General features: G+C 45.6%; 1 protein-coding gene across 2 annotated transcripts; it reads left to right on the top strand.

The window, feature by feature from the left end:
* Positions 1–37,709: 37,709 nt before the first annotated feature.
* Positions 37,710–122,105, top strand: CKB (creatine kinase B). 2 transcript variants are annotated; one of them, XM_086937858.1, is made up of 8 exons: positions 37,710–37,730; positions 115,512–115,709; positions 116,875–117,029; positions 118,548–118,680; positions 118,797–118,968; positions 119,652–119,775; positions 120,966–121,155; positions 121,751–122,105. In XM_086937858.1, exons 2-8 carry the CDS (start codon positions 115,517–115,519, stop codon positions 121,927–121,929), a joined length of 1,146 nt encoding a protein of 381 aa, XP_086793984.1. In that variant the 5' UTR covers positions 37,710–37,730; positions 115,512–115,516; the 3' UTR covers positions 121,930–122,105. The 2 variants fall into 2 exon arrangements, with proteins under 2 accessions (XP_086793984.1, XP_086793985.1); XM_086937859.1 differs by lacking the exon at positions 37,710–37,730 and adding an exon at positions 109,289–109,373.
* The last annotated feature ends 22,074 nt before the right edge of the window (positions 122,106–144,179 follow it).

Raw genomic sequence — 144,179 nt, 5'->3', positions numbered from 1 at the left:
TCGTCGACAGTTATGACCCCCAAACGGAAATCGATTGGTCAATCTACATCAGAAGCACGAAAGAAAAAGGCATATGCAAGCTTCAGAAACAGACGGGCAATGGGAAGCAAGATTAGAAGCTGTTCGAATACAAACTGCTCAAGCCCGTAATTCTCAAACGAACGAGCAACGAGAATCAAGATTGGAAGCCGATCGAGTACTGTCTGCTCAAGCCCGTTCTTCTCAAACGAACAAGCAACGAGAATCAAGATTGGAAACAGATCGATTACACACTGCTCAAGCCCGCTCGAATGAAACAGGAGAGCAACGAGAATCGAGATTGGAAAACGATCAATTACGCACTGCTCAAGCCTGCTACAATGAAACAGGAGAGCAACCAGAATCAAGATTGGAAGCCAATCGAGGACGCACTGCTCAAGCCACACTTAGAAATGTTTTCAAAAATAAAATGAATACGTTTCAATAACAATGACACAATGTAAATTGAATGTTATCATAACGAGTTTCCTTGAATTTCCTTTCTTCTGAGATCGCAGCAACGCGCGACGGGTAATCTAGTAAGTGATAAAGAAGAAAATGGCAGCTCAGCAAATGATAATATTTGCCCAGGATCACATAATTTAAAATCAGTTTATGGGTCAATGGCATATAATTAGGTCATGTAGATTATTTAAGTCACTTGACCTGCAGGTCTAGTAACATTTTTATGATTTTTAAAAGACATGATCAAGGGGAGAGATACAGTGATTTTGAAAATTGGCTCAGGGGCTCTCTTAACACTCTAGTTTCCTTAAATTCATAAAGTCCAAGTCATCCATTGTGACGTTCCCCATGGTTCTCAACAAATCTCCAGTAGCTAAAATAGGGGCTAAAAAGAGAATCGAGGAAACCATATACTAGGCCCAGTAAGGCTGCAAAAAACACAGTTGATAGACAGAATGCAGAACAATGTCTTACATTCACCCAGTACAAAGATCTGGGCCTAAATCCATCGTTGTTTTGCACTCCACAACACCCTAGGTCAGACAATGGCTATATGCAAATCAGCCTTGACCCTGTGCCTCATGGGAACAGTCCAGCCCGAACTACCAAGCCATGTCTTTCCTAGACCGGAATCAAGCATCCAAGGATCGGTTTCTGGCTATCAGCCTTCTTCAGCCTGGATAGCTTGACTCCAGTGATGTGGAGAGCCTGGGACTCACGTCTGAGCATACCCAGCCAACTCGGGGTGAAAATTGCAAAAAACACAGTTGATGGACAGAATGCAGAACAATGTCTTACATTCACCCCAGTACAAAGATCTGGGCCTAAATCCATCGTTTTTTTGCACTCCACACCACCCTAGGTCAGACAATGGCTATATGCAAATCAGCCTGACCCTGTGCCTCATGGGAACAGTACAGCCCGAACTACCAAGCCATGTCTTTCCTAGACCGGAATCAAGCATCCAAGGACCGGTTTCTGGCTATCAGCCTTCTTCAGCCTGGATAGCTTGACTCCAGTGATGTGGAGAGCCTGGGACTCACGTCTGAGCATACCCAGCCCACTCGGGTGAAAATTGCAAAAAACACAGTTGATGGACAGAATGCAGAACAAGTAAGGCAGCATATAAGAGGCATGTAAAAAAGTATCAGTATGCAAAAATAGAAGCAAGAGTTTCATATTTCAGTGATGAAATAGAAAAGGCACCTAACTCCTCAAAGGAGCTGTTCAAAACAAATAACAGCCTTATGAAGCCAGCCAAAAATCAAACAGGATCTACTCCTTCAGAGAAGCGATTTTAAAATGCTCTCTAACTTCTTCTTAGAAAAGGTCAACGATATTCTGCTAGCCCTTTCAAAGACGATACTCACAACCCAGCCTTGGACGAACTATACCAGCCAAATTTCAATTACAATCCTTTCCTTTAATGAATAAGGAAATAACAGAAGAGATCCTCCGGACCATTAAATCAGGGTCCCCCCTCGAGTCGACCCATGCCCTCAAACATATTGAGGAAAGGGGGTAGTACAATTTTACCACACTGACGGATATGTTCAACTACTCCCTTCAGAATGGCTCGGTTCCAGCGGCATGGAAAAATGACGTGGTTAAACCAATCCTGAAGAAACCTGCGGCAGACCCTCTCCATGCAGATAACTACCGATCCATTTCTCTACTCTCAGGGATGGGTAAAACCTTGGAGAAATACGTGAATAAACAGCTGTCTGCCTTTTTAGAGGCCCATACCATCTTGCATCCCATGCAAACAGGGTTCAGGGAGGGCAGCAGTACAGAAACTGCACTGCTTGCAGCAACAGAAGAACTCAGAGCCATCTTAGACTTAGGTGGTTCGGCCTAAGAACGGCCTTCGAAATAGTGTCCCACCCTGTACTAATCCACAGGTTAGAAGAGGCAGAAATCGTCAGAGACACACTCAAATGGCTAATAGCCTTCTTAGAGCACATAAACTTTCAAGTCCAGGAGGACTCATCCATCTCTGCTACATACTCATTGAAATGTGGTGGATCTTCCTTAAGTCTCCCTCTTTTCAGTCTGTATGTACGCCAACTAGTAGAAATAGTGCAAGCTCATGGACTAGTGTTAGTTTGCTATGCAGATGATACCCAGATTGGCATGTCCCTTACAACAAAATCTACAAAACTTTCAATCAGCTAAACGCTTGTTTCAAACAAGTTTCTCACTGGATGTCCGCCAGTAGTTTAATACTGAACGGTGATAAAACGGAGGATTTGGTTGCAGGAAGCAACCCCTCATGTTGGCAGGAACTTAACTGTCTGGACGAACTTGGTCCATTCTTTTTACCCTTCTCAACAGCAAAAGGTTTGGTAGTCTGGATCAATGATAGGCTTACAATGGAGATCCAGGCCAATAAATTGTCTGCATGTTGTTCTAAACTGCTCCGAACCCTGAGGAAACTGTTAAGCTGGCTTCCTGCTTCACCCCGTAGAGTGGTGGTTCAGAGATTAATTATTTCACACCTGGATTATGGAAACTACCCGTATCTAGGGAGTCCCAAAAAAGTAATTCATCAATTACAGGTAACACAGAATGCTGCAGCGTGGATTCTTTACAAAACTCTAGGCAAAGATCAGCAGCATTGGCAGCTTCGCAGTGGCTGCTAATACAAAAGGGAATCCAGTTTAAAAGGCTTTGCATTGTTCATTGCGCCATCAATAAAAAAAGGCCCTGAGCTGTCAGTTCCTACTGTCCTTTTACAGTCAAAAAAGGACATTGAGGTCAGAGGGTCATGATCTACTGCTGGTTCCTAGGATTAAAAGAACGAGATGTGGAGGGAGTTTCTTTGCATACCTGGCACCTAAACTGAGGAATGTCCTCCCAACATAGATGAGAATGGCCAAATCAGAAACAAATTTCAGAAAAAAATTGAAAACCCATCTATTTATTCAAGGATTTTTAGCAGAGGCTGGAACGAGCGCTAGGGGGCCATTTGGGTAGCCTGCACTATATAAGTCTCTGGAAATAGAATTGCATAGAATAGAATAGTTCCAGTCACAGAGGCCCTTGTTCCAACTGCCTGCTTAGTGCAACATAGGGGAGTAGAAAACGCTCGCCCAGCTTCAACCTGACCCTCTCTGCATTCTTGCTGACCATGTCCCCATACCACCGCCATAAAAATCTCCCCCAATAAGAATCTGATATGCAGGCTTTAAAAGCATCTGGCTTCAAAGACTCAAGCTGAAACAATATTTGTACGTTGTTAGCTTAACTGTATTAACTGATTCTGTAAGATTTTATAAGTGCGGTCAGTGGCTGAACATTTGTACTTAATAGACAGAGAGATACAGTAGGTCCTTCGTGCACTCCTCATTGGAGAGAGACGGAATTAGACTAATATGAACAGAGTTTGACTTTCTGGGTACTGTTTTAAAGAAAGGAATAGAAGTCTTGGATAACTGTGCTTTTTATGTCTCGCATAGGGCAGCGAATGCGCTGCCTCTACGAGGCATTAAGTAATTTGTATATTGGGAGAAATTCCGCCTATTGCCGCTTAATTTCTCCTGCCTCTTCCCATTCGTTTAACATTATCATAGCTTTTCTTATCTGGCTTATTATTGGCTGTAGAGGCGATGCTTCACTTCCGTTTATTCTGAAAGCAGCACCGCCTAACTACAGTTTCCGTCTGCTCTTCAGGTTAATCTGTGTCCGAGGGGAACTTTCTTAACCATCCACAGACCGAGAAGCCCCCGCCCAGGCTTCCGTATTCACCTCCTGGTGTGTGCAAGTCCATTCCACTGCAAGACTCATGGACAGATACGTAGGTGTATAGGCTCTCATGCTGAACGCAGTGCATAATTCTAAGCTGCCTTTCTGCGATCTAAAGGTTAACAATTGCCAGCCGTGATTTTAGTGCCGAGGTCTGCATGCTCTGCCTCTCGCTTGGTTTCAGTTTCATGGCTCGGCTTGCTTTCGTGGACTGGCAGAGAAGGAAAATGACTCTGTCTCTTCCTTACTGCCCAGAGCAGACACAGATAATGTTCTCTTTTTTTCTGTGCTGGCAGCTGCCCCTCAGCCCCCTCTTCCTATCATTACCTCTCTTTTTGTCTTGCTTCTCACTTACTGAAAACAGTGACTTGAAGAAACGGTTCACAACCTCTCTTTCCTTCTTTCATTTAGTTGCTTCCCTGTGAAATGGATCCAAAAAAGAAAAACACTCTTGCGGGGAAATGACCTTTTTCTGACATTTTTCTATTCCAAAGTGCAGCCTCGGAATGGAGATAAATAAAAGGTTTTAAATATACAAAATAAATACATAACTAATTAAAGCAAAACAGAGTGGTTGCAAAGTGGCCAGATTGGTTTTATTCACATCCAAACACATCAGTCTCACTTTACAGACTTTGCAGTGAAGCCCTCTTTTGTGGTCAGCCGCAATAAGCATTCTGGGAGTTGTGGTTTTAGTGTTTGCATTATATAACTATGCGGTCTGTCCCCTTCGCCCCCTCTCCCCCCACGGACGCCCGCACTTCATGGTTCGTGAAGCGGGCGCCGTTGTGGAGGCTTCCTCTATGTGCCATTGTTTTGCCTCACTCCCCCATCCATGGCTCCCAGTGCGGCTCTGCTTAATTTCACCCACAGACTGGGCTTTAAGTCAGTTCTGGCCCATGAGACGAGGCGACTCTAACCGAGGCCGCATCTCCTGGGGTGCATTAAAGATTCTCATGGTCTGCTTCAGTTCACACCAGCTGTCGCTGCGGTCACTGACTGTGCCAGTCCTACCTTCTGCTTACTCTAGAAGTGCTGGCTTCTCTCAAGCACTGCCCTGTTAGGGTTGTACTGGGCCCATAAAAATACCGGCACTCTCACCATTAAAAGAAATGCACCATTGATTCTGATCCAGCCCTACCGGCCTCTTTTTCACCTAGATTGGCTTGCCTGTGCTCATTTTCACAGTAACTGTCAAGGGAATGTTCCATTTAGATGGGCTCTGCTGTCATTTCAGGGGACTCTGCTTAATATTTGGCTGACTCTATCCCAGCCCTTCTGGTCTGCTACGGGTAGTGTCTTGACATGACTGGTTCTGTCTTAGCTCAACGGGACTTCCAGGGTCCATGCTGAAATGTTATTGACTCTGCAGTTATTTACAGACCACAACCAGACACCCAACTAGTCCTACGCCGCCGTCATCACCATCCTTTAGGAGGATTTGTCCTGAAATCTCACTGACTCCTCCCCATCCTAACCCGTCTTTTGATATTCCTTCTTGCAAATAAACTATCCTGTTCCCTCGGCCTCGCTAATACTTTTCATTTTATGCTGGCTGAATAACTTCTAAAACAAGCTTCCGCTGCACTTTGTGACATTCTCACATACTTCACTTGACAGCTTGAGCTTCTAAATACAAAAGTCGGAATTTCCACAGCCCTGAGGTTTTCAGAAAGGCCGCGCATTGTGGATGGGAAGGAAACAGCAGGGATTCAAGGTCTGAGTAAGCAGTTGCTTGTGATCGGTGCTGTCCTGCAGTTTGAGATAATTACTTACTGTTGTAGCTCTGCTAACGTTAAACATTGATATATTTATACAAAATAATTGTTGTGGATTTTTTATCAGTGCATCTGCGCCTTCCTGTATTCCACGGTACGGTCAACATCTCAACTCTATTCTGCCGCATCCCCTCATGTGTCGTGAGTCATATTTCGCCACTGCACCTTCCAGCAATACTGGTTGTGCATTTTTGTAGGCATGCCACAGTTTTCTGAGGGCTCCTATTCCATCTTCCGTACCCGAAACACCCTCCCACTTTGCAGATAAACCCCTCCCCCACCACCTCCCTAATCATCCATCCCAGCTTTTCTCGTCTCTTAAAGCACTTCTCTCACATACTAGGATCCCTTCTATCCTTCTCCCTCCCTTGCTCTTCCTCACAGTGCCTCCATGGCTATCTAACTATTTGCAAGCAACAGAACAAAGCATGCAAATAGAAAAACAAAAGTAAAAAACATTGTCAATTTCAAAGCCAAGAGACACGCCAAGGGCTCTAACTTTAACAAATGCGAGACCTATTGCATTGCAAATGCTTGTTATGTCCATTGAAGCTAGACGGTTGATCCCAATTTTATTTGAACGGTTTCAAATGTAGCTGATAGGTCAAACAGAATCAGTGCTCAGACACCATCCCTACCGACTGCTAAGCGTAAATCGTCCAAGGTGCCGATTATGTCTACTTCAGTCCTTCTACCTGGCCTAAAGTCTGTTTGAATATCATCTAGATAACAATTGTTTTCAATATGCAGGGATTGTTCCACCTAGAATGTTTGTATTTTGGCAATAGCAGGAAGAAGTGTAAACAGTGACCATTATTTTTTAACAGCAGGACAATAGTACCCGTTTCTAGTTCAGGTTCAATTATTCCTAAGCAAATTGATGGATTTACTATTTGATAAATAAATATGCCAACACTTTCTAAATTAAAGATTTTAATGATATCTTTTATGAATTCTATTGATGAAGTTTCCAGTTATGACCTACAGTAAGTAGATTCAGAATTAAGATCCTCTCTGGGGGAGTAAGTGGTCTTACTCTTAGCTTTTTCAATGTTCTACTTTATCTGGATAATTCTAGAGTACAAAAAAGGAGCTAGCTGAAGGCAAAAGGTTTTGGATATATAATCCGTGAATTACTGATTGTTGTTTTGAAGCTTATCATGAATCCTAAAAACCTCTTAGCTGTATTTTTTGAGTTTGCGATTACGTTTGATAAGTATTCTCTGTTAGCCCCAATAAAGCTGATTTGTAGTCATAACAGGTGGTCATAAGCAAAAGTTTATTATTATTAGTGTACAATGCAATCCATATACATTCAGCAGTTTTTTCGCTATTTTTTGATGCTCATCATCTTCATTAAACCATAGCAATTGTTCGTGTGGCACACAATATTGATTTAATTGATAAATGGGACAATTTATCTACACAGGCAGATAGCAAATTGTGATATGCATCACTATTCCAGTTTCTAAATTTCAGATTGAGGTCACTAGTTAAAAGGCCAGTCATAATAACTTTTAGGGCATTTGGTTTGACATTTTTCATTCTAAAGCACCTCCTACAAGACCTAATTTGCAGATAATTATGTTCGAAAGATATCAAAGTGTGATCAGACCAGGCTATGTGTATGAGATTGATGGAATACAATTTTCAGGGGCGAGTATAATATCTAGAAGGTGGCCTGATTTTTGAGTGTGTGAATTTAGATGTTGACAAAGGCTGCATGCTGCAAAAAAGGGTAGAAAATCCTGAATAGGGTCCACTTAGATTTTGTCAACATGCATATTTTATTCAACCAGAATGATTAATTGATAATTATTCATAGGAAAATGTATTATGGTTAACTGTTGCTGACAGAAGAATGATGATTTGTCTGGGACAATAAATAATGTTTAGGGTAGCAGGCGTTGATAAAGTATTTTTTATTTTAACTACCACAAAATGTGCATGATCAAGCAGTATAGGATTGGGTATAACTGTGTCAGAGTATACAACACACACAAACTCAGCCTTCATGTTTATCACAGGAGTGATTCAACAACATAGCTTTAAAGTCCTTGAGAACGATCTCAGCGAGGATGGGTTTGTCATAATATTTTAGCCAATGTTTTGTGCCTATGTAATTTATATTCTAGTACCAAGATATGTGTAGCCAGTGATTGACATTTTACCGAGCACACACGTAAAAGTCCCACTCTCGGTTGATAGGCTTTAAAATGCTGTGGTATCTGCATTTTTGGATTAAGATTGGCTGAATTAACTAAACAAGTATTGTGAGATGTGTTATTTGGTAAGCACATTTTATCTTTGATTGTGTTATTTAAAGGTACTTTATCCGAGCCAAGCAAAATTAGAGAATCTGTAGAATAGTAAATTATTTATAGTACAAGCTTACCTAATAGAGTTTCATAATTATTTTGATGAAGAACAGAATTCCTTGGGCTTGGCCCCAGCTAGGCTTGGAGGGATGAAGACGAGCTTGCCTTTTGAGTGCCTGCTAAGTGGTCTGGATCCAAGTTAAATAACCTGCTAAGCAGAGAAGGTGGCTGTGGCCAGGGTGAAGTTAGATGTTTAAAAAGGGTGAGAAGGCAGCCAAATAAAATCAAAATGGAGGCCAGATATTTCCAATATGAATGTTCGGCTGCCCAACTATGCTATCTACTGGGAAATTAATACAATATAACACAAAAATGTAAACAGTAGAATAAAGTAGGTTATAGCTAAAATAATAAAGAGAGTCATACAAGCAGTATAGTATTCAGATCCAAAAATATGAATTTTTATTATGATTTCTTTGGAAACATGAGGCTGCCAAGACAGCTAAATCTATCTCTGTATACCAGACCTAAAAGACCACACAAAAACTGCAAATAAGTAGGGTAGACTTTCAGTCATTGTGTGTTTAGGGTTGGGGTGGAAACATTGGCGTTGCCAAGGGTGCAACACAAGATGTGCATTTAGTAAGTGGTACATGAAGAGTTCTGCAAATTAGGTGTAAAGACTGATAAATACCCTAATCTTTAGGGAGCCTCGTGGGAAGGGATGTGTCTGCAAAGGAAAATATTTTGCACAAAGGAAAAGAAATTAATATTATGACAACCATTACTGTAAACAGGTGTGTTTACAGGCATTGGACATTTTAGGCATATTTATGGAAGAGTACAATTTTTCTTAGATGTCCTCATGACAGCAGCAGTTGCTATGATTTACAAAAAACACGGCCAATTCATCATAGACGAAAGCCTATGGCTTTAAAAGTTACTCTTTGGTTTGAGAAACAGTCCCTATCAACACTTAACACCAGACCAAATTCATTATATCATACTGAATTTAAATATCTCCCAAATATGCATCAAAATGTCAAATAATCAATAAACAACTAAATAAAAAGCTAAATTGCAGTCAGAGTAAGGTCTGTGTCTTTTAAAATAGCTCTGGAAAAAGCAATCATCAATGGACACCTTTTAGCAAAATTATATTAAACTCTTCTACGGTGTGTGCTAAACCTTTATTCAAAATAACCACCGACTTTCAAACGTATTTCCTCTATTCAGCCTCTTTTTTTGGAACACGATGAGCGGTTTGAGAAATAAAACGAATGTGACATTAATCTACATTTTTCAACATCAGATAGTGTTATTAACTATAACAACTGATTATGCCATGAAGATATTTTAAAAGAGCTAGTTTTGTCAATTTGATAATTGGAGAAATCTTATTTATTTTTCTATGAAACATGTTAAAATTGGCACCTATTTCAAGAAGGAATAAAGGAGGTTGATAAATACATAAAATAGGAGTGGATCCAAAAAGCTCCCTTCCGAATCTCATAACAATTGTTAAGTGATATGGCTGTCTAATTAAATCTTGTCAAATGCAGGCTGAGATGCATGGGGGGGCGTTCTTTCAGCCTTAAGGCCTCCCAGTTATGGAACTCGCTTCCATTGGCACTTCGCAGCACTCCCAATTTGCTTCAATTCAGAAAGAATCTGAAGACTTGGCTTTTTAATCTTTCTGTTTAGGTGGGTTTTCTTTTTCTTTCTTCTGGGATTCATTCTTCTTGTTATGTTGTTCTACATTGTAGCGGACTGTGGAAAGCGCCGGGACACTCTTCTAGAGTAGCCGAGCGCTATATGAACGCATTTTAACATAACATAACATAACAGTATGCAAAAGTCCACCAGTTCTATTAAGCCCTGCTTTCCACTGAATGGAGCTGGGTCTAGTGGATCATCCAGTCCAGAAATATGTGTTTCATCACATGGTCACATGCTTTGAATCCCGGTTTCATCCTTTCATGGTTGATAAAATGAGTAACATTAAGTTATTTAACAATAAACATCATTTACTTGTCAATAGCGCTAAGAGACCTTGTTGAGGTGCATGATGCATTCATACACGCATATGGTATATTAAACCATTACCCATGCATCACCAATTGCGCAAATTGAACTCTATTGTTCGCAACAACAAATTTACACACTTCCTCTAGACAAAGGCATTTTCTCCAAAACCCTACCACTTCCTCAGTTATCACAAGTTCTGAAAACGTAACTTCAATTCGTATCAGAAACCATGCCCACGAGCAGTAATCTAAATCCATTCTTAGGGTCGATTATATCGAAAAGAGCTGCTTCCAAGACGTCCAACAACTCCCACTACCTAAATTATCAATATTGTGTTAATGAGCACCTAATTGTACACTTTGCCATGATTTTTACATGGTACGTAGTACTTGAAGAACTCCACCAGGACCATCTCAAACTAAGTCACCAATATCCTCTATCTCCCTTCTCTTTATAATTCTTCCTTCTACCAAAGTTACCATCATGTACTAAATTCACTACCTAACTGTTGGGACTACCAGGTGGCAACAACCAACTTACTCCTGTTAAACATAATGGCCGCACGGACAACTCATACCTAACCTCAAAATATGTTCTTGATCAATCACCACCGTTTGTTGGCCAACCCTCCATGGCATGCCTCATTTTCTTCTGTCCTTCATTACGATCTTCTGCCTTCTACCATTCTCTCTTCGCTAGTCTTTTCAAACCCCTCAATGATAATGTGTGTAAATTCATATTCTTCACCATGCCTCTGAACATACTGCACCTTGAGAACGACTTTCCCTACGAAATAATCGACCATGATATTACACTTTCCAGCAATACATTCATCTGCTAAACCGTAGCTAAGTAAATTCATTTGTTTCCTTGCAATTCAATGAGTGGCATTCTTCAGCCCCTACATAGTAAGTGAATCTTTTATTTGTATTTTATTTGTAAGGTTTTATATAGCGCTGGCTAGACCCAGAGGCATCAGAGCGCTTTATATGAGCAGGAGCAAACCAAAAAAGCAATAGTTCAGAGCAAACAATAACAATCAAGAGAAGCACAACAATCCATAAGTCAATGGCGGCAGAGTTCTGGGTGATTCATAGGTTAAAAACAGCTGAATAATGAAATGGAGGAAAACCAGTCAAAGCACAAAATAGTGTATCAACTGGGAAGAACAAAATAAAGAGGTAGGGGGCAGGGGTAGGATAGGGGGGGAGGAGACAAGGGAGCGTGCCCACAAACCGCCAAACAGCGTGGAAGAATGGAACTGCGAGGATAGTTGCGAACCCAGGGTGAGCTAAGGGGTTACCTGTGAAAGTATGAGAAGGGTTGTCTAGGAACCAGAGGAAGTTGTGTTTTAAATGGACGGTACTGTATAACAATGGAAGAAAGTTGTACATGAATGGGAGGTGGTTGTGTATAAACTGGGTAGTTGTTTGAATGCGAGAACCTTGTGCATGAAAATCGGATGGCTATGCGAGAATGGGAGGAGGTAGTGCATGGATGGGAGGAAGAAATTCCTAAATGAGTGGCAGGACATCCTGCGTGAATCGAGGCAATTGTGTATGAATAATGAAAAATTATGTCAGAATGAGAGAGTTGTGTATAAACAGGAAGAAGGCTGGGCAGCAAGATGTGTATAAATGAAAATGGGTTGTGTATGAGCACGTGTGGGAGGTGTAAGAATGACAAAGGTTGTGTAGGAATTAGAGTAGGAATAAGAGTTGTGTAGGGATGGGAGCAGTGATTGAAGTGGGCAGAGACTGGACAGGTTTGTGTTACTCTACAATGTTGAAATGGAAGCATTCCTTCATTCCCTTCCATTAAAACATCATTCCAGGAGTTATGTGTCAAAGGGAAAGACTGCGCATTCAGATGCTAGAGGAGAGCTGAGGGAAAATACACCTGCATTTATCTGGCACATCAGTTTGAAAAGGGTGAAAAGTAAACTACGGCTAAATAAAGTCAGTCTCACCTGATCATACATATATATAGAGCATGTAACAAACAGAAAGGGGCCAGATGTAGATAAATGAGAAATACCGATTTCTTAATAGCAGATTTTACCGATTCGCTATTAAGAAATCAGTATTTCCTATGTAGGTAAAGATTCGGTAAAAAATACTGAATACTTGATGGCCCACATGCATCATTCATTTTTGGAGTCGCAAACGGTGCGATTCCTTAAAATCGGCCGTTTGCGATTCCAAAAATGCTTTTTGGAATGCATGAAGCATTTTTTGAAATCGCAACATTTTCGCGATTTCCAAAAATGCGATTGCTTTTAGGAAATCGCAAATTTGCGATTTCCTAAAAGCAATGCATGATTAATTTTGAAATTGCGAATTCGCAATTAGAGGGACAAATTTACCGAGTAGTTGAAATAGCAGATTTTACTGATTCGCTATTAAGAAATCAGTATTTCCTATGTAGGTAAAGATTCGGTAAAAAATACTGAATACTTGATGGCCCACATGCATCATTCATTTTTGGAGTCGCAAACGGTGCGATTCCTTAAAATCGGCCGTTTGCGATTCCAAAAATGCTTTTTGGAATGCATGAAGCATTTTTTGAAATCGCAACATTTTCGCGATTTCCAAAAATGCGATTGCTTTTAGGAAATCGGAAATTTGCGATTTCCTAAAAGCAATGCATGATTAATTTTGAAATTGCGAATTCGCAATTAGAGGGACAAATTTACCGAGTAGTTGAACTACTCGGTAAATTTGCAAAAAGTGTAATTAACACTTTTAACGCATTTTAAAAGCATTCATGTTACGGACACACATGTCCTTAGGACATGTGTGTGTGCAACATGATGCGAAAAATACATTTCAGGGGTGCATGGGGGGGTCCTTTGGACCCCCCCCTGCACCCATGAAATTTTCTAAGTGCCACTCGCAATTTGCATTGACTCCTATGGGCCTTTTGGCCCATAGGAATCAATGGGAATTGCGAAAATTAACTTAAGAATTCGGTATTTCTTTGGGATTCGGTAAAAATTGCGATTTTTACCGAATCACAAAGAAATACCAAAAAAAATGATGCATAGCATTTTGCACTTCTTAATTTGCGATTCCTTATTTTTCGCAAACTAAGAAATGCAAAATGACACAATGATGCATGTGGGCCAATATTCCTTATTACCGAATCGGTAATTGAGATTCAGTAATAAGGAATACCTACTCATTTATTTCTATGGACTTGGAGGCCCATAGGAATGAATGTGAAGACATTCAGTATTAGCGGGAGGTATTTCAATGGTGCCAGGGTGTCCAAAGGACACCCTGTTGCACCCCTGAAATGTGCATGTGTGCACATGTGGCACACATACATGCTCTAAGGGCATGGATGTGTGCCACATGGCACTTTCAAAAAAGCAAAAAAGTGCTTTTTTAAGGGTAATCAGTAATTACCACCAACTTGAAGTTGGTGCTAATTACCGATTTCTTAAGGCTCAAAAGGTCTCTTTAATGTGCTTCCTACATTGCATTTAAGGAATCGGTATTACCGATTCATTAAATGCAAGAGCAATAAGGAATCGGTATTAAGGAATCGGTATTTACCAATTCCTTATTTACCGTTTCCTTACCTACATTAGGAATGGCTAAATACCGGTCGGTAACGCTTAAATTTACTAAATTTCAGCGTTACTGACCAGTATTCAGCCCCCTTCATCTGGCCCTAGGTGATGTAAATAACAGCCATTACAACTAACTAACCCAATTGTAATCATTTTAACAACTTCAAAACGGTAAATAAAGCTGGCCTTGCAGAACTTGAAATGGAGCAGTTACTCAAACCTTTGACACACCTGCCCAACCCACTGAGCTCATTTTGTTGCCAGACAAAACCTTATTTGCTCTGGCAGGGGAAGCGAGTTAAAACCGGCAACGTCAGGTTCTTCACAGTAGTCAACAAAAGAAGACTGTCACCCCTCACAAAGTTCAACAGTTTCACTATAGCTGCTGTTAGGTATGAGACAAAGAGTTTAAAACCTCCAGACATGGAAATCAAAGGAGAAGAGAAGGGAGCACACAAGTAGTCCTTCTATTCCCGGCCTTGGATTGATTACTCTAGGAGGTCCCCAGGTCCCTTTCCTTTGTATGCATGCTCTTGACCATGTTGCCCTGCTGCCAAGCCTCTGCAGGAATTCTGCTCTATGCTGGACCAATGTATTAGGGCCAACTATGTCCATTCGCCAGATTACATGAGTTTTGTCTCATGCCCATCTACCTTTGTATATCAGCCGCTCAGCCTTTGTCCTATTTTTCACAGTTCTAAAACTAGAACTCCTTTGATAATGTATGCACATCTGGCACTTTGAGGTGGTGAAAATCGGTGACAATGTCATAGCATTCTGCCTGCCAAAGCTGTATCAAGCATTCACAACAGCTTTTTATAGGCGTTGAATTGTGCGTTGCATGCACACATGCTATTTATTACATTAAAGCCTGACCTGTCGGCTTTGCCATTTCTCTGAATAAAGTAGCAAAAAAAGAATTGTTTCCTATATTGAATGCATATGGGAGCAAAATAATTGAATGCAACAAAAATCATTTGGATAGATTGCAATTTTCAGATGCTAAATACTCCCTTATGCCATCCATTTGAAGTAATTCCTACAAGACAGAGAGATATTGTGAAGCATGAGGCGAGAGAGTTCTACTCTTCAGGGTGGAGCCAAAGTTCACTCTATGTATATTTTGAAGTATTGGGAACAAAACAGTTTTCGTGCAACCAAGCTATCTAGCCAGCCCTAAATAGATTATTTTGCCATTAAGATGCTGATCAAACATAGAATACGTGGTGTGGAATTCGATTTTGGGATAATTTAACCAATCTCAGCCTGTGGCAATTGCAATATTCTCGGGTTCGAGTCTCTGCAACGACGCTCAACATCCTGTGATTCTGGGCAAATCACTTAATCACGCCGTGCCTACAAAAATGAATGTGTCCATCTCTAACGAAAATGGTGCTCATGTAAAGCGCTCTGATACCCGATGGTTTGGGTCTAGTTCGCCCCCGGCGGGGCAGGAGTCGTTATCTGCTGATGGACTCGGTTTGAGGCATATATATATATATCTCTGCCAACATTAGCCGCACATCAGCTTATTTTCTTGATGTGGAAATTATGATTGTAGACGACCACATCCAAACCAAACTGTATAGGAAACCAACAGCCGGCAACACTTTGTTGCATGCCACAAGCCACCACCCACCCCATCTTATACGCAGCATCCCCTACGGGGAGATGCTGCGAATAAGACGCATTTGTAGCACAGATCAGGAGTGTGAGTCTGCCCAGCGAGCAAGCCAAAGTAGATTTTTGGCCAGAGGCTATAAAGAGAAAGACATCAACAATGCAATTCGCAAAGCCAATGCACTAACTAGACAGGAGGCACTTGTGTATAAGAAAGATAAGAGCAAGAGCCAAGGGCAGTCTCAGCGGCAAACCAGATTGATCTGGTCTTTCAATAAACAACATGGGGCATTGAGAAAAATTGTTAATAAACATTGGAGCCTCATCCGCAATGATCCATCAATCGGAGAGAGCATGCCAATAAAACCTCTGATCACTTTCGGAAAAGCCCGCTCTCTGGGCGATGACTTGGTTAAATCCAGCCCTGAAACTAGCACCCCTGTCAATTGGCTTAACACGAGCAGAGGTTTCCGCAAGTGTGCGACTTGCAAAGCCTGCAAGCATGGTGTTAATAAAACTGAGGTAACCACCCCCTTCTCGGACATTCCCTTGAAAATCACTAAGCAACTCACGTGTAAAACGGAGTTTGCGATCCATGTGCTGGAGTGTCCCTGTGGCCTGCGGTATGTTGGTAGTACCAAATTGCAGGTTCACAAGCGGATACTCCAGCATATTAGGGCCATCAACACCAGTAACGCATCCTATCCGGTCGCACAGCATTTTAAGCATCATCACAACAAGAGTGAACTTTTACAATATTAAATTCCACTCTTGCCCCCATGTTTTGGAACTCTCTCCCTTTTCATCTTAGGTCCCTTACCCAGTATTCTAGTTTCCGCAAAGCCCTGAAGACCTTTTTATTTTCTCAGGCCTTTCTACCGTAAGCCCTGCTTGCCTTTCCAGTCGACGCCTTAGCAACTGCTCTTGCCCAGTTGGCTGCCTGCTACTTTAGCGCCAAGAAACCGCCCAGGTGTACGTTGCGCTTAACAAATATTTTAAACTTAAACTTAAACTTATGTCATGGATGTGGTTGGCCCGCTGAGGAGAGGGGGTGATAGAGAGGAACTCCTACGACTCACTGAAACAAAATATATCCTAAAATTGGATAGTAAGACCCCGGGTGGCCTTAATGCCACAGAAGATTTCTACACTTGCCTTTGATTAAATCTAGGGGGTCCTTATAACTAGTCTTGACGTTATGTAAAATATATGTCTCAGCCTGTTGACAGGCAGTCGAGCGTGGTGGTTGTCATATTTCCTATTTTCTGTACATAAAAGGTCAGGCCGCTGTACTTTTACCTCATTGCCGTTCTTTAAACCGTAGTCACTTGTTTAATGTGCTTATCTAAAAACAATTAGTCAACACTATGTGTTTGACTATTTTAAGAAATCACATACAAAACTATATATAAAAAAACTATTTACTCACATGCACTTTTACACTTTTTCTGCACTCTTAGAGTTTTGCACATAGGTTGACACATGGGGATGAGCCCACTGGGGCTACATTTTGTTAAAAACAGTCAAGCCACTTGCATATTTGCACAATGTTGCCTATTTTAGGTTATATGTTACCAAATTTATTTGACACAATGTCATGTGATGTCAGATATTTGTTGTTGCACTAGCACTTTGTTGCCTGGCGTATTTTGCACATTACTGAAGTCGTTTTTATATTTGACAAAGCTTTTAATATGGGTGTGATTTTTATGCCATTGAGGTCCATTTTTCCTTTGGTAACAGACGATTTTATCTACATTTTAGATAATTTATGTCCTCATTTATGAGAAGATTCAAGTGCGATGTTTACATTTTTTACATTTTATGCATATTAGTTGATGTGTTGCAACAAGAGGAATACTGTACATTTATGTGGTTAATGCGTCCTCTTTCTGTGGCTGTCTAGCTGAGTGTATGACTGACCAATTGCATCCCTTCTCTCATTGCACTAGCACTTTAAATAGTCCCCCCTCCCTCATTTGCGTCATGTGATCAAGGCCTCTGTGAAGGCCGAAACGTTATGATGGCAGGGCGAGCTTCACCAAATAAAAACTAAATTGCTCACTGCAAACCTTGGGCCGGCTCCTCTTTCCTTGCCTTGAAGCGCTCCGATGCATGTGGAGTTCGAGGGTTCCTGGATTGGGTGCCAAATAGTATCTGAGCTTGTCCACTGCCCATTTAATGGGCAGACACTCCTTCTCTAATGAAAAATCTAGCAAACCAACTAGCAGGGTCAACCCTGACACCATATTTAAAAGTCATTTAGACTAAATTGCTCCCCTCAATTTCCTACGGCAGCGAGGCACTATGAGGTAGAGACTCCAGGAACCTAGATACCATCCAGGTAAAAGCATATAGAAGTCTGTTCTCACTTCCGTCTTATACCTCGCCTGCCCAAATAAGGCTGGAGTTAGGCCTAAAAAAACAAGACCTTGCAAGACAAGGAGCCTACATTATCTGCTGCTACAAACTCCGCTCTGCCTCCAATGACACCTTAAACGCGATGTTGTGGCAAGACATACAAAGCAGGGATGTATCTCAAGCACGTTCCTACCTGAAGGCAGCATTGGGGGCTGTCAAGGCTTCCGCACTCTGGGCCATGCAACTGGGGCACAACCCGTTTAAAAAAGCGGTTTGGAAAAATGTAAAAACTCTTTCCCTAATAGAGGACAAGGCCGCCTTTTCTAAAAGAAACCATGCGTGGATGACATTGAACACGTACAAATACCTGAGACCACAACTTTACTTCAGCCAGGGCTACCCAAATATCACTAAACTGAAGTTTTTGAAATACAGATTGGGGATCTTGCCAACCAGAGAGCATCAACCACCATGGCTAAGGAGCAATGGCCATGAAGTCTGTCCGCTCTGCAATCTAGCAACGGGTGACATACTTCACATGACCTGTCTTTGCGAAGAGCTCCGACAAGCCCGCCGACAGCTACTAAGGGACCAGTTCAAGCAGATAGGGACCAGCACGCGCAGGCAGGCTGTGCTTGCATGATTGAACCCTGCGAACACAAAACTGAACTGCAGATATGTTAAGTTTCTCATCACGATAGAGCAAAGACTATCCAATCTACAACCTGCGGCAAGTACGGGTTCCGGCACCTAACGGTCGAACTTTGGGCTACAAATGCCTAGCCCGCCCTGGCCTAGGGAATACTGCAAGACAAATACTTTCGGTCCCTTACCGCACGGACTTCGATAATGACAATTAAACAGACCTTTTTATCACATTTTAAAAATTTGTTTAAATGCAACGATTGGACTGGTTTTAATTAACTATACATAATAAAATGTATCTTTATCACACTCCCACAGCGGTCACAAAACATGATCCCCCCAGGAAGATAGAGAGACTCAATTCCAGAGGTGTGTGGGGCAGGTTTTTGATCACTAATTATACTTTCAATATGTGGGAATGGATTTAGCTAAAGAGGAAAGTGGGGAAGGGGAGGACATGATGCATGTTTTAGGTTTTAAAGGAAGGAAGAAGGGGGGTAGTGGTGGAGAGATGTCAGAACACCAGGGGCTGTATTATAGGAAGCGCTCTGGGGGCTCAAACAGTGTATACAGCTCTTGCTGGCCCCCACAGTGCACTTTGGTATTACAGAAGGGACTGCCAAAACTTGCGCAGCCCTAGCTATAACATAGATAGCAGGATCACAAGGTGCGTTCAAAATGAGGGAACTCTTTGACAGTGCACCCAGATGACATGGGCACCATGTCAAAGAAGCTCTCGGGAGAATCTCTGTGGCCAATTTAAAGATGGTATACCGTAAGTGCTTCCCCCAAGGACTCTCCTTGGGAGAGGTTCTGGGGGTTTCATGAACCCCCCTCCCCGCCCCACCCAGACATTCCTCTGCCAGCAGGTGCAGTAGTACACTCCACCAACCTGCAGGCGAACCCTGCCCTCTCTTCAAATTGCAGCCAGTGATCTTGAGTTAAAGACTGGGCAGCAGAATCTAACCTTAGTAGAGAACAGCACATTCTTAGTGTCAGTGGGCAAAAACCTGCCCTTCTATAATTCTGTACATTTACATGCGTGAGTCCCATAAATGGTTATCAACAATGCATTTCAAAATACAACAATTCACTACTCAGATTTCACAGCAGTGAAAAAACATTCCTTCTCAAAGAAAGAACATGTAACCAAGCAGTGCCTCAACGAAGCAAAGAAGCTTCCCCAAAGCAAAAACTAAAGGATGTAAGCCCTCGATGCAAAGTACTTTTTCCATAAAAGACCTTCAGATAATACTTTTGTCTGATAAATGACACGACCTGTCAGACGGGAAAAGTGATTGTCCATAAATAAAAGAAAATCCGTGAACAATCCCCCCCCCCCCCCAAAAAAAACATTCCTTCTCTATTATAGGGTATCGCTGTTCCTGAGGAAAGAGTTTGCGGCTAATAAATAGGATGGGATGTTATACACCTTCAGGGGAAGTTTGAGATAGTACGGCCCCCAGCCCATGTTCTGAAGCATCTGTGTGTAACAGAAAAGGCTTAGAGAAGTCAGGGGAACGTAGAACAGGGGCACTGGTTATAGCGGCCTTCAAGTCCTTGAAGGCTTTCCTTGCACCGAGGTTGGGTTGTAAGAAGTCCTTACTCCTTACGTTTTTCTGGAGTAGGTCAGTGAGTGGTGTGGCCAGTTCTGAATATTGGGGTATGAACCGCCTGTAATAGCCAAGAAGTCCTAAGAAGGCCCGGACTTCTTTTTTTGTGAATGGAAAAGGGGTTTCTACTATGGCTTTTTTACCTTTTCAGATTGAGGTTCAATGATGCCGTTGCCCAAGAGATATCCGAGGTATTTTACTTTTTGAAACCCTACTCTTGATTTCTTGGCGTTAACATGTAACCCTGCGGATTGAAGGGTTGACTGAACCTGGGTACAATGCTGAAGATGGGTTTCCCAATCGGGGCTAAATATGACTATGTCGTCAAGATATGCTGACGAATAGTCCTGGTGTTGCCTTAGCACCCTGTTCATGAGCCACTGGAACGTGGCAGGGCACCACAATGGTGGCCTCACAAAGATCTTGAGGCAGTCTCCATTCATGGCTGCCTCCTGGAAAACCCCCAAAAGATGAGGGGTCACCACCGAATCTAGTCTCTTAAGGAGCTCTGCCGGAAGACCAAAGGGGCCCATCGCCCGGCAAGAGTGGAGCTATGTCTGTCAAGACCTCCGCTTCCATGATGGGTTTATGCAATTCCTAATGATCCTTCTAACTAAGCTGTTTATTGGTAAGTCAGTGGTCATGGGGTTTATTGCTTCACTGCAAGAACTGAGCGGCAGGTATACTGAGTCTTGTGAGTGGCCCTTGGGGCCCTGGATCACCAAGACAACACAGGAGCTCAACCTTTGGATACCAGTAATGCTGCTTGCCTGCCTTACCATTTGATTAATATAATCCTTGCAGCCTCTGTCACAACATTGGTTAGCAAAGTACATGCCAGTTTGGCCTCCTTGAAGTGTTTCTGACCAATATCGGGGATCCTATATTTCAACTCGTAGATCCTGGCCTCCAGGGCTGCAGCCATCGCCTTCTCTCTTCCTATCATTGACACAGGCCATAGAGTCCCCTCCGAACATAATTGTGAAAGCGCTCTAGAGGCAGAACCCAAATTCCACTGAGCCAGTGTTAAGGGCAAACATTTATTCTGTAACGTGTCTAAGAGCATACAGAAAGGTCCCTGTCTGCCAACCACCAGCCATTCAACTTCCTCACTCCCCATGAGTGATCCCTCCCCACTAGAGAGTCGGAGCAGAACTGGTGGGAGACACACCTGGGAAGTATGTCCACCCATGAGATAACACGTCTGCCATGGAGAGGAAATAAGGCCTACTCCACCCATGCCAAAAGCACAAGATGTCATCCAAACACATAGCGATGGCCCACAACGCACGCAGAGGTGACCGATGCCCAGAAGGTGGTTGGAAATTCCATTTCAGGTTCCATAAAAGCATTGAAGTCCCTTCCCATGACTAACTGATAGCAGCATAAGAATAGTTATGCTTTTTAACATATTTTCAATTATAGTTGAAGGGATATAAACCAACACTAATTAATTACCATGGGTAGCCCTGTAGGGTACCTCTTAGAAGGACATTGCGGCTCAATGTGTCAGTCTCACTCTGCTAAACCCCCATAGTGAGCGATTTATTAAGCAGGATCACCACCCCACTGGAGGCCTAGGGAAAACCTCCATGGTACATCCTATTGAAACCCTGTCTTGCCAGAAAGATGCAATTGTTTCCCAGAATATGTGTTTTCTGCAATAATAGGACATGCAGGGAGTGTCACCTGGCAAACTGCATGACCGTGCTCTGCTTGTTGTGATTACTGAGTTGGAATCCCTCTCGAATTACCACATCCTTTCCATTACCTGTTTTAGAAAAAAAGGTAAGTGTGTACCTAACAATAAGTAAAAAACAAACTTAAATATGAAGATGTCCCAACAACTCCAACCATATACTCCACACCCAAAGTAACTGTTTACCTACCTTTAATGCAAATAAAACACACCTAATAACTCTGTAACACATCAAACAGTCTGAGTTAGTGAGGAACTTGGCAGTGGTGAAAAAATGCAACCCTCCACAAACAATTAGTGAAACACTCAGAGGTATAGCCTCATGACAAACATATGAGGTCACGGAGGTGCTGGGTCTCTGGAAGCAATTCTCCATCTAACGACAGCCAGGGAGGTCTCAGCGTGTGAGTAGTAGTGTCCTATGATCAATGTCGATAACCAAGGCTATGGACCCTATGAGGCAGCAGTCTCGAGGAAAGTTGATCATCCCTGGTCTGTGGTGGTTTCATCATGGGGAAGACGGGGTGATCCACTTTTAAGGTTTGGTCATTCCTCGTCCCAGTCTCAGTGACTCTCTGGAATAATTTAGTGTGGGCCACTAGCCTGTGACTGTTCTTTGGAGATTTGCAATTGTTGTCCAGAATATTTGGATTGAATCCTTGACCTCCGAAACACTGCTTCCAACCTCTGTAAGCCAAACGTGTTTCTCAGGTCTTAATGGAGCAAGGAAAGATCGATGCTCAGCAAGTCGATCCTCCCTCAAGGGATGTGTGTGAGTCCGATATCGCCTGCAAAATAGAGGCCCTGCGAGTTTAAAGATTGCCACTGAGTCACACCAGGCAGCATTCCAAGTTATGTCAGAACTGAGTCTGGTGTACTTGTTGATTTTGCCCTGCTAGGAGTGCTGCCACTGTTTGTCTCGCATGCGCAAAAGGGCTTCAGCGCAGGGCTGCCACTCGTCACACCGCAGCCCCTGATCCAAAGCAAGGCAGAGACAGCCAGATACTGCCCACAGCTGTGCCATGTTGTTTTGTGTTAGAATGTAATGATTAGAATGTCAAGGGATCACGTGCTCAGGGCTGAGTGTACTCATTCAAGAATCAGATCTTCCTGGTCTACAGTTGAGGATCTGATTCTGGTATGAGGAGACGCTAGGCAGTGGGCTCTTGTTAAAGAAGAAATAAACATACTTGTTCAACCTCATTCTTCTACTTTCATTATTCACAACGAGGAGTGCTAACACATATCCTCGATGAGGAGAAAACAGCAGCTACGGAGCCCACTGGCTGATCTGGGGTTGATGGCCTTCTTGAAGTTGAAGGCTTCATTACAAGCGTGATGTTGAAGATCTCGCCAAAGACAGAGGATTATTTTGGTGCTGCGGTACAGATAAGAAAGTGCAGCTGTGATCGTAATTTAGTTCGCAGTGGCAATTAAATGTACGTCAAGGCACACATATGGAAAGTAATTCAAATCACAACTTCATGGGGGAATAGTTGAGTTCAGCGTGCTGACGTCAGGCCTGTATTCAGTACCTGGAGTTGGAGCATGATTACTTGTGGCCATCTTTGATAGTTTTTCAGCAAGAAGCTTTAAGGGGGCTCATTGTTGTAGGCGACAGCAGCGTGTTGAGAACAGCATGTGCTTACAGCCGCGGCCATCTTTAATGGTATTTTCAAACATCAAAAGCAACTTGGAAGTGGTCTAGTCATTGAAGTAGACGGTGGTGGGGGGCGTGGTCTGGCCACGCAGGAAGATGGTTGCCTGAGAGTCGAGCTCCATTGTGGGACGGACCCCTGAAGAGCGACTCTCACGTACCTGTGGTGCTGGACTTTCCCTTTCGTGCCCCGCTGTCAACGGAGGGCATGTGGACTGTCCTGGTGCTTTCGTTTTCGGCAGAGCGACGACGTTTCCTCCTCTGCACATGCTGGTGAGGTGACCGTCTGCTACGCTGACATGCTCTGAGACCTGCATGTTGTTCGAGGCCGCGCCTCCTCACCTCACAGGGCCACGCCTTTTCTAATATAGGGCTGCGCCTCCTCGCTCTTCAGGGCCGCGCCTACTCAGTCAATGCGCAGGATCATGTTTTGAAGTGCCTCCTACTGCTGCAATAGCAAGTGGCCTTTATTTGCATTGCCGGCAAGGTCCTTTTTTCTTCAAAAAAAAGGGAGAAAGAAAAAGGAAAAAATAGAGGAAAAGAAAAGAAACGATAGAGAACAGGAAGGAATATATAAACACCACCAACTAACATATTACTTTTCTAAAGCGCCCTTCTTTGCACCAGAGCCTTACAGCTTTTGCAGTAACTCTCTATATATTAAGCGTTAAGGAAGAAGGCAGGTGTTATTGTTTCTGCTGATTTCTCCTCACATATTGCGCCAAGGACAGTTTCTTCATGACTTATTCGTAGCGCAATTACCTTTTTGCTGGAAGCATGCTTATATTTTCCTCAGGGCCACATTTTTCATGTAAAATTTTTTGTATGCTATGCATTTTATCTTGAATTACTTCAGCCTGTTCTTTTGCGATATGGCCTTATGAAGGGGATAACTATATTATATGTATTACTCTTATGAGAAATGTTGTCACAAAACGCTTGTCCAACATTTCTTTGCCTCACAAGAGTGCGCTTCCTTGTTCTTTGTGTGCATCCATGCTCACATTGCGCCTCTTCCTAATGTTGTGACATGTTTTTTCATTTCCATTCTGCCAGCCCTGGAGTCAGAGTCTGTATATGACAACTTATTATTTAATATGTTGCAATGTTCTTTGCTTAAGGCTCACTGATTTGAAGTGTATTATTTATACATTCGTTATGAATTACCCATTTTAACGCCGCCAGGCCTGATGTTACGTGATATCTGCTTTTGACACTAATCATTTTCTTATTACAGGCCTTTTCTTCATTGAATTGTTGCAGTCTACATATGATTACTTGTTCCAGTATTGAGTGATTGCTTACCTTCTCTTTGATGGTGTATAACCCACCCTCAACATATTTTTTGCATAGAAGTTAACTCTTGTTTTCATACGTGATATGTATTACTCGTCTTGCTTCCTGTCATTCATTACGAAGTTGCTTTCATCATTGCTTCATATAACGTTACTACATCAATTCGCTTCTGTAGAGCATCTGTGAAGCAGAAAGTGACGATGTCTAACTCCAGGAACGGTACTAAAACCCCTAAACAACCATTATTCACTGAAGTTGTGAAACACTCTACCAATTTGTCATCGAAAGGGAACTTGTCTCCACCAACAACTGTCACCCAAGCTTCGCCACCTCACATTGATCAAACATTGTCTGACACCATGCAACGAATATTGCAGGAACTTTCTGGGGTCAATTGTCGATTAGAGGGGCTAGACATCACAATCACATCTTTGGCTGGAGAAACTAAATCGATTAGGGCAGACGTCACCACTTTTCATACTAGACTTGAAAGTCTTGACTCTAAAATATTGGCCATGGAGAGTCGTTTCGATACAGTTCAACCTTCGGATCAGGATCTTTTATTTCTGCACAGAAAAATCATCGATCTGGAAGACCGCAGTCGAAGAGATAATGTCCGTTTTTGGGGGTTTCCGGAGAACATTGAAAAGAATGATATGAAATTATTCCTCTGCGACACTCTTCCACTAATGATCTGCATTTCTTTTGTTCCACCTCTTGAAATACAAGGTGCTCACAGAATTGATCCTTCACGTCCAGGTTCCTCTATGTGCCCAAGACCAATTATTGCTTGTTTTCTTAGGCATGAACAAACTCGACGAATTTTGTTTGCAGCCCGTTCCAGAGGTCCTTTTCTTTTTCAAGGTCATACTATTCATATAGCTGCAGATTTTTCTAAAGAAACAAATGAGTGGCGGAAGGCATTCCTTTCCATGCGACCTCAATTTCGTCAGCTAGACATCAAATAAGGATTGTTTGAGCCTGCGCGCTTTTGTATTACCAGGAATGGAGAATCCAAGGAATTCTATGACCCTGTACTTGTGCAACAATTCTTGGATGACATCAAATCTCACGACATGGAAACACAATCTTCGCAATGTGAGCAGTCTCAATCGTCTTCTTCTACTTCCTCACATATGCCAACACAACATCCACGCAATGTTAGTCCTTCCAGGCAGCGTGGTAGAGACCTAAATCGTCTTCATCGTTCTCAGGATGATAGGGCTTCAGCTCTGCACTCTATTTCTACTCTTACTAAGGAAGCACAGAGAGATAAGTCTAGATCGCCTCTTAAAACACCTTTGGTTCCTGACTGAATGATTGTTTATTGTTCAATTGTTTATTTTGATGCTTTGCTATATTTTTAATCATATAATGTAGTCGCTTTTGCTTCCTTTCTCATATTGCAGTATCTGCTCTATTGTTATTACATAATCTTTACATTATTTTTTTGCTTTAAAACACATGTCTCCCTAATATTGTAATGTTTATTGCAGGTTTAGACATGGTAACTAGCATTCCACATGTTTTTCTTCATTGTTTGTACCCTCCCTTTGGAGATATTAGCATTATTCGATTTCTTACTCCATTTCTATCATTCTTAGCTATCTCAAGAGTTGTAGTTTGTATTGATATTTAACTGCTTTATATGTCCAAATGTTATTGCTATATATTCTTCTACATATTTTCTTTCTCTACATCTAGTAAGTTTGTTTTTCTTGACTATGGTAAGTCTTGTTATCCCCTTTATTTATATGTTCCAAATTTTTCATTATACATATTTTCTTTTTCTTTTATCTCTCTTCTTTTTTTCTCTTTATTTATTCCACTCTGCAATCTGTTATATCTTATTGTATTCTTGTCTTTTAAACCTCTATAGCCTTTGTCTATTTCTGAACTGCTATCTTTTATCATAGTTATATCATATTGAAGCTTTCAGAATTCCTATTTCATGGTTTTATATTACACCGTTATATGTTATAGTTTATTATGGTTCTGATAATGTTACATTGAATACTTTACATTTTGGCATTTCTCATATATTCCATATTATCCTTCATTTATTTGATCCGTATCTTTCTCTCCTCTGATGGGGTCCTGTCCCACGGCGTTGCTTTAGTGCGCCCAGGCCCGGGGTTAACAGTCTCGGTTCCTTATCTATCTTCTTATCTTATTTTCTCTCCACTTCGTCTATCTCCCCTACCCTATTTATCTCTTCTATTTATCTTTGCTTTTTCTATACAGAATATTTACTTTGCTTTTTTAAATTTCTCACATCCTTTTATTCTTTCTTTTTCTTCCCTTTTTATTTCTCTTCTATCAGTTTCACAGACTCTTACACACTTTGTCATTTGCTACCCAGAGTAACACTCTTCTCCATTTTTCCCTGTGCCCTTATTTCCTCTATTTTTCTCTATTATGTTCTTGAATTATTCTACCATGTCTCCGACTCATCCTTCATCAGTGATTTCCTGGAATGTTCATGGTCTCACCCACTATATTAAAAGAAAGAAAGTTCTTTCATATTTGCATTCTAAACATGTGGACATTGCTTTACTGCAGGAAACACATTTGGATGATATTGAATCTAATAAACTCAGTAGAGACTGGGTTGGAAAGGTTATTCATAGTAGTATTTCCAAGACTGATCCCACCAACCCTAATCCTGTTCGTAAATGTGGTGTAGCCATCCTTATCTGGAAGTCACTTACTTCCCTTCACGATTTCCAAGACATAGTCTGATCCAGAGGGTCGATATGTTTTTGTTAAATTGAAAATTGGAAACTCTTTCATTTGTCTCGGCTCTATATACGCTCCAATTAGTGCTAAAAAACAATTTTTTCTTAAGACTGAATCGTCTTCTTAAAGAAATCAATGTTTCTCAATTCTTCATTGGAGGGGACTGGAATTTGGTTCAAGATCCTATCCTCGACAAGACAGGGCGCCTTGATAATGTTAATGCTTCTGATAGAGCCATTTTGCAAGATATACTTGCCGACAATGGTCTAGTTGATCACTGGAGGCTTAGTCACCCACAGGATGAGGAGTACACATTCTTTTCTACCGTCCATGGCACATTTTCTCTGCTAGATTATTTCCTTCTTTCACAAAAGGCAGTTCAGTTGGTTACAAATTCGAGAATCTTAGAAGCAGCCATATCCGATCACTCTCCTGTTCTTCTGTCCCTCGATTTGGGTCTCTCTAGACCAGGACGCATACCATGGAGAATGAGCATACACAAATATAAGACACCTGCAGGTAAACTTCTTTTACAATCGCACTTTCAAGATTATCTCACTATTAATGAGAACTCAATTTCTTCTAAGAGAACAGTCTGGGCAGCAGCTAAAGTGACCATCAGAGGTCAATTAATGCGCAATGCTGCTCTTATTAACAAAAACAATGCTGCCAAACAAACAGAATTTGAACAAGACATTCAACATTTTTCCCATTTATATATTTCAAATCCTACCCTACAGAATCGTACGTTATTGGAACAGGCACGAATGTCTCTTAATAGTCTTTTTACATCTAAGGCCGAATATGCCTTGCAAAAAATTAAAGGGAGACATTACGAACAGGGGGAAAAAGCTGGTTGACTATTGGCTGCACAATTGCGTCAGAGATTCCAGCTATCAAATCCAGTCACTGCGACATACTTACTAAGCCTCAAGAAATAGTTGAAGAATATTCTTCTTTCTATAGATCTCTTTACTCCCCGAGTGATTACATAGATAAAGCTAAAATGTCCAACTTTTTAGATCAGGTAAATCTTCCACGACTCTCAGATGACGGCAGGGCTTTACTTGATCGTATTATTACAAAAGATGAGATTTCTTCGGCTATAACTGCCTTGCCGTATCATAAGGCCCCTGTAGAGGATGGTTTCCCTCACGAATTTTATAGATGGACTGGTCAGAATATGATCGATACTTTACATTACACGTTTCTGGAAGCTGATGAGGAATCCTCTTTAGGATCTCTTTCTAACAAAGCAATTATAGCTGTCCTACCAAAACCTGGCAAAGATCCCTTGCTGTGTGGTAGTTATCGGCCTCTATCTCTCTTGAACTCTAATATTAAAATACTAGCTAGTATTCTTGCATCCCGTCTTCGCAAAGTTTTACCTTCCTTAATCCATAATTCTCAAGTGGGTTTTGTTCCGGGTCGTTCATCTCGGAATCATCTCCGCACTTTGTCCCATGCCTTGTGGTCAGCTAAACACTTGACAGAAGATGCTTTGATTATTTCCCTTGATGCTGAAAAAGCATTTGATCGCATTGAATGGGAATATCTTTTTACAGTTATGCAACGGTTTGGCCTGGGCGATCAATTTATTGATAAAGTGCGTTTGCTATATGATAGTCTACTAGCTCAAGTTAACTGTGGTGGTTTCTTATCTACCCCCTTTCCTATTCGAAGAGGCACTCGTCAAGGTTGGCCGTTGTCCCCTCTTCTTTTCGTCTTGGCGATGGAACCTCTGGCTGCGGCAATACGACAATCTAATGAAGTTATAGGTGTTCCTCTTCCAATTGGCCATTCCAAAATTTACCTGTATGCCGATGACATTCTTCTCACTCTTACTGACCTTCCCCGTTCTCTTGCCGCCCTTCTTCAAATTATCAATGATTTCTCCTCTTTCTCAGGTTATAAAATAAATTGGGATAAAAGTGAAGCGTTACCTATGTCAATTGGTACTACAAAGTTAGCAATTTCTGGATTCCCTTTTCATTGGCAACCGTCCCGTCTTAAGTACCACGGAAAATTAATCAATAGAGGCTTGGATAATATGGTCACGGATAATTCGACTCCTTTATTTACACAATGCAAAGAGACTTTGATAAATGGAAAGCTTTGGGACTATCTCTTTGGGAAAGAGTTCAAGCAGTTAAGATGGTCACTTTACCACGATTCCTTTATGTTTTAGGTATGCTTCTTCTTCACATTCCTCTAGCTACTCTTCGATCCATTGACTCCAGAATAAAACTCTTTATTTGGGGTACGGTTAAGCCATGTCTTGCTATTGACAGATTGAAAGCCCATCAGTCATATGGGGGTTTGGGTCTTCCCTCCATTGAGCACTATTCACTAGCCCTTCATATCTCTCAACTCTCATCTTTTCTACCCAAATCTAAAGATATTCCTCAATGGGTACAAATTGAACGTCACCTTTTGGCTCAAGATTTAGGATTATCCCTTTTATACGGTACAGGGACTAGTTCTTCTGATCCTAAAAACCCTATCTTATCTGCAATGCATAAATCTTGGCAGAGAGGTCATTGCATACTAAAATCTAACTCGCGAATTCACATTAAAGCTCTCCTATGGCATAATTCAGCTATTCGTATTGGTGGTTGTATCTTGTCCTGGCCTTTATGGAAAGAGGCTGGCCTCTATTCCATAGATCAACTTTTACATGATGGAGACTTTACATTTTTTCCCCAAATTTGTGAGGAATTTCATCTCCCACTTTCACACTCTTCTAAATATATCCAACTTCAACAATGTATTACAAAACACTTAGGTTCTCCACCCGAACTGCTTCCAGTATCTCCCATTTTGTCTTATTTACAGTTGTGGGGGAATTTTAAAGGAGTGACTTCTGGTCTTTATAAAACGTTTCTACATCCTCTCTTCTCACAGCCTCTCTCACATACTCTTCAGATGAAATGGCAATCTCGTTTATCAATTATGTACTCCAATACTCAATGGGATCAAATTTTAGAAGGATTACATAAAGGTGTTCGGGAAGCTCGTCTTAAATTCTGTTTCTTTAAAATTCTTCATGAATGGCATTGGTCTCCTGTTAAGTTACACCAAGCTAAATTGTTATTGCATTCTTCTTGTTGGAGATGTTCTGCTTCTGGTTGGGACATAACACACATCATTTGCGAATGTCCCCGTACAAGATCCTTTTGGCTTTTTGTGGGGAAGACATTGACTTCTACAATGTCATTATCATTACCTTTTATGCCCGCCACCATTATTCTACATGATTTTTGAGGTTTCCCGAAACTTTCAAAAACTACAAATTCGCCTTCTTCATACTGCTTTGGCCACAGGCAAAATCTGTATCCTACGTCATTGGAAATCTCCCTCAGCTCCCTCTCAGGAAGAATGGCTGGTGGCAATGATGGAAACGGCTTTACACAAACGCACAATTTACAACCTTCAGGACCAGGCTTCCATTTTTCTCCAAATTTGGTCCTCTTTCTTGGAAACCACAGTAGATGGTGACTCTACATCTACTCCTTCTTCTCCTACGCATACTATTTCTACTTAATTCTCTTCCTTCAGTGGTTTCTTTTCTATTACTTTACTCCAGCTATCCTTTCCCTCCCGTTTTTCCTTATTCCTACCCTCTCCAACATTGTTACTCTGGTAATTTCCAACTTTCTTTTCTTTTCTTTTCTTTTTCTTTCTTTCTTTTTTTCTTTCCTTTGCCTTTTATACCAAGATCTGTCCATCACTCTTTCTATTGTTACCTTATATTGGATTGTGGAATATATATTATTAATTATTTCCTCATATTTGTCCTACTCTGCATAAGATTTCTTATTACTTGTATTTTCATTCACTTACTATGATATTTTTTGCTTTGTTATCGTATTTGCATTTTCTCGAAAATGTCAATAAAAAATTTCAACACAAAAAAAAGAAGTAGACAGTGGTGTGTTGATATCAGCATGTGTGTTTGGCGGCAGCATCTTGGATTGCACTTTTAAACATAGCAAGCAATTTATCAGTGCAGTGCGATTGGGGCAGTGAACCCTGATAGTGTGGTGATGTTCAGGGCACTACGCTCTGATTTTTTAGCACTTTCAAACAGGCACTTTAATAAGCGAGTAGACTGAAAGATAGTTTATTTGCAAACTGATTATAATATCTTAAATTGTTACATTGAGAAATAACATTTACTAGCTGTTTTTTGATTCCATAAGCAAAGGTATGTGATGTTAATTGTGCTTTATAAAGAAAGATTATAGCTTCTGGTTGGAGTGTACAACAACCATCACATTTTCTACCTAATCTTGGTAAATCTGTGCAAAAATGGAAATATCAGTTTTGTATACTTGAAATGTATCTGGTTGCTATAGATACCATTAACTATTCACCAGTTACAAAGGCAGCATTGTTATTCAACTATCTTGGGGCAGAAAATGTTTGATCATTTGCCAGTTCTGCAACCTCCGAACAGTATTGAAGTGGGGGGATTCCGGTAACTGGAATGTGTACAATGAGACAGCGAAACGCCTTTCATGTCCTTTTTCTGAGGAACACAGTATTTTGGAACATTTTCATTTTGTATTCAAGGAAAAAATCCTTATTTGAAACAATTGCTCAATATATTAAGGATTTTAGCAAGTTTGTGCTGTTTTGAGAACTATGTGGACTACGATATATGGGAGCAAATAGTACTAAACTGTGCTTCCAACAAAAGTGCAAGAGCATGTATTATGTTGTATGAATCCCTCATTGGATGAAACTTTTAAGATTGCTGAAGGGATAGAAAGCTCTGTGGAGTCAGTGAAAGTGATATCTGGCAATAAGTGAAGTGTGAATGTGTGTGCATTAAAAACAGTTTTACCATTGAAAGCAAAAAAGTCTTGGTCAGGACGTTCCATTATGTGTTATAGGTGTGGGTCCACCACCATATGAGTAACTCAGTTAGTTGCCCTACTCAAGGAAACAAATATAAAAAGTGAAAAAAATTGGACATTATATGTGCAATAAGGAAATCAAGAAACCATAAAAGATACCATACTTTACTGGTATGGCATTGATCAGTGGTACCAGCTCGTGGTCAGGTCCACTGTCAATTAGAGACTACTAGTCTACATCCACCTTCATATCTCCTTTGGTAGCAGGTCTCAGGACTCTTATTCTCCTGTTGCTGCCACCATCCATAAGGCCGAAGGGGCTTGGCATCTTTTATGATTTCTTGATTTCCTTATTACTCGCACTTATCTAGCAGAGTGACGAAGTGAATGGTCCTGAAGAATACTAAGAACCTTTCGGACTAGCAACGCAGAAACATGCTGACCTGATTCAAATTGGGAACATCCATACCCCTATTCTGACTTAGCTTTTAAATCTATCTACTGGGGACACTAATAAAGGATTGACTTTGTCAACCAGGAGATAGTTTTAAACTCACACTTTTGTTTTTTTGCACTCTGCCCCTCGCTCTACCTTATATTGGATGATACAAAACACATCATGCTCCTCTCCTGCGGAAGGGTTGTAGCCCACACTGAGCACCTGGCGGTCCCAAGTTGTAAGAGGGATCCCAATGAAGAAGAAGGCCACCTTAGGGTGAGTGAGGGATCTCGTCTTAACACCTATGTGTGTCTGTTCCTGGACCCATGAATTCTTTACAGCAGAATTGTGTTACATGACAGTGTTGGTGGACTATATTTAAAAATAGATTTATTATGACTGTGGAGGAGATGAGTACCCAGACTTTTTAGATTCTTATCTAAAGTTTTTTTCTTTAGAGGATGTGCCGGTGGAGTTATTTACGGACAATGGAGTGCAACTGATTTCTGATAAAAATTGAGTGAAGCATTGTACAGTAGCTCTGTACAGTGTGCAAGCTAATGGGGCTGTTGAAAGGATAAATAAGATACTCAAAAAGGCCTTCAAATAGCTCTTACTTGTGGTCTTAATGGAGTTACATTTCTCAAAGAAAAAGTGTTGGCTTACCCAATGCTCCACATACTGTTACAGATGTATCTCCTTTTGTTTTGCTGAGGGTAAGGTTATTTCCTTCAAAGTTGATGCCGGAGTGGTTGAGTAATAAAATTAAAATGGTGAAGGCGAAATTGTGGAAGAAGTGGGTGACATGGAAAAACTCAGAAGCAGATTGAAATGTGCCCAGGATAAAATGGTATGTGATCATAATAATAATCATAAGCAGTTTAACAAAATTCTGGAAGTTGACTCTTGCGTGATGCTTAAAAATATGAGAAACAAGAAATTCAAGATGGAGTTTAATTTTAATGGTCCATAGAGGATGGTACAACTTGCATGTACGCTTGTTAAGTTAGTTGATGGACGTTGAGGGGCAAAGAGAAATTTGATTCCTTTAAATGAGTTTCAAAGGGTGGTATTAAAGGAAAGGTTACATTTGCAGGGGGATTTGCTGTGGGGCCACACTGCTACCTCTGATACGGAAAGTACAATTGAGGGTTGTATCAATGCAAAAGTGAGTGAAGGGTTTGATTCTAAATCACAAAGTGTGGGTGAAAGGGATCATTTGGAACTTGCAAGTGTTGCTAATGATGGAGGACTATATTTCAAAATGGATTTATTATGACTGTGGAGGAGATGAGTACTCAGACTGCTATTGAATTCTTACCTAAAGTATTTTCTTTAGAGGATTTGCCGGTGGAGTTATTTACGGACAATGGAGTGCAATTGATTTCTGAAAAAAATGGACTGAAGCATTATACAGTAGCTCTGTACAGTGTGCAATCTAATGGAGCTGTCGACAGGGTAAGTTAGATACTCATATAAGGCCTTCAAATAGCTCTTACTTGTGGTCTTGATGGAATTACATTTCTCAAAGAAATAGTGTTGGCTTACCCAATGCTCCACATACTGTTACAGATGTATGTCCGTTTTTTTTGCTGAGGGTAAGGTTAGCTCCTTCAAAGTTGATGCTAGAGTGGTTGAGTATTGAAAAAAAAATGGTGAAGGCAAAATTGTGGAAGAAGTGGTTGACATGAAAAAACTGAGAAGCAGAGTGAAATGAGCCGAGGATAAAATTGTATGTGATCATAATAATCATCATAAGCAGTTTAACAAAATTCCGGACTCTTATTCTCCTGTTGCGGCCACCATCCATAAGGTTACATTTTTACAGGGGGATTTGCTGTGGGACCACACTGCTATCTCTGATATGGAAAGTACAATTGAGGGTTGTGTCAATGGAAAAGTGAGTGAAGGGTTTGTTCTGAGTCACATAGTGTGGGTGAAAGGGATCATTTGGAACTTGCAAGTGTTGCTAATGATGGGGTTTCAGCAGGTCAATCTAATGATGGGGTTTCAGCAGGTCAATTTTCAAGACATGGTTGTGTATCCAAAACAAACTGTCTATTTGAACAACTTTTATTGTCAACACACAAGATGATATGACATTTCTTGGTATATGAAGACATTATGTCCAAGGGAATCCAAGAAATCTCTGTACTAAATATTGTTTCAAAATCGTTTATACAAATGATGATTGGAAATATCCTGTTAAAACATGTTGTCTATAGTTATATTGTTCATTTAAGTTTTTGTGTTCAGTTTACTTTTAATGTTATATCATTTTGTATTTTTCATGGTTTGTTTAAGGAGGGGAGATGTATGGTGTTAAAATGTAATGATTAGAATGTCAAGGGGGGCATACTCAGGTGTTGCGTGCTCAAGGCTGAGTGTTCTTGTTCTAGAATCAGATCTTCCTGGTCTACAGTTGAGGATCTGATTCTGGTATGAGGAGACGCTAGGCGGTGGGCTCTGGTTAAAGAAGAAATAAATTAACTTGTTCAATCTCAATCTTCTTCTTTCATCATCCACTATGAGGAGGAGTGCCACCAGATGCCACCCAGTAAGAGGTCAAGGCGACACAGACCCCCCTCCAGGGGGGAGAATCCTGACGCAGCAGTCCAGGGTAGTCAAAGTACAGCCATCTGACCCAGGCACCTCAGGCCCACTCCAATCTCCTCTGTGATGCGATGGCTGCCCCCTCAGCAGTCCCCGCACCGGCGGAAGTCTTTCAGGAGCTCCATAACTCATCCCACCTTTCCAAGGCTCTCCAGAGGGATTCTGGCTCGCCTCCCCCTCTAACATACCCAGGTGGTCCCACAGAACAGCTCCCCCAGCCTCCTCTATTGTCAGCGGCCCAGCCAGGGGACCACACCTGTTGGGTGCTGTCGCCAACTGACTATGACGCAAATTGGTTCAGACCCCTGTGCAGCAGAACAGCATTGTAATCACACCTGTGGGGCTCCCTCCTTTTCCACACAGGCCTCACACAACTCTGCAGGGCTTACTCCTTCAATGCAGAACAGGCAGCAGGGCACGCTTGGATTCCACACCACCTCACCAAGCATTCCTCTCCGTGGGGTAGCACACCAGGGACCAGGGTTTGGAGGGAGGGACCAGCTCATTGTCACCCCCAAGACAGCAAGGTTACCCTCACACTAGGGGCACCATGATGATGGTAGATAATGGGGGCTAAATGCAAAGCTCAAAGAAGAGCGGCCGCTATCTTCAACCACCAAGACATGCCCCCCACCCTACAACTAGCACACTTGAGTCTACTTGAAGTAGGCAAGTACAACTTTGACAATTTGGCCCCATGTGTCCAGAGTAAATGAAGTAGTGTGGCTCACTGGTTAGAGGCGGCAGACCCGAGAGCAGAGGACGGCCCGGGACCAGGGTTCGATTCCCGGCGCGGCAGGTTTCTGGACCAGGGTCAGCGGACTCGATAATTCTTTCACCTCGGTGCCCACTCTGATCAGCGAGCACACTCTGCAACTCTGGGCATTAGCTTGCCTCATCTTCACTAACGGCCCCACCAGACCGCCGGGGATGCCTGGTCTCACCCTGGAGATACCCATTAAGGGACCATCTCGCAGGGAAGCCAGGAAGGGTTTCGCTGCGGTCGAAGCGCCTTGGGACCCTCCGGGTAAGTAGTGCGCTATATAAATGCCTATACATTACATTACATTACATTTAAAAAACAGGATAATTTCTACTGGCTAAATGAAAACACTTATCAATTCCAATACAACACCTTTACAGACTAATATTCCAAAATCAAGAGCACACCTTGAATGTGGGGCCTATAGTTAATTGTTTTCATAACCCAGTGGAACTCATGATGCTGTCAGGGGTGGTTATTTTACATTCTTTTTGTTTTGTCAGGACGTTGTTTCTGGTTCAGATGCATCAATTGTCACCTTCCACAATACCCTATTTATTCGTCAGTGGTTGGTACCAAACTTGGCAACAAGTGCACAAGCTACCCCATTGACCTTTTACCGATGAACGGAAAAGGTCACGTTAGTCAAATACATACAGTAAATAACGACATATACTCCACCTGTGATCATCTGCCTTCTCCTCTCCCCAGTCGCCAACCGGTTCCTGGGTTAAAGAAAAAAAGGACAAAAACAGGTTAGTGCCCCCCTCCCCCCAGGGTCCTTAGTCAATGTACTATGAAAGTAGTGTGAAATTCATGAGGCTGTCATTTATAATCTGATAAATCACTTGGTCGGGATCACCCTGTATAACATAAGGGTTTGATGTCACAACCTAACAACTGCTCTGTGGTGGGTTGGTGTGTAACACTTAGTCTGTGCTCATCTGACTTACAACTGCACTACCAAGGTGTGTCCCTGATGAAAGTATTAGCTGTCCAGTCAGTAATGGGTTTTGGTCCTGCCCCCTCATATTGGATAGCAAGCAAGAAAGACCTATAGGGATGGATTTCGGGACTCCTTCTGCGAATGAGGTCAAGCGGGATTTCGCTGGTAACAAGTCAGGCCTGAATTCCTGACATGGAAAGAAAGGCAGGTTTGAACTTGCCCGGACTGCGAGTTGCTACGCTGTGAGCGTCACTGTTGCCTGCAGCTTTTGTCCCTTTTACTCTAATGTGTTATTTGGTTAAATTGAGGCCTGCCACTAAAATGGTGCTTCGGCCTCACTTTGTTTGTATTACCTTTAGAGTTGTCCCACATGCCTAGTTACAGCGGGGCATCTCCTTCAGCCAATTGCCACCGCCGGCTCTTTGTCGGACAGAAGAATCTTCATTACTTGCTGCTAGCGACCCAGGTCTGGCGACGAGGCTTTTTGTGCACTGACTTCCACCGCACGAGAACACTTTGACATGGGGAATAAAAACTCCGTCGGAACTGGTAAGTTTATGCACTTATTTAATCTAGTTTTACAATGTACTTTTCTGCTGCCGTTATCTAGACACGAAAATGCAGCCCGCGGTTAAGCTCGCTGTTGGAAAACGTTTTATGTATTCCTGACACCTCTGTGTGTCGCTTCATAGCACCTGGCACTTTGTCGCCTTCTCCTCGTCTTAAATCGGTATTTGTTCTTGTTGGCTGCAATGGAGTTTTTGAAAAGGGGGAGTGTCAAGTGCCTGGTTTCCACGTACAACGAAGGCTCGACGCTTTTGGCCACCTTCTTGAGTGTGGCTGGTAGCAAAGTGCCGCCAGCACCCCTCCTCATTGGTGGGAGTGACATCAGAGTTTTGAGTCTCACTCAGGAGAGTGGAAAACTGGCATTCGGTCCAGGAGGGTGCACCAATTCCATGCCACATTTTCGCGATGCACCCTGACATTTCTTCGATTTGGATGAATTCCATTCTCATTTAATTCATGAGAATAACTTGCAAGTCGGGAGTGGATAAGACCCCCTGAGTCTACATTGGACACCCCTGGTATGCCCACTTCTCCTTTGGAACTTTGGGATATAGTGGGGAACCATGAACATGTATTGAGAAAAGTAAACCAGTGATCTTACAGAATTTAGAATTGAGTCTAATTCTAATGCGCAGCTTCCATGTTCTCATATGTATTGGTTATACTTAACACTAAATAGGCACAAGTCTGTACAACTGTCATAAAAGTGAGGCTTTGTCCCTCTGACACCAATGTGATGATGTACCTGTCTTATTTTATTTTCCAACTTTTCTTCTTTTGGAGCGCTACCAAAACAGCTATTTTATAAATGTAATGCTTTTTTAGCACCATCGAAAGAAATAATGGAATACACGGGGCTGCATAATAACCCCAGGATAAATAAATATATTGTACCATTTACAAAAACAGACATTTTTTGTCAATTTAATATAAAGCAGATATATTTGAAGTTTCTGTTGTGGGTACAAGAGAAAGTGGATTATTGTTTGGGGTGGTCGTGAGACATCACCAAATAATAAAGTCACTATTCTGTATCAGGCCACTTAGGTTACTTTGATCTAAACAGCCCAGACCAGGGTAGCTGTGGCACAGAGCAGCCAGTCTGAACTCAAAGGGAAACAGGAGTACAACATGTATAAGTTCCAAAACAGTTAATTAGTAAGATACACAACACAATAAACCCCCCACTCCAATTTAGAAACACAGTATATATTTCTCATCTTTAAATAGACACTAAAATGAAAAACATTTGGTGAACGGAACCGCAGTTATGATTTTTCTAAGGATTTTATACATTGCTGCACTTCACTCAAAAATCTTTATAAATCACTGCTTTTCATTTGTAGTGGTAGTCTGTGACACAGACAAAAGTCTTGGTTCTCATTGGGAGTTCAAGGCTGTTCATACACCATTTATATTTCAGCGAGTGCTGTCTGAAGTCAGCGGCCCAGGAAGGCGATGATGATGATGATGGGGAGCTGAGGAGTGGTTGTGCATGAGACTCTTGGTCTTTATCAAAAACTGGTACCTTTGATCTTTAGGTTCCCAAGTTGCAGTTATTCCTAGGAGAAAGAGTACACAAGGGTCCTGCTCATAAGAGGCACCACTTGGGGATTAGGACTCTATCTCCTGGCTGCACTAGCAAGGTCCACGGCAAGTCCAGTTGTAACTGGTTTGCTGAAACAGATGCAGGACTTCTTTAGCTTTTGATTTCCTCATGTTTAAGAGGTGGATAGCCAAATAGCCTTTGGAGTCTACTCACTGGTCCTTGGCACAAATGGGAGCAGGTGCAGCCATTGGGGTCTCTCTCCACAACGTTAACAGCAGGAGTAATCCTCTCTTTCTGAAGTCCTGTCTTGGTTCAACAAGTGCAATCATTCTTTGCACAGTTTTTCTTTCTGAGGTCCACAGGTTCAATGGGTGCAATTCTTCTTTTGCTCTTTCCGAGGCCGGTAGTGTTTATGAGGTTCATACGCCAGGGTGCCAATTTTATGACAGTTTCAAGTTTGTGGGTGGGGAGGACTCCCTAACCAATGAGGGTAAAAGTCCCACAGGCAAACCTGCCCACTATTACATCACTTCCTGGGGGATTGACACTGAACAAGCCCACAGTGCATCACTCTGCCCAAAAACAAGATGTCATACCCTTTCCTCCCTTGGTCAGAAAGGTGGGTACACTCCTGAGACGTGTTGTCCAATTTAATGAGCAACTCCTCCTGGAAAACCAGTTCTACAACTGGTCTTCCCCATTTGGAAGTGATACCAGCCTGTCTACCTACCACAAAGAAAGGACAACCCAATAACCCCTTGTGAGCTTGGGTATCAGAATCAGCTCATGTAAATGGGCAAACAGCGGATCATTTACAGTACTTATTCAACTAAATAAATGATATGTATGCGTCTATTGAGTATGACTCGCTGTATCAATCTGAGAATAAATCAAAATCAATCATTATAAAGAGAGAATAAAACAAAAATAAATGAAAGAATAAATAAAATAAAAGAACAAAAGTACCAAACACAATGACATTTAATACAAATTTATATATATATATTACGTTCCAAACAGGATTACTTCATTTCTTTTAAGGGGTACCAGAAAAGCAATGAACACATATATGCTCGGTGCGCAGGTTGTACATAATGTTTTACAGACCACTGTTTGATAGCTGTGTGACTCGCCAATCTTACTTAGGGTACAATCCATGGAACAAATCATTAGGATGTTGAATATATTCCAATGTTGGTTGTTTTACAAAGTAGTGGGATTTGTGTTGACATTTCTGTCTCTTGGTTTTCTAAATACTGGAGACCATTCTCAGGAATCAGTCTGCAATTGTCTGTATTCTATTGCAACAAGAGCTTTGAGCCTCCACATTTGATTCACGTTTTTGCAGCAATTCAGTAACTAAGCAAGGCACCTTTAGAGACATTTACATGCCTTACAAGCAATCAAAGACCTTTCAAACTGTTTGGCCTTCCAATCATTAAAAGGAAACCTAAGTAGAGGTCTTCTGCTCAAAGCATATATTATCAGCCCTGAGGTTGGAGTATTTAGTGCACTAAAAGCCCGAATGTTCCTAGTCAACAACATTTACGTAAAGACGTCCCCTGGAACCAGAACGGGTGATGCCATCACAGTACCCTTCAGTCGGAGTCACACGCACCTCCGACTTAAGTGAAATGTGAATCAGAAGGGCCTCAGTTCGACCAGAGGAACGAACATTCTCCCCAGATCTATCCAGAACCTAGAGTCAGAGGTCCAGAGTTCCTGTACTGGAGTCAGATAGGATTTTTCTGAACTCAACAAAAAATAGTGAGCCTCTAAACCGCTGCAGAGTCACAACAGAGTCTCTTGGTGTTTAATGTGTAGAAAGCAAATTTAGAAGTTATTCATCTCTCATTGTGCAAAAGGACCACCAGGGGAGTCAGAACGTTCGTACAACGTTTCAGGAATGACTAGAGGTTGAAGGGTATGCTCAATTCGTTAAGCTCTCAGGAACGCGCAGGATTGCAGCGGATCCCTTTGATTGATTCTCTGTATAATAAAAGGAAGATTGTTTTTTTCTACAATTCATTGTTGTCTTTCTTCCCAGATGATTTAGTGGTTAGGCAACAGAGTTGGGCTTAGAAAATGGGAGTAGATCATATTAAGATCGAAGAGTCTATTAGGCTGGCTAATTCCATTCTATTATCGGGAAGAAGCCGGACACAACATTATATGGTGTTGTTTGACCTGTATTACACCCCAGCTAAAATATCCAAATGGGGAACTTCTGTCAGCACCTCATGCAGCAGATGCGGCTTGCATGCTGCGGACACCATGCATATGTTTTTTCTTTGTCCGCATCTATCCTTAATATTATCTGAAATCCAAAGTTTTCTCTCCATGTTACTTGGTATCCCAGTAGTTCTGACTTCAGAGCTTGTATTGATTGGAGTTACCTCAGCAGCTTTTGTTGAGGACCATAGGAAGCTAATAGTTATTGCTATGGGAATCTTACGCTCATGTGTCACTCAAGACTGGATTAGCTCAGACCCGCCATCTTTTTTTTCATGGAGGGCACGCCTGCTGGCTATGTTTACTTTAGAGCGGGCTATCTATAGAACGAAAGGGCGCAAAAAAAGAGCACTAGGTTTAAAATTATGGGCGCCGATTGAGCGTTGGATGGAGGGCAAATTGGGGTAGAGATATATTGAAAAAAGAAAAGAAAAAAAAAAGAGGTTGAAGGGGAGAGCTGTGAATGAATACTACTCATCTAGAACTGTGAATGATAGAAATCTCTGATCGGAAAACCATTTGAGAAAGACTGATATATATCCTGAAAATCCAATTAAAATAGCTGTTCCTCTTAAAGTAACAGTAGAAAGACATTCTTATTTGTCTTTTATTTTTAAATGGATTGTTAGACTGGAGAGCTGAGATGGTTTAGATCGGCTATGAACCAGATTCCTCTGAAGAGTTTTCTCCACTAAAAAAACAATGAAGAAGACACTTGACACGCCTTGTGGAGCTGGAACCACTGTCATAGTGATGGTCTGTGTGTGACTAAAGGCTTCCAAGTGACTAACAACCTGATTCATCAAGCCGAAATCGGCTCGCAAAGGGCCAGATTCTCAGAATCTGGCCCTTTGCGAGCGCTATTTTTGCATTTGGGATTCATCATCCCAAATGCAAAAATTGGTAATAGCGATTTCGCTATTTTGCGAGGAATTACATTTAAGGAATCTCTATTTGAGATTCCTTAAATGCAATTCATCATCCATTTAAAAGTTGCAAATTCGCAATTTCGGCCCGCTATTTACCGCGAGGTCAGACCTCGTGGTAAATAGCGAAAACTTAGAAAAATGCTTTTAAAAGCATTTTTCTAAGTTGTATGTTGCACAGACACATGTCCTTTGGACATGTGTGTGCGCAATACCTGTTTCAATTTGCATTTAAGGGGTGCTACAGGGTGTCCTTTGGACACCCTTGGCACCCTTTAAATCGCTATCTTATTTGCGATTAGCTAATTGCCAATCGCAAATAAGGAATACTCCCCATTCATTCCTATGGGCCTTTTGGCCCATAGGAATGAATGGGGAGTTATTCCTTATTTGCGATTAGCAATTTGCTAATCGCAAATAAGGAATGTGTAGGAATCGCAATTCTTTTTGCGATTCCTACATGAATCCCGTTTTGCGAGGCTGTAATAGCGATTCCTTATGAATCGCTATTATAGACTCGCAAAACGGGTCTATGATGAATCAGGCTGTAAATCTTAGACCCAAATTCACTTAGCTTCAGAATCCTGTCCTTGGAAACAGACGGTTGCCATTAAGAGCGATGCTAGTTCTGGTCTCCAAACACTGTCAGGATTAAGTCAACTTTGCTGTAGTCCTAGCTGGTGGGGCTGTTTTTTTCTGGAAGTGCCCTTTGTAGGAATAAGTGAGGGTTGACTTGATGTGTAAAACCTATAATGATCTGAATGTGTTTGCTAAGAAACAGTTGAATACTCTTTAACGTCCTTAAATGCTTTGGTAATTATGTCTTCCAGCAGAGGTTTAAAGAGCAGTTGGTGGTAGAAGGGAATTTTGAACCTTGATGTCTTGTGTGCCTTCTGCCTTCCAGTTCCAAATCCCTAGCTGGTGTCTTCCAGCGTGTCTTATACAAGCTGTGGCTCCCGAAGCCAATGCTGATGCTTTAATCTGGTGTAGGGACGCACCCAACAAGAATCTTCTGGCATCCCACCCCTGCTAGAAGGGTGGCCACAGCACGACCCATCTGAATGCTAAAGAGACCCTCTGGAACTCCTTTACCAGGGGTTGGGACATGCAAGTGGTAACGGTTTCTGCTGCCAAGTTGGCAGGGTTAAGCCCGAAGCCACTGATTCATTAGATTAGAGAGTTTAAAGTTCCTGTAAACTAAGATTCACAAAAGATCGAATCTGCATATAAATAAATAAAAAAGGTCATTAAGCATTGTGGTTTAGCATACATAAAAGATGACATATTGTTTACAAAGTTTTTAAAATCAGAAGTCATATATATTGAAGGATAGTCCTATTTTGGAGTTGATTGGCAACATGTTCAATTAGCGGGCTGGAATTGTAAATTTGGTTTACCATTAGCCCCATGTCCGGCGTAGTTTTTTTCTCAGATTGAGCTTGTAATCTCTATTGTACTTTGCAATCTCTTCATTGATTCCCTATCCTTAGGGAAGTTCCCTGCAGAGATCAAGTCAACTATACTGCACCCTTCATCAAAAAACGATCCTGCAGTTTCTACCATTAGGCAGGACTAGGCGGCTGCCTAGGGCGGCAAAAGGGGGAAAAATGTTGTAGGCCTTGATGTCACGTTTGGCGCCACTGGAGGGGGATGTGTGCGCTGCGATCTGTGAGGTGCCAGCATTGCTGCGCTGCACGTGCCATCAGGGTCATAGTACAGACAGAACAGACATAGAGGCAGGGAAACAGTCCGGTATGCACCAAGGCAGCGGTGCGCCAGGGGGGTGACAAGTGGGACGACGCACAGCTGGCAACTAATAGCTCTCCTGGCAGTAAAAAGCGATTGTGTGATCCGGTGCCTCCGTCTCTGGACAGGCCTCGCTCTGCCCCTCCCCTCCCCCGCTCAGTGGCAGGAGTTACTGTTCTCAGAAGGCACCATGGTTCACCGACGAACTCAAGAGCTCCAAGAGGAACTGCTGAGCACTCGAGAGAGCCTGGCACAGAGACCCAACGCCAGACAACATGACCACCCTCAAGCTCGCCAGTCGAAAACACCGCCAACTGATCCACACCACCAAGAAAACCGCATTCAAGGAATGACTGGACAACAACGCCCACAACAGCAAGGAACTCTTCAACATTGTGATAGAGCTCTCCAACCACAGCGCCGGAAACAACGACATCACCCCATCACAAGACCTCTGCAACTCCCTCGCCTCCTACTTCCACAACAAGATCGCAGACATACACAACAGCTTCAGCACAGAGCCGACGCACCCCACGACAGCACCTGCACCCCCCACCACCACCCTCCGCGCCTGGACCCCGATCAACACCGAGGAAACCCTACGCACGATGAACTCCATCCACTCCGGATCTCCAACCGACCCCTGCCCTCACCACGTCTTCAACAAGGCCGATTCCGTCATCGCACCCCACCTGCGGGACATCATCAACACCTCCTTCGACACAGCGACCTTCCCAGAGAGCTGGAAGCATGCCGAACTCAGCGCTCTACTGAAGAAACCATCAGCAGACCCCACCGGACCTTAAAAACTACAGCCCCATCTCGCTCCTCCCGTTCCCGGCCAAAGTCATCGAGAAGACCGTCAACAAGCAGCTGGCCGCCTTCCTTGAGTCGATTGGATCCCTCGACCACTCGCAGTCCGGCTTCCGGGCCAACCACAGCACCGAGACCGCCCTCATCGCTGCCACTGATGACATCCGAGCCCTGCTCGACAACGGGGAAACAGCGGCCCTCATCCTCTTGGACCTTTCCGCGGCTTTCGACACTGTCTGCCACCGCACCCTAGAGCATCGCCTCAGCAACGCCGGAATACAAGAGAAGGCACTAGATTGGATCATCTCCTTCCTCGCCGGAAGGACTCAGAGAGTTCGCCTCCCCCCCTTCAGATCAGAAGCCACCGAAGTCATCTGCGGCGTACCTCAAGGCTCCTCGCTCAGCCCCACCCTCTTCAATGTCTACATGAGCCCCCTTGCGGCCATCGCACGCCAACACAACCTCAACATGATCTCCTACGCCGACGACACCCAGCTGATCCTCTCCCTCACCAACGACCCCGCCACCGCCAGAGCCAGCCTACACGAGGGGATGAAAGACGTAGCCGAGTGGATGAAGAACAGCCGCCTGAAACTGAACTCAGACAAGACGGAAGTCCTCATCCTGGGATCTTCGCCCTCCGCCTGGGACGACTCCTGGTGGCTCCCCGCCCTGGGCAGCGCACCCAAACCAACAGACCACGCACGCAACCTGGGCTTCATCCTGGACTCCTCCCTCTCCATGACCAGACAAGTCAACGCCGTCTCCTCGTCATGCTTCAACATCCTGCGCATGCTACGTAAGATCTTCCGGTGGATCCCCACCGAGACCAGGAAGACGGTCACCCAGGCCCTCGTCACCAGCCGACTGGACTACGGCAACTCCCTCTATGCCGGAACCACTGCCAGACTCCAGAAGAGACTCCAGCGAATCCAGAACGCCTCAGCAAGACTCATCCTGGACATCCCCCGACACAGCCACATCTCCGGACACCTGAGAAACCTGCACTGGCTCCCGGTCAACAAGAGAATCACGTTCCGACTCCTCACCCACGCACACAAAGCCCTACACAACCAAGGCCCAAGATACCTCAACAGCCGCCTCAACTTCTACACTCCCGCACGCCAGCTTCGATCAACCAACCACGCCCTCGCCGCCGTCCCCCGCATCCGAAGAGCCACCACAGGAGGAAGATCCTTCTCCTACCTCGCCGCCAAGACGTGGAACTCCCTCCCGACCCACCTCCGCCTCACCCAAGACCACCTCGCCTTCAGGAAGCAGCTCAAGACCTGGCTGTTCAAGCAGTAGCGGACCCCCCCTCCCCAAGCGCCTTGAGACCCTCCGGGTGAGTAGCGCGCTGTACAAATGCTGTGATTGATTGATTGATTGATTGACCACAAAGACTGCAGAGACCCCTCTCCCCCGATAAATATACACGCAGGACTACACCATACCTATCTACTCTTCATAACAGCGCTGAGGAGAGTAAAACATTGCGGCACATGGCCTCGTGAAGACAGAACATAAAACGAGGGAACGCAAAGACCAGAAGAGAGATAGAAAAGGTAAGAACAAAAAGCTGAAACATTCCGTGGAGTGGACAGACATGGAGGGCCTGGCAGAGTCATGGAGGTACAGGTGGACACAGAGATAAGAACGAGAGCAGATGCACACTGAGGTGGGTGCTGGGGGGTGGAGTGCCAAGGTGCAAATGGTTATGGCAGCTGAGTGAGAGAGGAGGGTTGAGCGCAGGGTGGGGGGGTGAGGAGAGGATGAGAGAGGAGAGATGACATGACAGGCCTGTGTGCTGCAATTACCATGTGAGCTTTAAGCACTTACAGGCGAAGTGAGGAGACCTTGCAGCCCCAAGGACACCGCCATAGGGGGAGCTGCAGAAGGACAAGGATATTGGGAGGGAGGGGGTAGGGGGTACAGAGACAGGGAAAGATACAGGGGGCTGTGTGAGGAGGGACGAGGGGAGGGGTTAGGAGAGAATTGCTTAAGTGGATGAGGGAGAAAGAAAATAGAGGACGGAGGAGAGAACAGGTCAAGGAGAGGGGTCAGGCAGTCAAAGGCCGGCTCTTGTTTCTCTGTGTCCTTCCAAGCCTTCCTGCATGAGATGGCCCATCTGGAAGTGTGTATGTGAAAGAATAAGGTTATAGAAGCATAATGGGGAGATTAAGGGTCATCTGTAATTCGAAAAGTAAACGGCCCTGCTATCGAGAGACAATTTGCCATTCTAGGATATAAGTAGGCCGGAGTGAAAGTTTCATTACGGCTGCCAAATACCAAGAAATGAGAATGTTGGCATTGCATGAATTTTATAAATAAATGTTTGCCATTTTGCTATTGAGAAATTTTGCTTACTTTTCAACCAGAGGGCACTAGTTCAAGGAGAAAAGTTCTTGCAAGAACGTTAGAACTGTGGTTGAGATGCATTTGTTCTCAAACAAGTCTCCTGCTGGTATCTTTTGTGACTTTTTTTTTATTACCTGGAGTAAGCCCTTGTGTGTCAATTTTATTTGAGTTATTGTCCTGGAGCATTTTAGGAAATATGCATCATTTTGTTAAATATTTGTAAAAGTGACGTCTATTTTGGGAACAAAGTCACAATTTCGTCGACCCCTCAGTGTGGAGTGGACCTCTTAACACCATCGCTGCTGCACTCATTCCCCCCCAGTGCTGAACTTTTCAGATTTACAGCATTTCATGACGAGCTGGGCTCGTCATCAGTGTGCGAGGAGGCTACACCATGACGAGCCCAGCTCGTCATGAGTGTGGAAGGGGTTAATTAGTGGTGAGAAAACTCTGCATTCTGGTTATACTCCCTGTTGTTCTTCGTTGTTAATGGTAATGATAGGGAGTTGTGAATACTTTCGCTGTCAGTAAGGAGTATACATCATCCAGCTATCCAGTCTTCTTGCTACTAGCCCCTAATACAAGTTCTTTTATATCTAATGCTTTTTATAGCTAATTCTTCTAGCCTGGATGACAGGGGGAGAGAGCGATGGTAGTAAAATGGAGGGGGCGGCATTTTTCAATTCTCGCCTAGGACGGCAAAAAACCTAGAAACGGCCCTGATCCTATTGTAATTCCGTAATTTCTCATGATTCAGCCCTTCCCTCTGCTCCCTGTAACTTGTAAAATCTTAAAGCTATTTGTTGCTAACCGGGTGCGGTCTCATTTGAAGCTTAATGAATGCCTGGAGGATGTTCATGCGGGCCTATGATTAAATCACAGTACTAAAGTCATTCTTGCGGCTGTTTCGGATGACAAATGTCTGTTTGTGGATATTGGCAGTGCCTCGATTCTGTCATTGGTATTCGACAATCTTTACCACACCCTCCATGTTATGTTATGTTATGTTAATTTTAATTTCTATAGCGCACGGCAACTCCATTGGAGTGTCCCGGTGCTTTTTATTGGCAGCTCATAAGAAGAAAAACATAACACAGAGAAAATAAATACATCCATTAACAGCAAAGGAGACATACTAGAGGGTAAAAAGCCAGGTGTTAAGGCCCTTCCTGAAGGACAGCAGATTAGAGGTACAGCGTAAGGCCAATGGCAGAGTGTTCCAGAGCTGTGGTGCCCTCAGTCTAAAGGAGCGCCCCCGATGCGGGCCCTCTTTACTCGGGGGACCACCGCAAGAAACAAGGATTCAGATCGCAAAGATCGGGCCGGGCGGTAAAAGACAAGCCTACGATGAAGATATTTTGCTCCCGAACCAAAGAGCGCCTTATGGGCCAGAGTCAAAGCCTTAAAAACTATCGGCTTCCGGATAGGCAGCCAATGAAGCGACTGCAAAAGGCCGGACACTCTGGCTCGCCTATGAAGGCCAAAAATGGCACGTGCAGTGGAATTCTGCACCACCTGCAACCGCTGTACAAGATATTCCGGAAGACCCAGATAAAGGACGTTGGAATAGTCCAATCTGGAGCCAATTAAGGCTTGCACCGTAATCTTCCTGTGCTCTTCTGTGAGCAGAGGAAGAAACTTCCGGAGCATCTTGAGAATGCCGAAACAAGTGCCCGAAAGACCGAGGATCTGAGATCTCAACGTCAGACCATTATCGATCTTAATTCCCAGATTTTTTGCCAGCTGGGACGCATGCGCTGGGGGGAACATATTAGTCGGCCACCATGTCTGCCAGTCAGGGTCTGAGGTACAGCCAAAAAACAGTACCTCCGACTTGTCTGAGTTACATTTGAGGCTGTTCAGCTGCACCCAATTAAAAACAGCCCCAAGGCACTCCCGAATACTCTCTCCGTCGAAATCCTCTCCTTTCCCGCTTGTAAAGAGGAGCTGGGTATTGTCGGCATAGGAGACGATCTGGGCCCCAAAGACTCCACCAGTGCCGCCAAGGGGGTCATAAAGATGTTAAAAAGAGTCGGGCTCAATACAGAACCCTGCGGGACTCCGACTCCCAACGGCGGCATCTCAGCAGAGCTAGGAGAGGCTCAGATCGTTTGTCGACGGCCAGCTAAGAAAGATGTAAACCAGCTGAACACCAGCTGAACACCATCACAGGCCATTGTTTTTAAACTGGGGATTTTAACTTCTGCGAAGCTTGCGACTACTGTCTAAGAACCAAAAGGCCTGCAGATTTTGCACGGTTTGGCAAGTTTGCGAACATCGTACATACTACTATAAAAAAATTGGAAAACAGGGTACAATAATGAGATGACTGTATATATTTTAAAGAAAGGTCTCACTTTTTTCACTTTTTATCTGTAACTGTATTTATATATTTTAGCTTATTGTACCAATTTTTAGCAATTGACACAATAAAGATTCTTACTTAAATTGCCTCCAGATGATGCATGTTCATGGCACTGTCCTCTGAAGGTTACAACAGGTCAAAAAGTGGATGAAGATCAGGGATTATCGAAAGCTGCATTTAGAGAGGCCATGGTTTAGGTCAAGAAATTAAGCCTCTGGTACAAGTTTCATTTTGATACCAAGGAATTATAGTGGTTGGCAGCAGTGTGGACCTCTGAATTGTGGGCGCAGGAGATTGGCGCCATCACTAGGCCTATGAAATCTACTAAAAACCTAGGCTTTAAAATCAGGACCACCCTACAGCTAACTTTGCAGATCTGTGTCATTTCTTCATCTTGCTTTTTAATCAGATGCTGTTAAACAGGACTCTACCCCGTCACCTTTAAGGGAGGGGGCAGCAGTTATGGCTAAAATACAATCTAAGAAGGATTATAGTGGCGTGCAGTTTCAGCAGATTCCTTCGCTTTATTGTTCCATTGATTTTGTACGCCTTCCAATGATGCAGACTCAGATAGGTCACCAGAGGATGATTTCGTATGGTGGTGTGCTTCCTTGTATCTGCTGATGAATGTGAACAAATGCAGTCCTTCTGGGACACAGAATCACCTTGCTCTGCATAATTCTTGCATGTGACACACTGTGATGACCTCTTCTACCCACCCCCAGGCTAGTCCATTCTATATTGTTACTTGAAAACAACTGGAACCTCCTGCATCAACTCAAATGTGATCTCTGTTCGGCTCCATACTTCTCTTACACAGTTCTTTCTTTGTAGCTATAGTGGATCCGCATGTCTCAGTTGCCGTTTGAATTACACACTCATGGAGAAGGCACAATGGATGCACCTCCTTACTCTCCACTACTCTTTTAGAAAAGCACAGGTGCCTGAGAACACGCGTGTCTTTGGCCATACAAACCTGCGTTTTACCCAATGCTAGGTTCCAGCTCTCCCAAAGTTAAATGCTGGAGACGGGACTGGGGATGCAGAAATCCTACCAGATGATTCCTCACCTGGTGCAGTGAGAAGGAGGTGAACTTGGGCCTGATTTATATTTTTTACCTTAACGGCCATAAAGGCTGGATGGTGGCCAAGCACTCATCTCTTACACAAAGCTGAAATGTACCCATCGCAATCAGTGAAAACAGGGGGCCCGATTCACAGAACTAATCTGAGACAAAATCCTAAACGTACTACTTTTGGTATTCACAGAAGGCACTTACTACTTTTGGTTAAACGCACTACTTTTGGTTGAACTTACTACTTTTGGTATTCACAGAAGGCATTTACTAGTAGTAAAGTTAGTTGACTACTACTTAATACCTTCTGTGAATACCAAAAGTAGTAGGTGTATTGTGTGAATACCAAAAGTAGTAAGTTTAGGAATTTGTCTCAGATTAGTTCTGTGAATTGGGCCCAACATGTCAGTCTCTAGGAGACACTTTCAAAGAACACAAAGCTTAAGGACTCGCTAGACACTTCATAGCTAATTCTTATGGGTTAGGGAGAGGATTTAGGGGTAGAAGAGGACAAAGAAAGTACCCCAAGAGGTAACGTTAAAGAGGCTGGAGTTCTTCCCATTAAAGAAGGTTTTAGCAATAGTGTGCTGTGATCGGGCTTGCATGCGAGGGGGTCTGCCATTTGATATCAACATAAAGATCTTTAAAAAACTGACAAGTGACATCAACAACTTTATGGTGTACACATCTCCTATGCAAAATTGAGATGATGAATTTCCTGTTCGCGGCTTATCTGCTGTGATTTAGAGGTCATTCCCTGTGGTTAGTTATTGGTAAATCATTACCTTTTGTACACTTCCTACAGGCATAGCTGTGCAGAATGTAAACATGAAGCTGGGTTGGTCACCGACCATACGCTGATCCAAAACAAAGTTGAGCTTAAAGGGCACCTTCACACCATCCAATCCTTTCTCTGAGCTCTAAAATGAACATAAAATGAATCCTTTCAGGTTTCTTTTTGCAGATTTTTTCTTTGGAATTAAATTTTTTTTAACCCTTCACAGTTTTAGTACACATTACGGCCATGTTTTAGACTGACTACAGATGCCATGCAACATTACCATGTATTTTGTTCCACAAATGTGAACGGTTCGTCATTGCTCTAAAATTAATAATAAGTAAAAGAAATAACAAGCGCATACAAACATGGTCAGTCTGGAAGAAAAAATTTCCCCCGGCCCAAAATAAAAGTACCCGCCATTAGTGAATCAGATAGCTAAAAAGTGGCAGTTTTAAACTTAAAAAGGCACGCTTTATAGGTGTTTTGTGAAGTAGGGAGACTGAAGGCATTTGTGCTTGTTGCAGGCAACATTTATGGTAATATCAGGGAAAACACTAGTAAAAAACGGCCCACCAAACCATAAAACAAGCCCACAAACCTTCAAAAAACAGGTCATTTGTTGACCTATCAGACCAGCCCCTTGGGCACCGCCTGATTGCCAGATAGACCAGTCCAAAACTGTATAGAAAATACAACCTATAAGGGTATCTAAATGCATTAAATCTTAACTTAAATCCACGGAGAACTAGTCACACTTTCATGTGTTTCCTTACAAGTAGGATCTGCTCGTATCTTAAGCATTCAGACATACCAGATCCAGTCTTCAACTTCACTTCATGATCTGAACATGGAAACGTGGATAGCTCAGGCTATTTCCCACTGGCGACTTCAGCAAATTCTGACCCCTTTCAGATTGCGCTGTTGGCCTAATGCAAACACTGGTATCCATGTTTCCAGTCTAAGCCTTTATCTCTTCGCCTGTTGTGATATCCTCCACAGCCAAGACAACCAGTCTAAGGGGCCTATTACGATGGAGGATTTTCCGCATCCTCCGGGCCGGCGGAAGCCACCGCCGGCCCGGAGGATGCGGAAAATCCTCTGCGGACCCACCAAAGACCCACCACCACATTAGCATGGCTGGTGGGTCCTGGTTTCCGTCTGCAGCTTTTCCTCTGCGGTTGGCTTACAACCGCGGCGGAAAAGCTCTAACATGGTGACAGTGTCTCTTAGACACCGTCAGCCAGATTAGGATGGGCTGTGAAACATGCTTTTCCGCCGTGGAAAAGCATGTGTAACTTCACTGCGGGGGCCCGTTGCGAGCCCCCTGGGTGAAGGGGGGGTGGGGGGTGCACATGGGGGGTACCTATGGTACCCCCCTGCATTTGTATGCAGACTGCCGCTTTCTGCATACAATTACAATGTATGCATTTTTACCATTGCGGCGGATGCAGCTTGAAGCCGCACCCACCGCAATGGTAAAAATAGAGGATGTGACCGCCAGGGTGGCGGTCACATCCTAATTGCACAGGAGGGAACTCCGCATGCCATGCGGAGGTTCCCTCCTACTCTATGGTGGCATAATCGCCCCCTAAGTGTTATAGGAAAAATGATGGTGACTATTAAAATCAAAAGGTTGGCATAATCATTCAGTGCGGTGTTATATATTAATTTTCTATTTAAGATTAAGAGTATAGTAAAGACTTAATGGAAGTAGGCCACGAGAACAAAGGAGCATCAACAAGTGGCATGAGAAACAATATAATTTATGTTGACATAAAAAGCCATTAGACTAAATGTTGATATAGAAATATAGCTCCAATACATCATCTTACCAATCTTTTGGTCTTTCCTCAGGCTCTAAAACCTGGCTATTTAACAGTTGTAACAGGTTTAGGAGTGTATCTGACTTTTTCTGAAGAGTGCTGACAATACCTTTTCGAGGTTGCTGTTCGTTCTGTAACGGATCTTTTATCGATGCTTATTTTCATAGCACCAAGATGTTTACATCTTCATAGCGCAGAGATACAAAAACTGTAGCAGATTTTCAGGGAATAGCTACATTCTCAAAAGAGTGCATCATGCATAATATGGGCATGAGCTGAGTGCTGAATCACAGAAGCCTCAGACACAAGTTCTGTTTTTGCACAAATTAACATGCAGTAAAAACAGAGAATGACTACCTAAGTCCAGCCTGGCTGGGGCTTTCCCTTCCAGCAAATATCCCTGGTGGCCCTACTTGGCTCCTAGCGTTTGGCCTGCTTCTTGGAGTCAATTTTGAATTACATCTTTTCCCCTCACCACTGCTACTTAGTTTGCACTCTCCCAACTAATATTCTGGATTTTGCTCATCCATGTACAAGAAAGAGGCACATTTTAAGTAGGAAAACTAAAGAGTGAAGGAATACGTGGGTAAGTCGGAGTGTGCTGCCACTAAGATCCTAGAGTCAAAGTGACCTATTCACAAAGATAAATCTACATTTGTAGATTTAATACTAGTACTTTTATTCTCCCATTTTTGAGTAACTTTCCTACTTTGGGCTGATCACAAAATTAGAGTGTAAACTTACTCAAAAAGAGACTTGCATATCTCCACCACCTGAACCAGGGAGTGGAGCCAAGTGTAAAGTTACTGCGGCCAAAAAAGAGCAGTAGTAAGTCCAGCACAACCCATGGCTAAACACTGATAAAGCAACAGCTTCCCACAGAAAATAAATTAAGGTAGTGAATTAAAATAGAACCTCGTAGGAATAATGTTATATTACATTCAATTATTTAAAATAGTTACAAATGTAAATTCATTCAATGTTTTTAAAATATATATATTTTAATTATGTTTTTGAATGTAAAAATTAATGTAACATGATTATTTATTAAAATATAAATATATTACTTTAAATTAATTCTATTCATCACTTTAATAAGAATGAATGCATAATTGTTTTTAAGTAGGAGGGAATCAATTTTTCAAATTTAACTTTAGAAAATTATTTTAATTAAATTAAATATGTTCAAATAATTACATTTTAACTGTACATTATTTATCATGCAACTGTTTTGTTTTGTAACATTTAAAACAATGAATATAGAATTTTTTTTTTTTTTTTTAAAGACCTTTATTAGCATCAAAATCAGCGTCAATACAAATGCAGTTGCAAGCGTAAGTTTCGTGGCTACCGGATCTCAACAAGTCCTCAGTCAAAGATGTTACACAGCCATGATTGCCGGCATCCTGGGGGCCCGGCGGCGATATATAGAGGACCAAACTCAGCTGTAGTGACGTTAGCTTTCCCACAAAGGCAGCACTCATCGCAGCGCGACAACTGATCACTCATCAATAACAACTCAAAGGGAAGGTCTCGTGTATGCGAAGTCAGTAGTAGAACTAGAACGCCCATAAACCTTACCCTAACCCCAACCCCCAACTTACCCACCCACCCCTGTGTGTTCCGTGGAATGCCCAGTTAGTCTGATTTAGAGTAAACGTGTCGTGCAACTACCATGTCCCGTGCCACTCCCCATCCCATGTCCAATTGTCCAACCCTCTAGAGACCCTCCCTGCTAAGCCCTCCCATGTAGGCAGCCGCTTGTGTGTCCCAGCGCCCCCCCGGCAACCCCCCCTCTCTCCTGCCCGCAGAGGCAACCCCCCGTCTGTCCAGCCCATTATTCTGAAACTTGGTCCTGGAGATCCACCACCTCAGACGTGTCAGAATTACCTTCCTCCCCCTTCCGCAAATATTCCTTATAGAGGTCCCAGAAGTTTTTCGGCCTACTCCTAGGTGGCAACAGTTCACTGTACAGCTCAGTTTGGGTACAGCAGTACCGCAGATCCCTCTTCCACCTAGCCACAGTGGGCAGCGGCCCGCGCATCCAGCAGGACGCAACTACTCTCCTAGCAATCAACAACGCCATGTCAGCTAATCGGCGAAGTGATGGCGGGAGTGGTTTAGAAAAACCCAGCAATGCTAGCGCCGGTGTCCTGGGGAGCGTTTCTTCTAGCATCTGATCAAGTTCCGCAAACACCTCATTCCAGAACGCTTGCACACCGGGGCAGAGCCACGCCATGTGGAAGAAGTCGGCAACCTGAGTGCGACAGCGCTCACATTCCGCCGAGGGTCGTAGGCCATAGCGGTGCAGTCGCTCTGGAGTATAGTACACCCTTTGGAGAAACTTAAAGTGCACCAGCCTGTGCCTGCCATTGAGTGAGATCTTACGGGTACTGGAGCAGCAGTATCTCCACATGGCATCATCTATGGGTGATTGCAGATCCTCCTGCCATGCCTCCCTGACTTTAGATTGCGGTAGTTTCTGGTGTGTTACGCCTAGCTTGTTGACCGACGAGAGCAGCTTAGCCGGGGACTTAGTTTTAATAATATAGGACAGCTCTGGGATCTCCTCAGGTTCTTCCATAGACGAGCCCATCTCGTCTCGGTAGGCCGATCGCAGTCTGTGGAACTGAAACCGTTGAAGCAGTGTGGGGCTCGCAGTTTTCAGTGCTAGTTGACCCCAAGTTTTAAGTACGCCCTCCTCGAATAGATCCTCCATCCTCTCCAGTCCCAAAGAGCGAAGGGACTCTACAACGCTTTTCTCTCTCAGGGGACCCAACCATAGCGCCCATTCAATCGGCATCAGAGGTGAATATAATCGATCGCAATCACGGGCGCGCACCAGTGCATGCCATGCGTGGTTAGTCGCCTTAAGGGAGTCAAGGCGCCCGACCGACCGATCCAGTGGAAGGCTAATCGTTGCTGGCAGAGGGAGTGGGTCTGCGAACAGTCGCTCTAGGAGCAAGTGTGGTGTACGCGCATCGCCGTGAACCCAGGAGTGCAAGTGGGTAGCCTGCGCCACACGATAGTATCGTTCCATGTCAGGGGCCCCCAGGCCCCCCATTTCGCAGGGGAGAGTCAGTGTCGCCCACCGTATCCTGGGCTGTTTGCCAGCCCATGCCAGCCGAACGAGAACCTGCGTGAGTTGATTAAAGAAGGCCCTCGAGAGCACCACTGGTAGATTCGTGAATAAGAACAGAAACCGGGGTAGGACAATCATCTTCATAATGGCTATTCTGCCCAGTAGGGACAGTGGGAGCCTGCACCAAGCGTCCACATCCTCCACCAGTTTGGCGAAGGCCACGCCGTAGTTATCCCGGACAAGAATTTCCGGGTCAGGGTGCAAGTGGATGCCCAGGTATCGCACCGAGTCCGTTGTCCACTTTAGTGGGTACTCCATAGTGAAGGGCTGCGTCACAGGAGTGAGGGGGAATGCGATAGACTTGTCCCAGTTCACTCGTAGTCCTGAGAGCGAGCCGAAGCGGACCACCTCTCTGAGGACTGATGACAGGTTAGCCTCCGGGTCACGGACGTACAGTAAGGTGTCATCTGCGTACGTAGATATGCCTATCTTATAGCAGGGAAAGCTGATTCCCTCCAAACTGTGGTATTCCCTGATGGCACAAGCAAGCGGTTCAGCCACCAGCGCATAAAGAAGCAGCGATAGGGGGCAGCCTTGCCGCGTCCCTCTGCCGATATGTATCGGTGCTGACACTTTATCCCCCAATTTCAGTCTAGCCGACGGTCGGTGATACAATGCACCAACTCTTTGCAGAAATGGTTCACCCAGGCCCAGCTTCCTAAGCACCCGGACCATAAACGGCCATTCGACTGAGTCGAATGCCTTTTCCATATCTAGGAAAATCGCCAGAGCGCTATTCTCCTGCCGCACATGCTGCATGGTACCCAGGACCGTGCGTATATTGTACGTCAGATTCCTACATGGTACGAACCCAGACTGTTCAGGTGCAACCAGTTCCGGGACTAGGAGGGCTAGCCGATTGGCCAGTACCTTCGCGTTTATTTTAGCATCCACATTTAGCAGACTGAGGGGCCTGTAGGAACTGCACATGTTCAGCGGCTTCCCCGGTGGGGGGCATTTCCCCATCCGCACAAATCTCATCAAAGAGAGTGACCAAATGAGGAAGTAGGATCCCAGCATAGGCTTTATAGAAGCCCACCGTGAGCCCATCAGAACCCGGAGCACTGCCCGCTCTCATGCCCGCCAAGGTATTCCCTGATGGCACAAGCAAGCGGTTCAGCCACCAGCGCATAAAGAAGCAGCGATAGGGGGCAGCCTTGCTGCGTCCCTCTGCCGATATGTATCGGTGCTGACACTTTATCCCCCAATTTCAGTCTAGCCGACGGTCGGTGATACAATGCACCAACTCTTTGCAGAAATGGTTCACCCAGGCCCAGCTTCCTAAGCACCCGGACCATAAACGGCCATTCGACTGAGTCGAATGCCTTTTCCATATCTAGGAAAATCGCCAGAGCGCTATTCTCCTGCCGCACATGCTGCATGGTACCCAGGACCGTGCGTATATTGTACGTCAGATTCCTACATGGTACGAACCCAGACTGTTCAGGTGCAACCAGTTCCGGGACTAGGAGGGCTAGCCGATTGGCCAGTACCTTCGCGTTTATTTTAGCATCCACATTTAGCAGACTGAGGGGCCTGTAGGAACTGCACATGTTCAGCGGCTTCCCCGGTTTTGGGATTGTGACAAGCAGTGCTTCCCGCATGGTGGGGGGCATTTCCCCATCCTCACAAATCTCATCAAAGAGAGTGACCAAATGAGGAAGTAGGATCCCAGCATAGGCTTTATAGAAGCCCACCGTGAGCCCATCAGAACCCGGAGCACTGCCCGCTCTCATGCCCGCCAAGGCTTCCAGTATCTCGTCCTCATGGAAGGGGGCCATAAGGAATTCCCTGTCGGAGTTCCGCAAAAAAGGCATATCTATATGTCCTAGATAGTCGTCGATGGCATCCTCCACTCCTAGGGATCTGGATTGATAGAGGTCCGCATAATATCGACGAAAAGTTGTTAGGATATGCTCCTCATCCGTGACCACTTCACCCTCCGGGGTGGTCAATTCTTCTACAACTAAAGGTTTGCGTGAACCTCGTACCATGCGGGCCAGAAGTGCACCTGGCCTGTCCCCTTCACCATAGGCCCGAGCCGTAGCGTACTTCCCCATAAAGAGGACCTCCCTGTCTGCCAACTCCTGGTATTCTGATAACAGAGGGGCGAACCTCGAGTCAACGTCCGGACCAGGGTCTCGCAGCTGTTTATTCTCCAGGTCCGCTAATGTGGCCTCCATCGCGGTCAACTCCCTTCTAATAGTGCGCAGTGTACTGGAGTGTTTGGACATAGCCATGCCTCTGGTGAAGACCTTAAACGACTCCCAGACCGTAGAGAAGTGATCTACTGAGCCCAAATTTGTAGCAAAGAATCCCTCAAGATCCTCCGCTAGTTCGCCCCTAAACACCTCGTCTAGCAGGGCAAAGGGGGGGAACCTCCAGGTAAACGCCGGGACACCTCTCCTGACAGTGGTGATATGCAACATCACGGGAGAGTGGTCAGAGAGGGTGCGTGGCAGCACCTCGCACCTGTCAATACGTCGCAGGACCGAAGTCGACGCTAACCAATAGTCTATACGAGTGTGGACATTATGGAAGGCCGAGTAGTGGGTGAAGCCACCGAGCGAGGGGTGCTTCTCCCTCCAGACATCGACCAAGTCAAGTTTGAGTAATTCGGCTCTCATATAGGCAGCAGAAGCCACCGGCCTCCGGGCTGGTCCTGAGGAACGGTCTTTCTCGGGGTCAAAGACAAAGTTAAAATCACCCCCCCATAACATCCCTGGTTGTGTGTGTTTCCTACATAGTGCGGACAGGGCTGCATAGAAGTCAGAATTGTCATAGTTAGGGCCGTAAACATTAACAAGCAAGAGATCAAGCCCCTTGCCTACACATCTGGCCAGGACATACCGCCCCTCAGTGTCTATCTCCACCGGGATCAATTTCAGTTGCGAGGACGGGCTAACCCAGGTCAGTACCCCTCTAGAGTGTGTCGTAAAGCCAGACGCCACTACGTGTCCCGCCAACCCTCGCGTCTGTAGCATCCTGCTATGAATGGGTAAATGTGTTTCCTGTAGCAGGGCTACGTCCACCTTATGACGATGTAGATAACTAATGACTTTCCTCAGTTTGCGGTGATCGTTTAGGCCCCGCACATTCCATGTCATCAGTTTGAGAGAGTGAGAGGCGTGTGTGTGATCAGTCAGGGCGGCATTCGACATTGCAATCTCGACTGTTCCATCATTAGATCACAGGTAGCATGAAAAGTCTTTCCCATCACAGGGGCAACCATCAAGGGCACCCGATAAGCAGCGAAACACAGCATTACACATTGCGTCCCCCCAAACCATATACACCTCCTATCATGAGCATCTCCACAACCCAGAACACACAAATACCCTCCCCTAGCACCACCCATATGCATCCCGCACAACAAACCCAGCAGATGAACCAGAGAGCAACTTCCCCCCCACCCACAGCCGACCATCCCCAACCCGGTCAGACAGGACTCATCACCACCCACCATCCCCTCCAACTCAACAGTGAACTCTACAGAACCCCAAGTAGCCCCCGAAGGAGCAAAAAGCCAAAAGCGCAGGGGCAGAGGAGTCTAGTCAGCCAACGGCTCAGCAGGGAGTCCAAAGCTAGTAACCACTCGTGTGCTCCCATCCCGCCCCCCGCCCAGTGGCATCAAGCCCTGCCAGCTCCAGTCTTCGCAGTTTGTTAAGGATATACCCTTATGTGGAGGGGTCTACCCCGCAACTGTCCCCAGCCAGTCAGGCAGCCCCCCACCTAAACCACAGCGCAGACAAACCATACCGGTAGTAACCAGGTAGATCTCACCCCAAAGTCATATCTCGACGGGTCCACACCACCTGTGAGTTAGTCCTAGCGCCGCACAGCGCCATCAGTTCAGCAACGCCGCTCTTGAGTCCGGCTACTCCTGATCATCCAAATGAGATGAGGCATCCAGGTCCTCTCGCCGACTCCTCTGACTATTGCGGTTGTCCTTCTCCCATTCCTTCAAGGATTTCTTAAGTTCTGCGGGGTCGGTGAAGAAGTGGGAGTGACCCTGCCTGTTGATGCGAAGCCTCGCAGGATACAGCATGGCGTAGTCGAGCCCCAGGTCTTTCAGCTGCTTCTTGTAGGGGGCAAATCTCTTCCTTTCCTCCTGTACCCTCGCCGTGAAGTCCGGGAATAGGGAGATGTTCATGCCCTCGAACTGTAGTTTCCCCTTCTCTCTGGCCAGTCGCAGTGCCAAGTCCCTGTCCCGGTAATTCAATAGCTTCGCTATAATTGGACGTGGCGGGAGGCCCGGTTGTGGTTTCGGCCCCAGAGTGCGGTGGGCTCTCTCAATGATGAACATAGGGGAGAAGACATCTTCCCCCAGCAGGGTCTGAAGGAGTTTCTCTACAAACAGCTCCATTTTACCGGTGCTTGTGGATTCCGCCACTCCCGTAATGCGTAGATTGGAGCGCCTTGAGCGCGCCTCCAAATCCTCCGTCTTATCTTGTATCACCTGGAGCAGTCGGCCAAACTGTTTGCGGTCCTTATCCCACTCAGTTTGAGCCTCTTCCGCCTCCGTAAGCCGTCTCTCCGCCATGTCCAGCCTCTCCGCATGCTTGTCCACCCTCTCGGACATGCGGTCCATCCGGTACGTCAGTGCGTCAATTTTGGTGCTGATCTCAGTCATGCTGTGTTGTAGGCCTGTTTCCATGTTCCACAGCATGTCCCTGATCTCCGAGCACAGAGAGTTCTCGGACGTAGTCGAGCGTGGAGGGGTAGTTTGTGCTGCCCCCTCGGCCCCCTTCGCCTTCCTCTGGTCGAAAGAGAGCTTGGGCTGCGTTCTGTCCCCTTTCCCCATGGTAGTTCTGGTGGACATACAGCCGGCTGGCTCAGAGGTGTGGAGTCCACTACTCGGGATTAGTGGTCAGGCTTAGCAGTGGGCGAAGCGTCGGGGGACCCCTCCGTTCAGGGGGGCAGTCAGCAGGACCGTTGCCCAAGATGGCGGCCGCTCGCACCAGGATGCAGATTCTGGCCGTTTCGGAGGTCGCACCCCAGGGGAGCACCCCTTGCAGATTGTTCTTCTAGCGGGCGGCCGATTTGCTCCAGTGCTGGGTAGTAAGCCACTCACCACCCCTCCGATGTCCCTGCACTGCGTGGTGTTGGCGGACAGTACCTCTCGCCTGCAGGGTTGCAAGTCTCTTTAGGGCCTCACCCACAGTCGGCGTGCACTCCGCACTCACTTTGTGAGCCCCTCCAATCTGCGGACACCTGTCAGGGGCCGGACCCCGCTGCTGCCTCCAGCGCCGTTCGGGATTTTGCCGGCCGACCAGGGACTGTTGCAGGCGGCCGGGACCGCCTCGATCACCCACGCCGCACGTACTGCGACGTAACCCGGGCAGCTCTCCAATGCAGGTCGGGGATCGCGGCCTGGGTTGCCGATGCTCCGTCCGCCTCGGCGCCAAGTCGCACCGCGCCCGTTCTCCGCCGGGTAAAGGGGCCGCCGACACACCGGGGCCCCGTGCTAAGGTCCGCCACAGTTTTGAACGCCGGCAGGGCAGTTTTAGGATGTGTTTGCAGGAGTTTGGCGAGGTATCGGCAGGGAGCTCCGCGCTCGCGCGTCTTACATGGACGCCGGCTAGCTCCGCCCCCCATGAATATAGAAAATTACTTTACATTAATAAGTAACAAAAATATTTTACTTATTTTTTTCAAGTTTAACAAACCTTTTGACTTTTTCCAAATACTTTGCTGTTGTTCTTTGACATACTTGGGGTTATGCTGTTAGTTTCTTCCAAGCTCTTCTGTATAATAGTCCAGTTTTGCACCCATGATTGCTCTTGCATTTGTTGCCTAATGCAACTGTCGACAAAAGTGACAATTCTGCAGTTTCCAGATGAATTGGGGAACATAAATGCACATTCCAACTAGGAAATCGAACCTAACTTAATTTTGATCTATTATCATGCTGTGCCACGTAAATATGATTATTTGAGACTATTATAGAGGAGATGTACAGATAGGCTACTTGGTGTGGGGATTTGAAATTATGGAACTTGATTTTGTACTGCGATGATCTAGATAGGGGACACATTAACATTAAAAAGACTGCTTTCTACTGTTTTGCGTCTAATTAATATAACTAAAAAGAAGTTAGAAAAAAAAGGAAGTGACAAATCCAACCGTATATTTTGGTGTAGTATGAACTGGAACTTACAACCCCATTAACCTGGCAGATCATAGAACGCTGCTGGTCACAAGTCCAATCATTTGCTTTAATTGTAGAGTGTGTAGTTTTAGAACGTTGTCAACTAAGTGCAGAGTATTTGTTGAACAGGTTTGAAACCACTGGAGCAGCGAACAATGTGTTGAGTTCTAATACTGTGGAGGCCGATCCCAGAGGCCTCCACTATAGTGAGTACACGGTTTAGCTGTTAGTTATGAGCCTGTAGACCATCAGAAAGGTCCATGGAAAGCTGGGCGTAATCGACAAAGAAGTGAGACTGTAGGATAATATTTTTCAAGAATTCATTGATATGTTCTATATATATGGGAAATAGTGGTGGGGATGGAACTGGTCCCCATAGCACTTGACTGGTCATGGATGTCATGTTAGTCTATATGTTCCCAAAGCAAATGTCAATTTGCCCTTTCTGAGAAAAAGATATAACCACTGCAAGATACTATCCGACACCCTTGGCACTGACATCAGTTGCTGTGACATAATATTGCGCTCGAGGGTGAGTAGGTGGCAGATCCACCTTAATGAGTAATGATGTTTCTTTACTGTCTGCTTTCTACAACAATGCTTTCTTCACAGCCAAAAGGGTTGCCTTGATATCTCTTTATGGGCTGTAACCAGACTTGCATCACCGAGAAGAGAATTAGGCTTGATAAGGACATCTGACTTCTGCAACACTACCTTTTCTGAGATAGTGTTCTGAGTGTTTGCAATCAGATTATACTTTGATGGATGGAGACAACAAAATTTGAGGCTTACAAAAGAATCAACTTGAGATGCCCAACATCACCATTTTTCTCATACAGGATTTAGCAAACTCAGCAACAGTGAACTAGGGGCAGTTTACGCATTCCTTAATGAAGGAGGACATGTAATGGTCACCAGGGTAGGAGTTTGGTTTGATGCTCAAGACACCCTTTCTGATCTCTTCAGGCAACACCTTATGGCAGGTAAAGGATAGGGACAGAGGGACAGAGGGAAGAGAGTTGCAAATTTCCAAAGAAGAGTGAAAATTTCAGTATGAATCGGACTTGATCTAAATTAGCAACTATCCTAGTTCTGAAACTTTGTACGGAAAGGATTCATTCAAGCAATTGAAGAAACCAAGGGTTATGATCTATAAATGCTGAAGTCACCCCAGTTATTAACAGTGAGTGAAACTCTAACTTTGGCAGAAACGAATATTAGTACAGAAGAACTGGATAGAATCAGAAAATACCAAAGGAACTGCAACAAAGCAACCCAAAATCTTGATCAGAAAAACCTGAGGAAAGAGACTCAAACATACCAATAAATGTGTTAAAGTCCCCATTTTAATACATTCACCTGTTAGGAATGTGTCCAATCCGCCTGAGTCAAAGGAATGAAAGAAACATATGGCAAATCTGATCTAGTGATAGCCTTATGAAACTTTTAAGACTGGTGAGCAAAATAAGAGGCTAGAGTTATTGTAACTGTTTCAGCAAAGACGCCAAATGCTGCAGTAATCTTTACTAATTGGTTATCCCCCCTTTATCCATAAAATGACCTGTATATTAGGGAATCCTATACAATGGATAGATCCTATCATATTCTCCCATTATCGTAGTTCCATATTTCTCTCATTTGCTTTCCGCAATAATGATTAATATTTTATTTTGCTTGAATCGAATCTCTATAATCCTTGAGAGGCTCCAAGTGTCCATCTGTTTCTGAGATCAATAGTCCCACAGATACTCACCTTGCAACACAATTGGATGTTTTACATAGGAACACCGGAAATCTTTAACCATATCTGTCCATGTTGTGGATCTGGGATCCACATACCTTGCAGCATTGTATACTGTGAAATGAAAGGATTGTCCATAGATTTTATAGAAAATCTCCTGAGAGAGCTCTCTCCTTCTTGGGCCATTAAACTGCTGCAATTGTCCTATCAACAGAGGTCTGTGGAAAGGCACCTATCAGTGTCAAAACTGATTTGGGAAAAAATTAAAAAACAATGTATGTACACACATAAATTAACCCACCATAATAATAATTGGACAAGCTTTTGTAACATGCCACTAAATAGAGGCTTATTCCAGGGAGAGGAAGAAATAATCAGAATAGAAGCTGATGCGTCTCCATGGAATCAAAAGTTTTGCCCCACATAGAGCGTTAAACAGGTGTTCTGGAAGACATGGTAGATTGTGGTAGCAAATACTGACCACATGCAAAAATGGTACTAATAACCAGAAACGAAAAAAGATACGTTTGAGCAGGGAAGAAGTGTGTGTTCCTTTAATTATTGCCGGCTGTACTTTCTTTCGAGAGAAAGGCCACTTCTATTCAATGGCACATGAGAGTGCAGATGGAACACAGTGAGCATTTATAGGTTTGAGAAGATTCCCATTAGACTTCAACATGCAGGGTGTGTCGTGGGGTAGACTTAATAAGCTTCTAGAGTTATTGGAATTAGCAGAGATATAGCTGGACAGCATATACACTGGCTAGGCTAAACAAAGTGTATAGGCTGTTTGATATGCCAGGCTCAAAGCAAGGTTGTGGTCGGGCCGAAGAGATTAAATGGAACACTTCTTATCAATACTACAGAGGCTGGGCTTGGCCAGGACGCTCCAAGGGGCTTTGAGGCTTATCTATGGTTGAAAGATTGCTTTGTTGACAAATGACTTCTCTACTGATCCTGGCAGAGTACACATAAAAATGATACTTGGCTTGTAATTTCCAACCAAGTCAGAATTATGGTTGAGCATTTGGGAGCTGGAAAAGGTAGGACAACACAGCAAGACTGCAGAAGGAGATGTGCTGCAAAGAAACCAGGGGTAACTGAATCGCCTGGTAAACCCCCATCATATGTGAATATTGAGTGTTACCATTAGCAGCATGCTGAAATACAAAAAATCGAGTGCCTTGTTTCAGGTTCTGATCTTTGGTGCTGAGGGGCTGAGCGTGAGAGATGGTCCCGCTCATATCCAAACCCACATTAACAGCTAGCGATTTCTAGCATTGCTGTGTAAAACAGTCAATTATGTTGCAAACCACACATATGAGGGGCCTATCAATTTCAGTTACAAAAGGGCAATTGCAACAATCAAGGAATCAAGGATTTACAGAGATTGGATTCTAGAAAAACAAATGTTCTGTTCAGGTAAATGTTTTTCCTCCAACCATAACAATGAACTTCAGTTGCTTTTCACTTGGTAACCGAAAGAAGAACCACGGGATGTGACTGTTTACACAGAAAACTATGGTTGGGGCATAGCCCAACAGTGTTCCTCCACCGTCCGCTCCAACAATGGTGGCCAGAAACCTGGGTGTGTTGTTTGACACCCAGCTCTCATTTAGAGCGCAGGAGTCAGCAGTGGTGAAATCCTGTTTTTGGATCTTTCGTATGTTGAGGAAGTTTCTTTATTTGCTTCCTCATGAGGCCCAAATTACAGTGGTTAGAGCACTGATTTTATCCAGATTGGACTATGCTAATGTCCTGTACCTTGGCCTCCAGGAATATCTGACTCAGCGATTACAAGTCATTCAGAACATGGCAGTATACTTAATATACAGAATTCCGAAATACACTTCAGTGTCAAGTTTTCGGGGCAAACTTAATTGGTTACCAGTTCATCAAAGTATTAGGTATAAAGTACTGACCATAACACACCAAGCCCTCCATAACAGGGGACCCAGGTACCTCAATGACCATGTCAAGGCATACTGCCCTTGGAGGCTGTTGCGCTCAAGCACAGCGGGTCTCATTATGGCCCCTTGCTTTCAGAAACATTGGAGGGGTGGCTCTTCCTTTTCTGTAAAGCAGCCAATTTGTGAACTAACCTGCTAGATTGTTTTAGACAGATTCCTGAAGAAGTAAGATTCAAAAAGATGCTGAAAACATTCTTATTCAGACTCTAAAAGGGAGTATGGGCACCGAACTCGTGTCTATTCGCCTTTTGCATACCTAAAAGCGCCGGGACACTCTCTTGAGTAGCCGTGCGCTATAGAAATGTTTCATCCATCCATTCATTCAAAACTGGAGGGATATTTGTTAAGTGCTCTACTCTTTTTCTATAGTTAAAAGACTAATCTATTCACAAGCTACAACTTTACAGGTCTAGAATCCTTGAACCAGCCAACTAGATCAACGTGCCTACCCTTTTAAAAGAAGTTATAGATTCTTCCATTCTCTTGCAGTCCAATCCATTAGTCTGTAAAGAGTTATGGATAGAGGATATGAATTAGGTTACTTAAGTATTTATTTCCGCAGAGCATTCCCAATGACTTTCTGCTAAGCATGTGATCAATCAGGATTTGAACCTTATATTTTCTGCAAAGTTGGGAATGTTTTGTTGAATTTCATTAAAAAGACTGTCTTATGTTCGGACGTTGACTTTCACTAACAAGGTTATAACGGTGTTTGATTTGATGGCGTTAGACGGATAAAGGTGGTCAGCATAAACTTCCATTTCCTCCCTGGCTTTTCTGAAGGAGTTGGAATTATTTAAAGTCATATATGTGCAGCTATGTGTCATCTCAACAGCTGCTGTTAAGAATCCTTCTAAATTGCAACGCTGCGATCCTTCCACAACCCCCTTCTGAACTAGTCTCCTAACCCTCCAAGCCAGATGGGTTAAGTGAGTCACGCTGTCGGAGGATATAAACATTTCTAAATTTAGTATCCATTCATCCAGAAGTACCATGGCAACCAAAGCTGTCTGTCTACTGAGAAGCCGTAGAATTCACTGAAATCAGATGGCTGGTTTACAGAATCCACCTTTCAGATATTTTATTTTAATCCAATTACCAAGAATGCCTCTGAACTTGTGACTGTTAGACCTGGAAGCTGTACAATATCAGGAAGTTTATGAGCTCCATGTTCCTAGCCACATTAGCAGAGATTCAGGATTTTGTCTTATGTAGGAGTATGAACCATCACATTCCATGCCACTTTTGCTTCTTTAAAGGGTATGTTCCTGCTCAGTTCTCTTGCTTCTGAGGTTATACTCAAGAGAGGAGAGAACACTTCTTTCCTGTTTAGTTCAATGTGAAGTTTGCCTCAATGAATATAGGATATTATCCAAAAGGGGGGCCTAGTCCAGCTGAGGCATGTTGACATATATTTATTCTCCTAGATATAGATATGCAAGAGGATCGTTGGACAGGTATTTTTTGTTTAGTGAGTATTTTCAAATTTCTTTGTAATCTGATGGTAAATGGGGTACTTTTCAGAAAAAAATATTGCCTTTCAATACAGAGGAGGTGGTTTTATGGGTGTCAGAGGGGCTGTAGCATCTCCTGAAATTACAGAGGAATACCAGAAGGAAAGTTAGACATAATACAGTATAATAAAGAATATATTTTGCAACATCTCCCTTCAAAAACTCTTTCTGGGCAGTCAGCTGTCATGCACAATGAAACATAAACAGAATGATGTTTCTAACTCCTGACATGTTTAACTTTAAGCGGATTTATGTTTGATTTTGGCAAGAAAAATGTAAGCATTTTTAAATTGATCCTAATGACTCTGGTTTAGGGGCAGGAGACAGCGAAAGGAGAATGTTATAAAATCTACCTCTTCCTTCCTGTCAGTATGCAAATATCTTGAAAAATGTGCTCCTCAATGGAAGGGCATATACAGCAGCTTACCTCCTCATGCTGAAGGATGTAGTAAGGTCAAAATGAACCGAGATACAAATGTAAACTGTGTGTAATGCACAAAGGCTGTAACAATTTTAATTTGTAGCGCTCTTTTTGAGATATTTCCTTTGTCCACCACTCAAATGACTTTCATATTTTCACTATACTAATTCACCACTAATACTTTATGGCGTCCGGGGTAGTGTGCTACTCGCCAAAAAAGCAGTTTGTCGCCTCGTCAGGGGTAGTAGGAGCGATATAAATGCAATTACAATACAATACAGTGGAACAGAACACTATTACAGATCAACACATAAATAAATGAATGAATGAATCATAGAAACGTATAGCTCACAGCTACTCAGAGGAGTGTCCCAGAACTGATAACTGGAAGCTAAGGACAACGGCCGTACCAGCCAACTAAGATGCAAAAAGATGGGTTTTATGAGCCTTATGAAATGACAGCTCCGGAGGAATCTTACGGCGCGAGACAGGGAGCCGATTCAAAACTTCACTGGCAAACACCATAAATGACATCGTATGCTGCACAATCTGGGGATAGTGACCAGCAAGGCGGAGGGGGAGCACAAGCTTCTCATAGGCACATAGTCCTTAAATCTAGAAGGTATTGTGGCTTCTGTTGCAAGAAAGCACGGCGGGGGATGATCAGACCTTTACACAGAATCCTCTTCTGTAATGGGAGCCAATGTAGCTCCCACAGGTGATGAGAAATATGAGCTCTCTGTGAAATACCAGATATCAGGCGGGCAGCAGCATTTTGCACCACTTAGAGTCTGTTCATCAGCTTACCAGAAAGGCTGACATAAAGCCAATTGGTGAAGTCCAATTGAATGTGATCACCGTGTGCACAATGATTTTACGTGACATCGTGGGCAAGAGAGCCAGAAATTTCAGCAATGATCTCAAAAGGAAGAAGCAGTGGGCTGCAATAGAATTAATTTGAGGAATAATTGACAATTTGGCACCTATATTTATCCCTAACTTCCTCACTGAAGAGGCAAGCTTCAGAGGGGCAGAGGATCCTGGGACCAGCAGTTAAGCAACTATTCTTTTATGTGGCCAAACAAGAGGATGTCAGTTCTGTATGCATTGAAAGCAGATGGTTCTCTCTCAGCCAGTGCAAAGTGGCAATTCGGCCAGATTTCAGTGCCTCGACTGGAAAAGGGGAAAAAGCATCCACTGCAATTGTCCTACGACCAAAAGATTCTATCAACTTGGCCAGAGGACCCAGATAAACATTACATAACGTAATGCTAAGTGTAGACCCCTGGGGAACTCTGAATGAAAGCTTCTTTGCCAATGATTAGTAGGTGGCCAGCCATGCTTGCCATTCTCTTTCTTCAAGGAAGAATTTGAGAAACCCCCAAGCCTTATCACAGACACCTACCTCCACGAGGCGCTGTCTTAAAGTTCGATGGGAGACCGTATCACACACCGCAGACAAATCCCGCTGATTGAGATCAGCACTATCCCTTTTATCCAGTGTAAGCTTAATAGTCCCTTTGATCTCGAGAAGAGCCGTCTCTGTACTGTGGCCTTGATGAAAGCCAGACTGTGTATAGAGTCGTAGAGAGTTGGCTTTCAAGTATGCTATCAACTGGGTATTGATTAACTTTTTTCAAGACTTTGGAAACTCCTGGCAGAAGGAAATAAGTATATATTGTGGGATCAAAGTAGGTCTAGTGAGTGTGGGGACTAATGCATTCACTACTGATGTATCTATGTTTTACCCCATGGTCACAGGTTAACACCCTGTTGGTCCTCTCAGCCTTTCATCCATCTGAGGATGAGAAAATAGTACTATTAAGCTATATAAAAATACACATCAACTTTCTTTCACTATCACCAAAATAACACTTTAAAACATTTCTTGTCTTTGCACTTATCTTTTACTGTGTTGTCGCTATACTTCTACTCAGACGTGCAGTGTCTCTGACGGACATAACTAAAATTGTTGAAGCTGCAGCTGATGCACTTTTGGCATATTGCAAATATATAATTTCATGACAAAAATCAGTATGTGCTATTATATGCAGAGGTCTGGGCGAGTCTGTCGCAGAACTATAGGTAAATCAATTCAGTCATTATCCTTTGGAGGACTGTGTTTTGTGCTAATTATCAAGATGTGTTTTCAGTATTTTTTTGTGGAAATATTTTTACTAAAAGTTTAGAGCATGCCACAGCAACTCTACTACATACAATAAAAAAAATGTGACCTACTGCTGACAGGCTAAACGGAAGACATATCAGTTAGATACAGTATACATAGTAGGTGATATGAATGGCACAGTGAGTAGGCACATAAATGGTTACATTCCAAGCAGTAGGAAGTTCCACCCTGAAAAGAGGAGATAAGAGAGCTCGCAATAGAAGCACCTACAGACAACACTTGCAAACGGGTCAGTCATAAACCATCATGCGCACATCAGTTGCACATCTCGCCGATCATCACTCACACCTGGGACTGGGCGTGGATCCGGGGGATCAGGTAAAGAGGAGTGCCACTACCCAGGGCCGGCAGGTGTCAAAGCTGATGCACTACCCTGATAGGAAATCGCCAGAAGTGGTTGCAGTCTGGAACAACCTGGACCACGCAGTCCACAAACAGGCGGGCCAACAAAATGGCATCCCAAGGGGGCAGTATTGGCACCCTGCGAACGCCCCTAACTTCCTCCTGGCATATCGCCTCCCTCTCACATTCCGCCCATCTCATCAGCTTAAGCCCCCAACGATAAGCATCAGAATTAGGGCTAAATCGAGAAACCTTCATAGCCGCCAAACGTTCATGAAGGCCCAAAAAGCACAATGTGGGGCTGTCTGTAGCACCCCTCAACACTTGCAAAACTATGGTCCAGAAAGGAAGCAAAAGCGGGTGAGACCAAACCATGTGGTAAAAATCTGCATCCATAGCCAAGCAACGAGGACACAACAAAGGCGCAGCCAGAGACATGTCATAAATAAGGCGAGGGGTTAAATAGGCCCGATGCAGATAGAAGAAATGAATAATTTTGAAGCAAGCAGTCCTGGACACCCAGAAACTAGCTTTCAGTATTATTATCCAAGAAGAATCGGAAAGAGGGGCTCTGAAGTCTGCCTCCCAGCGGGCCCGCAAGGCCCCATCCAGTGAAGCCCCATAAAGCAATGTGACCACCTTCGTTCAGCCTGTTATAAGGAAGAGAAGGCGCATACATTTGTGCTCAGGGGTCTCCATGTTACCAACACCCCGCCCAGTACTGACCCATCATTCATGTACCTTCTAAACCATGGCGTTATGGATCAGAAAATGGCCCATCGGAATGCCATAGGTCACCCAGAGGTCTGCGAATGGGCCCAATTCTCCTACTGCAAAAAGATCTCCCAGGACCTCAGTCCCCGCAGACGGCCATTCACGGAGTCCCGGCCAGCAAACCCCCAAAACCCCACCACCCCCAGCGGCTCCAGCGTGTAACCACCAAGAAAGGAAACTCACTGGTGTATGGGATCAGAGTATGAGTCGGTCGTAACGAATGGGCCCAGGCATAACGTGCGGTCTTAAACAAGACGTTCGAGGCGCTTTCTTAAGTCTCCATGCCCTCCTAGACTTAAGCTCGCCAGTGCGTCACCCACTGCAGCTGCACTGCTAGGTAATATAGCTCAAAATCGGGAGATGCCTGGCCACCCTCCGCCACAGGTAAGCGCATCTTCCAAAGAGCCTCTCGACGACAGGAAGTGGCCCAATAGAGTGAGAGAAACAGAGTATTAAGTTTTCGGAAGAACCGTTGTGGCAGTTCCAATGGACGTGCTGCAAAGAGATAACGTAAACGCGGTAGCATAATCATCTTCGAAAGAGGTACGCTGCGGTTAACTGACAGAGGCGGCATAGTCCAGAAGTTAACAGAGTGAACCAATCCAGTCAGTAAGCGCCCTTTCGCCTACCTCATAGAATAAGTGCAGAGAGGGGTACACCGCCACTTCAAGGTATCACACTGCATCACGCTCCCACTGAAATGTAAATGTTGAGGGGACAGGGCTGCGCTTAGGGGCAGCACCCTGCAGGGGTAGACTTACAACTTGTCCCAATTGACCTCAAGTCACGAACAAGCCCTAAAATCAGATAGTGCCGTAATTGCTCCTGAAAGGTCAGCATCCTGCCCGCGTAGGTACAGCAACATGTCATCAGCAGCCAGAGACAAGTATGTTCAGTTTGCAGCAATAGTTAAACCCTGATAAAGAATTCCCGACGTATCATTCAGGCAAACAGCTTTTTAGCAAAGGCAAATAATAAGGGGGAGAGAGGACAGCCCTGCCGAATTCCCTGCTTGACTACGAATGCATTCTAAACCAACACACAAGTGTGAATCCTGGCCAGAGGGTCAGTGAAAAGCAGTTTTGTCCATTTAACAAATGTTAGACCCAGGACCATAAGAAACATAGTAATATATAGGGAGACAAAACCGAGCAAATCAAACGCCTTCCTGATGTCTACTGAGACAACCAGGGCCTCCGAGAGAAGAAACTCCCTACGGCCCGCACCAGGAACAATGGTTGAATATTAGGCATGTGCTCTATGCTAGGCCATGTAGCGCACACGTGTGTACGTTACATGCGCACACCTTCTTTTTTTGGGGTGCTTCGTGGGTCTTCAGCCCCCGGGCTTCCTTGGCTTTGCCTTAGCTAATTTGTGATTACCAATTAGGTAATCGGAAATTAGCTAATGCAAAACCATTCACACCTTTAGACCTTTCGGCCCATAGGAACGAAAGGAGTGATATTACCTAATGGCGATTCGCTATTTACCGAATCGCTATTAGGTAATATTATGGAATCTCCAAATCTTTAAGATTCCTACATACTAGCATTTTGCAATTACCAAATAGCGATTCGGTAAAAATCGCTGAGAATTGCAAAATGCTTTTTTGATTCATCTGGCCCATGGTTCCCTTGCCCCTTGTCCCCCACTTAAAAGTCAGGGAAATAAATCTGCTGCATCCCCCACAAGCAACTCCCAGAATTTTGCTAAAACTGCATATGTGCTGCCCACTGTTCCAAATTATCTGCCTCTTGTGCATCCAGGCATCTCCTCCCAGGCCCAGCCCTGCAGTCCCAGAGTATAGAAAAATTAAAATGCAATAAAAATTGTTGTAACGAGGCTTAGATTGCACCAAAAAAAATATACGTGAAAGGGCCCAAGGTATTTCACTTGGATCCACTGCAGATGGTGCTACACAATTTCACTTCAAACTACAAATAGTTAAATGCTCCACTAATGAACTCTGCTAATGAAAACAGTGCCACCATATTGGGGATATTCATAAATAGGTGCTATTGTTTAAAGATAAATGCCGGCGCACAGCACTGGTAAACACCAGTACAAATTAAGCACCATGTAAAAGCTGCTGCAAGCTCTAAGAACTTCAACAGAATGTAGTCAGCCAGTGATTGCAGTAAGGCTACTCAATCCTCACTTCTCATTGAGGTGCACAGGAAAAGACCCCCCTGGACCTTTTAGGGGAAGGGAGTGAGAGAGCCGTATGTCCACCCACTTTGTAGTTAGAACTAGTGGGTGGAGGTAGAAACAGTCTTCGAAACTGAACAGAGGAGCATGGCAGTGACATGTTGTTGCAGTGTTTTAGGAAATGTCTGTTTTCTTATCACGCTACATCCTGGTGTGGTGATATGTTTCTATCTTCGTTGAAGCAGGCATGCTTGGGCAACAGGCAGTGCAGTTGGGACTCAGTCGGGGATGAGCGTAGATATGGGTTTGCGTGTTCTCCGACTATGTCTATTTATGAAAATACATGCAGGAACAAATGAATACAAAGACATCTGACAGTGCTAGTGCAGATATACAATGTATTTTACCATTGGGCCGTTTGCAACCCGGAAAAATGCATTTTACTATGCACAAACCTTATTTTGCGAGCCGGTAACCTGTTACAGACTCGCTAAATGGTGTTTGTGAGTCACAATTAAGAAGGGGCGTGCCAAGGGTGTCCTTTCCTAGTAGCGAGTCGCTGAGGGATGTACGTTTTTTTTGCGACCGGAATGCAGATGCAAAATAATCACAGTTTACTGCCTACTTCAAGTAGGTGGGAAGCCAGTCACAAATGGGAAGGGGTACCCAGGGGACCCCTTCCCTTTTGTGACTGGCAGAAAAAAACTTTTTTAAGAGCAGGCTACTCTTAAAAAATGAAACTGTAATGTTGTATTTTTGTTTTTGAAATGCCTCCCGTTTTCCTTTAAGGAAAATGGGCTGCATAAAAAAAGTTGCTTCATTTAAAAAGCAAACACAGACACGGGGGTCTTCTGTCCCCAGCAGGCCACCATCCCTGTCTTATTGCCCATTCCCAATGGGTTTCAAATTGCGACCTGTTTCATGAATACTGATGAGGCAGGTCATTTGCGACCCCATAGGGAATAGCTAAACGTGTCTGAGACACATTAGTACATTTCCTTTTGTGTTGTTAAAATTTGCAAATGCGAGTCGCAAAAGAAACTGGTCGTACATGTGGCCCATACTCTGAACACACTCCTGCTCGGCTGTCAGACATTCAGAATCACTGTTGTTTCATCTTCTGTTCATGGACTAATACAGAACTAAGCATACTATGGTTAGTACAGTAAGGCTTTGGTGACAGAGGCGCCAATGATGGAGAACGGTTCTCACTAATATTTATTACACAAACATATTGTCCACCCATGCTATGTCTCTCTTGGAGATTCAAAAACAAAATAAACCATTCATCAGCTGGAGACAGTTTTTTACCCCCAAGGATGCATTTTTAGTTAATAATAAAACATATGTCATGAAGGATTTTGCAGGAATTGATGGTGTTTTTCCAGTGTTTGTTTTCAAACTGTGGATTAAGAATTATAACCAAATGTGAAGAAGGAAAAAACAATCAAACACAAAAGAAATGGGTTTCAATGGAGCATCAACCACTAAAGCTTCTTAACTTGGCTTACTAGCTTAGAAGCAGCGTTCAGGCTTGCAGTTTGTGCTTTGTGGTTAAATAATGGCTGGGTACATGCAACAAGCAGATGAACAGCGCTGTGGTTGCTGTGCAGCATGAAGCGCAAAGGGAGGTTTTCTAGCAGAGGAAGTATATGTTCTATTTCGAGAAGGGAAAGTTGCACATCATGCAGTCCAGTCAGGTCTGTGGTTTTTGCTTTAACAGGGCACAAGCCTAGAATGAGGCAGAGACATTCCAGTTAAGTGGCAGGATGTAAGAGAGAGAGAGAGAGAGAACTACTGGTCGATATTTGTGTGCAGAAGAGAATAGAGATATTACAGAAAAAGAGAATAAGGATCAAAAGCAGAATTCAGGTTACAAACTGGACCAAAAACAGAAGAAAGAGAATGAGACCTTTTTAGTTTCCTAACTTCTTGATTGGAGAACTATTTAGACATAAATCTTTCTTGTCTCGATGTAATTTGTGATGAGATTGTATTTGTGTGTATAGGAAAGTAGAATATTAAGGGATATGGCTGGGCAACCTTACCATGTAATATTATCACAATACCCCAAAGAAGGTCCCAGAATTCAAACTAATAATCCCTTAACCTAGTCCTGGTAGAGTGGCAAAGAGCAGTCATGCTTTATCAGAGGAACATGTGTTAAGCATTTTACATTACCCTTATGGCTCATAAGTGATTGACACAACTCAATAGAAATCTGATGCCACTTTATAAAAATAGAGTGTAATTTTATCTCAATTCATACACCTAAACGAACAAAATAGCATGCGCATGACCGTAGTTCTAGTTTTTCAAAGCATAGAAAATAAATGTAGCAAATACAGCAGACATTTAACATTGCGGGCAATGACAAAAAACTATTAGTGACAATCAGTTACTGAGGGGTTGAGATGCCTTGTACTCTTGCAGGGTAAAGGTGGTGCGATCCCAAGACCAGGCCCGAACAGTCAGTTCAATTTTGCTTAGCCCATGGACTCTGGGTGCAGAGTTGTCCTGACTGTCCTTATTGCTGAACAAGGCCCGTGGTGAAGCTGCTTTTACCACTGGAACAGTGCTGCTGAAAAGGTAATGCAAAATCCCAAGAGTGTTTTTTTTCTGACGTCGGTCACAGGTGTTGTGGAATGCCCTCTTAATGCAGTTTTCAGTTAAGTGGTTGATTACCGGACTGGTTACCAACAAGCCAAAATCCAAAAACTTGTAGAACTTCACTGGGTTTGAGGGAGTAACATAGTGGCCTGAAACTTCAGGGCAGACAACACTACTACTCCTGCAGTGCACTGGACCATCTGTATGTGGGTTATCCCATGGAGGGTCTGATGGCCAGTGATTCTTTGGATCCGGTGAATGTTTTAACCTGCTGTTTCCAGGGGACTAGTGCTACTAGTCTAGGGGAGACAGAGGGTGTTTTTGGCTTCCTCAAGTGTCCCTCTCTTCTGGAGTGTTAAGTTTTAGCCATGTATAAGTCCAGTTTTACTTTGTGCTGTTGGGCAAAGTCCTGTTGTCGGCGACACAGGTCTCCTCTTGCTTCTTCTTTGAAGTAAGTTGTTCAGATCAGAGGTTCTGTTGTCAGGGGGGGTCCCTTAAATCATAGATTTAGGGCAGTTAGAGGTGTGGGAGCTAGTAGCCAATGGGCAGCTTTTCCCTGAAGCTTGTCCCAGCAGCAAGTCTGCCTCTAAGGTGACCACATCTAGTGGTGTAGGTCACCTTTTCTACCCATAACCCACAATTTCTGCCCTCATAAAGAAGGCAGAATTACATTTTAGGTGTACAGGCAGGCTAGAGGTGAGGCCAGCCTTCCTGGGGGTGGACACCTCCTGCATAGCTAATTTCCGGCCTTGTGTGAGTGCCAATGTGCCTGGGGCAAGGAGTGGGCTGTTTTTACCTAGGAGGGATATCCCAGAAGCATATCAGAGGCAGTGCAGCATTTAAAGCTCATAGCTCTGATGTGCCAATTCACTAGCCAGCTGGGGAGGAGGGAGGTGTGACCTCCTTCCTGCCCACCCTTTGTTTATGACTCCTGGAAGTAATCACACTGCCTGGCAGTAGGTAAGAATCCTGTCTTGGTGGCAGCAGGCGGGGAAAACGTAGACTGCTCAGCCAGAGCACAGTGAAGCTGGGGCAACGAGGTAGGTAGCCTCTAAGTTGCCCCCTAGGTGCATGCCAGTCTTTCCTGACTTGGGACAGCGGAGAGAAGACACATTAACACCAAACTTGACATATTTAGGTGGGACCATAATGGAACTAACAACCTGTGTCTGCCCGTGTTATTCAATGGACTGCCTATCACTTATAGTATACTTTAATATTAAAGACACTATAGAGACATATAAGCCTGCACTTACATGTCTACACTCTTAATATACTGCAACCTGCCTCCTGGGCACAGGAGGCAGGCCTTCTCTACGAGTGACTGACATATATTAAAAGCAGTGCATTTGATTGTGCCATACAAGGTGACAGCACAGGAGAGTTTGAGCAGTTGGCACTGCTCCTACAGTCTGCAATGGCAGGCTTGGGTAATAGTTTGCTTGAGTCACGCAGGGTGGGCGCAAAACTATACTGTAGGCCTGAAACCCTTTACCACTTATGTCCTGGAACACTTTTAAGGAAAGAGCACTGGCACTGGACCCTGGTTAGCAGGCTTCAGATCACTGTCAGAGAGGAAAACCAGCATCTAGCAGTCCAAATGGGGGCAAAAAGTGGGGGGACATCTGCAAAAACCTATTTTTTCTTACTGTGTGTATGTGAAAAAGGTAGTCACACAACTGACGATGGGTACACAGGCAGAAAATCCATAAGGCAGGGTAATACAGCAGCTAAAGGGCACTACTCAGTGGTGGTGCAAAATTAATGCAAAAGGTTCCAAAATTAATTTTTTAAGCATCTGAGGAGTGCTCCTGCAGAGAAGTTTGTTTTTTGAGTTTACTGATGAAAAATCATGCAGTATTTTTTGAAGAGCACAACAATAAAGTCAGACCATGTACATGCTCAGGTTACCTTCAGCAGAATATAGTGCATTAGTGGCAATCCCCTTCCTGTCGAAACAGGTCATAGGGACAAAGAGATCTGAAGATTGTCTGAACATCCTCATATAATCGGGACCGGAAATGTTAGCTCGTTTTAGGTCCCGTTTGTGAGAGTGTTCTTAAACTTAAATGAGGTAGGAACAAAGAAAATTGAGTTGAACATTATTTCTTATCAATGGACCTTTGGCATGAAAGGAGGACCATCTTGTCTCTGTTAAAAAAATAAAAGGTTCAGAAGCACAATGCATGGGGTTCAGTGAGTCACTAATTTATCAAGCAGGGATAATAGTGGCAAGCACATTTGAGAGTACAGTTAGAATAATGTTCAGAATCCATTGTACATGTTGTCCCCCAAAAGCAGGGGAAAAGTACATTCATCCATTCAAATACTTTTTCCGTAGCTGAACTGGACAGTGAAACATATTCTTCTCGAATATAAAGGCACAAGTCTCGACTGATGGTAAATACCCTTTGCAAATAACAACTTGTTGATTCCCTCTAGATAAACAACTATTAAGAGAAACAATATAATGAAAGATCAATTAAGTGCATTGGTTTACTGTTTTTAAAGCACAATAAAAAAACTGAAAGGTTTACTTTTGTAGTGACAAACTGTAAAAGTGTTGCTTTCTACTTTGAAAAGGGCAATATTCGACGCTGACAGCTTACATGGTGGCCAATACTAAGAAAATTCCCTCAAGACCTATATACTTTTCATTATAAACATAATTTATGTTCCTTTCGCCATGCAGTAACTCGAGTGCATAGCCGATGTGCAGAAGCAAGACGCCACATTACAAGGTTGTAGGAGTGACCTCGGCGAAAATTACGATCTTGCTGTAAACAGAAGAATTTCTGATTTGCTATCAATAAAACTACTTACAAGCTTGTGTTTGAATAATAAGGAACGTTAACAGTGTGATTCCATTTCATTATCTTTACTGTGATGAGCCATTAGGATTGAATGGACATTAATAAAAAGGATAACCCTGTATGGCAACAATTAGAAATATAAAAGGAATTTATATTCCTTGATGCATTCTGAGACCACTGAGATATTGAATATTGTCAACTGTATTTTTAAGAAGACTGTAAGGCATACATCTTGCGAAAGAATAATTCCCTGGCTTTTCTTGTGTAAAGAATGTTTGTATCTGCATAGGTCCTGAGGAAGGTGGTACAGAACCCACCAAAACGCGCATCGACCTTACGTGGAACCCATAATTGACATCTTATGGTTATAAAATTAGGCAAAAATTTCATTTCTGCCGGATAATATCAAGATTTGTTTAGATACTGCATTTTTGTATGGAATGTGTGGATGGCAATAGGACTAGATTGTATGTGAGTGTATGATTGGGATTGTATTTATTGAGTTTGCATAATCCAGAGTTTCTCTCTTTCTCTCTCTTTTGTAATAAATTTGTTGGTATTTGTGTAACGTATCTTTCACAAAATAATATATACCAAAAAAAGATAACAATATTTTTAAGAAAGGAAAAATGAAAATGAATAAACAAAGAATGATGAATTTACAAGAAATACAAATGAAAAAAGAATGATGAAATAAAATACTAAAATGAAATTCATTAGTTCTATGGTTATTGTTGTGCATGAGCAAAGTAAATTAATGTAAATTATGTTTATAATGAAAAGTATATAGGTCTTGAGGGAATTTTCTTAGTATTGGTTACTTTCTTTCCCCTCTTTTCCCTGACCTCAAAGTAAAGTGAGAGGGGTCAATCAATCAATCAATCAAAGCATTTGTATAGCGCACTACTCACCCGGAGGGTCTCAAGGCGCTAGGGGAGAGGGGTCCGCTACTGCTCGAACAGCCAGGTCTTGAGCTGCTTCCTGAAGGCGAGGTGGTCCTGGGTCAGGCGAAGGTGGGTCGGGAGGGAGTTCCAAGTCTTGGCGGCGAGGTAGGAGAAGGACCTTCCCCCTGTGGTGGCTCTTCGGATGCGGGGGGCGGCGGCGAGGGCGTGGCCGGTCGATCGAAGCTGGCGTTTGGGAGCGTAGAAGTTGAGGCGGCTGTTGAGGTATCCTGGGCCTTGGTTGTGCAGGGCTTTGTGTGCGCGGGTGAGGAGACGGAAGGTGATTCTCTTGTTGACCAGGAGCCAGTGCAGGTCTCTCAGGTGTCCGGAGATGTGGTTGCACCGGGGGATGTCCAGGATGAGTCGTGCTGAGGCGTTCTGGGTCCGCTGGAGTCTCTTCTGGAGTTTGGCGGTGGTTCCGGCGTAGAGGGAGTTGCCGTATTCCAGTCTGCTGGTGACGAGGGCCTGGGTGACCGTCTTCCTGGTCTCGGTGGGGATCCACCTGAAGATCTTGCGTAGCATGCGTAGGACGTTGAAGCACGACGAGGAGACGGCGTTGACTTGTCTGGTCATGGAGAGGGAGGAGTCCAGGATGAAGCCCAGGTTGCGTGCGTGGTCTGTTGGTTTGGGTGCGCTGCCTAGGGCGGGGGGCCACCAGGAGTCGTCCCAGGCGGAGGGTGAGGATCCCAGGATGAGGACTTCCGTCTTGTCCGAGTTCAGTTTCAGGCGGCTGTTCTTCATCCATTTGGCTACCTCTTTCATCCCTTCGTGTAGGTTGGCTCTGGCGGTGGCGGGGTCGTTGGTGAGGGAGAGGATCAGCTGGGTGTCGTCGGCGTAGGAGATGATGTTGAGGTTGTGCTGGCGTGCGATGGCTGCTAGGGGACTCATGTAGACGTTGAAGAGGGTTGGGCTGAGCGAGGAGCCTTGAGGAACGCCACAGATGACTTTGGTGGCTTCTGATCTGAACGGGGGGAGGTGGAATCTCTGTGTCCTTTCGGAGAGGAAGGAGGAGATCCACTCCAGTGCCTTCTCCTGGATTCCGACGTTGCTGAGGTGCTGTACTAGGGTACGGTGGCAGACAGTGTCGAAGGCCGCGGAGAAGTCTAGGAGGATGAGGGCCGCTGTTTCTCCGTTGTCGAGCAGGGCTCGGATGTCATCGGTTGCTGCGATCAGGGCGGTCTCGGTGCTGTGGTTGGCCCGGAAGCCAGACTGCGAGAGGTCGAGGGATCCGTTCGTCTCGAGGAAGGCGGCCAGCTGCTTGTTGACGGTCTTCTCGATGACTTTTGCGGGAAACGGGAGCAGCGAGATGGGTCGGTAGTTCTTGAGGTCGGTGGGGTCGGCTGAAGGCTTCTTTAGTAGGGCGCTGAGTTCGGCGTGCTTCCAGCTCTCCGGGAAGGTAGCGGTGTTGCAGGAGGTGTCGATGATGTCCCGCAGGTGGGGTGCGATGACAGCGTCGGCCTTGTTGAAGACGTGGTGAGGGCAAGGGTCGGTTGGAGATCCGGAGTGGATGGAGTTCATCGTGCGGATGGTGTCTTCGGTGCTGGTGGGGGGCGGTGGTTCGGTCGTGGCGTGCGTCGGTTGAGTGCTGAAGCTGTTGTGTATGTCCGCGATCTTGTTGTGGAAGTAGGAGGCGAGGGAGTTGCAGAGGTCTTGCGAAGGGGTGATGAAGTTGTTTCCGGCGTTGGGGTTGGAGAGCTCTTTAACGATGTTGAAGAGTTCCTTGCTGTTGTGTGCGTTGTTGTCCAGTCGTTCCTTGAATGCAGTTTTCTTGGTGGTGTGGATCAGTTGGTGGTGTTTTCGGGTGGCGAGCTTGAGGGCAGTCATGTTGTCCGGTGTTGGGTCTCTGCGCCAGGCTTTCTCAAGGGCTCTGCAGTTCTTCTTGGAGCTCTTGAGTTCGTTGGTGAACCATGGGGCTTTCTTGCTGCCGGGTCTGCTAGGCGGGGTCCTCAGAGGGGCGAGGTCATCTGCGCAGTCGCTTATCCACTTCGTGAGGTTGGTGGCCGCTTGGCTGGGGTTCGTTGTGCTGGTGGGTGGGTTCTTGCTCAGGGAAGTTGCGAGCTGGTCGGCTGTGATCTTGTTCCAGCTTCTGCGTGCAACCTGTTGCTGTTGGTGGTGCATCGTGGTCCTTTTGAAGCTGAAGTGGACGCAGCTGTGGTCCGTCCAGTGGAGTCCGGTGGCGTGGCTGAAGGCGATGTCCTTGCTGGATGAGAAGACGGGGTCGAGTGTGTGTCCGGCGTAGTGGGTGGGGGTGGTCCCCAGTTGCTTGAGTCCGAGGTTAGCGAGGTTGTCCAGCAGGGTGGTGGTGTTGCGGTCGTTGTTGTTCTCCAGGTGGAAGTTGAGGTCCCTGAGGAGGATGTAGTCAGCGGAGGGGAGGGCATGCGGGCTGACGAAGTCGGCGATGTCCTCGCTGAATTGTGTGCGTGGTCCCGGGGGTCTGTAGATGAGGGTGCCTCTGAGGGTGGTCTTGGGGTTGATGTGGATCTGGAAGTGCAGGTGCTCGGCGGGTGCGAGGGTGTCGTCGCTGTTGGTCGTGATGCGGATGGAGTTCCTGTGGATGATGGCGATGCCTCCTCCTGTCTGGTTGACGCGGTCCCTCCGGATGATCTTGTAGCCGTCCAGGATGGCGATGGCAATGTCGGGCGCTGAGGAGGCGTTCATCCAGGTTTCCGTGAAGAAGGCGACGTCTGGGGCTGTGGTGTCGAGCAGGTTCCAGAGCTCGACGGCGTGTCTGTGGACGGAGCGGGTGTTGAGCAGGATGCCCTTCAGGTGGCTGCTGCTATTGCTCGTCGAGGTCTTGGGCACTGCTGGAGTGGTGCAGGTCCGGATGCAGGTGAACTTGCAGGAGTTGCAGCAGAAGGGTCCGTGGGTGCGTCTCGGGGTGGCTCGGTAGCAACCCGGGAATCGGCCGGCGTTGAGTGCGTTGAGTTTGGTGGCGCTGTAGGTCCGGCGGGTGGGCTGGTGTCTGCGGAGGCCAGGGGTCCTGGCACTGGTCGCAGTCCAGGCGCGGACGGGCGCAGACGGGCTTACCTTTGGCGCGCCTTCGGCGCTCAATCGGCGCTCCCGCTGCGCGTCTACGCTGTGCGTGCGCACGGTCGCCATTTATGGCAAGGGCAGGGAGGGAGGGGCAGCTGGGAGGCGGGAGCGGGGAGGAAGGGGGCGTGTCTACACTCCCGGCGGCGGGAAGCGGCAGCGGGGAGCGGGGCGGGTGGGTGCAGGGGACAGCAGCACAGGGGGGGGAAACTAGCACAGGAGACAATTTAAACAGCACAGAAACAGTAACAAGAAATGTAACAGCGATACAGTAAAACAACGAGCAAAGATACACAATGGGACAAATGCGGCAAAACAACGAGCGGGGCGTGGCCCGTGGGCGGGAAGGCTCAGCGAGGCTAAGGGTAGCGGCAGGCGGGGGCACACGCGGCAGCTGGTGGCCGTGCAGCGCGGGGGTGTCCTACAAGTAGGTCACACTCACCTGTGCCGCACGGTCGCCATTTATGGCCAAGTGCAGGGAGGGAGGGGCAGCTGGGAGGCGGGAGCGGGGAGGAAGGGGGCGTGTCTACACTCCCGGCGGCGGGAAGCGGCAGCGGGGAGCGGGGCGGGTGGGTGCAGGGGACAGCAGCACAGGGGGGGGGAACTAGCACAGGAGACAATTTAAACAGCACAGAAACAGTAACAAGAAATGTAACAGCGATACAGTAAAACAACGAGCAAAGATACACAATGGCACAAATGCGGCAAAACAACGAGCAGGGGGCGTGGCTCGTGGGCGGGAAGGCTCAGCGAGGCTGAGGGTAGCGGCAGGCGGGGGCACACGTGCCAGCTGGTGGCCGTGCGGCGCGGGGGTGTCCTACAAGTAGGTCACACTCACCTGTGCCGCACGGTCGCCATTTATGGCCAAGTGCAGAGAGGGAGGGGCAGCTGGGAGGCGGGAGCGGGGAGGAAGGGGGCGTGTCTACACTCCCGGCGGCGGGAAGCGGCAGCCGGGAGTGGGGCGGGTGGGTGCAGAGGACAGCAGCACAGGGGGAGGAAACTAGCACAGGAGACAATTTAAACAGCACAGAAACAGTAACAAGAAATGTAACAGCGATACAGTAAAACAACGAACAAAGATACACAATGGTACAAATGCGGCAAAACATCGAGCGGGGGGCGTGGCCCGTGGGCGGGAAGGCTCAGCGAGGCTGAGGGTAGCGGCAGGCGGGGGCACACGCGGCAGCTGGTGGGTGTGCGGCGCAGGGGTGTCCTACAAGTAGGTCCCCTCCTATATGTGTCAGCTTACATGGTGGCTAATTGACAGAGAGAGAAAACCCCTAATCCACCATTAGCTGGAAATAGGTCTCCTAAAAAAAGTCCGAGAAAACTAAGGCTGGCCAAAAACAATAACAACGGAATATGCGAAAAAATGCTATATGGGAGAAAACTCAGTACACAAAGGCCCTGATTAGGCGCGTCCCTTGTCAGAAGTGTCAGATGTGAGAGTTATTACACCCAATAAAATCCGAAACTGAGATATCTGGAATTTATCAGGTTCAGTAGTTATCTCATCTTCCGACTTTTTGGTGAGTGGCAAGTGTTTTTTGGTGCCTAATTTACCAAAATCTGCATGTTTCAGTAGTAATGGAGCCTATTAAAAACCCGGTCAGTTTATCCTGCAGCAATGTAATGGAGAGTGCAAACTTTATCACGCCCAATAATTATCAGGTGTGATAAACATTGTACCACTTAGGGTTGGAATCCCTGATCTAACTGGTGTTTGTGCATGATTGCAACTTAAGGGGCCAATTGTAATAAGGCCCTAAAACAAATCCTGAGGTATAAAGATTTTGAATTCTATCACTATTGCAATCAGTTCCATTTAACTTCTATGTGTGGAAAATGCAACCTCAGTGCACACATGTGCAGGCAGAGTGGGCATGGATAGGCGGAATGCACTTTCTAGAAATATGATAAACACATATTTATAAAGGTGTTTTCTATATTTGTTGTCCAACACAACACCTTGCACCCTTCACCTCGCATAAGATATAGGAGCCTATTACGATGTGACGTGGATCGCCACCGACAGGCTGTCGCTGGTGGTTCATCCGACAATCGAACTCAGTGGTCAGACTTCCGAATTACGATGCGCTCCGTCAGACCGCTGCGGACTGGATGAAAAACTGACACCTCAGACAAGATCGAAGATCCTGTTGGGGCGTCGGTCGGACAGATAATCCCCAAACGGCGGTGGTGCCTGCTCAGGCACCGCAGTTGGGATTATGATGGTGTTTCCGACAGCCTTTCCATGACGGCCTTTCCGACATGGAAGGGGAGGCCCTATCATGGCCCTGTCCCCCGCGGCCTCAGCTACGAGGCCTGGGGGCACCTCCCCAAACATACATGCATTGTGTGGCAGGCACCGCATGGTGCCTGCCACACTGTGCATGGATGTTTTAAAAGTGTATTATTTCTAATGCAGCTTCTGCTGCAGCACAAGCAGCAATAGATAATATACACTTTCCGAAAGCCGTGATGGCGGTTGCATCATAATAATGGAAGCAGGACTGCCGACTCCTTGTTGGCCGGTCCCGTTTCGGCTAGGATGTCGGTCGGACCAACATCGTAATGGGCCCCGTATTGATTATTTGCTACTCTAATATTAACAAGTTTTATGTAGTCTGAATTGCATAGCTTGGCAGCAAATGAGGTTAAAATTCCTCCCTACTGAAATACAATTCCTAGTTGTTAACTGCTATATCAAAGTCGTTTGTCTCGGCCTTGAGACCCTTGCGGGTAAGTAGTGCGTTCTACAAATGTCTGATTGATTGAATAAATTATAATTGAAATGATCCCCAACTTTCAAAAGATCCTAACGGTTTTCAATCTGAGTCTAGTAAAACCCATACTACCTCTCAAATTTTCATATCTGGAAATATTAGTTATAATAAACAAATAATAGTGATAACAGACTCACTTCTTGTCAGCCTCTGCAAATTCACATCACTCAGGGAAACCAAAACCTGTACAATTTCCTTTTGCAGAAGGAAAATGTGTGCAGAAACTAGACATGTATTTGAAGTTTATGTGGCATTGGACCCAGTAATTCCTGCCAAAAAACAATGAACGGCTAAAAACCAGGGTGGAGATAGTGGCTTGAACTGGTATCTCTGAAACCAGTATCTACACCTCCAATTTTCAGTCAACCCGTAATGAGAGCTCTAGAATCCTATATATTTTAAGTCCTTGGGCTTTCCTTGGGGTAATTCCTCTTAATCACAATGGGTGCATCTATTGTTACAATTTACCAGAGGTTTGATGAATAAATTACCCTTGTCATGCAACAAACTAAAAAATTACTGCTGCTTTTGGTGGCTTTGGGTTTCCTGATATTAAATCTTACTATAAAGCTTTAACATTAGTTAAAACTAGGCACTGACTGAACTATTGATGCTCCGAAATTAGCAGTTGGGGCCACAAAGAATATGACACCTCCTATTGTCTTTCTCTAAAAATACTCCTAACTTCTGATAGGTTACGACTTAAGAAAGGATTCATGCATGGCTTTGTATCAAACCTGTATGACAGGTGGGGTGGAATTCAAATTGGTTTCTATGTCGACTTTTTAGTATAATTCAGAAGTTAAAATCCAAGGAAGTAGTCTCTTCTGGCCGTTGTGGGTACAAATGGAATTTACTTTATTGGTGAACTATGAACACAGTACACTTGTGTGTCTGCCAAAGAGCTATGAAAACATTTTCAGCTACCACTGAAAAATATGTACCAGTCTCATGATGAAATCACATGTTCGCCCTTTGCTAAGCTTTGTAAAGTCTAATAGTTCTACCTGAAGCCAGATACACTTTCCTCTGCCTACAATATATATAAACACATCTAGGGCAACAATATATGTACTCTCAAAATAAACAAAGACTGAGAAAAAGAGATTGACTTACCAATTTAAGTAGATTTTTGCCTAAGCTTTCGCAAAAACTTTCCAAAATAAACCCTAGGCTTGACACTTCTCATTCAGCAAAATATAATCCTACATAAATATTAGCCTAAACCGAAAGTTTCAAAACTAGGTTTAACAAAATAATCTACATGCTTGCGAAGCAAACTGGAGAAAGCAAATCAGTCTTATACGCTAATTTTTCTTTTGACATGAAATTCTGGAAAGAAGTTTTCAAGAGGATCTCATTAGTGACAGAAGATGTCATTATTATGAACCTACTAATTAACTTGGTCTCTTCCAGCAAATCATCAGAGGCACTATGGCTGATAAAAATGATAATGGTATCAAGACAGTGCTGCTCAGAAGATGGAAATCAATGTCAACAATCTGCATTTATAAATGTCAAAGCAAATGTCCAACATGGATCTTTTGGAAATATTTTTTCCAATCATTGAAAATCAGGGATAATTGTATATGTTGCTCATCCTTCTTCACCTGTGTACTGCTGTTTTTAAAAGCACATTTATTATATGCATAACTAAAAGTGCCAGACAGATTTGAATACGAGCACACAAATCAGTTGAGTATCCAAATGTTCTCTGTTACTGATAGGGAATTATTTACTTGTAGCAGGAAAGGAACTTATGCAGCCATCAAACATATCTACTGAAAACTTCATTACACAGGAGAACAGTACTCTGGTCACAAAAAAATGAATACACATTTGAAATACTGTGTTAAAAGATGAATTATACCAACCTTATACTATGGGCTTGATTATGATGTAATTGGTCGGACAGCCAAAAGCCCGTTGTTGGCGGTCCGACTGCCGTATTATGAAACTGGCGGCCGGACCCTCTGCTGTCAGGCGCAACACCGCCATCTCTGCTAGGATCATAGATCCAGATGTTACCCCAGTCGAAACAGTGTCCCAGAATGGTGGCGGTGCAGAGGCAGGCACCGCCGTCAGGATTATGATTGCTCTATCTGATAACCTTTTCAGGGTAGGGACCCCCCATGAAAAAGTTGTTAGAAAGGCAACGAGGGAGCCCACAACAATGCCCCCAGGTGTTGGAGCCCATAGCAACACGTGCCCCTTAACCTTAGCACTGTTGTGTGTGCACCGTGTGCCATGCACGACAAGGTCCATCACACGCAGTGCACTGACGTATTCAAGGCGCTGTACGGCAGAGGCATCTGCTGTGGCATATTCCTATGGCCGCAGCATGCCCCCGCCATCGTACCAACGACTTCCGACCACCAGCCCGGCGGTCAAATCGAAATACGGCGGACAGACCGCCACATGCTTGTCGACCACCTGGCATCATAATTGGGCCCCATGTTAGAAATAATGTGCCCAACATAAATGATCTACTACAACGCTCATCCTAAAAGATATGATGCCTTTCAGAAACACAGTGAACAAAATAACACATTTTCCATGGGAAAGCTGTAGTATCATACATAATTATTGTTAGGAATAATAGACTCAGTACAAATAATACCCATCATGAATTGTCTTTTTAGGCAAATAATGCTTAAGGGTAATATGTGATGATAGAAATCATTCAACACTTGCACTGGGACAAATGCCAGTAAAGTTTTCCTCTAGTATTATTACACTTACCTAGCAGGGCACTGTGATTGTGGGGGTTGTTCTCCCTCAGAAGGGCTCGCACATTGCACTTTGCATGTGCTGGTCCCTGCAATGTCCACAGGTGTGGGATGTTTGAATGTGTGGCATTTGGAGACAGTGATCGCACAACTAAAAAAAAGTTGTTACCTTGTACTATTTAGGTATTATTTTTATAGAGCATGTACACTGTAGCATATTTGGAGCTATGAAATTTCAGATGCAAGAGTAAAACAAATGAGACAGATCAACTAAAAAAGCAAATTTACTCATTTTCAGTGTTTGTTTAAAAAGACCAAAGCTGGTACTCCTACACTCAAGAGGAAGTTTAATCTGTAAATTTGGGACTGAAAAGGCTCTTATTGCTATTCGAAGACAACTTAGAAAGCCTGTATGCATCAGATATTGTGGTAACAATTGAAGCATTCTCTTCTGAAATACTGCTGTAGCTGTTGTGACACCAATCCGCGTGTGTAGCTATCACTAAGCTCTAGGTTGGGTGATGAAATTAATCAGTGACTTGAGACTCTCCAGCCATCTCTGTCTGATAAGTTTACCTCAAGTTAATAGTCAAAAAGTACTAGATATTGGATAATTGTGCAGATATAACAAGAACCTTCTGAAGGGGTGGTAGTCAATTAGAATGTTCTTGTTGAGAGACTTTGTGCAATCATTTTATCTTCAACCGACATCTGGAGATGTTCTTTCAGGTGATGTTTCAGAGTAATCTTGTGCACAAAGCATCAACCACAACCCAACTTGTCACTGATTTGCTCTCAACATGTTTTAATGAGATGGGCTATGAAGCCCCAGATCTCACCCCCATCCCAAATGAACATTCGTCACTGCAGTCCCAAAATGCTATATCCTTTCTTAGCCACATATCCTTGGGTACTAACACACATTTATAGTAATTAACAGTGAGCATTCTGCTCCTACAGTACCAGATCTGAACAGGAAATGATTGTTGCTTTCCTTCAATCCTGGGCTATCCTCGAGGTTTATGCATCACCCTCCACTTCTGTTATTCTCAAGACCTTGCTTTATGTTAGGCGACAGATCAATTATACGAATACGAAAATGTTATTATGATTCATTAAAACCATTACAGATGATGCATTTGATAATAAAACCACTCAATGTTTGAAAGAACATTTTTCATGAAAATAAAAGTGGATTACATCTGATGAGTTAATAAATAGGTTCTGTAAGTACAATCAGGGATCACACGTGAGGTCCTTTGCAATGTGCCAAATAGCTTCATTATTTTCCTTTTTCCGCAACACCAACTAGCCAACATGTACTTCATCAGGCAATTTCCCCCCACAACTTTGTCATAGCTCATTAATCACAACACTGCCAAAATCACTGAGAGCAGTTATTTGGTCAAATATTCCAGTATGTTTCAATGTTTGAGTCCAATTAAGTCCCAAGTAGCAAATCTCTGAATCAAAAGTGGTTAGCACAGCATGCACGGGCCATAGTGTGGGCCATTCACCACTAACTTGAGTCAGGTAGGTAATGGAATTTAAGGACCACTGGGCTAGCTACAAGAAGCAGTACACATAAAGGTAATACCATATACCCACCAGAGTAAAAGAAGTATTAGGGGAAGTCGAAACAGGCTTACCAGTCTTGTCACCAAAGGTTGCTATCACAAAAATCTGGGTTCCAGTTGGAAATGCCAAGAAGACCAACAGGACTGAAGCTAGAAAAGCAAAATTAAAATAGATACCAAGAGGTATCTGGTGCAAGTAGATACCAGTAATTACTTGGCATAACAAACATAAAACTGAGAGATATCACTTTTCCAACCTCCCAGTCATTCCTCCTCGCCCCTTTTTCCGAGAACTAGACACACTACTCACCTCTCTCATCTAAGGTGCGGCCAACACAGAGTAGCCCTGTCTAAATTACTCCTGCCAATGGATTGGGGGGACTAGGGGCTCCGGCCTTTGAGGCATATTTTTTGGCGGCACAACTACAATGGCTCTCGCACTGGACCGCGCAATGCCACATGGGAGAGACAACCTCTAACACAGAACATATACCCCTACCGGCAATCCGGCACATGCTGCTGCTTGGCACTAAACTCCAGCGCACTTACCCTATACAGGTGTTCATAGCTTGCACCTGCACGCTGCATGTCCGAGGAGAGACCCCCGTATTCTCCACTGCTTCCATTGGTAGGGTTCCCCAACAATGAGAACTATTACACAGCCCACACCCTGCGAGTGTGGACCGACTGCTCATTGATGGAATTAGAATCCCTCTTCGAGGACGGGCAATTACGACCCTACAATCAGCTGGTGGAGAAATATGACCTAACCCGAGGCAATTCCTACTACATAGGCAAATTATAGCCATCAGCCGCCCGTTTTAGGATCAGACTGAAGGAGAACCACCGAAACATCCAGTAATACATACAGTACTACATATGGGGGCCGGCAGACATCTCGTCACATGCCTGTATAAAGCCATCCAGGAACTACTACTCAAACTGCTAACCTTTCTGCGACAGACGTGGGAGGAGGACAAGGGTCGACCGCTGCACGACAAGGAGTGGGAGCAGGCTGTAGCATACCCCAAAAAGGTCTCTTGAAATGCACGCTTTAAATACAAACAATTTAACATCTTACACAGAGCGTACCTAATGCCAGGGCGCTTACAACACTTCTATCCAGATACGCAGTTCCAATGCCCCGATGTCACGCTCCTGCAGCGGACTTCAAACATATGTTCTGGGGGTGCCCTATCCTACAACAATACTGGGATCACATTCATGAGGTGCTCCGCGCAACCATGCATATTCCAGGGGTAAATTCATGGGAAGCGTGTGCACTAGCGTGTTCAGGAGACAAAAATCTAATAAAGTGCAGCTCCGATTTATGTCCCTCTCAATACTCCTGGCAAAAAGAGGAATAGCCATGTACTGGCGAGCTCCCGAGGGACCCCCAGTGGAAGCCTGGGTGGGTGCAGTTAAGAAATGGGGTGCTGCAGAGAAGGAAGCAATACTGGACGAGGAATTGAAAGGAACACATAAACACCATATATCCATGGAATGGGCACAACTGCTACATCAGCAAACCACACGGGAAGAACCATCGAGACACCCCAAGCCCAGACAGCACCCACTCACTGATAGGGCCAGATGACGGGCACAGCGAGTCAGAGTGAACACATATCAGGGAAGCCATATAGCAGTTATTACAATGGGCACAACCCCATGATAACTCAGGAGTAGTACTCGTACCCCCTCGCATCTGCAGCCGTAGGACGCCAGATTACTGCGCATACTTGGACAGGGGACCTCCCTCCCCCCTGCTGACCCCAAATCAATACCCCAGTTCAACACCAAAGTTATAAGTTAGAGATACAGGCCAGCAGCTTTGGTATCGACATTAATTGGTAGGGAGTGTAGCCCAATCACTGGGGTACAATACCACGTCTCCCAACAGCACCGTAGACAGATATAGCTCCTAAACCAGGGTACGTGTACACAGGCCCACCACAGAAAGCACAAATACACTGTAGATTGACCCAATATGCGTTTAATACCAGGACTGCAACAACGATCAATAGCATCTATATAGAAATACAACTACCTACTTCAAAACAATTGCCAAAACCATATTGGTATATCTATGTATGTAATTCAAATACGAAATTCTGCCTAACTGGATCTAAATTGTTGGAATCTAATAAACAAATTTAAACAACAAAAAAAACATAAAACTGAGAGAGAACAAGGGAGAAACCTATATGCAAGTGAACTAAAAAGGACAACAACAATAATGGAGAACTCAATAGTCTTCTGCAAACTAAGACAAAGTGGCAATCCACAACACTGCTCTATGTTGTTTAGGACTTAAATAATTCATCTGCCTAATCTTACTCAGAAGTGCACCATAAAATGAGATGGGGGCACATATAGGCAAAACTCAATTATAAGGTATGGTGTTTGTGTGCTTTCAGTTTCCACAGGCCTTTTCTGCCGAGTTTCAAAGCCTTATGCTTAATCCCAGTCTCATGCGGTGAGTAAATCCTGACAGGAGTTCCTAGGATGTCATGGCATTTCGCAGGAGTCATTATACATTCTTGCACCATCAACACAAAAAAGTTATAAACATGCCACTGGAAAAAGGAGAAACCAGAAGAGTGGCCACATCTTCTGAAGAGCAAAAACAGGATTCTTCTGTTGCTTCACAGACCAACCAACACAAACAGAGCCGGTATATGTATAATTGGACTGAATTTCTGAAGCAAAATTGAAATCTGTTTGTGCCCTTCCAGAAGATGTGGTCACTCTTTTGGTTTCTCATTTCTCCAGCGGTGGGGATATTAGACTATTAATGCATACAGATCAACCATTTCTGCTAGTTATGTTTTTGTAACAGGGGAGACTCGTGGCAAAAATGTTCTTCGGAGAAAGATTTACACTCTCAAAAAAATCCCCCCTACCCAAATATTCCATTCTCTGGAATGTTATGGTCTTTCTGAATTACATCTATTAAGGGTGTGATAAAGAATACTTTCTTTGAAACGGTTATCTGTTATGTTATCTAAGCCTTTATGTTTAATTTCCCTTATGAAGGTTTCAGATGTTAAACCTTTGTATGTTAATAACAGCACTTCTTAAAAAGGGATGTTCTTTTACTAGGCATACAGAATCATATCCGTTTACCACTTTTTTCCTAGTTTACATTGTAATGCTACTTATGTGTGGAACGTGTCTTGTGTTATGAAGCACAAACTGCCCGTTTGAAACCTCCTTCAGCATCTCAGGTTTTGTTGTTCATTAAATAACCGTTTGCTTCTCTTTTTCTACTCTTGCAAGATTGGTTAAATTAGTGGACAAACCAGAAACAGATGTTTCTGGATCATATGCAGCAAGGAGAACTATGGTGCCCAGGTCCTCTTTGGAGTCTGCGCGTTTGGAGGCTATTAGGAATGAACCAGACTGTTTTCAAAATCTTTTTTTTTAACAAGCCAGACACTCGTGTATCACATAATGTGATTAAAAGACATTGAACTTGTCATAATTGGGCTTCTGGTTGTGCAACAGAATGTACAAATGTCTTCACTAGCGTGATGGGAGATTTATATTCTATTAAAAACATGGAAGCTCAGATTTTTGGGGTAATATCAGGAAAATCAACAATGAAAACCGGCCCACCACACCATAAAACAGACCGACATACATACAGTAAAATGACCCACACTCTGACCTGTCAGGCCAGCTCTTGGGGCACTATCTGATTGCCCTATAGGGCAGTCCAACACTGGGTAGGAATATTTAAATGGTTGTCTGCACTTTGAATGGTGGACCTGCACTGATATCACAATAAACAGGAATGTTAGAAGGTGGAGTTGTATTTTTTCAATGTATATTTACCTCTATGTTGAATACATGTTTTATGAGTGTTTTTCGGTGCTGCTGGAGATTTTGGTAAAAAAAAACTTTCTCATATTCATCACCTGCGTCTTATGATAATTGGAACCTCTCCAGGCCTGTTAAAAGGGAATTTATATTGTTTTAATCTTTACATTTATTTATTCACTCACCCCTATAGGGCTTGTCTGAAAGAACAATTGCTGCAGACAGAAGCACGGTCCACACAGCACAGAGATACGTGCATAAAATACAAAGATATGTACCGACCAAAGTGACCACCACTTCAGTAAAACAAAATATCTTGGGTCTGTCATGAATATGGTAGCAAGGTAGAACAAAACATGCTAAAGACCGCAATTAAACAGTTATACCTCTCCAGAATGCATGCTCAAAATGCACAATATACCTCAGAACGTTTAGACTTGAGACACTGAGCTTTATAGAATTCAAAGAAATACCACAATATGATCTGGTATGTGTTGCCTCGAATAAAAGGAAAATGTAACTATCACACAACTATATTGACTTAAAACACGTGGACAGCTTTTTTTTTTAAAACAGATTTTATTTGTCTGTAAGTAAATATTATGCAGAGCTCCAAGACCCGGAGTCGTCAGCAACAATGGAAAACAATAATAATTGCAGCAGACTTATACTCAAACACTAACACCCCCCCCCCCCAGTGCGCCGCTGCCAATGCACATATACAGGAAGAATCCATGCAAAGCATGCCAAGTTCGGTAGGACACTTCTCAAGTTGACCATTGTTCCAGTTATCAAAGCGTCGGGAGGGCATCCCTCTCGGTCGGAGGATCCAGGTCCAGCCCTCGGTAGTCTGCCCACCTCTTCCAAATTTTAAAGTGTTTGCGAGGGCACCCTCTGGCCAAAAACACAGGCTACTCCAATCCCATGCTGAAGTCCATGCCGTTCCTCCAGGCAGTCAGCGGCGGGGCGCTGGGTGCCTTCCAAGCCCTGGCGATGTCTCGCTTGGCCAGGGTAAGTCCCAAGAGTAAAAGGTGACGTTTGTACAGGTTGCCCCCAATCCCTGCCATGACATGCAGCAAAGCCAATTTGGGGTCACGGGGAAGCTCTCAGGCCAGCACCTCAGATAAGCAGCTAAACACTCCGGCCCAGAATCTGGATAGCGCAGTGCACTCCCATACAGTGTGTAACAACTTGCCCACCTCCGATCCACAACGGAGACAGTCAGGGGAACCAATCATTCCGGCCCTCCACAAACGCTGCCAGGTGAAGTAGGTACGATGTAGGTACTTAAACTGAATAAGTCGCAGGCGCGCAGAAATTGCAGCCCCCCTCGGGCTTGCAAGGGGCTCTGCCCAATCCTCTCCCTCCAAGTCCCCTACGTCCCCCTCCCATGCGGCCTTAAGTCTGTGTAAGTCAGAAGAGCAGTGGTGTACTAGCGTCTGGTAAATACAGGAGAGCTTCTTGTCTGGCAGTTCTCCCATAAGCAGCTTGGCCTCCAGTGGACTGAACTCAGGAAGGCTCCCCAGGTCAGCCAAGTGAGGTGTCAAAGCATGCCGGAACTGAAGGTATTTAAAGAACTGTGAGCGGGGCATCCCAAATTCATCCTGGAGGTTCTGGAATGACTTCAGGGAAAGGCCTGACATTGCGTCCCCTAACGTAGAGATACCTATCGCATCCCACCCTCCGAAGCCCAACAGAGCGTCCAAGTTGGGCAAGCGACCATTGCGCCAGAGAGGGGTCTCCTGAGTAAGCACATTCCACCATCCTATTCTGCGTAGCGCAGCTCTCCAAACATGAAACACCACCTGAGTGGCCGCAGGGAGGCACCCTCTCAGCGGTGCCGAGTACAGCAGAGTATGCACGGACGCAGAGCCCATGAAAAACCGGGTCGTTCCTATCGCCATATCACCAATCATTGAGGACCATCAGGTGTGCTGCTTGGTAGTAAGAGAGCACGTCGGATGTAGCCAGCCCCCCAGTAAAGGAGGACAGAAAGCACGTTCGCAGCGCCACGCGCACCGGACCCCCGGCCCACAGATACCCCCCCCCCAGCGCCGAATTGACCAGCTGAAACCAGCGGGGCAGAATCCGATATGGATGATTTTGAAGTTGATAGACCAGACGAGGGAGCGCCACCATTTTAAAAATTGCGGACCTGCCATAGATGGACAGTGGCATACGGGTCCACACCTTTATGTCTTCACGCGTGCGATCCCATACCGGGGTAAGATTACGCTCCGGGGAAGCCGTCGCGGCTTCCGACAGGTAGACCCCCAGATATTCACTCCATCCGTCGCGAGTCTCAGACCCGACGCCCACCCTCCCACTTGCCTCTGGCCCCCGAGTATCCAAAGCGTGGACTTACCCGGATTCATATTAGGGGCCAGACGTTTCACCGAATATCTGCAGTATGCGCAGCAGCCTCGGCCCGAGCGCTCCAGGTCCGTCAGAAAGAAAAGGACATTGTCCGCGTACAAAGCAATTTTGTCAGTCAAGTCTGCCGACCATCTAAAGCCTTTAAGTTGAGCATCGATGCGTACCCACGCCGCCAAGTGCTCCATAGCGAGCGCGAACAAGTAGGGGGAGAGGGGACAGCCCTGACGCGTCCCCCGCCGCACCGAGAAGGATCGGGACGCTGCACCCCCCACCCGCACCGAAGCCGTTAGGTCAGTGTACAGCAGCTGTATATACGCCAAGAATTGTGGGCCCAGGTTTAGCCGTCGTAGCAGGGCGAACAAGTAGGTCCAGCTCAGGGAGTCGAACGCGCGGTCCATGCCCGCCAAAAATAGGGCGGCCTGCTCCCGCAGCCTCCTCCAAGCCGATACTGCCACCTGGGCGCTCCGAATATTATGGCGAGTGGCTCGTCGAGGCATAAAGTCCGCCTGATCCAGGTGGACTAGATCTGTGATATGGGGTTAGAATTGATTGAGGATGCAATAGAAAGGTTGCTGAACTGTTCCTGTGGAGAGATAGGGGAGGTTTAGCTGGCGTGACCAAAGGTGTTTGAATGACACTGAATGGGCAGTACATCGCTCCTAGACTGCTGCATTTTAAACCATTGTTTTTATACATCACTCTTTCTCACCACAGTTCTCCTCACATATTCAATGGTTGTGTGTGCTCCCCACTATGCACGTTGCACGCTCAATATATCCAGGCATGCAGTGGTTGTGCTCAATAGTTCACAGTACCGCCAGCATGCCACATCTTTTACATGCCCTGGCAATGACGTGACTTGTTTTGGTTTACTGAAAAAACGTATTAACCATTGTTTCCTTATCTTTTCTCTATGTATAGGCATAGGAGAATCCACAGAGGTAACATACACCACACACATGACACAAGCATGTTGTTCTTTTCCTCACTTTTGTAAGGTCCTGATGAATCGCGGGTGACTTTACCCTTTGCGAGAAACATGTCGACCACTTTCACTTCTAGTCTCCTCTAGGGTCACTCGACCTAACCTGTTGATACCTAGCGAGCTAGCCCCACGTTTTAATTGCAGCCAGGGGACCCCCAGAATAAAGTGAATTCCGGTACCCCTTGCTACATTTTAATATCCCAATCATAACAACACACCATCCTGCCCACACACCCCCACTTCACCATAAGGCTGTTGGATAAAAAGATCTCCGCCAAAGAGCCCCTCTTTGAGGTGAGCCCGTCGGGGGTTGCACCGCCTCCCCGACGAGGAGCAAACGCCAATGATGAAGCATGACACCCTTCTGGGTGTGTGAGGCAACTACATCCAACATAATGGATGCCCTAGGGTGTCATTCAAACACCTTTGGTCACGCCAGCTAAACCTCCCCTATCTCTCCACAGGAACAGTTCAGCAACCTTTCTATTGCATCCTCTGTACTAGATACGGACACGAGCTGTTACTGGACCTTCCACCATTCTGAGTGGTAAACAGTGTCCGTTGATCAAGTGATCAATTGTCCTCCCTCCCTTTTTTGATAAAAACTTTTGCACTGTGCCAACCGTGGGAGTTCCCTCTCGGCGGGTTAGATTGTTCAAATCCCCCTACCAATCGAGCCCACACCATTGTGGTGGGTCTTATTTGGTCCACAGCCCATATCGGCGTTGGAACCTTTTCTCTCTTTTTAGTCTCCCCCCTTCTTCCCTACCTTCTGTGAAGGACTCCACCCCACCCGGACCAGGCCCCCTTGACCTCACCATCATGGAGGGTCAAGGACTGAGTTTTGGTGAGGAGGATGCAGCAGCAATTATGAGGACACCTTCTCTTTTTGGCATCGACATCGAACCGGCAACGGGGAGTAATACAACCGAGTGGCAATCCCTGTCCGACCGCAAACGGGAATGGATAAGGATAACAATCCACGGGACAATGATGGCTGAGTATTTTAAAGCCAAAATTGCACCTAATGGCTTGATCGTCAAAAATTTCCCCAGAATTTTCTGGGAGGACGGACAATTTAAAGTTGAATGGTCACAGGTATCATGGAAGTGCACCCACGGCCTCCTCATCCTCATCGTAAATACAGCTAAACGATTAGCAGATGCGCTTCTAGTCAAGATCCAAGCAGCCGAGGCTGCCTTGAAGACTGCGGTACAAAACCCGGGCTTCAAAACGAAATTGACCGAGTTAAATAAAGAAATGGCGGAACATAAAGAATACCTCATGAACCAGAAGGTAGCTAAACTACAAAAGGACATAAAGAAATTTTCAAAGGAGAAAGTCTATCCCTATCTAAGGGATGACTACGTCCCCCCAGGCACTAACTACAATTCAGACTCTAGCACGACTTCCTCAAGAAGGGGTTCCAATAGTGGCTCTGACAGTAGCGGGGAAAATAATCCTGCACAGATGCCTCCCAGGGCTAAAAGAGGAAGGGGACGGGGACAACATAACTTCTCCAATTTCCCGAACCAGGGACAACCAGCGGGTCCCCCTTTTTGGCAATACCCACAATTCCCCCACTTCCAACCCCCTTTTGCCCCACAATATCCTCCATTCTATCCCCCCCAAAACCCTACACACCCTCCTTTTTTAGGCAGAGGCTGGGGCAGAGGGCGAGGGCGAAAAAGAGGGAACGTACCAGAAAAGAGAGTACAATGGGAGGATGCACGCCCTCAAGGGATGGACACGAGGAGCACGAACCGATCAGGACCAAAATAAGCCTGGTGGTTAATCTATCTGACCGTCTCCTCACAGAGAGAGAGGAAGAAGTCCTGCAGAAAGGTTTGGGCTTTGTTCCCACCCCCAGGATCGAGTTATTCCAACAAACCAGAGAACTCAAATCATTTTTCAGGAAAATAAGGTTGAAAACCTTCTTTGAAGGTAAGCCCTGTGAACCAACTGAAGACTCAGGGTTACACAATCCTTCAACCTTTACACCCCATAACGGAATGGTCCCAAATGAAGTCTTGACTTTTGAACAAGCTGTACTTAAAGACATCAATAAACTAGATCGGCAAACACCACACTCCAACACCTCTAAGAATGAGATGGTTGTACTGAAATCACTGGCGGAAGACCCCTTGATTACTATTAAACAGGCGGACAAAGGGGGAGCCACAGTTTTAATGAATACTGTAGATTATGAGTTGGAATGTACCAGACAACTCAGCGATCAAAGATACTATACACCCATCCCTAGTGATCCAACCATGCGCCTACAGACCACGATCACAAGCTTGGTTACAAGCGCGGAATGTGAACAATGGATCACCAGAAAAAAGGCAGATTTTCTTATAAAAAAGGACCCAAGGGTACCATATTTTTATATATTGCCCAAGATCCATAAAGCAACCAGGCCAGTACCAGCGAGACCGATTGTCTCAGGGATAGACTCCGTATTGGAGCCACTCTCACAATTCTGTGACCATTTCCTACAACCACTTGTGAAATGCATTCCTTCATACATCCAAGACACCACGGATGTACTACGAATTCTGGATACCATCCAGGACATAGGAGAGATTGATCTCTTGATTACCCTAGATGTTGAAGCCCTCTACACGAACATTCCCCAGAGGGCCACTCTAGAGGTAATTGAGGAAAGACTGGGCTTAGAAACTTGGAACTCTAACACTCCGCAGACCTTCATTATGGAATGCCCCACCCTAGCTCTCACCGAAAACTATTTCGAGTACAGAGGCAAGTACTATCACCAGACCCAAGGTACATCTATGGGCAGTACTTTTGCCCCTTCGGTGGCCTGTTTGTATATGGCGAAATTTGAGAGATTACATATACACCATGAGTCGAATCCTTTACGGGACAACATTAAAATGTGGAGACGCTTCATTGATGACATCCTAATCCTGTGGAGAGGCCCCCCTACCTCTCACAAAGCTTTTCTTGAATGGGTCAACACATTGAACCCTCACTTACATTTCACCATGGCCTCCTCACCTAATGAGATCTCCTTCCTTGACCTAACAATAAAACTGGAAGAAGGGTCCTTAAGCACTACCATGTACAGAAAACCTACAGACCGCAACAGCCTACTACACTACAAGAGCCACCATCCAAGGGCCTTACGTACTAACCTGCCTTTTGGCCAATTCCTGTGGATAAGGCGCAATTGTAGTGCTGTGTCTGACTACAAGAAGGAGTCCGCAATCCTCTCTAGGAACCTACTTGATAGGGGCTACCCTAAAAGCAATGTCCTAAAAGCTAGAAAACGGGCCAGGAATAATAACCGAGAAGCCCTCCTTGAACGGCAGGAAAGAGTCCCGGTTGAGAATCAACCGATCACCTGTGTGACCACCTTCACCCCATTATCCAATAAAATCAGGAATACGATCAAACACCACTGGGGTATTCTCAACACAGGGGACATGGTCCTGGAAGAACCGAGGTTCGCCTTCAAGAGATCACAAAACCTGAAGGATATCCTAATCAGCACTAGGCCCAAGAGTGCCAGGAAAGAAACTCAACAAACCTTGTGGCACTTACCCCCCGTGACGGGCCATTACCCGTGCGGCATGTGTGGGGTCTGCAGATACACCATGACACTGAAGACCATACAGCTCTCTGAGACTTTCAAATGGGAGCTCAGACATCACACCAATTGCAACACATCACATTGCATATACATGCTTACGTGCCCGTGTGGCCTACAGTACATGGGGATGACAACCCGCCCCATCAAAACCCGTATCATCGAACATCGCAGCAATTTCCGCTGCAAGAAGACCCATACAAAAATGTGTAAACACTATGTAGATTCCAACCACAATGAAGACTCTATGAAGTGGGTAGTGTTAGAATCCAGCCCAAACTGCCCCAAAAATGCCCTTTTCCGTAAGGAACAGAGATGGGTACACCAACTGTCTTCTGATAAACAGGGCCTTAACGAAGAAATTCCCTGGCACTCACTTTAAATCATCTAGTTTCATATTTTGTACCGTGGTCACCCTTATACCCTTGTTTCCACATCTGGCAAAGGTGCAACATCGAGTGTAAATACAATACTTAACCAAACTCTCCCTTGTTGTTACCACAACCCCCTCTGGCCTTGACCCACACGTTGACATCGGTTTCCTGCCACCAATACACCAGGGTCCGCCTGACTATAAGACCAACATACGGCCGCTAGACCTGCATACCCTCGTCACTGTCTGCTCACGTCAGGTATTCTGCCCATCACATCATGGCCGCCATAGTTAGAGCCGACATTAGGCCGGGCGGTAATTCCGATATACTCGCAGAAGCTCGAAGGGCATATTTTTGACATATACGGGGTCCTTCCTTCCCCCAAAGGTTTCCCACATTAAGGCCCTTTAGTATAAATTACTGATCACTACAAACCCAATTGACAAGCGATACAGCACTCCCTCACCATTACAACATGGCCGCCACAATACCGGCTTCTATCATGTGACTTTGCTCAGTGGGAGGCGATGCGTCTGTGCACGCCGGTTTGTTTGTTTGTTTAAATAACTCCGACCGCCGAGCTCACTTATCTACTAGAGCTCGGCGGATATGGGTAGGTCTCCCCACGCGGACACAGGCGATTCGAGGTGAGTGATACCGTTCTGAGCGGGAGAAGGGAGGTCAGAGCCTCTATCCTAGAGCATTACTGTGCTTGCGTTAGTAACCCAGAGGCGCTACTTATGTGCTCCCCTTTAGCTACATCTAATGGGCTCATCCCTGATGTTCTGTCCCGCCGACCCCTCATGTGGCAAGTAGTCCTTGACCAGTAGGTGAGTAGGGAACGTGTGCTTTACCATTACAGCACTTGTCAGGTCACAGTGTGAGTTTGTTTTTGCCTAGCCACAGTATGATATAATCGGTGCCTTTACCACAAGAACTGCTCATTAAATGACACTGAATGGGCAGTACATCGCTCCTAGACTGCTGCATTTTAAACCATTGTTTTTATACATCACTCTTTCTCACCACAGTTCTCCTCACATATTCAATGGTTGTGTGTGCTCCCCACTATGCACGTTGCACGCTCAATATATCCAGGCATGCAGTGGTTGTGCTCAATAGTTCACAGTACCGCCAGCATGCCACATCTTTTACATGCCCTGGCAATGACGTGACTTGTTTTGGTTTACTGAAAAAACGTATTAACCATTGTTTCCTTATCTTTTCTCTATGTATAGGCATAGGAGAATCCACAGAGGTAACATACACCACACACATGACACAAGCATGTTGTTCTTTTCCTCACTTTTGTACGGTCCTGATGAATCGCGGGTGACTTTACCCTTTGAGAGAAACATGTCGACCACTTTCACTTCTAGTCTCCTCTAGGGTCACTCGACCTAACCTGTTGATACCTAGCGAGCTAGCCCCACGTTTTAATTGCAGCCAGGGGACCCCCAGAATAAAGTGAATTCCGGTACCCCTTGCTACATTTTAATATCCCAATCATAACAACACACCATCCTGCCCACACACCCCCACTTCACCATAAGGCTGTTGGATAAAAAGATCTCCGCCAAAGAGCCCCTCTTTGAGGTGAGCCCGTCGGGGGTTGCACCGCCTCCCCGACGAGGAGCAAACGCCAATGATGAAGCATGACACCCTTCTGGGTGTGTGAGGCAACTACATCCAACATAATGGATGCCCTAGGGTGTCATTCAAACACCTTTGGTTACGCCAGCTAAACCTCCCCTATCTCTCCACAGGAACAGTTCAGCAACCTTTCTATTGCATCCTCTGTACTAGATACTGACACGAGCTGTTACTGGACCTTCCACCATTCTGAGTGGTAAACAGTGTCCGTTGATCAAGTGATCAATTGTCCTCCCTCCCTTTTTTGATAAAAAAAAAGTTAGAATTGATTGGCCAAAGCCTTAGCCAAAACCTTGGCCTCCGTATTAAGCAGCGAGATCGGGCGGTAGGACCCGTGGGCCTCAGGAGGTCTACCCGGCTTCAAGAAAACCACCACCTCAGCGTGTCGCCAATCCGGATGGGAGAGCTCCGCTCTCACACGCCTCCTCAATGCGGGACGAAGGCGAGGACCCAGCTGCACGTGGAATCTCCGGAAGAATTCACACGGGAACCCATTTGGTCCTGGTGCCTTTCCAGGGTTCAATTTACCCAGAGCTGCACCCAATTCATCGTCAGTTAGAGGGACATCCAAACTATCGCGCACCTCGTCCGAGACCTTCCGCGGGGGGAGATCATCGATAAAGCGCTGGACTACGTCCGCCGCCAAGCATTCCCGGGAGGCATAGAGCCCCTCATAATACACAGCAAAGCTCTCCGCAATCGCCGGAGGGTTCAAGTATGGGTGCTCTCCCAGGATCCAAAATCCGAGGTAGCGGCTGAGCATGGAGAGCACCCTGACACAGGCGGTGTAGCATCTTACATGATTTGTGCCCCCACTTGTACACTCGGCTGGGCATGGCCAGCCAAGCCTGCCTAGCCTCCTCCATCAACACTGCCGTTTATTGCTGCTGGGCCAATACCAACTGTCTTCTGGCGGGGCCCCCACCCTCCTCGTGGATCCTTCGTTCTAGCTCCTCTAGGGCCGCCTCGCGCTGCACTAATGCCCGACGCCGCTCTCTGTGGGCTGCCGCACACCAGGAGATGTCCATCCCCCGCAGGGTGGGCTTCATAGCCTCCCAAAGGGTAGTCGGGGAATCCACCGAGCCTGTAGTGAGGGACAAGTAGTTATATATTTCTTTGGCCATATTATCCCTGTAGCTCTTCTGCAGTAGGTGCCACCCAGACAGCCGCCATCGAAATGGCTGCCTGGTCGGGCCGACGCTAAAGGTAAGAGCAACCGGGGAGTGGTCAGACAGGGCTCGCGGCAGAATATCAGCAGACAGCACTCTAAAGGCCAACACCCGCAGAACAAAGATGTAGTCCAGTCTAGAAAAGGAGTCATGGACAGATGAGAGAAACGTGTATTCCCTACGTGAGCCATGATTATAGCGCCAAGCGTCCGTTCAGTCGAGGCCCGTCACCAGGGCATGCAGTTTGGTGGAGGGACCCCCACCCTCCCTTCCTCCAGCCGCCCCACTCCGCCACCTGTCGCTATCCAGATCCATGATGTCGTTCCAGTCCCCTCCTACTATCGAAAGGGCATCAAGTATGGCACACCAGAGGGACAGGAGTTTCTCCACTAACGGCCACTGTAGTGACGGCGGGGCGTACACCCATCCCAGGGTAATTCTGTCCTCCCCCACCCTACCCTGCACAAAGACATACCTGCCCTCGGGTCCGCCCAAAGCCTGTCATGGATATAGGACACCCTCCGGTGGATAAGGATAGCAACCCTCCTAAATCCCCTCGTGAATCCAGAGTGGTACACTTGAGCAAACCCAAACCGTTGGAGACACGAGGCCTTGGTACCTAGCAAATGGGTCTCTTGAAGCAGTAGGACATGAGCCCCCGCCCTCTTGGCATATTAGAGAACCGCCCCCCGCTTCACCTTGTCCAACACCCCCGCACATTCCAACTCAAGATATGCAGGGTAGCCGGGCCTACCCGCCCTCCCGTCGCAGAAGCAGACATATTATAACATTACAATACAGACCACAAATGCCCCCACGACGCGGCATGTGGAAAAAGTAGTAGATACACAGCAGCATACATAGCGCAAACAAACCCCCCAACCCCAACCCCAACCATCCCCCCCCACCCCGTACCTCCTACACATGGAAGCACCTGTCGCGGTCGGATCGCAGCCCAGCCCCAACAGATGAGCAAGCACCACACCCTCCAATGGATCCCCCAGCGATCGCCCATGGAACAGGGCTCTCACTCCCTCCAACCCACACCTGTGGGGACAGGCTCCCAGCCCATATAACTGAGCACCTGAGCATTGATTAACATCATACATACAGTTTTGCGGGACAGTCCCAAATTTTATGATTCGTCCAATTGCTGTATGGACGCTGGATCCTCCCGGCGCGGCACCGAGCCAGGACGCGAACTGCGCCTGGACCTCGACTGCCTGCGATGATTCTGCTGACTCCTGAGCCCCTCACGGGTCTTCCCGCTCAAAGAGGAGTCCGATTTTCCCCCCCGAGCCTTGTTGACTCGGATTTTCACTGTTTCGTCCCTCAGGTGAAACACCTCCTCCGGCGTATCGAAGAACAGGGTATGGGATTTTTAGATGACACGGAGCCGCGCCGGATAGAGCAAGGCTTATTGTAATTTGAGGCCAGGAAGGCGAGCCTTGGCATTCAGGAAGGATTGACGCTGCTGCTGCACCATCCGCGTGTAGTCCGGGAAAATGAGGATAGTGGCATTGTTGCACGTGAGAGAGGCCTTCACACGCGCCTGCCTCAGGATGACATCCCGGTCAGAGTAATTCAAAATTTTGGCAATTATCGGTCGCAGGCGAGCACCAACTGGGGGTTTCTGCTTGAGCGCCCGATGGGCCCTTTCCACAACAAAGCAGCATGACAGCGAGTCCGGGGGCAGCCAGCCCTCCAACCATTGGGCCAGGAAGCGCTCCACATTGTCCCCCTCACAGCCTTCCGGAAATCCCACAAAGCGGAGGTTATTCCGTCGGGCGCGCCGTTCCGCGTCCTCTACCCTCATTGCCAGGCCCTTTTGTACCTTCTCCTTCGCCACTTTCTTCTTCAAGGCGGACACGTCATCCTCCACCTTGGATATTCGGGTCTCCGCGCCAGTGATCTGCTCCACCGCGTTCCGCAGATCCTGACGGAGCAGGGTGACATCCGCCCCAACAGCCCCGATCTTGGCATCCAACATGTCCCGGGACTGCGTTATAGCTGCCAGCAAGGCTGCGTTGTCCAGGGCGGCTGCCTGCGAACTCCCCCCGCCACCACCAGCCCCTTGGCCCGCCTCCATAAACTTGTCCAGGGTCCCCTGTTTAGTGTGGCCACCTCCAGCATGGCCCCGCGTCATCGTACCAATGTGGGTTGCTCCAGGCTGTGTGTACCCCTCCCGGACACCTGTCGTCGCAAGTGTAAGCAAGCATAGCACCCCCAGTAGAAAAGTCAAACCACAGAGGGCAGCAGGTGACTCAGCCCCAACGTCCGCGGACAGCAGACTCGCCGCCGGTCCACAGAGTTCAGTGCGCTAGGTGCCGCGTATCAGGGTACCAGGTCCCCCCTCCGATGGGCCCGCACGACCAGCCCGGGCAACAGCTCAGACGAGCCACCGGCACACACCCACTGCACAGGTGCCAGAGGTCAGCCAATGTCCCACCGGGGCCCGATCGAGCCCCTGAATGCAGCAATCACGGGGAGGGGCCACTGACCAGGAGACCCAATGTAAAAGGGAAGGGGAGGATGAGGGGGGGCCTTTTCCCTGCGCCCGCCGCACCCTGTCATCTCATCCACTCACCGCAGCACCAGGGACCCCTCAGGTCTCACCAGACCACCACCGCCGTCCCCCGTCGAGGATCACCAAGGTTCAATGTCCAGGCCTCCTCCTCACGCCAGGACCACTGAGGGACGTGCCAGCGGTGCAAAATGGCGGCCGCTCCCGCGACTTTCTTTGTATAGAGGCTGCGCCTGCTGTCTATGGGCGCCTTCCCGCCCGCGTCAGCCCCCCGGCTGCCTGCCCAGGCAATGGCACAGAAGAGTCACCAGCACGCACCAACTGCACCGGGTCCAGAGGGCCGCCAACCTCCCGCCGGGGCCCGATCCAGCCCCCGAGCACAGCAATCGCTGGGAAGGGCCACAAGCCAGGAGACACAACGCGGGCGGGAGGGGGAGGAAGAGGGGGTCCTTCCCCCACGCCCCGCTGCTCCCAGTCACCCACTCCACTCACTGCAGTACCGGGGACCCCCAAGGGGCTCATCAATCCGCCACCACTGTCCTGGTCAAGAATCGCCAGTCGCCGATCCGCAGGGACCCAGGCCTTCTCCCTACGCCAGGACCACCAAGGGATGAGCTATCGGCGCAAGATGGCGGCCGTTCCCGCGACGTCCCCTGATAAAAGGCTGCGCCTGATATCTACATGCGTCTCCCCGTCATCACCAGCTCCCCAGCCACAAGGATGCCCTTACCTCCACTCGCTCCACATATAAAATTGGCGCCCGGTCTGGGTCCGCGGCGCCGTCTCTAGCGGTCCGCCAAAGTCGCGGTCAAGGCCGGCGTCGCGAAAATCGAGGCCCCGGCTTCAGGGCCCCAACGGTCAGCCCAGGCCTGTGGCAACTGCCGGAACTTCTCTGCTGCTTGCGGCCCTGTCGCACACAGCCGCCGCCGCTGGACAAAGCCCTCAGGTCCGGGGCACCACAGGGGTCTTTTGAGCCCACTTCTGATGCTCAGGGCCAGGATTTCAAAGCAGGATAAGGGACGGCTGGTCGGAGCTCACGCTCTACACGACCGCCGCCATTGCCAGTCAGGCCACGCCCCCACACGTGGACAACTTTAACAATAAGTAATATTCTTGAATGCTGTTGCAGAGCTCTCATGTTTCGCATGTCCATGATTAAGTAGCTCATCCGGGGCATTTTGTTGCCTTGCATTCTGGGAACTGTAGTCCTATTAAACCTATTCTAAAACCAGGGCATCTACTCATGCATGGATCTGAGAAACTTGAGCGATCAGCAGTTGCTATAAAACACCCTCTGGTACTCTCTAGTAAAATCACAGGGACCTGGAGATAAACAATAATGCGCTACTGGACGAGGATTTTCGATAGCTGAACAACAGCAATCAGGACTCTTGCACCCATAGTCAACAGTGTACATGCTTAACCAACATGGGGGCATATTTACAAGGATGGAGTTAAAATTATCACCGCTTTAGCGGCAGAAAACTGCTGCTAAAGCGTCGATAATGGGCTTGATAATAGGCTCTTGAGAATTCCAGAGGAATTCAAATAGAAGCCCAAGTTTACACCAGAACATGTGCTTCTATTGGAATTCTCAAGAGCCTATTATCAAGCCCATTATCGCCACTTTAGCCGCAGTTTCCTGCCGCTAAAGCGGTGATAATTTTAACTCCATCCTTGTAAATATGCCCCGTAATTGGCTTATGTATACTTTGAAAGTCACATGTTGTATGATTCAATATGAGAGTAAAATAAGAACCAAGCCTGAATGATTGTTACTTAGAAGCTATGGTATTATCAAGAAACGACGTTACAATTATCGCCACTTTAGTTCTGGTGTGAACATGGGCTTCTATTGGAATTCTCAAGGGCATATTATCAAGCCCATTATCGCCACTTTAGCAGCAATTTCCTGCCGCTAAAGCGGCGATAATTGTAACGCCGTTCTTGATAATATGCCCCTAGGTTACTAGGTCTACTTGTTTAACTAGTTAGGGTATTTGTGATTAAAAGTGCGGACGTAGTAACAAGGTCAACGGGGCCCTTTCATAAATAACAAGCTAACACGCATTAAAATGACAATTTGGAAATAAGCATACCACTGTGCGAGGAAAGTTTCAAGCAAAAAGAGGTGAATACGGCGCACTGAGTGTCAAGGCTGGAGCTGAAGGCATTGACAGTCGGTTAACTCGGTTTGGGTTGTGTAGTAATTTAGAAGGCCGCGGACGAATCGCAACCGAAGAAAATTGTGAAGGTCGTTAGTGGCAGATGAGAAGATAACGAGCCACGCACTACACATCACTCGCACCGCCCTGAAATGTCCGGCCCTTCACAAAATGGCAGCGCCTAGCTCATATTCCGTAGGAAGCCGAGCCTCCCTAGCCCGCTCAGCCAATCGAATGAATGGAGGCCGACGGGCAGCGAATGAGAGCGCGGCGCGAGCCCCGTATATAGACCAGGCGGCGGCTCAAGGCACTTACCACTTCAGGGAGGCGGCTGAGGTGGACGTTGGGCATCTTTGGTCATCTAGTCAGTCTCACATCCACGACCCCCTTAACATCTGGTAAGGTGCAACGCGGCTCTTCGTATTACACACATCGACAGGTGAAAAGATGGGACGCGGGAGGGAGACGGTTCATGGATATTTGTACTGCTTTGTTTTGAGTTCACTAAAACATTGTTTTATACCGAAAATGATCCTACGTTTTGTCAAGACGTGCGGTCGGAAGAAATATCTCTCGACGAAACGTGCTACGCACGACTTTTTAATTTATTACGGAAATGCATTACGCCTCTTTGGTGCGGCATCGTTAACATAACTCACCTAAAGAAAAACCACGGCCGCATTTATTGGAAGGCAACGCAGAATGCTGGCCAACTATGTCAGGATGCCATAAGTAGGTCTCGTGCTGTAGGGTACTCCTACATATAATCAGAACGGGATAAGCAACACAACACGGTACGGCATGATTTAGTTAAACACTTGGCATTTTGAGATGGTAGTCCTCATGTTAAAGGCAGTGAGTGTCAAATGCAGCGGCTACATGCGGATGTGTGGGGTTCAAGTATCGAACAGTACCATTGATTTGAAGATGTAGGTAACGAACGTATCCCCTGTTATGTGATCGGATATTTTACCCTTTTATAGCGGCATAATCCTATACGTTTAAAGGAGCTTGGGCTCTTGAGCATACCCATTATCGGTCGTTTTTCAGAATGGCAACTATCTATTGGTGTTTACTGTATTAAAAGTGCAGATTTATAATTGTTAATGTCTCATGTGTAAACATTCTGAAAGTCTAGGTTTTAGTAGTCAAAGGGTGGACAAGCTCAGTCGTAATTTAAAGGGATGGTGCACAGTTATGGTATTACAAGATCAGTGTATGCGTGCAGCACACTGTTTCTCTTATGGCTACCTGAGGTGTTTTTTTTCCCCTTCCACCTCTTTGCTAAAAGATCCTCATACAGTCGTTTTAAGTTAAACTCGCTGAATGGTAAGCCACTATATGTAACGCAATTAATACTTTTTAAAACAGTGACGTTTAGGAAGACCGAAGAATGTGGCTTTCAAATCATCATAGTGTGGCAATTAATACAGCTATTGGCGATATGTTTACATACTACAGGGAGTACGAATTTGCGCTAGCATGGCCAAAGGCACCTTCTGGCTGAGGATGGGAGAGGGCTTTTGTCTCTGAAAAAGCACCATAATGCCAAGGAAAACGTGTCAAAATACAGGATTGAATGATTAAACCATCAATTGTTGAGACTTGAGTAATTCAAAGAAATATTCTAAGTACCGGTCATTCCGATGCTAATGGAAAATTCTTCAAGCGTGTTGTGGGGGGAGGGGGGGGGGGGGTAATCCCCTCCTACACATCTGATGTTGTGCGTCAGTCAAAGGCTACATCGCCTTGTTACATGTGATGTAACGCAAATGACACACCCATCCCCCAAACGATCCCCAACAGACTATAGCCCAACTGAACTCCACACACCTTTATCAGTTTAAAGGGCCCCCTTGACTTGCCGCAGAGGCCCCGGCTTGTTACTTCAGACTTTTTCTCCTCGAAAGCGTCCGCGATGCCTCGGCAATCTGCCTTTAGCAGCTGCTACATATTAAAGGGAAGCCGCGTGCATTCCACAATGATTGCATAGAGGAGCGCAGGCGTTTTAAATGGGCTGTGCTGAACTGTTCCAAAGCCTCCTTATGCAGAACAGCTCTGGGATCTGTAGATGTGGAAGGTGGAAGCTGAGCTTTTCTTCAGACCAGAGCTGTACAGGCCGGAGATTCCGTGCTTGAGACCGCCACCCGCACCCTTGAGAGGGGGGGGGGGCATCACTCTGAAGGTCGTGGCTGCAAGCTGGTAGCATTCCTCTGAAACGTGTAGCTTTATTTTAAAAAAGGTATACGCATGTGATATTTGTCTCCTATTGTAAACCAATACATCTGACGGTCTAACTTGGACTAAAGCACCCCAGATAGATACCCTTTGCTATCTCATACACGGAATTAAGTCGACGGTTCAGGGGGTGTATCTTGCTCCACCCACCTGGCCCTTATGTGGTTAGATCTTTAACATGCGTACAGCCTCTACTGAACACATTTTGTTAGACTATTGCACGCGTTTGGCGCTTTTCGTTGGATTTTTTTTTTGGGAGGGGGTAGAGATGACCATTTATAATTGCGCAGCGTCCATTAAACCGTATTGGTGGCTATCGATCTGCACACATTGATGTACACCATTTTGAAGAATTGGCATGGAGTGGACTTTAACGCCACCCAGAGTTTTACCCGTCCAGCACAATCTAAGGAAAATCAAGAACCTGTGTATGTGCATGATGGGCTAGTCTCCATCTGAATCATCACACGGTCTGTTCAACTTATTTTCCCAGTGTGAAATACGGATAAGAGAATTCATTTAGCTACTCCTCTTCCTTCACCACAATTAAGAACGTATACATACAGCTAATAGAATTTATGAAAACCTTTTGGCACTTTAATGCCAGGCCTGTGTGTGTTCTATGTGGGTATGATTATTGCTGCCACAATACAAGTTTTTATATTACATGGGGTTCTGTTTTGCACCTTGTGTCTATCCGAAATCTGGCATTTTAAAATCCCAGCAGTGATAATAGTATGTTTTCTTGTTTCTGCCCTTCTAATTGGCAATGCAAATGCCTACACAAGACTGCAGGGTTCTTAAAAGTTCCTATATAGAACTCATACTGGAATTGATGTCCAAATCTGCTATAGGACTTCTGTTCGATAGAATATTGTGGGTGCATTCTACACTTCAATTCAACTATTATTCCAGGGTCCTTTAGTTTGCTGGAAAAGGAATTAAGTCCTGCATTTATCTCTCAACCTGTGTTATCACTTTGGCCCGCTCATGGGACCTGGCTTAACTTTGCGAAACAGATTAATGGAATCAATTTGTCGACCTTCAGTGTTGATCATTACACATGAAAAATGGGTAGTGATATAAGCTCAACTCTTAAAAGTCTCCTAGTTGGAATTCTGATTCCCACAAGCGCCTCCTGTAGCTGAGAAGCATTACACATGATAGCACGATATCGCCTCACTTTGGCGCACTATGCACCCAACCTCTTACTATTAATTTCTGTCACTGGAAGTCTTTACCTTAACCGTAGAACATCGGGTGTTGCATGACTAAAATCGCGAGTCCCTGTCCCACGCTTGTGCTCTGTTGGTTCAAACGCTTCCTCATCCATGGGATCAGTCTGTCTGCAGAGCCTTCAAAGGCCTCGAGTGGATTTCAGGTCCACCTTGAAGGGCTGGCTGGAAGCCGGACATCCTGACGGGTGTGTAAATGAACTCTTGGTTCATAGTACTAATAGTTTTTAAGCTGTATTCTTTTTATTGCAAATTGTACACGAGTTGTAATGAATATTCAACTAACATTAATTAGACTTCGCCAGAGGCAAGGTAATATTCCACCTACTGGTCTTGAAGCATTAGAGGTCGCCCCTGCAGTGTTTTTTTTTTTTTTTTTTTTAAACCAGCACATGCGTGGGTTGACTACCAGTGTCTTCGAGTTGGTTGACTTTGATATTGAATTTGCGACTCTATATTCAGTGACCAGAAGGTGCCTTTACTTTAGTCACATCTGAAGTGACGGGATACAGCGAGGGTCTCAGTCAGTCTTGAATCCAGGTAATAAATATATTCTCGTTCGAAACAGTGCCCTTATTTGGACAATGACAGGCCTTGCCTTTTTCTAGTGATCCCACAGCCACCTCCCCGAATAGCTCGGTTCTGACTCTGGCAGTGGACTGTTCGAGTTGGGCAGGAGGTGTACATCCGACGGCGCTGCTGGTGGCTCTAGTGCCGTGTAATCCTAATCCTGCCAGGTGCGGCCTGCGTGGCTATCAGAGGTCAGGGGCAGGCACGTCAGGGCAACCACTGCCTTCTGATCTAATGCGCTTATCCTAGCACCTACATGGCCGGACACATCCTCGTGGAGAGTCACTGCTAGAATCGCTTTTGTGACGCAGCTCCGGTTTGACCCTGCGACTGGTATGCCGCGGTTTGCCCTACAACCATAGAACAGACACGGGCTGGGGCACTCCCAATGCTGGCTGCCGGGAATGCACCAAATGTACCCTTTCTCGTCGCAGGCTTTACAGATTTCTTGCGGATGAGTTCAGTTTAGTGCCTGCATTTAAAAGAAGTCGGCAGAGGTCTGTAACAAATCTAGATTGTATAGTGTTTTACTAAAGAACTCGTAACGCAGTACTTCCTATGCGTCAAGAATGGACATTGTTTTACTGTCGATATATTTAATACTAGCTGGGATCTTTAACTCTTAAAGCAAATGAGATCTTCCTACTTTACTTATATATTGGCATACAGATCCCTCCGGACGTTCATGGCCCAGCTCTTCTCGGAAGGACCTTCCGGGGGGGGCCTAATTTATCACCACTATGCTTTTGTAATGTTGTTCAGACAGAAATGCTTTACAAGCAAGACTGCCGTGGAGGGAAGCAAGGCACGAATTAAACAGGCCGCCGACCTTCAGGGGGCGCAGGAGCTGTCTGCAGCAGTGTACCTGTTCTGGCTCTAAAAAGGGTTAATTAACTATTTCTATAGTATACTAGCACGTGTTTTGTCCCCCCCCCCCCCCTCTCCGACTCTTGGGCCCCTCAACGCCCTCAAACTATGTTTCCAACACACCGACAACTAAAATCGCAGGTGGAACGGGGTTTTTGGGACCCTGGGCAAGCAGTATGTTGTGCCTCCCTGCTTGGAACTGTTGCGACTATATATATATTTTTTTGTTGAATTATATAACTTTTTTTTTTTTTTTTGGCCAATTGACGATAGCGTAAGGCCAACAATAGTGTTCACTTTCAGAATCCGAGTCACTCAAACGGTACTTGGACATGCCCTGAAAATCCTTAATGCTGTCGCGTTCGCCCCCGTACGGACACTTGCAGGGCAGCAAACCAGGGACACAACACGGCGTTATACCGCAGGTTTACGGAAGCGGTCACCCCGCCATTATTTACCCCTCTGAATGTCGAACCCTTTCTGCAATACATTTCATCTCAGTTGCTTGAAACTTGGAGCCTTCGGAATGCCGGGTGCATCGGATTGACGCATGCTTTCATGGAGGGAGAGCATCTGTACTTTCACGCCACGGATTTCGTGACAGTGCTTCACTCGCTGTATTTGTACGGAATGTTTAAGGCTTGCATGTTGACAGTTTACAACAGCTCTCTTGTAATATATAAAACAGGACATCGGTTTAATATGTCATCCATTTACGGCAGAATTTCACAATTTTAGCCTTTATGTTTTTTTATTTCAGTAAATTGTTATTGAAAAAAAAGCATATACATGGTGGGGGGGGGGCAAGCAATGTCTCGATTGGCTTGTGTCTGTTCGTTCATGTTCTCATGCTTGCTTCTTTTAAAATGAATTTCCGCTAAGGCTTCATAGCGTACTTACTACGCGTGTATTGTACTAGTAGTCGTGTGTTTAGTTCACATTTTCGTGCACTGAAGGAAGAATCCACCCCTATGGTTTACACTCCATGTCAAACTAACAAAGTTACTGTTTTTAGCGTCCGGCTATAGACCGCTTTCGTGCTCGCAAATGACATTGCATCAGTACTGCATGCAATGCATGGCCATGTTATATCGCGTTAGGCACTTATTCCCTCTTTTGGTGTGGCGCTTGGCATGCTTTAGTCCCATGCGTGGAATAACGTCGCCGCTCTGTGGCTATTCTATGTACTGCAAGTAAGCCAGGCACTTTGGCTTCATCAATACCTATATTCCTTTGATGGCAGCCAATACCTATATTCCTTTGATGGCATCACCGTAGATCAGATGGGCATTTGTAAGATAACTGGGTTAGTGTTCTGTACGAATCTGTCAGTCTGGTTTGTAACTGTTTTGCTTCGGTTGCCCACGTTAAGCACCTTTTAGTATCCTTTAATGCTACACTTGGTAACGCGTTTTTTTTTCTGCATGCTAATATCTCAGATACATACATGGCTTAAGAAAATTACTGATGCAACAAATGCTAGCTTAAGCAGACTTAATATAGTTAACGGCTGTATTAATTGTATGATTGAACACTTGCTAAGACATCAGAACTGACAATGTGGATGTTTTTCATTTACCAGCATAGCTGTACCTATAATGGATTTGTCACCATTGTAATTTCTAGAAACCATGCCTTTCGGCAACACCCACAACAAACAGAAAATGAAGTATCCTGTAGAAGAGGAATTCCCAGACCTGAGCGCCCACAACAATCACATGGCAAAGGTGCTCACTTTGGAGATGTACAACAAGTTAAGGGACAAGGAAACACCAAGTGGATTTACTATCGACGATGTCATTCAAACTGGGGTTGACAATCCAGGTAAAGCCCCATCATTATTACTGCTTTGGAAGTTGCTACAAAACAGCTTGGGTTGATTAATGGATGTCACTTTTGAAATTCATCAAACCTCGCTTAAATTTGTAGAATCTCTACTGTTTAGTCACTTCAGCTATGCGTATGTACGTGTGTATACACACGTATGGCAACTTGGAATACGTGTTTGAAATGCATTGTTATTTAAGAGGGATTCTTCATTGGAAAAGGCAAGTTGAGGCTTCTTTGTTATCCGTGTGGATTTGGGTTTCGTCCCCTTAAGATGTTCTCTAGCTCTCTAACTTTACTCTGGAAATACTGGTTGGCTCTCCTTGTCAGGAGTAATTTGCTTTCTATAAGAAACCACATTGGGTCATGGCCACTGCAAACAGTCTGAAAATTGACTCTCTACCAGGTCTGAAGCCCTGATGCCACGAACCAGCCACTACCCAGAGCCTCTCCTACTGAACCAGTTACATCATTGGTGCACGTATACACTGGCCGCCTATAGTACTTCCTTTTAGTGGAAGGGAAATGGTCTAAGGAAAGCCATGTGAAACTGTTTCTGCATGAAGGTAGTTTTAAACAAATTACCTTTGCAAACTAGCTTTGAGTGGCTTTAATAGCTGTGAAGCAGTAACCCAAAATAGGCTGCATGGTGGGCACACTTGATGGAGCATATGTACAGGCATGTTGTAGATTGAATGTAATTTACATGCGTTTCATCACTCTGAACAGATCTCTAGAATATTCAGACCACAGCTGTGTTTACACTGTGGTCAATAGTAAGCCGTCAAACTTATATCACCTGGGATGGCCAAATGCAGTTAAACAGGCTGAACAGTGATTTCTGCTTCCTGTTTCTGAAGTCGGGAGCTAGAAAGCCCGCAGATAATGTGCACTGTCCTCAGTGGTCTAGGTTCAGGGGGTGAATCTTTCAGCAGTGTGACTATCATGGTTGACAGGACACATAGTAAACCGACTTCAACTGGGCCAGTTTTTTTAAAATGTTTTATTTGGGCAAATGGTGAATTGCTTACAATGTATGTGCTGTCTGACCTGCATTGAGACTGTTCTACATGTTATATTTGGTTAATTTAAATGTGTTCAAATTAATTCCCAAGTGAACAGAGATATGGTATCCACAAGGTTCTGTTTTATCCTTCTCCAGGCCACCCCTTCATTATGACTGTGGGATGTGTTTTGGGTGATGAAGAAAGTTGTGAAGTGTTCAAGGATCTCCTTGACCCAGTCATTCGTGACAGACATGGTGGATACAAGCCAACTGACAAGCACAAGACTGACTTGAAATTCGAGAACTTGAAGGTGAAACATCGTCTTGCCAGTGTCATTTCAGTACCAACTAAATGTCCAGTTAAAACACTTTAGAATAACATTTGTGAGCACTGGCTTCCTTTACTCGTGGGAGTGGTGTGGCTCACTGGTTAGAGGCGGCAGACCTGGGAGCAGAAGTCGGCCCGGGACCAGGGTTCAATTCCCGACGCGGCAGGGTCGTCGGGGTCACCGGACTCGACAATTCTCGCCTGGGTGCCTACTCTAACCTGGGGTCCCACTCGGCAACTCTGAGCATTAGCTTGCCTAATCTCCACAACGGCCCCATCAACGCCAGGGATGCCTGGCTCCACCTTGGGGATTCCCAGTAGGGACCATCCCACAGGGAAAGCCAGGACTGGTTCCCTAGCGGTATATAGCGCCGGGACGGCCCTTTGCTGGGGCAGCTGTGCGCTTTACAATGTATACGACATTTAACATTTAAGCGTATTGCCGGTGTGCCCCAACACTTTGTATACTCCATTGGAGTAAGTTGGTACTGCCTTTTATACCTGTATGACCTGCACCTTTTGTATTTATAGATAAAATGTGTCAATGGTGGATTTTGTTTTCTTGTAATGTCGGAGTCAAGTACACCCCCTCCCCCCATTTTAACTGAAGTTTAAAACTTACTCGGTTAATTATGCCCCCTAAAATTTGGTACAGCGGAGTTCTAGGTCATTTCATACTCCAGTGCTGAGAGGCCTCCCTGAACGACCCCCATCCCAGATCTGTAGTGGCCCCTGGGAGGCTGACCCCCACCCCCCCACCCCTCTCTCTCGAACTTGAGTCACCGACTGGTAACTGGCATAATGCAGTAACCAACGAGCCACCCATAAAAGTTCCCACCGCATTGCTCTCAGATCCAAGCTTTAACAAATGTACTCTTTGCTAACATTTGCTGCTATGGCCTATTATGAGCTTTTCATGATGTGCTGGACAGCTGCATTGACAAATTAGACTGCACCGGGCATGTGCAGTTAGTAGACTGCAGCCAGTCCGATTTTTATTGGATGTTTTGGAATGTATAGTGCTTTTCCTTTGAAGTACTGACAGAAGTCAGGAGTCCAAATATGCAGAATTTGACTAGTCGGTTTTGGCGATGTAGCCTAGTGAGTTTTGACTATTGCAGTGGTTTTACTTTCCCCTTCTGTGGACCTTCAATTTGTTACTGGAATCCAGTGACCTATAGTCTTTGGAACCTATGGCTTAAAGTACTTCTATTTTGGACTGCAAAGCACACATACAAACAAAGCCAGCATTTGCCAACAATGTTTAGTGTAATTCACAATCTAATATAGAGACATTTCAGTGTTGCTTATTTATGTGCCTCACCCCAGAGGGCCATAGATGAAAGGCTATTTCGTAGTTGAAAATAAATACTACACTAGTATCTGTCAATCTAAATTAGACCTAAGCATGGAAAAGGCACCTGGTCATATAGACATCTCCAGTCACAGAAAGCAAGTTGTTCGTAGTTCACTTTAATCCATGATCTATATTCACTTTTAGGGTGGAGATGACATGGACCCCAACTATGTCCTCAGCACCCGTGTTCGTACCGGAAGAAGCATCCGTGGGTTTTGCCTGCCGCCTCACTGCAGTCGAGGAGAGAGAAGAGCAGTCGAGAAGCTTTCCATAGAAGGTATGACTTGTACATTTCTGGCATAATCACTGAATGTGACTTGGTATAGTTCTGCTAACCTTCTTAACTGTTTTTTCAATTAAGTAAAGTGTTAAGAATGTATCCATGTCTTTTAGCCTTGGCGAGTCTCGAAGGAGACTTGGCAGGAAAGTACTATGCCCTGAAGAACATGACCGACGAAGAGCAGCAGCAGCTCATTGATGATCACTTCCTGTTTGACAAGCCGGTCTCTCCCCTGCTGCTTGCTTCTGGAATGGCACGAGACTGGCCAGACGGCAGGGGCATTTGGTACGTTTTCAAGCTGTGGCGGTTTGTGTGAACCCTTGGTCAGATTTGTCTGGGAAGTCTTTTGTGAAAACTGCAATTTACCCTCCAACATTGTTCGAACCTTTTCTTGACGTCCTTCATTTCAACCCTACTATTTGAGCTACTTGACCATACCCTGATACCTCAAGTGTAGTAGTCTACTTAATGTTTCAATACCTTCGTATAAAAGGTTTTACAATTGCACTCGCAGTAACTTTCAGTTCCTGTATACCTACAATAGCTTAATTAACAAATCATGGTTTTGTGAAATTGTGCAATATTTGCAAAAACTGGATGTTAAAAAAATGTATCACATGGTTGCTTATGTGAAAACTGTTGGGAAATTTCCTCACATGCAGAAGTATTAAGGAAAAAACACCTGCTTGAGGTATGGAGTGCATGGCAATTTCTTAAAGCAGTCCCCTATACGTAAAGTAGGTGGAAAGCAGAAATATAATTCACACAACTTACCCGATTGTAAGGAAAATCGTCCAGGCCTATTTAGTGCACTGATTCGTATAACCTTAAGTTGGACATTGTTGGTCTACCTGTTTGAGACCCAGACCGTTCTACAGATTCCTGGCTACCATGACTCAGTCCATGTTGCACAGCATCTTCATGTACAATCACATAACACTATTTATATATATTTTTTTATTTTTTAGGCACAACGTCAACAAAACTTTCCTTGTCTGGATCAATGAAGAGGATCACCTGAGGGTAATTTCCATGCAGAAAGGTGGCAATATGAAGGAAGTCTTCCAGCGCTTCTGCACTGGACTGACCCTGGTAAGGATGTATTTTGCCTCTGTAGGTTGCAAGCCTCTGGGTTTTTAACATGGATGCTGCTAGACTAATACATATGTATGCTTTTTGGTTTTACATTGCCAGCATTAAGATGTAATCTGTCTGTAAGAAGCCATCCATATCCAAGCGGTCTCAAGACAGTCCACTTTCTTTAGATCATGTCTGTAGAGTAGTTCAGTACAAATCGATAGGGCTGGTTAAGTATAGAATCTGCACTGGATAAATGCTTGGCAAACTAGGCTAATGGAACACTTTCCACACTGTAGGAAGTCTGCGATAACATTTGCTTGGAGCCCCAGCTGAGGAGGGAATGATAGCTGAGCTTGCACGTGTGGAGAAATGGCTAGGAAATGGACATGCATGTCCGTATAAGTGGCCTTTTGACTCGTATGGTGGCTAAGCAGGAGTGACTTAATCACTGAAGTACATCTAGAACGTACATTTGTTGCTAAACTGGTTATCCAGCATGTACATAAACTGGGAAAGAACAGGTCCTACACAGGGCCAGACTGGCTACTGGGCATTTTGGTGGGCTGCCAAGCCGGGGGCTGATTTTACTGCGGTGGGGGGGCTGACTTTGTTGATGGGGACCTGCATGTTCTTTTCAATAAAGAAAGCAAAACAAATGGTTTGAAAGCATACTTTAAAAACGTTTGTTTTTCCATCGTTTACTTGGCAAGGCCCAGTGGCCACTCCGGCCCTGGTGAAGGGTCAGGGGCTTGGCTTCAGCATTTGGACATGGAATCTGCTGATTATACACATTGGCAACAAGTGATTAGCTTGTTGCAGTGTCCGTGGATATGTATGTCTGCAGTCGCAGTACATCTTATTTGGAGTCACCGGTGCTACTCGAAGACAATCATACTACAAACGTAAATAAACAAAGTCTCTCTTTTTTGGCTCTGTTTTGTGCCAGTACTGGAATGGGAAGAATAGTGACCACCTAAACATTGCTTGCCACCACAGGACTGTCCGGTGGTGTAGATAAAGCAATGCCTGATTAAAGACCAACATTTGAATTTAGAATTAAACTCCATGCACTCTGTAAGGTCATGCTGACAGTACTGATCTGAAAGTTTATTCCAATCTCGCAGCCAAAGCACACTGGTGGGGGGGTGGGTGGTTAATGCTTTGACCATAACCTAAACTCATGTCCTTGCTATTCTTTTCAGATTGAGAAGCTGGTCAAGGACAAAGGGTACCAGTTTATGTGGAATGAACACCTTGGTTATATCCTCACTTGCCCGTCCAACCTTGGCACAGGCCTCCGCGCTGGTGTTCACGTGAAGCTGCCAAATCTAGGAAAACATGAGAAGTTCGGAGAAATCCTGAAAAGGCTACGGCTCCAGAAGCGAGGAACAGGTGAGCCTTATTAAAACATTTAGATTTTATTTTGGATGGCATGCCCTCGTGACTTGGAGCTATTAGGAGTGGAGGGCTGTGGCCTTACTTGAGGGTGGCAGTGACCATGGTTACCTTGTGATGCTGGGCTAGTGTCAGCCATCGAGTTTATTGCAGTGTTGTGAAGCATAAGGTGAAAGGCTCCACTCTGAAACATGCCTATCTGTTTGTCACACTTAACAAATCTTCTCCCCATTGGTTCTTAGAGTTGTTAGTTTGTGTGGACTGACTAAATATCCAATAAAGGTGTACCTTTAATAAACACAGGGAAGTTGGCTACATTAACGTATAACCAGACACGATTACTCCACCTGGGCACGCTCAGGGGTGGTCTAGATGTGTTAACTAATAACATGAATTCTGTATCTGTTGCCTCTAAGGAAAGTGATACTTGATTTGTTGTCCAGGAAGTACGTCTTGTTTTGGTCTTTTGGCAGAACATCTTGAAACTGATTCTCTACCTGTGAACAGGAAGTGTCCATTTGCAGGGCTGTCCAGTAAAATAAAGGTAAATACTGACCACTGACTTAACTGCTTTTGTGTTCCTTCCTTTCAGGTGGGGTAGACACTGCTGCTGTTGGAGGTGTATTTGATGTTTCCAATGCTGATCGCCTCGGCTTTTCAGAAGTAGAATTGGTACAGATGGTGGTGGATGGTGTGAAGCTGCTGATTGAAATGGAAAAGAACTTGGAGAAAGGCAAGTCCATCGACTGCCTCATGCCCGCTCAGAAATGAGAAGAATATCCATTCCATGCTTCTATTTATTAAATTGCAAACACTCCAAAAAGACCTTGATCAAAATGCCCACCTTATGTAACACCGTAGGAAAGTCTTCCATCCGTCTGTGCTTAGAGATTTATTTTTTTGACTGCTGAAATGTCACTAAAAAAATAAAGTATTGTTTTGCCTGATTCATTGTGGTCCGTTAATCTTAATCTAGGACAAATTCACACATGCCTGATAACATTTTATGTATTGCAGCTGGCCTTTTTTTCAAAGGATCTATGTATCAGATTCTTTTTTTGTCTCTGCCAGAAGCTCTTGGGCCACATTAACATTTCTTGAACAAAACTAGATGGTCTTGTGTAACATTGTAGCACAGACTAAAATGGATGTAACATGCTGAAGTAGGATTACAAAGGGATTAAATCTTTGAATTGCTCAGTCTGGGGAAGGACCTTATCTGGGGAGTTTGTGTGCTTGATGGAGGTGAGCGAAAAGTGATCACTTATAAGGAAGCACATGGCTTAAGGCTGTTTCTCAGTTCAGTGTAGTTCCTATAAACCTATATTGGTGTCCAGGCTGATTCCAGACCTCCGGGTATGTTTGCCTGTATACCAGCTAGCTCACAGTGCCACTATACACCCCTCTTATCAAGGAGAGAAGAGTTTTTGACAACTATTTAACATGACCACTCTGTCCCATCAGGGCTCGTGGAAACAGTACTTTTTGCTCAGTCACTTGTGCCTACTTTGTCTCAGATTTATGCAATGAACGGTGGGAATGTTTTCAATAAGCATTTATTGAACCAGGGTCTTTCTAGTGTATAATAGGTGTGCTGATACAACCGTAAGACAAACTGATATAAATGATTCTAAATGCCAACAGGGTGAAAGGATGGTAGATTCCTACCAAAGTGCTAAAACAAAAGAATACAGACATGTATAAAAATACATGGCAGTAATGTGTACTCCTACGATGCAACCCTAACTACTAGCATGTAGGTGTTGAGCCAAGAATTTCCTTCGGATCAAGCAAACACCATTACCTGAAGTGAAACCCCACCTTGGTTTTGAGATGGACACCCTGCGAGGGATGTCAGACCACTGCGAGCTGGTGTGCAGGAACCGCCGCATCTTTTGTCAGTGTCTGCATGGAAGTCATCTTTTTCACCCAAGATATGGTGTTTATACTAAAGTGGTACCCTCAGATATATCGTGCTGTCATGTCGGACTAGGATGACCCTCATACATGGTTGTTATGCAGGAGGTGGTGGTCCTGCTGAGATTCCAAGAATCCTCATTTTTAATGAGGCTAGTTTTTGGAGAAACTCCCAGGTCATTGAAGCAGTACTGAACTAGGTAAAATGCCACTACAAAGAACTGTTAGGTAGTGTAATGGCAGGGGAAATGTAGGTGAAAGGTTTAGTTACTATCTGAGCCTATATGAAACACCCACTCATCCGACTGAACAACCAACTAAAAAAAGTCTAAAAATTTAGAAAACTTAACTTCTGTTAAAAGCAAAAAGTCTAGCATAAGCGTTAAGTCTTTTAAAATTGTTCTTATATATTGTCTTGAGTGCCTGAAGGCCATGCGGTTTAGCAAGAGAAACCATCTTTTTTTCTTCTTTTAAAGTTCCAGATTTGGGTGTTTTGAAAGGGCCAACATTTTCTAGCACACTGAGCCAAATGTTTGTTTCCTGTCATCACTGTTGCTTGCATTCGCAGACAGCCCCTGCAACACCTCACAGATCAGTTCAATCAAGCACAGATCTTCTGTATTGCCCTCAGCTGAAGCTGGGCAAGCCTGCATGACATCCATGGCCTGAGTGCTTGTAGAGGAGCCAGTCTCATTTCCAACAGGAGCTGAAGTGTCCTGTGGTGGCTCTAAAGAATTCAGACATCAACATGGGAATATATGCTGAGGACACAGCAGTATATGGGCTGTTATCTGGTCCAGTAAAGCATCCACGTCTGGTGGTGAAACCAATGGAAGTGTTAGACCGAGATCCAACATGCATTCTTGTCTGCAAAACAGGCATTGGAGGACAGGCAAAACAGTCAATCCAGACTGGCCAAAACAATTTGAACCAAGATTTGCTTAGTTCTCGCAGGCGAGGTGTATCCAGATGGAGTACCATGCGATCACTATCTGCGATCCAAGAACGTTTCCCATCTCCTTGGTGATTGGGACGTCGATTGTGTAGCACAAAAATTACAATCTGGGTTCCTGCTATTAGTAACCATATAAGCAGAAATCCACTGCTTCTGAATACAAAGTGTATGAAGGCTGGAATCCCTCAGACTGTCTTGTCTGAAAGGTGCTCAACACTCGAACATATGATCTCGAATAAGTGTAGTATACCCTTCATATCACATGTTTAAGATTCGTTGTACAATTTCTGTGAAATGGAACAGGGAGTTTGTTTGTATTACTGCCTGTATCTCTGCTGAGGACCATACAACCTGAAGATCCAGTCTCTTGGGTTGAGGTAAAGGGCATGGTTGTCTGTAAAAGCATGGCTTTCATTTGGCTCAGAGTATCAAACCATATAAAGGAAACATTCAATGAAGGTCATAACTGAGCCTCCCTGACTGTGGATTGGGGGGAAACAATGCTTGCATACAAGATACCCTGGAGCCTACAGTGACCAGATATGCGATGCCCAGAAGCATCTCACAACAACCTTGATCATTCAGCATCAAGTCTCAGAGAGCAACTTGACCACGGCAGCCTGAGACCCTTTCAAATGACTGGATAAGTTTGCAACTGAACCATTACAGGCCCTGTGAAGTATAGCTGCCTGACATGAGAGAACCACTCTGAGTTCTTGCAGTTTGTACTGCTTATAAACACTTCCATGTTTCCACTCCTGCATTGAAATCTGTGAAGTGGTTCCTTGTTTCCTTGCCCATTCCCTCTTGCCTGTCCTAGGCAATATTGAAAACTGGAAAGCTGGGACTGGTAATGTTATAGCAATAAATTAACCATTCTGTGGATGGTGAGACTGCCACTGTGAAAGGTAATTGGTCCCGTTTTTCAATATGCAGCATTGTATATTTTGCTCTTTGTGATATCTGCTACTTAGTTTAATTGTATGTAGAGATCAAGGGCGTACTATTGATAAATCACCATGGCACATAACCAATACGCAATGATTGTAGCGTCCAGCTTAACCACATAATTGAGACTCTGTGCTGTAGTATGGAAAAATCGTGTTCTATTATTAATAGCAGATGATGCAATGTTGCCCCGTGAATAAATCCTGGATGTTAATGTAGTCATACCACTATCTACTACAGCTAAGGCTTTTTCTTGGTTAATTCTATTAATTTCATGAAGTTTCTCTGCAGCTTCCTGTTGAGCTTCCAGATTTTATTATAAACGGTGTGTAAAATGTTTCGGATGTGGTTTTTGGGGACCCAATAAGTCCCATAAATCCATGTCTTCTGATAGTAAGGATAAGTGTTTCTCCTGGGATATTGTCGGGGTTTTTGGCCCATTGAGGCATAACCTCCCAAATCTGTATGTCACCACCCCCGGATGTTCTCGTACATAGCGTTGGTCTGGCCTATGGATACCACCCTACGGTGGTATCCCTGTATCTTGACTGGCAGCTATTTGTCTGCATGCCAAACTACTCATCCCTTCTAATTGGAAGACTAATTGTATGAAATGATATCTATGCTGTCCTCTACTGTATCCCCACCAGGTCGTAAAGTTTTGCCACCCCTCAATTGTGATGGGATCAGAGGTGTTAAAATCTTTGTTCTGGGCTAGTCCAAGACAGGAGGACTGTTGCGGTGTTCAGAAATGATCTGATGTGGAATGAGGCATGCTCTAAATAGTGCTTCTGTTCCCTGAACTTGCCAATACCTTAAACCCAGACTGATTTTTATCCCTAGCGTGTCCTTCCATAAGTCGAAACCTTGCTCAGACAGTTGGGAATTAAAGGAGTAAATCTGTTTGGTGGTAGTTGGCATATTTTTCTGTGCAGTTGTAGGTGCAACCATATAGTAAAATGAGGTTGGGTTCAGTAATGTTAACCCTGAAAAATAAAAACTTCTATGCAAACGTTTGTGAACTACCTTTCAGTGGTCTTTGGCAATGTTCACAATGGTGGTATGTAAAAAAAGAAAATTACGTGTGGTACTGGTTTTATTTAAAAAGGGATGACCATAATGTTGGTAACAGTACATTGTGTCGTAATCAGTTGTGTCCTAACATTTCAATGCTTGGAAATGCAGCGGTTTGTTCTAAATTCGACAAATTTAGTTTGAAAATCCCATCATTAGAAAATGTACTGGAGGTAATCTAATTTAAAGACCTTTTGAAAACATGACGTCTTTTCAAAAGTTCATTGGACCCAATTCATTACATGAAACTGTCTCAAACTATACCATCAGGAATTGGACCAGCTGTAATGTTCATGAAGGACCGGTTTCTATGTTCACAATGAGATGACGTATGAGGTTTCAGGACCAAGTTCACATTTGATACTGCAGAGCGTTCTGGGAGATAGTTTTCATTAATGAGTAAGCAAAAGACAGTCACCAGGCCAATCCAGAATAGAAACGTGTTCCAGTTGTTATCCAGAGCTATAGCCATGGTGAGACTAGCAAAGTCTTTTTCATAAGAATTTAGAAGTCCTGAAGTTGTGGTTATTGAGAAACTGGAGCTGGCGTTTGTTTCAGGTTCACTGGGATCAAGAGGGCTCAATCGATTAAGTAGCCAGACGCGGGTCTATCTATTTTTGGTAACTCAGCAGGTTTTGTTGAACTGGCAGATGCATCTTGAGGAGGTATATTTATGTAGATATCGGTGGTAGGCTGAATTGATATTTGTCTTTCATTTGTATTTTGATCTATTTCAACAGGAACAAGTTCAATTTCATTGTTGGAAAGTCCATTATTTTGGTGACTCTTCAAATGTTGAGTCTGTCTGAACTTCCTGTATGGTAGTCTGCTACCCAGGAGCCCACAAGGCCTACTATTCCATATCAGCCACGTAGTGTGGTTTGATCAGATCGATGGAGACCAATCTCTTTTCTTTTGCCGGCAAGAGGCGGGAGAACTACTGTTCTTGATCCTTCTACAGCCAGGACAGGCTTTCTGTATGATGGGCCAAATTCTTTCATGTCCACAAACTTCTCTGACCGGATCCCTTACATTTGGGATCCAGGCAAGTCTTTCCTTGACTGACTTGACTTTCCCAGTGGTGGTAAGTTTTACTTGTATGTTGCCCGGAACTCATTGGGTTCCTGCAAAACTGCCAAACATTTGATGTCAAACGGTTTTTCATCTGCCTCCGTGCTTTCATAGTCTAGATCAGGTACCCACATTCTTGTTCGAAATTGGACTTTGTAAGGAGTGACCCCACCTAGTAAACTTCTTGGCATATTCTTGAGTGCCCGCTAGACCCCATATAAGTGATTGACCCAACTACCACCCAAACCTATTACTCTTGCTGTTAAAGATTGCTTTAAGTCACAGATTTTCCTCTCCTCCACCGAATTTCCCTCTGGATGGTATGGAGAAGAGTACAGCAGTGCACCAGCCAAACTTCCATTGGCTTCCTTGTAAACCCTAGAGCTAAACGTGGGGCCACGGTCAGAATCTAATGTGCCAACTGCGTATCGCTATGTAGACTTGCATATCTTTTATAACAGTTTGAGCGCTGAGGCCAAATCCACAGGAATCTAGGGCATGAATCCACTGCCACCAAGTATACTTGTAAGCCCCTATCTCCAAGGATCAAGTCAGGGTACCACACGGGTGGATGGCGGCCCCCTACCTTTTTTTAACGAGAGCTCATTAACTGGAGCTACACATTAACTCTTTGGCCTCTCTGGGGCAAGATTGGAGCTCATTCAGAACGCTGCTCATGCGCTGGCTTCTCTGAGGCAATCTTATCTAAGGGATGAGCGAGGGAAGGCAATGAGTCTGATGGTGCAAGCCACCTTTCGTGACGTCACTTCCTGTTGTGATGTCAGAGTCCCCCCACTTCTTTTTTTGCGACTTGTGCTCTGCCTATCTCATTGTAGGAGGCAGCAGTGGTCCAAGTAGACACAAGCAAGTGGTCTATTAGTAATTGTGTCTGCGCTGGACATGCCACGATGGAACCCTTCATCTGCTGACCGCTTTTAATTCTGCTGGCTGCGCTGTGCAGTCTCCTAGAGATTGTGTCTTCGTACTGTTAGGATGGAACTTGCCTTCCTGCATACGACCCTTCACAATCGCACACGCATCGCTGCATTTACTTCCTATGGCCGGCTGAGCATAACCGTCAGTGTAAATAATTTATTCATACTGATCTAGAGGCATTATTTCATTCGGGATAGGATATTTTTGTTTGTATTGCAGAAATGCTTGCATTTTAAGTGTAGAGTTAAATTTGTAAGCTACATCTGTTCCAATGAGAGAATTAGCCCATTGTATCCATCTTGGATGTAAAGCTTTAGAATTTGAAATGCTTGCTTTTGTGACAGCCTCTAAGGGCGGTAACAGAGTTAAGACCATTATTTGTTCCCCCTGAGCCAATGATCTCTCACCACAGCAGTCTGTACTGCTGTCAATCAATTTGTTCTATGGAAGCAAAATACATTTGCAAGTTTGTGTATAAGTGTGATTTATATGCTATGGGTACGGTTTCGCCTTCATGGAAGGATAGGTAAGTATACCCGGATTGGCCCGCTATAACACTGTTCACCAAATTTGTGGTGTTTACATGTGTGTGTAGGTGTTCCTGTGTCCAATGCCTAATTGAGAAATCGGGTCTTATTAGGTCGTAGAAAGGTTTCACTTTTTCTGCGTAATCTAAAATGTAAGTTCTGCCAAAAAATGCAAGAATCCCAATATGGATTGCACGTTTTTAAACTATTTAGGAGGGTGGAGCAGAGCACACTTTTCAAAAAAGTTAGCTGCCAGGTGTTTCCCTTCACTTGAAGGCTCCTATCCAAAAATAGGACATTGAGGTGGGCTATGTCCGATTATTTTGAAATTTAATTTGTAGCCCTCAGAAGCGAACCCCAAAATTATGTTCATTAAAGTGATCCATTAAATCATCCGTCAGATAAAGGTAATCTACATAGGACAATACCTCTTCATCCAATTTCTGAAGTAACTGTTACCCTAGCTGAGAACAATCCAGGGCTATTCTTACACCCTTGGGGGAGACAACAGAATTGACACTGAGAATGCGGTCAAATATCTGCTTTCAGGAACTATATTCTGCCAGAAAAATCCATTTGAGATATCTAATGTTTTGTATTTTTTCCCCACAATGCTATTCATTCTTTAATGCGGCACAGTGTGCATTCTGTACTGCAAATGTTTTAGTGCATGCGTTTAGATGTCTGTAGTCTAAAACTAGATGGTATGAATTATCTGGTTTTTTTACAGGAGTCAAAGGATTATTTATTGAAGAGGTGTAAGTTTCAATTACTCGCTGGTATTTAACCCCTTCGCTGCTCATGACGAGCTCAGCTCGTCATGAGGCACACTGGAGCTGTGCTTATGACTAGCTGAGCTCGTCATGAAGAATGGGAATCTAGGATCTCCAGCACAGGAGGGGAAAAGTCATAGCAGCCAAGGTGTTAAGTCAATCTAAAATCTCCCTGACTTGTTTTTTCGCATCTTGTTTTATTGGGTAATGTTTCTGTGGAGTTGGAGTAGATTTTACTGGGATTACATGGTGAGGTGACTCAGCAACCCACCCAACATGGTTGCAATATAAGGGTGGAGCAAGTGCTACCGCCCACTCCTGTGCATATGAATGTTTTAAGTATACTGAAATGAGGTCAGAAAAAGCTGGCAAAATTATAGTCTCTCTCTTTGGGCACTCCATAAGAATTTCAGGCGGCCAATCTTTTTCACCCAGAAGGATGTCATCTATAAGTCAGGTTCTCCCAAAAGAGACCTTTAATTTTTCTGGGTTTGTCCCCCTCCATTTGGAGTGTTAATGCATGTAACGTATGCAGAACATTTACCCTCGTATCCGGTGTCTCCACTGTGATCTGTTCATTCAACTTCGCTGTCACCAGAAATTCCATCAGGTTTTGGCTAGTTATTGTTACTTATGCTGCGCTGTCTAGCATCGTCCGATCCCATTGCCCGTTCAGAAGTTGAGTTCTCAGAATTCTGGGCAAGTCTAACTTTAAGACCTGTTACCTTCTTTTTAGGTCTCGCCTGCGCTGCTCTTGCGAGACATTTAGTAAGTGGGCTTTAAAAATCCGACCACAGGCTTTTGCTAGTGGGCTAAAGCTTGGGGTTACGTCGCACCGGCGCCATCTGGCTTTCCGTCATGGCTCATTAAGCACATCGCTCGCTGCACTTACAGCGCAATCACTTTCACTTTTGCCACCGCACACTCGTGCTTATTTTTTTATTTCCCTCGCGTGCTTTTTTTAATTTCCTTTTTGCTCACGCACAAACTCCCGGGCTTGTTATATGTAACCTCTACTAGAATGCAGGTGAGTTCCATTTTGACTGCTTTAGAAGCTTTCCGGTAAACAAACTTGCCCAATGCACTTCACGCTCATCAAGTGTACAGACTTTATCTGAACACAATCCAAATACCCTTAACCTGGGGGAGGGGGGCGGAAGCAGCCGTTCATTGAGACTTGTGGGTGCATCTCCTGACAGACTGGGAACAATCAACGCCATTTTGTTCCGGGATGTCACATCCCGCTGAACCTTAACATTTCACATGAGAAGTGAAAAATCTTATTTGGAAAGTATGTCTGCGATGTTGTAGTTCTTTTTTTTTTTTCTGAACACTTTACAATGAAGACGTGGAATCCATACAATTCAGCCAGGGTTACGTATTCAGACATACACATGAGTACCAGTTGGAGCTTCCGGAGGGGCTGCCTAAAACTTTATTTCTATGTATCGTTGCTTGACCTGTGTTCACTAAGTTATTTCTCTCCAGTTCTCTGAGCTTTTGGTGTTAAGTATTCTCTTATATTGTTGCATTTGTGGGCACACATCCTATGTAGAGCGCTCTGGGACCGTCCCGGCTTTGGCCCTCCTTGTAAAGGAGCCCATGAAAATAGAATAATTACATATTGTAGTTATTACTTGCATTCTAATTATTATTTGTAACTGCGAGTAATTTAAGTTTGACATAATCAATGCATGTGCTTCGTTATGATTACATCCATTATTTCACATGGAACATGTGGTCGTATGGAAAAAATTGATCCTTTTCGATCATGAGTGAAGTGTGACGCTAGGACTCTTCAGACGCACGTCTTAAACGAGGAAGGCGGGCGCAAAGCGCCGAAAGGACCAGTCCTATAAGCCAGCCTCTGATTTCTGCCAGAAAATCTTTTTTGCCAGTTATTTGTTCATTTGGCATTGTGCTCAGCATGTTTTGGCCACACATAAGCCACGGTTTAAAGCTGATCATATCCAGAACTAGCGCTTAGAGGCGGTTGAATTGGACGTTGTGTTCTAACAAGGGCCCTTATGATTACCTTGGCGTCGCATAGGACTGCGTGTCCAAAGTGCCCGCCTCTACCCGCAGCTCCCACAGACAGACCGCTCTGCTGTTCGGTGCCCTTGTGCAACAGGGCTTGCAATTATTTGCTTTGTGCAAATAGGGGCTGCAGATCCGACCTGCTGCCGTTATGTTAACATTCCTGCTCAGGCTTGGGAGCCCCTCTTCCTCTGCTGTCATCGGCAGGCACACCCGCATGGCCTTTTATTATCTATTACAACTAATTCTAACTCCTCGTGCCCTTTTCAGCAGACACAGCTCTTCCCCAAAGCCCCCACCCACACTCATCCGTAAGAGCCCTTTTTCCCAAACGGAAGGGGGGGTGTACTATCAGCAGAAAATGTTCCATTTACATTATCTTGGCTGGTGTACATTTTTCACCCCTTCCCCTCTTCCCCTCCCCCCCTAGGCCAGGGGCTCTCCTGTCTCAGCCCTTTTGACAGGCGGAGATTTTCGGCCATCTCGATATCATCATCCCAGGGAGCGAAAGTCAATACAGTGACAGCAAATATGACTGCCGAAAATCCAAGTACAGCACCTCTCTTGCCTACATACGGAGAGGGGTGCTCCGACCTGACCCCTAACTCACCCCAGGAATTAAATGCTATGAAGATTTTTATGATGAGGAGTCCTGATTATTGGGTTCATGGCTAGCAGCTCGAAGCTGCATTCAGTCACATGCAGCACTGTAGCACCAGGAAAACAAGCGTATGTTCTACTTGGTTTCCTTCAGAAATATTCGAGTAAGTGCACTTTTGTAGGGTTGCCTGCCAATATGAGCGGGGTAGCCAAAGATAGTTTTGCTGCCGTAGAACTGAAAAAGGAAAGGCTCTATAGCTCAGTGGGTTGAGTGTTCACTGATCAGATTTTTATGAAATCTGCAAAGTGGTGCGTGAAAGACCTCAAGCCTTTCTTGCAAGTCACAGAATATTATGTATTTGAGTTTAGTTATAAAAAACAATGACTTCTTTGCAAATAGTCAATCTGTCATGTTTTGAGCGCTATATACTCAGTGCGACCCCCACCCCCACCCTCCCGAAGGCGATTCGGTTTTCTTTTTTTTTTTTACTGCCCATGGTGAGGATGCTCTCCTTTCTGAGATTATGTTGCAGTGTCTAAGAGCCCATCCGGCTCCACGGAAAGAACAGGGCAGAAGGAGAGGTGAAAAGTAAAACGAGCATTGGCATAGCCAACAGGTCTCACCTTTGGGACCTTATAAGTGATGTGGTTTCAGCAAGGATATTGTGCTGCATAACTAAATACTTATACGGTCCCAAAGGCGAGACCTATTGGCTATGCCAATGCTTGTTAAATTGAGGTTTTGATTTTTGTTTCTCTTCTATTTTGGAAGTATAGTCTAAAGCGCTTTGCATGTCTCTGGACTTTGTACGCTCTTCTCGTCTGTGTTCTGACCGTCCTTCCCTCCCGGAGTTTTTTGAAGAACCCTAAAAGGAACGAGAGGAACTTGTATCAGTATCCTGATACCTGTCAGGTTTTTTAATGTTATCTCTAGTCCTAACATTGTATCTCCTCTCAGAGGGCCCCTGTTTAGGAGACCCACCCCTGGATTGTGACCTGTTTATTCTTTTGTTTTTTATTATCCCATCTTTTCTTAGAAGGATAAGGTGCTTGCTTGGTGTTCTCTTTATCAGGACCACCCATCAGTTGAGATGTTGTTGCTCTACCTCCCAAATGATCTCTACCTAATTCGGCATAGGTATCTTTGATAATTTTAGGTAATTATCCTGTTATAAAGGAGTGAAATCTCCCGGGCGTTGGTGTATTCCCACTGCTGCTGCTTCCCTTTTTATGTTTGCTAATATAATAGGTGATACCTGGGCAACATTTCCTAACAATTTCATAGGGAGACCGCAGAGCAGGTGCGGTTGGGCTTCGGTATCATCGCAACCAAACTTGAGGCCATACTTGGGTGTGTAGGCCCGCTCCATGGTCTACAACAGCCCTGACTGACATTGCTGGAGTCATGACGCAGAGAGTAAAACACCTGTCTGCTCAGAGTGTCTCCAGCGATACCCCCCAAGAGCTGTCACACATGCGGAGGCTCATGGGGGACATAGTGCTGATGGAGGCGGAAAGAATGGCAGCCACCTCTGCACATCACAGGCCATGTGACCCCGCAAATATATGGGGGCGACGACGACACATGCCCCTCTGCCGGTGGTGACTGGATGACGGACTCGAGGCCTTGAGGGCGGCACGGGCCTACCACCACGTGGCGCTGACTGGGGTTAAACAGGGGTTGTGGCACATGGTGCATTGCGGCTGGCACAGGCACCCCGCCACAGGATGGCGACGGGGTGCATTGAGTCATTGGCACCTTAAGCTGCTGAGCAGGTGTACAGACTGTGATGATGCCCTGTCTCGGCGGTCTGGACTGGTCAGGATTTTTGTGCCCTGCTGGACTGCAGTTTAGGCTGAACCAGTGGGCAACACGTGCCTACCTCCACGTGGCCTCGCTTCTGGGATCAGGGTTAGTGGCACCCATTGGACTGAGCGGGTGTGCAGCCTGCGTTGGTGCTGGGTGCCCTGGTATGTCTTATGCCATGAGGTAATCAAGACCCCGCACCAGACGTGAGTCCTGGTGGCCTGTGCAGCGTGGCTGCATGGTGTGGAGGGTGCCATATCCGCGAGCCTCGGGCTTGCGGCTTGCAGCGGCATGTGGTAGGACCTCCTGTCTACATGCCGGTGGCGGAAGGTGAGCAGTGAGGCCCAGGTGTGCATGGGCGGGCATGCTCCGATGGGCGACAGGAGGGGCAGGGGTGCCTCTTCCTGGATGTGCAGGGGCGGCCGGGCGATGTGGTCTTGTTCAACTGTTTGTACTGTGCCAGTCATGCATCTGGACTGTTTCAGATGATGACTCTGATGTGTGACCTGGTGTACTGCTATACATAACGGCAAGTGGTTGGAGACACACCGGTGGCAGCAGGTGAGCAGTGTGGCCTGGGTGCGCAGGGGCGGCACTCTCTCCCCACTCTCTTTCTCTCTCTCTCTCTCTCTCGCCCCTCTCTTCTTTTCTTTCTTGCTCTCTCTCTCTCCCCCTCTCTTCTCTCTCTCCTCCTCTCTTCTCTCTCTCCTCCTCTCTTCTTCTCTCTCTCCTCCTCTCTTCTTCTCTATCTCTCCTCCTCTCTTCTTCTCTATCTCTCCTTCGATCTCTCTGTATCCTTTGAAGTGCACAGGACATACCTTCTCATCATGTTTTTTGTCTTGCAGGCTGTGACCTACGGATTGTCCTGAGGGGAGTGGCCATGTGTCTTCATTTCATGTCAGTGTTCATTTCAATGAAGTTTAATTGGTTGCTTCGAAAGTGAATATGTGATGCTCATTTCTGTGACGACACATGCATGTCACCAGTTGTGATTGTGCGACATCAGGCGGATTATTTCATACATGTTTAGGTGTAGCTGATGTGGCATGTCTTTGGTCGGGGAGGTGTCAGGGAGGGGTGTGGTCTTGGTGGGTGTTGTGGCCCTCTTGGGTGTCCGTGCTGCTAGTTCAGTTGCTCCATGGCATCTGTTTGTCTTCAGGTGTGGCTCTGGGCTGTGCTCCCTTTTGGGGTGCAGGCTGTGGTCTGACTTTACACCAGGTCAGAGCAGGTGTTAATTTCCTGCTGCTAATGCGCCTTATCACATGTTTTGTGTTCTTATCGCCAATCTGGCTGGTTGTTCAGAATGTTGAGGTGTCGTGGTGTTGTGGCTTTTTGCACAGGAACGCCTACTCTGCATCTCATTAGCGATAGTTGCGGGGGTCCTCTGTGGCGATGTTTTCCGCGGCTGCTGTCCTGGGTAAACTGGTGGTGTGGGCTGTTAACAAAAGCTTGTGAATGGGGAGGTAAATTTATCACCACTTTGGCTGCGTTAAAGTGCTCTTAATTCTGCGATAGCTCCTTGTGAATATGCCTCCATATCTTTGCAGAAGCAAGCGAAGAGAAAAAGGACTTCCATGCTGACACTGACGCAAGACGCTGAGGTTCCTGCACCCAGACACTCCAGCACACAGTGGTCTGACATCCCTTGCGAGATGTCCATCTTGAGACCAAGACGGGGTCCCACAGTCTCTCACTTCAGGTAATGGTGTTGGCTTGATCCTAAGGAGATTCATGGCTATACACCTACAAACATGCTACGTACACTTAGGTACATCTAGTTAGGGGTGCACCATAAGAGTACGCATTATTACGGTCATGTATTTTTATAACAGCCTGTTTTCATTGTTTTGGCACTATGGTAGGAATCTACCATCTTTTTACTCAGTTGGTGCTTATAATCATTTATATCAGTTTCTGTCTTATAGTTGTGTCAGCACACCTATTTTACACTAGAATGACGCGGGTTCAATAAATGCTTATTGAAAACATCCCCACCGTTTATTCTGTGTAGATCTCTGAGACCAAGTGAGCACGAGTGACTGAGCGAAAGGTACTGTACTGTTTCCATGATCCCTGATGGGACAGAGTTGTCATGTTCGATAGTTGCCAAGAACTATTCTCTTCTTGGTAAGAGGAGTTTACAGTGGCACTATGAGTTAGCTGGTATACAGGCGAACATACCCTGTGGGGGGTCTGGAATCAGTCATCCCTGCATGACCACTTCCTCCGAAGTGTGATAAAATTTGAACCCAGAAACTATTCTTCCAAAAGGCAGTATGTCAGAGTTTTTAGCAGAGGGTGAGGAGCTGGCTAAACACACCCCTAGGATGGCTAATCTTCATAGTCTCTTCTCCTTGCATCTTCTCATTCCCTTTTTAAGCCTAGCATCTGCCTAGGGTCAAAAAGGAGAGTTGTAAATGAAACTGATGTATTTAGCTTTTCTCCCCCTTCCCTTGACGAGCATTATTTACTATCCTTCTCCCTGGCTCTGGCATTTCTATGCCGGGTAACCTCTGCTCCCCGAGTGGCTTCCTAATCCCATGGGTCATTTATTATCTTTTCAAAGCAGCCAGGCTCACCCACTTATCTCTGACCAATCAGGGCAGAGCAGTACAGGGTTGAATGTTGGCTTACAGACAAAAAAGTATTAACTTCTTGTCTGTACATTTTAGAAGAATTTAAACATTAACATATTGTTGGATTTATCATTGCCATTCTGCTTAGTCCTTTAATCCTAGTTTTAGGGCTTTTCTTTCTCCAGTTATTAACTAATAACCTTTCCAATGTTAACCTATGGGCTGGGGATCTGCAATGGAAAAATGAACCGGGCAATTTCTCAAATACTAGGGCCTATAAAACAGGTTTTATAAGGACCCCTCTTATACCTACAGGATTCAGTGCAGCACCACAAGCCATTTGGCAGCGACGCACTGAGTCACTTTCAAAGCACAGGGATGCGACATATTTACAATATGTTGCATCCATGTGCTGGCAAACAATTGGCTGCCATACACCAATGCAGGCCCCCTTGCACCATTGTGCAAGGGTGTCTGTGTTTCAGGAAAGATTGTTTTTGTGCAGGAAGGAACATTTTCCTGCACAAAAAACAATCACAAAAGGCAATTTCCTATTTCTATGTTTGCTGCACAATGCAAGGGGCAGCAAAATGCGTCGCCAGTGTGTCACAAAAAGTGACTCACCGGCGGTGCAAGGGGCTTGTAAATATGCCCCTGAATGTCTGGAATCTTCTTAATAGCTGACTTTAGAAGGGCAATGTAGCATGCCTTGGCATAGGTCAATGAGGCAGAAGGACACTGTTGGGTTTTTAGTACTATGACCAGGCATTAAACTCCAGCTAGCATCTGTTAACTGGTGATCTTCAAGAGGTTTAGAAAAATGGTGAGCCAGAACTGCTCACCAGTTTTAGTTACTGCTGGCAAAAAGCCTAACTTTAGCTCCGCCCCAAGTTTGACTTCGAAAGGAGTGTGGCTCCATTCTTTCATTAACTAATCCATGCCAAATGAAAACTGGTGTTGAGGATGGATGTAAAAAACATGTAATAATCGCAGATAAAGATTTTAGAGTCCTAACTGGACATCATCTATGCTAATAGAGGCTAAGAGGTTAAGGCAGATAGAAATATGGGCAAACTAGATGAGCTTGGCGACCCTAAACTGAAACTAATCTATTGTAAGTTATGTACTTTTTTGTGATGTCTTTATGTTAAAAGCACAAAGACAGAAATTGGAAACTAAGGCCATGATTCCCAGTTTGTAGAATTTGGGTGATAATTAGTGCGTACAGTTATCGATCTTACTTCCACCTCAGAATCAAGCCTACTTGTGGATTTTGGTGTTTACAATGTTTTGCATTTATGCCGTAGCTTTTTATCATGATTTCCTCAGACCTTGCTTGGTAAAATCTGACATGAGAAAATTGCTGAATGTGGTAGTTGATGCACAACTTCCTTTGTGCAACGTCCAGAAGTTAAAATAACTTCAAAATAGGGTCTAAGTAAAATCCTTACATTTTTTGAAGCGAGGGGAAGGTTATGTGAGATTTGCCTAGCTAAAGCTCCTTTATGGCGGAGTAGCGTGCTACTCTCTGGAGAGACATAGATGGAACCATGCTTGTTTCTCATGAAACCTATACATGGGTTTCTTGATGTCAGGATGAGTTATGCACTTGTTTTGTTGTGGGGGTTGTGGCTAGGCCACCCAAGATGGCAGCAGTGTTCCAACTCAGCTCCCGCAGGCATCATAAACATCACCAGCAATCCTTGCCTGACAGTGCCATCTGAGAGTCTTCCCCCCTCTGCTGTAGGAAAGTGCTATTTTTTATATAGTTGCCTGGTATCTCTTTCCCTTAAACTGTACAATTATTCCCCCTCCTGATGTAAGTCCCTAGTAAATGGTACCCCAGGTACCTAAGGCAAGGTTACTTACGAGAGCCCCCAAGGGCCGAGTCATCAAAATCAGGTTTGTTGTTCCCAGACCCAGTATATCCAGGTATGGGAACACCAGACCTATTATAGTCGTGGGGAATGGTACATCACACAGTAAGTCCATTTGATACATGTCCCAAACAGCTTCCTTGTCTTTTATGGTTACCTTGCAAGTGGGCTGAATAGGAAGAGAAAGTGCAACAACACGAGGAACAAGAAGCAATGAAAAACAACCCCCCCTCTACATGTAAATGGCTTTTGGATGGCCTTAGTGGTTGAAGTGTGCGGGATCTATTGCGAACAACATTCAACATCTTTTTAAAATGTACATTAACAGTTATTAAATGTGCATTCACTTTAGGTTTAAAGTATTTTTATTTAAGCAGGGTAAGGAAGGAAACAACAAAGTACACGAAAAAGAAAAACCACAGGTGCCCTCATAATCAGTGCATACGGTACATTAGATACAGCAGAGCAAGTCTTTCGCCACAGTGGGCACCATCATGCTTGGAAACACAGCTCGCGCACCTGTGGGTGAAGACAAAAAAGAAGGGGGGGGAGGGGAGGAAAGGGAAAAAGAAAAAAGGGTGGGGAAAACAATCCCGCCCCCTATCCCACCCAGCCAACTACCCCCCAACTCCCACACCCCGTCCCCACCCCCTGTACTGTGCCGTCAACCACTCGCTCTCCCATCTTAGCAACCTATCGTGTGCCCCCGCTACCAGATGTCGTCCTAGACCAATCAAACAGGCGGGGCCGGCGGCGGTGTCAGCCGCAACAGTCTGAGATACCTAGGGCAGGTGATTTCTTTAAATTCAGAGCACAACAGGTTATGGAAAGGCGCCCACAGCTCCTCAAAAGCATCTACGTCCCCTGCCGCCACCAAGGACAACTTCTCCATGCCAAGGACATGCCACAATCTGTGCAGCCAACCGACAACAGTGGGGAGCGTGGTGGATCGCCAGTGTATGAGTATGTTTTGTACAGCTGACCCCAAAGCTATCGCTATCTGTCTACCCCTTTTAGATCTGAGAGGGTACATCAATCCATTCGGCAATCCCAATAAGACGTAGGCAGGGAATCGGGGCAGCTCTATCCCAAAACATTTGTCAACTTCATTGAGGACCTCCTCCCAGTAAGAAGCCAGAAGGGGGCAGTCCCACAAGACATGAGTAAGCGTGCCATTCTGACCACAGTGACGCCAGCACGTCCCCGGTATTGATCTATCCATCTCATGTAGTTTCTCAGGAGTGCGGTACCAATAGGTGGAAATTTTGGTAAAGGTCTCCGTGAGCCCTGTGTGATAGGCAGAGTGGCGCGCCCGGTAGGAGATGTGGGCCCATTCAGTATGACTCAGCACTCGACCAAGCTCCCGCTCCCAGCACTCCCTACCCGGGTTGTGGATATGAAAGGGGGGGGCTGCAGCATCTTATACAAGTCGGAGATAAGCTTAGCGTCCGACGTGCGAGTGACTAGCCAGCGCTCGTACCCCGTGATCTCCCGGTCCGCCGTCGCCCGCACTTGAGGCTGTAGCGCCCAGTGGCGCGCCTGCATGTACCGCATACGCTCCGTCTCGGGGAGGCTATAATCCCGACGTAAGTCCTGGAAGGGGACGACACCCTCCGGGCCATATAGATGAAACAGGGTGCAGCAACGAGCCGTTCGCCAATGATCGTAGGCGCCAGGCTCCATACCCGGGCCAAAGTCCGGATTGCCAATCAGCGGCGTGAAGGGTGAGGGAAAGGTAGTGAGTTCATGCCTAGTAGCCACCGAGTCCCACACCCGAAGCGGGACCCGCGTCACAAAGGAGGCGTAAAGGTTAGGGGGCCGATGGGCCCGTCTCAGGAAAGGCACCTCCTGTAGCGTTCTGCCTGCTACCGCCTGGTCCTGAAACAGCCAGTGTTTATCCGACTCCCACCGGCTCCACTCCACCAAATAGCGCAATTGGGCGGCCTGGAAATATTTCTGCAAATCTGGAATCCCTAGTCCTCCAGATTCAGGCGCCAGCGTAGCTATGGTCCGTTTGATCCGAGGCTTACGGCCCTGCCACACAAAACGTGCGATGGCTGATTGAGTCTCTGCGAGCCATCCTTTGGGGGGCTGCAGCGGGAGCGCCTTAAACAGGTACAGCACCTGAGGTAGAAGGGTCATCTTCACTGCGGCCACCCTGCCCAGCAGCGATAACGTGCCCTTATCCCACCGGGCCAATTCCTCTCTGATTTTCGTGCTCAAAGCCGTGTAATTGGCCGTGACCATCGCGGGGAGTGAGGGTGCCAAGAGTAAGACCCAGATACGGAATCCGGTCCCCCGACCAGCTCAAAGGAAAAAGCCTCTGCAGGTCAGCTCTGGTGGCGCTATTCAGCGAAATATCGAGGGCAGCAGACTTCCCGAGGTTCACTTTGAAGCCCGCCACCGCGGCAAAGAGGTCCAATTCCGCGATACATGCAGGCAGGGACCTCCGCGGGTCATCGAGCGTCAAAATGACGTCATCCGCGTAGAGGCTGAGCGCATGGCGAAACTCTCCCATCCTGACCCCCGTGATATCGGGGTTCTGTCGGACCCTTTGAGCGAACGGCTCCATATAAAGAGCGAAGAGCAGAGGGGACAGCGGGCATCCCTGTCGCGTACCACGTTCTATTGGAAAGGGTCGGGAGCTGCCCCCATTCACCCGGACCACCGCGGACGGAAACCGGTAGCAGTTGAAAATCAGGTGTCGGAACTTCTCGCCGACCCCAAACTTGCCCAGGACCTTCTCTAGATAGGGCCAGTGCACCCTGTCGAACGCCTTTTCAGCGTCTATGGAGAGGAGCATGCGTTTTCCGGGAATCCTGGAAGCCTTCTCAAGAATATGAGTCACCCTCTTCGTGTTGTCCACTGTCTGCCTGCCATGCACAAAGCCGGCCTGATCCGAGTCGACCATGCCCGGGAGATGGAGTGCCAGACGTGCTGCCAGTATGCTAGTGAAAACCTTCAGGTCCGTGTTTAGTAGCGAAATAGGGCGGTATGACCCGCAAGCAGTCCGGTCCTTGCCCGGCTTCGGGATCACGGAGACCGTGGCCTGGAGAAATTCAGGGGGATGGCACCCGGCTCCGAAAATGTATTGAAAAGGCGCGTCAGCAAAGGCGCAAGTTCCTGACAGAAGGCCTTATAGAAAAGAGGGATAAAGCCATCCGGTCCCGGGGCCTTACCCGTCTTAAGCCGGGAGATCGCCGTGACCACCTCCTCGATCCGAATCTCCCGTTCCAGATACTGGGCCTGTTCCGGTGTTAACGATGGGAGCGACACCGATTCCAGATAGTCCGCCTCCGCCCGGGCGGAGGGGGGCTCGCCAGTGTAGAGGTCAGCATAGAAGTTACGGAAAACATCCGCAATTAGCTCGTCCTCCGTGACTGACCCTCCGGCAGGAGTAACCAGCTCTTTCACTCGGTGCTGCTGATGTTGCACCCTAAGCTTGTGCGCCAAGAGCCGGCCGCACCTGTCTCCACCGGTGTAATACTTGTGCTTCAGGCGAAGCATCGCGTACTCCGCCCGGTCAGTGTCAAGAGAAGACAAGAGTTTCCTGGCGGCCTTCAGTTGCCTCCAGACTCTGGGGGCGCCAGTTCTATGATGGACCTGTTCCAGCTCCCGCACCCGCTGAGTAAGCTCGTCCCTCTTGAGCTGGCGATCCTTGTTCTCCGCCGAGGAGATAGCGATAAATTCGCCCCGGAGCACAGCCTTCAGGGCAGCCCATTGCGTTGCGCGGGAGGTGTCGTCGCTGTCGTTTACCCGCTGGAAGTCCGTTATGGCCGCGCGAATCTGTTGCACCGTCGAGCGCCTGTGCAACAGCGCGTCCCGGAGACGCCAAACCCCTCTCGGACGAGCCACCGGGGGTAGACTGAAGGTGCCCTCCACCGGCGCATGGTAGGAAAGAGAGAGGACCCCTATGTCGGCATTCGAGGCTAGTGCGAACATCGGGCCCGTCACTAGAAGATGATCCAGCCTCGCGTAGGACTTGTGTGCATGAGAGAAATAGGAATACGCGCGGGTCGCGGGGTGGAGGCGGCGCCACATGTCGTGCAGATCGAGCTCCTCCAGCCCGAAAGCTCTCCCAACTGGTGGCGCCGTTGCACTGACCTGTCCAGAGTCGCATCAAAGACCAAATTCAAATCCCCCCCTAGCACAATGTGCCTATCAGAGGTGGACGCCACGTCTTCCAATTCCCTAAGCAAAAATTGGTCTTGATGGTCATTGGGGCCGTATATAGAGCCTACAGTTATCACCAAGCCCCCCACCTTGATCCTATATGCCAAAAGTCTCCCTTTCTGTTCCGCTACCTTCTGCAAAACCTCCCCCCTGAACCGCCTAGAGAACAAGAGCGCTACACCTGCCGTTTTAGAAGCACTGGAGGAAAAGAGCTGTGTGGAAACTTGGGAGTGCGCATTCTGGGACAATCCTTGGTCAGCAGATGGGTCTCTTGCAATAGGCAGATGTCGGCCTGAGAGTTCTCCAACAGAGACAGGACGGCCCGCCTTTTAACCGGGTTATTCAGCCCCTTCACATTCAGAGTAACAACTTTAAGAGCCATCAAGGAGGGGAAACCCAGAAACGCTCATGAAGGCGGGCAAGGCCCAGCAAACGAAACACAGAGGCCACAACAAGAAACCTCAGCACACAGCGAGAGCAAACATCCCTACGGCACAGTACAGTCCCCAAACCCCAAAATCCCCCAACTGAGTGGATCCCCCCTGTCCCCCGAAACTTCACACCCCCAGCTCCACTCTGCCCCCAACTCCCATCCCCCCAACAAACCCCCCAACTCGAAACATTCCCCTGCAACTCCCCTTCCCACCCCCTGCTTCTCAAGCCATTCAAAAAAGTCATTGTCCCAGTCCGGTCCCTATTGGACAAGGCCGTGGAGAGTCGATTAAGTGGACGTCCAGCCACCACCACCAGCACCCCCGTCCCCCCTACCCCCGGAACCCTCGCACCTGCAATGATAAGCTAATGTAGACTCCCCCCGGAGTACATTCAGGCCGTCAAGGCCACATCACTGTTCGCTGTCGCTCTGGAGGCCTCTTGGATAGCGCTCGACATGTCCGCCCGAATCGTGGGCGAGTCAGGTCGCTCCGGTGGAGGGGAGCGCCTCTCCCCGATCTGCTGCCAACCATCTCGAGTGCTTCGCCTGCGGCGCGGCGCCGGGGTGTCTGCATCCGAGGCCGTGATTCCCAGTACGGCGCAGACATCCTGGAGGGACCGGAGCTGGTGCAGTGTCCCGTTCCACCGGAAGATCAAGCGGAAGGGGTGCCCCCAAGAATACTGCGTTTCATGCTCCCGAAGGAAGTCCGTGGCAATTTTGAAAGATTTCCTCTTCTGCAGCGTGACCGTGGATAAATCTTGATAGAAGGCCACCGGGTGATCTCTGAAGCGGAAAGGCTGCTGCCTCCGTGCCTCGCGGAGAATCCGCTCCTTCAGGGGGAAGTCCGGCAGAAAGGCCAAAATGTCCTGTGCGCCCTGTCGATACGGACTTGAAAGTCCTCCGATTCCCCCAAGATTGCGCGGAAGAGGGCCTCCAGGTAGGCGGTCATGTCTTCACCCTCCTCGTTGGACGGGACGCCCCGGACCCTGATATTGTTCCGCCTGGACCGGTTTTCGAGGTCTTCGGCATTGGCCTGCAGTTCCATCTGTTGCTCCCGCAGCCGCAGGACCTCCTGCTGCAGGTGGGTGATCTCTTCATCTCTGGAGTGACCAGCCTCCTCCACAGTATTAACTCGCTCCCCCAGGGAGTCCACTTCTCTCCGGACTTCCCGGACCTCTCCAGCCACCTCTTGCTTCAAAGTCTGAAAATCCTCCCTCAAGGAGCTAAACAGCGATTCCAGGAACGATCGAGTCACTGGGGGCTCTCCGCCGTCAGCGCCTCTGGAATGGGCCGGGGAGCTCGGGGCGGCCTGGCTCC

The sequence above is a fragment of the Lissotriton vulgaris genome, chromosome 9 (assembly GCF_964263255.1).
Source record: "Lissotriton vulgaris chromosome 9, aLisVul1.2, whole genome shotgun sequence".
NCBI classification, from domain to species: Eukaryota; Metazoa; Chordata; class Amphibia; order Caudata; family Salamandridae; genus Lissotriton; species Lissotriton vulgaris.
This window is presented reverse-complemented; position numbering and strand designations above follow the sequence as displayed.

Coding starts and splice junctions, on each gene's coding strand:
- CKB (XM_086937858.1), top strand. CDS start 115,517: ATGCCTTTCGGCAACACCCACAACAAACAGAAAATGAAGTATCCTGTA. Junction 118,681..118,796: donor CGAGAAGCTTTCCATAGAAG/GTATGACTTGTA, acceptor CATGTCTTTTAG/CCTTGGCGAGTCTCGAAGGA. Junction 119,776..120,965: donor TCTGCACTGGACTGACCCTG/GTAAGGATGTAT, acceptor TATTCTTTTCAG/ATTGAGAAGCTGGTCAAGGA.